At 52.2% G+C, this 122,710-nt stretch overlaps 3 protein-coding genes, 1 long non-coding RNA gene and 1 other non-coding gene across 10 annotated transcripts; 2 read left to right on the top strand and 3 right to left on the bottom strand.

Moving 5' to 3' along the window:
• Window positions 1–9,373: 9,373 nt before the first annotated feature.
• Window positions 9,374–31,567, bottom strand: VSIR (V-set immunoregulatory receptor). 3 transcript variants are annotated; one of them, XM_030335129.1, is made up of 7 exons: window positions 31,321–31,567; window positions 20,846–21,271; window positions 20,295–20,351; window positions 14,933–15,040; window positions 12,030–12,057; window positions 10,835–11,031; window positions 9,374–10,674 (listed from the first exon to the last, which is right to left on the bottom strand). In XM_030335129.1, the coding sequence occupies exons 1-7, from the start codon at window positions 31,400–31,402 to the stop codon at window positions 10,637–10,639; spliced, it is 936 nt and encodes a 311-aa protein (XP_030190989.1). In that variant the 5' UTR covers window positions 31,403–31,567; the 3' UTR covers window positions 9,374–10,636. The 3 variants fall into 3 exon arrangements, with proteins under 3 accessions (XP_030190989.1, XP_030190990.1, XP_030190991.1); XM_030335130.1 differs by lacking the exon at window positions 31,321–31,567 and adding an exon at window positions 25,799–25,980; XM_030335131.1 differs by lacking the exon at window positions 31,321–31,567 and adding an exon at window positions 23,879–23,954.
• Window positions 15,461–20,288, bottom strand: LOC115527477. The gene is made up of 2 exons (XR_003972944.1): window positions 18,893–20,288; window positions 15,461–15,717 (listed from the first exon to the last, which is right to left on the bottom strand). It is a non-coding gene; the product is annotated as an uncharacterized LOC115527477 (long non-coding RNA).
• Window positions 29,261–72,395, top strand: LOC115527471 (cadherin-23). 2 transcript variants are annotated; one of them, XM_032595201.1, is made up of 32 exons: window positions 29,261–29,360; window positions 40,674–40,895; window positions 41,209–41,328; window positions 41,968–42,148; window positions 45,325–45,458; window positions 46,004–46,213; window positions 46,752–46,859; window positions 48,306–48,408; window positions 49,757–49,882; window positions 50,208–50,411; window positions 52,422–52,880; window positions 55,946–56,062; window positions 57,214–57,438; window positions 58,003–58,172; window positions 58,395–58,532; window positions 59,428–59,547; window positions 61,087–61,264; window positions 61,404–61,615; window positions 63,639–63,830; window positions 63,984–64,097; window positions 64,951–65,080; window positions 65,189–65,440; window positions 65,521–65,682; window positions 67,204–67,460; window positions 67,822–67,919; window positions 68,335–68,455; window positions 68,540–68,619; window positions 68,759–68,799; window positions 68,968–69,043; window positions 69,511–69,640; window positions 69,843–69,965; window positions 71,313–72,395. In XM_032595201.1, exons 3-32 carry the CDS (start codon window positions 41,269–41,271, stop codon window positions 71,637–71,639), a joined length of 4,848 nt encoding a protein of 1,615 aa, XP_032451092.1. In that variant the 5' UTR covers window positions 29,261–29,360; window positions 40,674–40,895; window positions 41,209–41,268; the 3' UTR covers window positions 71,640–72,395. The 2 variants fall into 2 exon arrangements, with proteins under 2 accessions (XP_032451092.1, XP_032451093.1); XM_032595202.1 differs by having other exon boundaries at window positions 68,983–69,043; window positions 71,313–71,639.
• Window positions 72,396–72,665: 270 nt separating this feature from the next.
• On the bottom strand, window positions 72,666–106,430 carry LOC115527473 (prosaposin). Of its 3 annotated transcripts, none has more exons than XM_030335125.1 (15): window positions 106,323–106,430; window positions 88,628–88,761; window positions 85,762–85,836; window positions 85,065–85,190; window positions 83,826–84,026; window positions 83,125–83,268; window positions 81,742–81,798; window positions 79,752–79,760; window positions 77,851–77,982; window positions 76,294–76,389; window positions 75,808–75,994; window positions 75,567–75,724; window positions 75,148–75,228; window positions 74,794–74,901; window positions 72,666–73,709 (listed from the first exon to the last, which is right to left on the bottom strand). In XM_030335125.1, the coding sequence occupies exons 1-15, from the start codon at window positions 106,360–106,362 to the stop codon at window positions 73,674–73,676; spliced, it is 1,584 nt and encodes a 527-aa protein (XP_030190985.1). In that variant the 5' UTR covers window positions 106,363–106,430; the 3' UTR covers window positions 72,666–73,673. The 3 variants fall into 3 exon arrangements, with proteins under 3 accessions (XP_030190985.1, XP_030190987.1, XP_030190988.1); XM_030335127.1 differs by having other exon boundaries at window positions 79,752–79,757; XM_030335128.1 differs by lacking the exon at window positions 79,752–79,760.
• LOC115527824 lies at window positions 87,092–87,197 on the top strand. The gene has a single exon (XR_003973060.1). It is a non-coding gene; the product is annotated as a U6 spliceosomal RNA (small nuclear RNA).
• Window positions 106,431–122,710: the final 16,280 nt, after the last annotated feature.

The raw sequence follows: 122,710 nt of genomic DNA, 5'->3' as shown, positions 1-122,710 counted from the left end.
CCCTCCCAGTGTGGCCCCAGGTCTCAGAGAGGACGTGCCCCCTCCTCCCTCCTGCTTTGGCCGGGTGGGGCGTGGGGTTCCGTCCCACAGCAGGAAATGCCCCCTCCACACGCACTCTAGCTCCGGCCACCCCAGAGCACAAGGAGGAGGGGCGATAGAGCATATCAGTCTTTCCGTGGCTTTAATCTGCCCTGTGAATTGGGTGGTACGTTTGGGGAGCTTCCGCCATTTACAAATGGCTTGCACACCTCTGCGGGGCTGGCTTTGGGGTCAGAAGCGCAGGCGTTCGAATCTTCACTCTCTTGGGCATTTGCGAGCCGTGTGATCGTGGCCAGCCGTTCTGTGTTTCTGAGCCTCCTGGCTGCAACCTGAAGAACATCTCCCTCTGACCGTTGTTGTGAGGGCCAGACGGAACTCCTCTCACACACTAGGGCTCATGCCTGCTTCTGACAGTCTCCAGAAGTGTCGGTATTTCCCCACTCCTGTCCTGGGAGACATCCGTGCAGTGGGACTCACACCCACCCCTCTGGCCCCTGGGCCAGTATGTTGACATCCCCCCCCCCCCCCCCGCCCAGGAACCTGCCACAGGCCTCACGCTGCCTCAGTGGGCCTGCCACACACATTTTGAAGGGCATAACCACATCTGCATAAAACGCTGTCTTTTTAAAATGCCTTTACTGAGCAGAGGGCTGGGGAGGGACCCTTGGCCTGACCTAGCGGCCTGTCCTCACCCTCACCCTTCGTCCTCCCTGGCAGGTGGTCTTCTCCCTGGCCTCTGGCAACATCGCTGGGGCCTTTGACATCGTCACCACCAATGACTCCATTGGCGAAGTGTTCGTGGCCAGGCCCCTGGACAGAGAAGAACTAGACCACTACATCCTTAAGGTGGGGACCGCCCCCCTCCCCGGCATCTCTGTTGACCATCCAGAAGAGAGGTCGGCACACCCTGGCGGTTAGCTTCCCCGTGTCGCTAGTCCCCAGCGGACCCAGAGCAGGCAGCTACACAGGTGTCCGTCCCCGCCATAAGAACCAGGAGAGAGAGCCTGGCAGAGCCCAAAGAGCCCCGACTCTCCCACACACAACAGGCCTTTGGGCAAGTTGTTTACTCTCTCAGCGCCTTGGTGTCCCCTCTTGTGTGACGGGCAGGAAAAAAAAAAAACCCTGGTCTGTCTCTGCTCAGGTGAGAAAAAGTGCAGCTGTGAGAACTCACAAAAGCCACCATTATTGCTGAATTGTTGTGACTGGCATGTTTCCTGGGGAGTCTGGGGACACCACGGGTGTATTTCTGCAGGGGTCTGAGCCTGGAGAGCCCTTTCTGCTGCCCCGGAGGCATCCAGGAAGCATCTAGGCTCCCAGGGATAGGCTCGGGCTATGGGGAGAACTCCAGCTCATTGGAAATGATTATAGGAGGCTATTTGCCAGACTTCACAGGAGTGCATAGAACAGAGGTATTTGAAGCTAAAGGCAGGGTCCCTGGGTCACAGGCCCAGGTCATGGTCAGGGTCTGGCACGGCCCAGAATAAAGCCAGAGGTAGGATCAGGAGGGAAAGCCTAGGCACATCAGAATCAGATTCCAAATGACGGTCCCAAGCCAGATAATAATTAGGCAAGGATTGTTTGCAGCGTGGGGCGAAGGCAAAATCCTGGGGAGAACCCAGAGCTGGCAGGCCACCCAGGGACAGGGATGGACCAGTGAATCTCTCCGCCCTCCCAGTCCTCCCCACCAGGCAGACTGCCCTTTAAGACTCCGTGATCCTGATCCTTCCCCTACCTTTGGCCCTGAATCCAGTCACCTCCCTCCTCCAGGTCGTAGCATCCGACCGTGGCACCCCTCCACGGAAGAAGGACCACATCCTGCAGGTGACCATCCTGGATGTCAATGACAACCCTCCCGTGATTGAGAGCCCTTTGGGGTACAATGTCAGCGTGAACGAGGTGAGGGCAGCTGGCCACCCAGGGTGGACAGTGGGTGTGAGTGACCGTGAAGCACCCGTTTAAATGTCTGCCTGGCCCACTAGTCTCTCGGATCTCGTGGGTGGGGGCGTGGCTCACTCACCCACAATTCCAGCCCTAATGCCAGCTCCTGGAACACAGTATCCTTTTGTGGGAGGCATGAAGAAGGGACCAGAGGAGAGAGAAAGAAGAGAGTGGCCTCTCACCGCCGACAGGGCACTGAGAGATTTGTCCCAGGAGAGCTGCTCTTAAACGAGACGACACATTTATCGTTCAGTCGCAAGACTGAGCCACTCGGGGAAACTCTTGCCTCAGCGTTGCTGGGTAACGTGCCAGATTAGATGTCCACAAAAGCAAGACGGTATAGGGGTTTGAAGGCCAGGTCTCAGGCCAGGCTCCCATGAGTCAGACCCTGGCTCTGCCACTGACAGGCTGTGTGACCTGCATACGTTCTTTCTCCGTGCCTCGGTTTTCTCAGCTGTAAATGGGGATGACTCATACCTCATTCAGAGAGTTACGGAGAAGAATCAGTGAATTAAGGCAGCCCCGCATGCAGTGGGTGCCCACAGGAGGTTCGCCACCATCATCTTTATGCTCCTCATCGGTGCTCCCCGGTAGAGCAAAACTTTCTGAAGGCCCAGGTGGAGCCCTCGGGCTCCCAGAAGCAGGTGCTACCCTTTGCCCCCGGGGGCTTCGAATCCAGAATGACCTCTTTCCCCCGCTCTCCCCACAGAACGTGGGCGGGGGTACTGCTGTGGTGCAGGTGAGAGCCACCGACCGTGACATTGGGATCAACAGCGTCCTGTCCTACTACATCACTGAGGGCAATGAGGACATGACCTTCCGCATGGACCGGATCAGTGGCGAGATCGCTACGCGGCCCGCCCCGCCCGACCGCGAGCGCCAGGGCTTTTACCACCTGGTGGTCACCGTGGAGGACGAAGGCACCCCCACCCTGTCGGTGAGTAACGGCAGCGGCTGCGGGCAGGGGAGGGGGCGTAGGGGGCAGCTGCGCCTTCTGTGCAGGGGGGAACAAGACGTGTGGAACCGGAATTCCTACGGTGGGTAAATCCTCGACAGCTCCTTTATCGTGCCGTTAGGTGGCCAGCCTAGACGTATCTATGGCGGGCCCGCGCGTGCCGGTTCACCTGCATCCGTAGCCACTCAGAGCCTCTGTGCGGTCCTCTCTGCTCCAACAGAGCACTTCTCTGGGGTCGTACAGATTGAGCCTGTGCCTTGGGGCCTGGGCAGCCCCCACTCCACCTGCCAAGCCGTGTACCTGTGAGGCTGCATTAACCCATACCCTGTGCCAGGCAGGAAGAGGTACTCTCTTCCCCTCCGTCATGCTGCCGTGACATGCCATCATGGTACATCTGGGTTGCAAGAGACTGATGCTCTTGGTCCAGCGTGCTACTTGAATGGGCAGAGCCTCTGCCCAAGTCAGTGTGCAGAGTTTGCAAGGTTGGAGAAGCAGGTGGGCCCCGTGGGGCCGGACGGCGAGATGGTCGGGGGCGGGGGGTGGGGGGTGGGGGAGGGGGTGATGGGCCGGAGTGGGAGCCATGTGCACATTGAGAGTGGAAGACTTGGCCCTGTGAGCTGGCTGCACGAGTGCTGGCAAGTCAGAACATCCTGGAACGTTGGTCTCGTCATCTGCAAAGGGAGATGATGTCGCCTCTTAGGTGGTGTCTGGGGAATTGAATTAGCTCGTGTCTCTGGAAGTGCTTGGTAAACCCTGTGGAGGATGTACGGCTGCAGGAAGGCCACGCGGCCAAGCAGACCAGAGGGATGGAATACAACCGCCGATTTAGCGCAGTTCTACAAGCTGGCAATTTAGACCTGGTTCAGCTGGGCTCTCACATGTGTTGTGTGGCAGCTGTGTGTCATCGGACGGCTATGATTTTAGGGGTGACATTGGACGCCTATCAGCTAGGGTGACAGGGCCACCCGTCTCTCGTCTTCCAGAAGGCTAGCCCATGCTTATTCATGTGGACCTGGAAAGGGGTCCAGAAGATAGGGTGCCTGGTGGCTCAGTCAGTTAAGCGTCCGGTTTCGGCTCAGGTCATGATCTCATGGTTCGAGGGTTCGAGCCCCGCGTCGGGCTCTGTGCTGACAGCTTAGAGCCTGGAGCCTGCTTCGGATGCTGTGTCTCCCTCTTCTCTCTGCCCTTCCCGGCTCTCACTCCGTGTTTCTCTCTCTCAGAAAAATAATAAACATTTGAAAAAAAATTAGGGTCCAGGAGAGACAGCAGAAGCCTGCAAGGCCTCTTGAGTCCAGGCTTAGAACCGGACCGGGGTTACTTCTACCACATTCTCTTGGCCAAAGCAAGTCACAAGGCCAGCCCAGGTTCAAGGTATAGAGAGATACACTCTATCTTTCAAAGGAATGAGCTGCAAAGTCCCATCGCTAAGAGTGTGGATACAGGGAGGTGTGAAGGATGGAGGACGTTTTTGTAATTTGTGCCCTAGAGACCTGATCGTCAATGAGGCCTCAGCTCTGTCCCTCTGCCCCCAACAGGCGACTCTGTCAGACCCTTCCCTTTGGCAGCAGCACTAGGGACTGGGGGGCAGAGCAGGTCTGGGCGGGGCTGCTTATCTGGAGTGTCTCTGGGGAGGATGGTGGAATTCGGCCAATCTTAGGAAACCACATTCTGAGCTGCCCAGGAAATGGGACTGGCTCTGGGCACGCCCTGGGCATCCTGAGCTCCATAGCTGTCAGTGTCACCACTAATCACTTCAACCCTTCACACCCAGTGGGCCAGAGGCACATTTACAGGACACATATAACTACCTAAGGGGGGGAACAGGTAGGGGTATCAGTTATTGTGGTGACAGGGAAGGACCCCATTTTGACAACCCCTCGCTAATTGCACCAGGCTTCAGGAAAAGTCATCATCCTGGTCATCTCTCCAATTAGAGACGTGTTTGGCTACAAGTGACAGAAACTTAATTCTAGAGTCGTAAATAAATCAGAATGCATTTTATCCACATAACAAAAATCCTGGAGAGAATCACGAATGTTGATTTTGCACTCCATGACGTCAGAGCTGATGCCTCTTGACCTTTCCCCCATGGTGCCTAGGTGGCTGCTATAGCTCCAGCCATCATGTCAGCATTCAAGGCAGGAAATGACAAGAAGACAAAGAGCTATGCGAGCCATTTCTGCCCCTTCCTCAGGAAAGCAAAGTTTTTCCAGAACGACTCTCCAGACTTCTGCGTATGTCTGTGGTCAGAAACGGTTCCTAGGGCATCCTAGCTGCAAGGGAGGTTGGGAAAAAAAATGACAGAATTGTCAGGATTGACCTATTTATTATGTGGGAGCCACATATATCACTGCCTCCAACAAAAGCAGGGCTTGTTAGTGAGGGAAGGGTAGAGAATAGGTCCAGGGTGGGAAACCGAGAGCATATGCCAGGCCGGTACTCTTCGTCCTGACCTAGGCCGGTGAACACACCGATCTCACCCCTACTCTCCCCTCCCCCTCCCCTACGGTACTAGAGTTTCCTGGGGAGGCAGTCGGTGAGACCCGTGACGTTCTAAGACTCTGAGTTTTGGAGGCAACATCTGGCTTCCTTTTGGCCCCCACTACGATTGGCATTTGCCTCCAAGGAGCACCGGACCCTAGAAGATTTGCCTCCACTGATCAGACTGTCACCTCTAGACAGTGAACCCGCAGGATTGAGCACAAAGCTAAGGGCCAAGCCAGAGGTGAGCAGAGGATGGCCCTTCTCTGCTCCTGGGCAGATTTCACTAGATGGTTACTCAAGGCAGTAGGGTTAAGCCAGAGCCATGAGCAGCATCAGACCAACCATCCCAAAGGTTCCAGGAAAGGTTCACCATGGTTTTATGGGCGGAGGTCACCCTGCACATATCCGTCCAGAGGTGCCCAGCAGACCCACACACCATCCTCTTGTTCCCACCTGCAGTCATCTGCCTGGCTCAAGCCAGCCCTCGCTGGCACAAGGCGTCCTTCATTCAACACCAAATACGTGCCAGGCCCGTGCTTGAAGCTAGGAAGTCAGACCTGAGTTGGGCGCAGTCCTGCCCTCAACGAGCCTACAATCTAGCGGGGGAAATGGACCTGTAACAGAGAGGTACCACTCTGTGATGTGATAAAGTGCCAGGAACTCGCAGCCAGGAACCAGGGAAGGTTTTCTGGGCATCGTTTGCGTTCGTGACTTACATAGCGAGGCTCCCTTAGCAGGGGGCCTGGGATTCAGCTGCCAAGAGAAATCGTGTATCCGAGCCCTCTTATTTCTTTGTTTCTCCCTGGGCCCCCGCCCCCCCCCCCCCCAGTTTCCTGAGAGCTGTACATTCCTGTCCCCACCCAGCTCTCAGCCCCATATCACCAGCTGTGCAGCTAGGGGTATCCGGGCCAGCCCAGGTCTGTCACACAATGGCGTGCCACCCAGCCAGGGGAAATCGTTGTACAGCCTCAGCCCTCTGGCCAGCTCCGGGCCGTGGGCTGGGGGGCCAGGCTCGGGGGAGGGGTCAAAGTGGCTGTCAGGGAGGCCTCTGCAAGAGGAAGGGCCGGGCCCAGGGAGGAAGGACGGAAGGCAACTGGGAGGTCAGGAGCTGAGGCCCAGCCACAGAGGGACCTTGGCAGGAGGATGGAGAGAGGAAGGGCCTGAGGGGGGCCTCCCTGCCACACGAATCACAGCCAGCAGGTTAGACAGTCCCAGATAACAAGCTCTGGCTTCTCCAGCCGGTAGGGACCTGCAGAAGTCACCTGTCCAGGCAGAAGGACGGAAGTCTCCCAACACCCACTTGCGGGTACAAGAGTTGCCAGCAATAGCCCCGTGAAAGTCTGTGAGCTGGGACATTGCTCTTGGCAGTTGACCTCATGTCTTCAGGGCCAAGAGCTCTTCTGTCTGTTAAATTTGGACCCTGTTGTTGGTAGCGAAGCCTGCTTCCCCTGGCTCACGAAAGCCCAGCCTGGCCCCTTCCCCGTGCTGTGCACCAAGCAAGCCAGCCGCCTCCGGCCCAGGCTGATTAAATTCAGATCCTTCCCTCACCCTGCTTCTTGAGGGATGTTCCCCAGCGGTCACATGGCGCGCCTACAACCCGCTCAGTTCCTCCAAGAGACCCTGGGGCTCTGCCGTTAGTGGAGAGTCGCTCCCTTGCCCTCCCTCGCTCTCAGCAAGCTGGGAGGCACGGGCCGCCATGCCTATAGGAGTGCTGTGGATTCAGGGTTGCCATGCAGAAAAAGGAGTGGCAAGAACGATGCAGAAGGAGTGGAGCCTTGGGCTTGTGGGCACAGGTTCATCCCTCAGGGCCTTGGTGTGTCCTGTAAAGTCCAAGTCCTGGTCTGTGATGCCATTCAGTTCAGAGAAGAGGAAGGAGCACTGGCCAGAGAAGCTTTCGCCCCAGTTTCACATTCACTTGTGACAAGACCCGTCTCTTGGAGGCCTCGCTTTTCCTGTGCATTAAATGGAGACAGTAAAGCCTCCCAGGGTTTTCTGGCAGGGGAGGGGGATTCAAAAAAGTCATACCACGGGTATTAAGTGGTTCGGCCGACGCAGTGCTGGAACTCAAAAGGCAGAGGGATGGCACGCGGCCCACGTCTCCATCCTGTGCCCGAGGCACATGGCTAGCTGATGGTCAGCGTTTTCTCATTAAGCCCTCTCGATACTTCAGAATCCCTCTCAACGTACACTTGGAAGTCATGCCAACAGATCAGAATTGCGAAACAGAAGGAAACCTCTGCCCCCCGGCCCGCGCAAGCTCGGGGCATCATGTCGCTGTTCAGCCGATCCCATCGAGCCCAGGCAGAGCCGCTAGGAACTAGACCCGGCAGAAAGCCGGAGGGGCCCCTGTGAGGGGCCCAAAGAATAGGATGCTGGCATCCTGGCTCAGCCCATCGCCCTGCGGCTACGCTTCAGCTGTCAGCTCCACAACCGGGCCCGAAGGACAGGTCGTTACTGGACCCCCGCCCTTTTGGAACTCACGGAATCGTGAGGGAGACACAGCATCCATGCAGGAAAGAGAGGCCAACAGTGCCCAGCAGGGCGCAATGAATGCCCAGTGAAAGGGCGAGGTGGCCAGGGCTCCCGGGGGGTTGGGACACGACGCGAAGCTGGGCTCTGAGTACCCGCTGCTTCGGAGGCCTTTGCGCCCGGCATCCTGGCTGGCAACCCGTCTCCCTTTCCGCCCATTGCTGTGTCCCCAGAGTTGCCCGAGCAATCATCCCAGCCCCCAACACAGTGAGACCAGCCTTGGAGTGCTTCAGCTGACACTCAGGAGGGGCCCCTCCAGGAGGCAGTGCCCAGGCTGCGGGGGCAGGCCAACCCGACCTCTGCAGGCCCCGGCCCGGCTCCGCGCTCCTGAGGCCCTCAGTGCAGAGCACTTCCTGAAGCAGCCACCAGGGCAGGTGTCTCTAGGGGCACCACCCACCCCCAGGCAAGCAAGGAGGCCTACCCAGCCCCAAGACCTGCCTCCCCTCGCTGGCAGGGAGGACGCCACAGGGCCTTTGGGGGTGGAGCGTGTGGTCATGGATGCAGATGGAGCTTGGAGCGCAGAGTAAATTTCACTGAAAACAGGAAACCACGAAGCTGAGATGTGCTCACTTGTAAGGGTCCGGAGAAGTAGAGCTGGAGGCCGTGCGGGAGGAAACTGGGGAGGAAGTGTGGTGGCTTTCTGCTTGGGGCCTCCTCTCTCCCGCCACATAGCAGCAGCCAGGCTTGGGGTCTGGTAGCCAAATTCTTAGAAATTATATGTGCCTGGACGTCAGAAACCGGGGGCTGGGCCAGACTGGCCTCCGCCCTGGGGCAGGAGCACTTTCAGAGCTGGGGGACAGGGAGTCTGGTCTGTAGGCTTATCCTTCAATCCTGGGGGCAGCCCTGCTCTGCCTTGAGCAGGTGTCACCCTGCCCATCCCTGCCGCGTGGGCCCCCACAAGCTGTAAGAACAGCACCCTCCTTCTGTGACAACTGGCACTGGGGGTCCCAGGCAGCCGATGGACTAGAAGAGGGACCCCCCGCCAAAGACAAAGCAGGAGCTAGGATTTTGAGGTTCTGGCCACTGGAGGTGTCCCTACGGTCTCGAGGCCCATGCCCGGCATCGCAGGACACCCACACTGGCCCATGTCCTTGGGCGTGACCGGAGAGTTTAGGAGCAGTGCAGTGCATCCGGGGGGTTCCTGGTTCTACCCGCAGGCCTGGGGGCTCGCTGCTGCTGGAGAGCCTAGAGCTGCTCCTTTGTTCCACCCCCAACTCTTGTCTCCCCTGCCCCAGGCGATCCAGCGGGTTCTGAGTCCTGGCTCTCAGTACCCAGGCCCAGCTCAGCAGAGCCGCTCTCGGCTGCCGGGGGATGAAGGCCTTCCTCAGTGCAGTGCCCGGGCCCCCACGCGGCCCAAACTCGCCCCTTCCCCCGGTGGGTCCCCCTCCCTGTTTCCACCCCAGAGTCTACAGAGGCCCCCCGCTCCTCTCCATGTTTTAAAACCCTTTAATCGAAATTCCACAAAGGATTCCCTTGTATGTGTGTATAAAACAAATCCAGGGCGTATGCCCTGAAGCAGGAGACAGAGCAGAGGGTCCAGAGCAGAGTTGCCACAAACCCTCCCATGTACATGCCCACCTGACAGGGCCACTCTGCAGCGAAGACTCAGCAGATTAAATGGGACGGAACACTGAAGACCGGGGTGGGTGGAGGAGGGCTCCCCGGGCCTCAGGCACCCCTACCTAGAAGCAGCGCAGGGATTAAAACCCAGCTCTTACAGTCCGTTCACCGGGCTTGCACGTGTTGCCCGTGTAGTTAGTAGGACTCCCTCTTCACACTCAAGAGTGTCACAGTTGGGACAATACAGTATGGGGTCACCTTCTGTAGTGAGCACACTGAGCACTAGAGGTGGGAGGGAGGATGGGAGGTGGAGCGTCTCCACTCACCTTCCCAGCAGGCTCCACCTGCTCCCCCTCCCCACCCCCTACAGTGGGTATTGCAACCTCCTGCCTGGCCTCCGTTACCCAAGATGCCAGTTAGCCCATAGTGGCCACCATGCCACCATGTGCACTTCCTGTTTCAGGGACCCCGGTCAATGAACTCTGGGAACCAGAGGGCAGGCAAGGGGAGCCCAGATTTGCTGAACCCGTTGACAGCTGTTGGGGGAGGCTGCTGGTAGCAGGCAGCGGGGGAAGGCTCCCATGGCCCGGAGGCAGGCAGGCCCAGCCCCAGAGACCCGTGGTTACAAAGAGGGAGTCTGACAGATGAGCAGAGGCGAGATCACCACAGCAGGGAGGAGTCTTTCCACATCTTGTCCTGTATCTCGCGCCTGGCAGGTTGGCACTGGGTAGGGGAGAGTTCCGCCCAGTGCCCATCGTGTCCCCTCTGTGTTGTCAGGTCCCAAAGACTCCTGTCCCAGGGGAGGAAGCTGCCACAGAGCTGAAAATTCTTGGGCTTCTAGGATGTAGGCCTTTTGGCATTTGCAGCTGGTGAATCTCGGGTCTCTGGGTGGGATCCCGGCACCCCACCATCCTTGAGACAGGGACTGAGGGATCCAACACCTTCTCCCTGCTGCCGTGTAGCACCCAGAGGAGTTGAGGGTCTGGCCATCAGAGGTATCTCAAAGAGTCTGGGCTCAGAGCAGGAGGGAGGGAACCAGGGCCAAGGCTAAGGGACCACTCAGAGGGCCGGCCTGACCTCAAATGCGCCTGCCCCAGGCCCAGCCACGATCGCCCACTGGCCCCAGCTGGCCTAGATGGCCTCAGAGGTCGGAGAGTCAGGCACGGTGTCTGCAAAAGAATGAAGCAGAATGAATGAGGGGCTCCTCTCTCCTCCATCCTCTAATCCCACACCATGAGACTGGGAGGGGAGTAAGGCTGGTGCCCTGCAGGCCATGGGGAGGTCATGACCTTGCGGGCCATACTGCCGCGAGGGTTGAGAAGCACTCACCGAGGGTTGGGAAGAAGACATCCCCAGGGCCTGGTGGAGACACAGGAGTGCAGGGCTCGGAGAGCAGGTGCCGGCCAGACTCCGAAGGCTGCCTCTGAGCCATGTAGGACAGTGGAGGCCTGGGCTTGGCGTCTGGCATCCCGTGGGAAGACGGAGGGACCTCAAAGCCAGGGTTTTCGATTCCTTGAGGGTTGTTGCTAGAAAATCAGAGCTGAATCAGTCAGTTGTACTACCTGGGTTTTGGCCCCCTGCCCTCCTGCCTGTACCCCTCCTCCACTTCCTTACCCTCACCTGCCTTCGCACCCCAGGCCTCAGCACCCTCTTCCGGCAGGAAGGGAGGGTCCAGGGCCACAGAGAAAAGGCCATGGACTGCACTCTCCCATCTTCTCTGAGCCGAGGGCATCTGATCCCAACTCTACCCTATTATTTGACCATCTGCCCCGGGCGTAGCCGGGAACCCGAGGGTCAGAGACACTTTCAGGACATTCAGGAATCTGGGGACAGGTTTCTCTTTGGTCAGTAGAGTTAATGGCATTAAGATTGAATGTCCCCACGGCTTGTCTTAAGCTGAAAGGAGGAGTTCCCTTTCCTTCTTCGTGACTGGGAATAGGACAGCCTCTAAAGACATCCAGGTGTGCTGTCCTCCTTTGCATGTTTCAGTGTCTGTCCCCAGTTCAGCTGCTCTCCCTCCTCCCCCACCCTGGCCAGTTGACAGGGAGGCCCAAAGGTGGGTGCCTGGCTCATCCAGGCAGCGTCAGGAGCTCGGCCTGCTGGGTGAGGGGTGGCAGGGAGAACAGCCAACCAGCACAGATGTGTTGGCCTCAGTAGCAGGTGCTCTTGTAAGTACTGTGCTACATGGCTATACGGGGACCCTGCTGCACAGCTGTCCTTCCTGTCAGCTGACCCAGGGCCCAGGGAGGACCTGGAAGGCCGTGTCTGTGTTCTGAGCCCTGTCACGGTACAACCAGTTATCAGGGAGGAGAAGGGAAAGGATCCTATGAAGGGGGAAGTCAATCCTGGTTAAAAGTTACCCCTTTCCCTTCTACATTAATTCCAGCCACGGTTTGGGTATAGACATTGCCCTACAGAGCCACAGGCCTGCGGAGAGGCAAGAAGAGAGAGAGCCTGCCGAGCTTTGAGTCGGGGCCCAAGCAGCTGCAGGAAGGTTTCTCAGGGAGGTCTCCATGGGCCTTACCTGTCCATCCGCACCAGCTCCTGGGCACCTAGGGACACACAGACAGACAAGGCCGTCACAAAGGAAAGGCTTCCCTAGACAACATCCCTGCCCCCCCACTGACAGATGCCCTTCAAGGAACTGGTGCAAGACCAGGCCGGGCCACGGTCAGCCCTGGATCCCACTTGTGTTTGCTCTGGGGGCCCGTACTCTGGTGTTTATCCTGCAAGCGAGGCCTCAAGGAGCCGTGCGTTTTAACCAGTGATAGATGAAACTGGGGCTGCATTTCACCAGTATAAAGGACAACATTTGTCACGAGGAGGCCAAAGGCAGCCAATGCTTTCTCCTATGGCTCGATTAGGGGTCGTGAGACCTTCAGGATTTAAGTATCAACCAAAGACCTGACTCCTGAATTGGCTGTTTCCTGTTTGGACTATTGCCACGCTCTGGTCCTTCACCACGATTTGCTGAGTGGGAGTGGTGTAAGGTCAGTTCCGAACTGGAGGGTTCCTGATCCTCTCTGGCCCGTCCTCCGTGTTACCCGTAGGTGGCCTTAGAGGTGACATCTCTTAGAGGAAGCTTGGGGGCCCGAGACCCCATCACTTCTCAGACATCCTGCCACTTTCTGCTCTTCCTCCAAAGCTGTTGCCACCCCGCCCCACTCTTGGGATTCCCCACCCCGACACTGGCCACCAACCAGATACAGTGGCCCCAACTTCCCTCTTCCTCGCAGCTCCGATACGCTTCTCATTTGTAAGAGCTTTACCACGACCACTGTGGGGAAACATGGGCGGGGGGGGGGGGGGGGGGGCTACACGGAACACACAGGGAAGTTGCACAAAGGTTCCTAAAATCTCGGCTCTCGGAATCATGGTTGCTGTCTACCAAATGCCTTTGTGCGTGAGGCTTCGCGCAGGTGCCCAGCGTTCCCTGGGCTCGTCCTCTCCACCCTTTGGGGGAGGGATTTCTGGCCCCACGTTAGAGCTGGGGGACCCAGGCTCCATCTGACACTGGCTCGATTTCCACACCCATCAGCCTCCGCAGCAGGCTGCTGACCTCAGTGCTCCCAACCCTTTCTCTGTGGCTCCCTGAGTGTGTCTCACTCCTGAGCACGCCCTGCCCACAGCGACCGCAGGCTCCCTGTCTCCTCCCTGACCTGCCGCCCCACCCCCTCACCACACCCCCACCCCCACCCCCGCCCCGGGCGCTTAGCCTCTGCTTTGTGGCCTAACCCCTGGCATCTCCCAGTGACTTCTGTTCCCATGGCTCCAGCAGCAGCGCTTCTCCAGAGTCTAGATGCAGAAATGACCCCAGTCCTCGGCATCCGGTCCACCTGCCCCATCCCGGTCCTTCCTCTGGGGAGCCCTCAGCTCGGACTCAAGGCGTCCCGGCACACGGAATAGGAGATACTAGGGGCCGACCCCAGGCTCCCCTCGCGTCCTCAGGATACCCCTACGGTGTTGGGGCCTGGGGCCTGCACCCAGCCAATGCCCAGAATTTGTTTTCCAGTTCCCATTCCCTGATGGAGGCAGCGTTGCGGTCTGAACTAAGGGAGACAGAAAGCACCTCTTTATCTGGGAGCTGGGCGTGTCTCCCTCCACGTCCATTCCCCGCCTCCGTGAAAACGCTGCACGGGTGAGCACAGGCTCATTGGCAGCCCGACGGTGATTGCTTGGGCCCCCGGGTTCCTCTTTCTGCCACAACCCCCTTACCTGCCCCCTACCCACCCCCACCCCGGGGTACTTCTGGAGGTAGGCCATGGTGGCGTTTGCGAGAAGAATATGCGAGTAAGGGAAAGGCGGTCACAGCCCCTGAGTGAGCCACTGAGGGGCTCCGGGTGACAGAGGTCTCAAGGTGTTACAGTCCAGCCAGAGGAAATCAGGTGTGAGCCAAAGCCACCTGGTGGCAGAGCAGCCCCGCTCAACTCCCTCCTGCAGCTGAGCAGAGGAGAAGAGGTGGGGGAGGTGATGCAAGGGCCAGGGCAGAGGACTCTCCAGCCTCCTGCTCCTGGAGGACTCAGACTAAACCAGGTTCATGGGTGGAGTCAGAGGAAGGGCAAGGGGCACTGTCACCACAGAGGAGGGTGAAATGGTGTTTGCGGCCGTGACTTGAAGCCTGGCTCCACTGCTTACTCACTGTGAGGTTCCCTAAGCAAATTACTGAACCTCCCTGTGCCTCAGTTTGCTCCGTCGCAAGGTAGGAACAATTGTGGGACCAAGTCCTCGCGTTGTGATGAGGAATAAGCGAGAGAAGGTATATAACAACCTTGGCGTGGCACCCAGCACAGCGACCCTTCCAGGTAGGGGTTGGTGGCCAGGACGCTCGTGCTGGTGAGCATTTTAATGATAGGGTGGGATTATATTCTCTGGAAAAAGCATGAGCTGAAGCTCTGGGTTTGAGTCCCCGCTCTGCCGCTTGTTAACTTGCATAACATTTGGTTAATTACCTAACCCTGCTGAGCTCAGGTTTCCCAGCTATAAGCTGAAAGAACTGAACTGTTATCTCCGAGATCCCTTTCAGTTCTGATCATCCAAAGGTCATCTTTGTCCCGACAATTGCTCCGCTAGTTGCAAAACAAGCCTACCCAGACTTTAAAGCAGGTCCCCAGAGGATCGCCAAGGAGCAGCATTTTTATAAACCCATTTGAACTACTCCATGTGGTCATTCACTCATTCAGCAGATATTTTGTGAGTGCCCAGCCAGCACCGTAGGGGGCTGGTGGGCCCTCGGGCCCCCCGAATGGCACACCTGGGTCCCCTCCTCCCTCTACCACTGAGCCCATCTCCTTGCAGGGCCTATAGCAGCTTCCATCTCCGGAACAGAGAGGAAATGTGCCTGCCTCTTTGCTAATCCCAGAGGCAGGGCTGGGGGCTGGGGCCGACCACTCATACCGTCCCCCACCCCAGGTAGGCAGGGATACTCACGGCGGTTGGAGGCCACCTGCCTTTGCTTGTAGACCAGGAGCAGGATGAGGGGAAGGCAGAGAATGCCCACGATGCAAGCGCCTGTAGCTACAGCAGCAGCCGTGATGCCTGTAAAGGCAGAGAGACGGCCAAGGTGAGGCCCCGTTCCCCCTGTTCCTCCTGAAGGGAAACAGGCCCAGCAAAGGAAGGCCAGGCCGCAGGGGGACCCAGCTTTACCCAGGCCGCACAGCCAGACCCTCAGTGACCTGCAGAGGCACAGGAGGCCCGGGGATCCCCTTTCAAAGAGAGCCCCATGCATCCTTCCCAAGTGGGCTTAGGGCACACAGAAATGAGACCACGGGCTTACAGTGGAGGCAGCTCCAGGGAAGAGAGAAAAGGGTTTTCATCCCAGCCCCCTGGGGACAGTTCAGCTGCCCTGGGCCACAGGTTGTTCCCCGTAAAGGGAAAGCAGGCCCTTCACAGACCCCATGCCATGAAGTTCAAGGTCAAAAGGAACCCAAGTGCTGTAAAACTTTTGGAGGTAGAAAGCAGTAATGGTCGCACAACGTCGTAAGCATAATTAATGCCATGCTTAACAGTGGTTAGAATGGCGAATTTTATGTTCTCTATGTTGTACCACAATAAAAACAAACAAACAAACAAAAGCCCCACTCAGCCCGAGAGACCCCTCAGCTCTAGACACAGCTTCCAGAAGTGATCTCGCACATGAAAGTCACAGGGGGAAACTTGGGTGAGAACTGGAAAAATGTGCATCCTTGCTCTGACATTTAAAATTGTTTAACTTCCTAAATTACAAACAAAGAGAAAAAACCTGTAAGTTAAAATATATTCAGAAGTTCCCTCCTCTTCCTCCCCCCAGGTCCCCTGCAAAGACACAAGCACTGTCCATGCTTTTCTTGCGTGTAGCCTAAATTTGCTCCTTGCGTGTGTGTATATATATATATATATATATATATATATATATATATATATATATATATATGCTTTTCATGACAATCGCTTTTCCCCACTGAGCATGGCTTGGACATCTCTGTATCACACAGAGATCTACCTCGTTCTGCCTAGGGCTTTATCATGGGGCTCACCCCAGAATTTATTGCAACAGTCCCCTATGGGTAGCTATGTAGATTACTTCCATTTTTCAACATAGCTAATAACGTAACAGCGAACTCCTCGTGTCCGCATCTTCGCTCACTTGGGCAAGTACCTCTGTACATAAACTCCCAGCAGTGAAAATGCTGAGCCAAAGGGTAGGCGCATTTTCTTTTAGGGTATTGCCTAATTGCCCTCCACAAAGGTTGTACCGCTTCACGATCCCACCAACAGCGTGAGAGGCTTGACTTATTTCCGCCCATCTGCTGACTCCAGAAGTTTAGCTGGGAACAGACATGCCCTCAAAACCACAACCAGCATAAATGCATTTTTTTCTTTTTCCTGATTTTAGCCCTTCCCAAAATATGGGCTGGGATACCCTGTCACGGTGTCCACTTGGCCCCGGGAGCTTTGGGAAGGTGGACGGGCTGTGGTCTCAGTGTTGCCTCTGCACTATTTATTTGGGAATAAAGGCTGTTTTTATCTCATTGTATTGCTAAATAACCTGATGGTGTAAATAAGCTTTCCGGGGGTTTGTTCATCCCACGGAAGAGAACAAACTGTTTACAGGCACTTTAGACATACCCACTGGTACAGGAACAGTGGCTATGCTAATTACGAACCAAGTTCAACTTCACATTAAAGCGGGTTCCCTGCAGATCTTGGCAAGGCTGCATTTTGATGTGGACTGTTGCAAGTAGACACGTTCTACAATTTAGACGTTTGAGGATTTCTAGCCCCCCAGGCACAGGACCTTCTTGCGGGCACCGAGAAACGAGTTACAAAGCGCTCTTTTTCTAGGTACCAGAGCAGGTGTCCAGACTGGTACTAAGCCACATTCGGTGAGGTGAGTCAGGTGCTCACTCATGGTGGCTCCCTGTCCGTGGCCTGACTCCTGTCCACAGGCAGAGATCCCCCTCTGGGGCCACTCTAGGGGATCAGGGTTTGGTTTCTTTGCAACCTGGGCTAAGAGTCGAGGCCAGGACAGGAAGGCACGGGTCTGGGGACAGCTGTGTGGGCCCAACTGTCCTCCAAAGCTGAGGGCTCTTCTGCAGAGCCCCAGCTCTCCATCCCTCCCCCCAAGCATGGCCAGTACCTGGGCAGGAGAGGAGGGAGCCCTGCTTGGTAGCCATCCAGAGCCTGGCTCATGGGGAAGGTGATCAGGCACTGGCAGGGACAGCTGCCAGGCCAGCTCTGAGACTTGTGCCAGACCTTTACATAGCATGCTGCGATGGGAGCCCCAACCCCCAACCTGCTCAGCAGTGCCTCCTTGTCTAGAGCCTGCTAGTACCCTGTGAGTGGGTAGGGAGGTATGAGAGGGGAGGAGGGAGTCCGGTCAGGCTGCCCAGTTCCCCCAGGAGGGGGCTGGACAAAAGCAAACCAAACATCCTGCTGTGCAGGGGGACAGGGAGGTGGCTTTGTGGGGAGATATAGGCTGCCCAGTGCCCCCGCTTCCCTGGGTTGAGTGAAAAACCATACAGCCACTCAGCAATTCAGGGTTCCTTGGGGACCAACTGCCTCAGCCTCTCTCCCCTCCTGTTGCCCCCACCCCCGACCTCAGACTGATGTGGGCTTTCAGAGGATTTCCTAACCAGCTACCCCCACACTTTCCAAAAAGAACATTAGGAGACAGGGCAGCAGATAGATCAGGAAAACTCAGAGCTGCCCAGAGTGGAAGCATCCTTAGCAGATCAGGTAGTAAGGTTGGCCGTGGGACACCTGTCTTAGAGCAAGCAGGGACTAGGGTCTTTCCAAAGGTAGGCAGCACGGAGGGCAGTACCCAGTGGCCAGCCCTGAGGCCCACCCAAGCACGTGGGTCACCAGGCAAATGTTTCTAAACCATCAGGAAACATGGGGCGCCCGGGTGGTTCAGTCGGTCAAGCATCTGACTTTGGCTCGGGTCATGATCTCACGGTTCGTGAGTTCGAGCCCCGCGTCGGGCTCTGTGCTGACTGCTCAGAGCCTGGAGCCTGCTTCAGATTCGGTATCTGCCTCTCTCTCTTGCCCCTCCCCTGCTTGCTCTCTCGCAAAAATAAATAAACATTAAAAAATAAAAGAGAGAGTTTATGTAAAATCTGGACTTCTGACTGTGCTTGAAAATGGAGTGGCTCTGGCAGCCCCAGGCCCCCTCCATGCATGCAGCATTTGGAACTGCACTTACAGGCTGGCAGCTGGGTGCCCACCACAGTCTCCACCCCTCCCTACTGTCTGACTCACCAGGTCCCCGGCTCAAGGGGCGTTTGAGTTTTTGATCCCTGATTCAGCCTCTTGGGTAACACTGATTGCCTCCCTGTTTGTAGGAAAAGGACACCCTCGCTCCCATTTCTGAGTGGACACATGACACCTAGAGAAAGGGAGCGCTGTCCAAACCCTCCGCACCCCACCCAAAAGCACAGCTGGGTTTCTTTGCATCTGACCCCATGCCACCTTAGCGGCAACACTCCGCCAGTTATAGTCTCCAGACCTCCAGAACCAAGAGTGCGGAAAGGGATCGGAAAGGGACTTGCAGAGGCCATCAAAGCCACCCCCCTGCTCTCAACAGCTAGGACAGAAGTAAACACATCCCTCTGGCCCTGGGGGGGCCAGGTCACTGTGGACAGCAGCTCAGGGAGGCAGGGGCCAGAGCAAAGCCACACATCCCTGTGAATTGGAGAGTCGGCCAAATGTCAAAACCTGAGAGCAGAGGAGCCCAGCCCTGACCCACGCCCGACCATCAAGTTCAAGGCTCTGCCTCACCCTTGGGTTCTTGCCAGCCAGACACCTAGGGTTTCCCGGGTGACTTCTGTTTCCTTAATTCCCACAGCTCCTTCTCTTAGAGTCTAGATCAAGAGAAATGAGCCAAACCTCTGCTCCCTCTCTATTTTGTACCTGGTTTCTTCGTTGTCCCCACTGGCATCTCTTGTCTGTGTCCCCAGGACTTCAATTCATACAACTAATTTCCAGAAAATTGGTACTGACAGAGGGTAGGACGGCCTGGCCCCCGGGCAGGGTTTGCGCACTGAGAATCAGGCGCTCTGGCTGAGGGACTGGGAGCAATCCCTTCACCTGTCTGAAGCTCAGTTTCACCATCAGTGAACCGCGGGCAGTGGCAGAGGTGACGGCCCCTAAGGGAGCTCTGGGGGCTCCTGGAGGAAGAAGCGGGACTGGAGGGTTGCTCAGAGTGGAAGGAGCAATGGGGAAGTAGAGACTCGTGGGTCCGGCCAGGTGAGGCTCGCCCCGTCCAGTATGCTCGTGCGCACGGTCGTCCGCCCTCGCTGGGGAGCTGCCAGTGGAGGAAGTGAGGACAGCAGTGGCTCAGTGCCGAGGCGACACCGAAGGGCTGCGGTGCGCAGGGAGAGGGGCTTGAACCGAAGAGTTCCTTAGTCCGACGTGGGTCTGGCTCAGACTGAAATGTGTGTTTTAGTTTAATTCCTGGCTAAACTGTCGGTTCAAAAAAGAGCAGTGTGAGTAGAAAGTCACCGCGACCCTTGAGGCGGGGCTTTGGCGATGTCTCCCCTTTGCCTGCTGTCTCGAAGCTGCTGGGCATTCTTTCCTGGCCTCTGGGAGCCCCCACATCCCTTACAGCAGTGCCCCCTTCCTCCACAGGGTACCTCTCTGGGCAAACACCAGGGGGCTGACTGCCACCCACTGCCTTACGCATCCCTCCAGCGGGGGGAGAAGGTGGAGTGAGCACAGCCCAGCTGTGCTTCCCTGGGCATCTGTTTCCATGCTTATAAAGCGAAGATGGCGCTGCCTACTTCAGAGGGTTCTTATCAGAATCCGCTGCGATACCGGTACTTGAAAGGACTTAGCACGGTGCGTGGCACATAGTAAGAGCTCTAGGAAAGGTAGATCTCTTCCCCTTCTGGAGCCTCTCCGTCCGCCCTCCCCCATGCACAGAACGAGGAAGTTTTAAGTAGGTGCAAGCCAAGAGGAACCCCACAGCCCTGTCATCGTCCCGGGTGGCGGAGGGCTGGTGGGCAGGAGAGGCACACACTGAAAACAGCCTGTGGCACCAGCACCTGTCATGGGAGGCACTTGGCCAAAGGTCACTGCCAGGGCACACCCCACCCAGGGCTCTGAGCCTTGGAAGGGGAATAGGCTTCTGGGGACTACGGCCACCTGGCTTCAATGAAGGGGAAAGCAGAAGGGAGGGGCAACAGAAAAGGAGGAAGGATGGGGGTCCCGTGGGCTTGGGGTGATGAGGTCAGAGTTTGGAACGGGGCCTGGGTCCGAGATGAGGACAGAGGAGAACAGAGGACCCAGAAGGGCCAAAAGAGTGGTCCCTTACTTTCACTCTCCCTGGGGGAAGGTGGGTACAAGATGCACTGGGGTGAAGCTTCTTTGTCTGTGGGAACAAAGAGAAGGGTTGGTTAGGTGAGCTTGAGGCCAGGGAGGCTTGTCCCAGCCAGCGCGTGCACACGCACACGCACACGCACACGCACACACACACTCCCAGCTCACACCCCCGGTCCCATTCCATGACCACCATGTTGTCACGAGCAGTGGCATCCCAGCCTACGTTTGTACACCTCCTCTCGTTACACAGAACGACACACACGCTACTGTCCATCACACCCCACCGACCAGAGATTTCCACACAGCTCCACACACTATGGCCACTCTGTCTCGCACACGTCCCCAGAGTGCCAGTGCCACCTATATACAGGATCACACACTCTCCGACACAAAATCACCCACGGTCGCACCATCACACGCACAGCAGCACACCCCCAGAGTCACTCTGTCTTCCTCCCCGCTCGCCCTTCCGGAGGGGCGCACGCACCACCCCCCGCAATGACCACACCCCACCCCACGCTGTCCCACAGAGGACGCCCTCACCTCTCTGCACCTGTAGCTCTATGGCACCGTGGACCCTCTGCTCTGAGTGGTGCTGCCTGATCTCCACCACCAGGCAGCAGTAGAGGCCGCTGTCCACTGGGGTCAGGTTAAACACGGTGATGGAGAAGTTGCCATGGTGGTCAGAGACGGATTGCAGCCCGTGGCGCTGGGCCAGATCCTGGCTGCTGTTGGCCTGGTGGCCGCTGTGGTGCAGGTGAAGGTCCTGGAATGTGAGGTTGCGGATGGGCCGGCGCTCCGAGCAGAGCTGAACTTGGCCCCGCGAGCTGCGGTACCACGTCTTGTAGTAGGTCACGTCATGCCCCTTGGCCATGGGGCCCAAGATCCTGCAGGTGAGGGTGACGTTCTGGCCCTCGGGGCACACGTACAAGGAATATGGTGTGGCGACCTTGAAGGCCGCCACCAGACCTGTTCAGAGAGACAAGAGACTGTACCTTCTGAGCCGGCACCACTCCCAGTTCCCCCAGAGCGGGGAAGAACCTTGGCCTGGGGCTCCAAGCCCCGGGTAGGTTCCCGAGCCACAGGCCCCAACAAGTGAGTCCACCTCCCTGGGCCTCAGCTCCTTTATTAGCTCTTGAACCTGATTCCCTCCTGGGCTGTGTGGGAGGAGGAGCTTCTCCAGGTAAGGGACGCCCCTGACCCCTGGAGAGCTGGACGAGGTGTAGGAGAGCAGGCAGCACACTGGGCCCAGCCAGTGCGTCCTTCTCCTCCCGCCCCCACGGTAGGCACTGTGGCTCTGCTCACAACGGGCCTCCGGCACGTGCAGCCTCCGTGCCCAATGCTGTCGGGTGGGAGGCAGGATGAGGAGCACAAAGCCTGTGTGGGAATGGCGGCCCTTGACCACCCTTCTGGGGCCATTAGCACCTTTGGCCCTTCCCTCTCCCGGGGCTGGTCTTGCCTTCCCACGTCCCCATCACAAGCACCAATGGAGCGCCTGTGTGTGAGGCCTGTGCCCGGTGCTACATCTCACCCGGATGCCGAGCACGTGGCCTCCCCTTGGGAGCTCGTGACCTAGCTGGGTAGACCGGGCGTGCATTCCTGGCAAAGTCACCCCACAGGTTAAAGGGCAAACCAGTGCCAGCCTTCAGGGCACTTGGAGGAGGGACGATACAGCCGCCCCGAGACTTCTGGAAGGAGGAAGCGTCTTTGGGGTTGATGGACGGATAGGACTTTAGCAAGTAGAGAACGTACACTGGGCCGGGTGGTGAGGAAAAGCCCAGGGGTCTCGGGGACAGGGACAGGGAAATCATGAAAGGTCCCTTCATCCAGGTACCTATTGCCATCCAGTCTTCTTAGAAATATTTCCTAGTTCATTCTGTTTTCAATAAGCAAACGAAGCCATCCCCCGGTCCTCTTTACCCTACCCCAATCCCCCGGCATTTAACCGTGTTGACTCCCATAAGCACTGGCCCCCAGAAGCAGAATGCTGGGGCTGGAGGCCCGGCTCCTTTAGCTGTGTGAGCCCCGCCTTCCTCATGTGGTCATGAGAAAAACATTCGCTACTTCACGTGGTTGTGAGAAGCCTGAGCGAGGGAAAGAGAACACGACATGTGAGCTCTAATGCCCTCTGAGGACATAGGGAGGATAGCTACAGTTATGATACATTAGCAATATCTGAATCTTAATCGGCATGTCAAGGGCTGTTTTAAGTCAGGCAGACAGGGAAGGAGAGTTTGGATATGTGTACGGAATCCAGACTGGAATGTCTCTTTCATTGCCATTGCCTGTATCAAGATAATGCCGCTTCCTCCTGCGGACACCCCCTTCCCTGCCTTTAGAGCCTGGGACCCACTAGCAGAATTGAAAGCCTTGCCCCATCAGGAGGAGGGCAGCCTGGTGTAGCTTTGGAATTGGACCAGCCTGCTCTGGAGTCTAGCAGCTGGGGTCACTTAGACTCTGAGCTTCAGACTCCTCACTAAGAGACAAAAATGAGAATTCTACCTGCCAGAGCTGAGGCAAGGGTAACAAATAATTTACATGAAGTGCCCTGTAGCACTTTGCTAGTAGTTGGTGCTTGCTACGTGGAAGCTAGGCAGCTCTCTAATTCGTCTTGGCAAGTCCAGAAACATTTCCTAGGAGTGAAAATAGTTCTGCAGAATAGAATGGAGAAGCCAGCTTCAAACACTCTTTCCCACTAAGATGTGAATGACTGATAACAGCTTGTGATCCAATCTTGGAGTACCTGCCCATTGAAAGCAGACTGTGGGGGGTTAGCAAAGCCATGGCCCCGAAGACTGTGTCTGCAAGGTGGAGTTTTAGGCCCTGGAAAGTAAGGAGGACAGACGCACACTAGATGCTCCCACTCACTCCATACACATGTGAGAGGGAGTCCTGTCTGAGAGTCCCAGATTTATGGACAATCTTGGCCAAGATGAGCAGAGATTTCAAAACTTCCTGGCAAGATGCTGATCTCGTCCTCAGGCAGAAACGTAGAGGCCCGGGAGGGGAAAAGTGATTTGCCTGAAGTGCGGCAGAGGGTATAGACTCAGAATCTGGAGCGTGGGAAGCTTCAGGTAAAGCCCGATCTAGTTAGAACTAGCAGAAGAAAGAGCATGTCTCCTGCGCGATGCTACCTACTTATGGGCGTAAACAACCCTATGGAGGTAGGTGGTGTTGTTATTCCTCCTTCACTGAGGAGAAAACACGAGGCACAGCGATGTTAAATAATTCACTGAAGATCACAGCAAGTGACTTGACTCCCCCTCACAGGCCTGTGTGGTGGCTGTCACCACAGAACTATGTGTGCCAGTAAATGGAGGTGGGGAGTAGCTAAGGAGGGGACCCTCCCAGGCACTCCGAAGAAAAAAAAACCCACTCAAAGAGCAGACCAAGGAGTTGCCTGCCCTGCGCTCCCCCCTCTCTCCAGCAGGCCCCAGCTGGGCACCTCCTCCCAGCACCTCTCCCAGCTAGCACCCCATCTTCCCTGTTCCCGACCCCACCCCCACCCCCACCCCCGAGAACCCGAGGCCGGGAGCCAGATCCAGATCCAGCAGCATCCGCCAAGAGCGCACACACCTTGCAGGCTGTGGGCAGAGCTGGCTCAGCAGAGGCCGGGGCCGGGCGCGTCTGGGGTGGCTGCAGGGGGCCAGGCGGACTAGAGGTAGAGACGGAAGCAGGAAGTGGCATACAGAGCTGAGCCACATTGGACTGGGGGCTGTGGAGTGGACAGAGGTGTAGATGGGGCGGGGCTGAGATGCGGGCAAAAGCTGGAGGTAGCTTGTCGGTGGGGGGGGGGGGGTGGAGGACGGTGGAGCAGGGTGGGAGCAAGCACCAAGGCCTCCAGGGGGGACACCAGCCGGGGGGGCGGGGGTTGCGGCCAGCAGGGCATCACGCTCCGGCTCTCAGGGTCCAAGCAATGCTGTCAATGAGCACAGAATTGCCTGGACAGCACTGGGGAGAGATTTTCAACACTGGAAGCAATTTCCTTGAAAACCCACAGTGGGGCAGAGAATTGTTGAGACCGGCGGGGGCGGGGGGGGGGGGAGAGGAGGAGGGGAGGGGGGGTTGTGGTACATTGCTCAATTCCCAACACCCGACACTCCCCAGAGGACCTCTTCCCCTTTTAGAAAAAGGAGAAGCTGCAGGGGATTCAGATTTGGGGGGTGGGGGACAGTCTTCAATTTCAGCAAAAGGACCAGAGAGCAGTGGGCTAAGGGTTCACGGGATCTTGTCCTGGGGGCGGCAGGGGATAGGTGGGAAGCATCCGTTTGTTGTGTCTAAGACTCAAGCTGGCCTGTCCCTGGGAGGATGCTCAAAGGCACAGAGTCGGGGAAAATAATGCACACATCCATGCCATCCACAACTGCACGTGCACATGTGTTATCGGGGAGATATATATATATAGCACAGCTGGATTTATAATTATTTGGCAGGAGGATGTTGCTTATTGTCAGGAGCAGAGCCTTTTGGACACCTGGGTCATTGTCAAAGCCTGGGGCGAGTGGGTGGGGAGGAAAGCCCCTGGCTCCAGGGTGGCCGGGAGCATATGAGACAGGAAAACGGCCCTGGCCCCGAGCCTGTGCCCAGGCGGGAACCATCCAGTCATGGTGCTGCTCTTGGGGCCCAGCCCCACCCCGGTCCCCACCTGTCACTGGGTTAAGGAGGCAGAAGCGCCTAGAGGAAGATTGCTAGGAACCTGGAAAATTCCAGGTCTCAGGACTAAAACCTTGGTGTGACAGATCCCTGGGCCCCAGGCCCCACTTAGCCCTGTCCTTGCTGTCTGTCCTTGGGCAGGTCCCACTTTCCTCTGTGCCTCCCTCCTTCATCTCAAGAGACTCCCATGTTCCTAGCCCTTTCCAGCTCTTTCAGAGAGTCGTCCAGACTTTCAGTCTGTGGCCAGAGAAAAGGGCCGTATTTCCTTAGGGCAGAGGAACAGGGCAAGAAATGGGCCACTTCTTACGTATCAGGACTTGCTTAGTACTTTATACCCATGTCACTTAGTTCTCATAATACACCCTGATGAGGGTATTATCAACCCACTTTAAAGGTGAGGAAACAGGGGCACTTGGGTGGCTCGGTCGGTTGAGCCTCCGACTTCAGCGCAGTCTGTGAGTTCAAGGCCCCCATCGGGCTCGCTGCCGTCAGCCTGTCAGCACAGGCTCTGTCCCCCTCCCCCTGCCCCTCCCCGGCCTGCACTCTCCCAAACATAAATATTTTTGTAAAAAAGAACAAAAAACAATAAAGGTGAGGGAACAGACTCAGAGAAGTCAGGTGACTTCACCAGGACCACCCAACCGTGTGTGGCGAGGCTGAGAGCCACGCCTCTGACACATTGCTGCAGGAAGGAAGAGCCCCCCCACCCCCCCCCGCCCCTGAAGCAGGTAGCTTCATTCTCCAGCTGCTCAGATGACCTACTCATCTCCCACCCAGTCAGCCTTGCTCTGCTGCCTCAGACCTAAACTGAAAACATCATTCCGTCATTCCACAAATATTTACCGAGGTCGTAACATGAGCCAGGCCCAAGGCAAGAGAGGCCGCGGGGGTGCAGAGTTTCGTAAGGGATGTCCGCTCAGAATTTAGGCTTGCTTCTGCCACTTTCTAGCTGTGGGAACCTCAGCCTCTTGTAGAAGCTTCTGTCCCAGTCCAGGGGAGAAGGGCTTCATCTCGGGATGCTAGTTTTCGTGACCTCACCTCTTTCCATCCAGCAGGCACCTCGTGAAACCCTGTGGGTGTGCACGGGATGGGTGTGGGTGTGGGTGTGGGCAGGCCTGTGTATTTTCCCTGACGGGGCATGAGTTTAGCCTACGGTTGCCACGGCGATGCCCCAGCCTCTGGAGGTGGGTCCCCAGCTTGATTAGTCAGGCCTGGGAAGCCCAACCCAAACAGCTGAACTCTGTCCAGTTGCTGTGACGGGTTGTAAGTAAACAGTCACTGATCTTCTGCTGTGGCTGGCTGTGTGCTAGGCGCAAAAGGCCAGGTCCCCACCCTCAGAAGGAGCACCAGACAGACTGGTCTCCAGTTCCCTGCCAGGCCCTGTTCCCCAGGACCGTCCTTGGAGGGTGTAGGGAAAGGCTCGGTTCCGTCTTCATCAAGCTGCGGAGCACAGAGGGAAACAGAGTCGAGGACCAGTCAGGACTGAGTCTGCCAGTGCTGAGTTAGAGGAAGTGCCCCCGGTGCGGGGGGCTGAGCCGGCAGGTCGGCCCGTGAGGTCTGTGGCCAGCAAGGACAAAGGGCATCTCAGATGTGTTTATTGATACCTGCCCCCGCAGGAAGTGTCCATTCACATCAGACCAAGGAGTCTGGGAAGGGGAAGCCAGGCTCTATTGGAGGAAGCAGCACTTCCAGCACCTTGGGAAAGCATCCATGCATCCGGGGCTGGAGGCTCTTGGCCAGCACGCCTCCCTGGAGAGGGCCTGGGCGGCTGGCCAGACACCCTGCCAGCGGATGCTTCTCTGGATGCCTCCTTCCCAGACTCCCCCAGGCCCTCCCTGAGGATGACCGTGTACGGCCCAGAATACCAGCTTGAGCCAGCTTCCCCCAAGAGCCTGTGCTATGAAGACTCTCTAAGGTCCAGGTTCCGGTCTTTGGGGGCCCTGTCCTCACTGCAGGCGGCTCCGTGGTGGTCGAGGTAGCCCGGGACTGACCAGACGCCCCATCTCCCTCCTGTAGAGGGAGAGGTGGCCTGGCCGGTGAGGGCTCAGCTTGCTCTCCCTCCCTCTCCCCATCCCTGCTGTTGTTATCGGGATGGCTAATTGGCCTCAACGTAAGAGAGGACCCAGCTGGAGCTCCTGTATTTGTTTGGACACTGTATTTATTTGAGGAAGGCAACAGGGGCTGGGAGAACTGGGGGCTGGAAGAGGCCCAAAGAAGCCCTCCGACTGTGCCCTGACCTCTTAGGATGGGAAATACTGTTCTCTTTCTTTTCCTCTGGGGGAGCTGAACTGCCCCCTGCCACCAGCTAACACTCCTCACAGTGGTGAGTTTGCTTCTGCGGTGAAGGGGAGGGGACAACAGCAACTATAACACAGTTTTACTTTTAGTTTTGTGGCGTAACATTGAATCACATAGGGAGAAGGTTATCCTCCTCCCCCACCTTTTTTTTTTTTTTTTTTTAAACAAGGGACAGCGGTTTCGGGCTCAGAGCCTCCCCCGGACGATAGTTTCCGACTAGAATTTACTACTCCTATTTAGTGTTCTTATTAGGTACTCGTGTGATTTTGTTCTATTTATGGCAAGCGATACTGGCTTTCCATTGGTGGCAGTGATAGAAAGTTTCCTTTTCAAATCTATTGACTCAAGGAAAAGAATGAGTTGATTTGAGGGCGAAAAAATAAGTACATACGATTGGCGGATGCTGCAGAAATCCCAAAGGTAATGAGCAGATGACGGAAGCTCGGGAAACACCACCATGGAACTACCCTTCAGAAGGGGGTGGGCAGCCTCACTGAAACCACGGCACCCAGGCTGCCCATGTCTCAGGGAAAGAGACTGGTCCCACAGTGAATGGAAGAGGCAGGACTTGAACCCAGGTCCCCATGGGAAATAGCATCCCATGTAGGACATTCAAAGGACCGGGCTTGCTTGGGCAGAAGCACAGCAAGTTCATTACTGAATGATGGATGGGCACGACAGCCACTGTCTTTCTCTCTGGGGACAGTCAGCCACAGTAAATAGGCTAATTGCAAAGATCAGTTGCAAGATCCCAGTGAGACAGGCAAACCCCGAGCTGGTCTTGCCTTGAAGCTGCAAATTCCCCATCTCTAGAGAACACCTTTAAGAGAATCTACAGGTACCTCCCCGGACATTTCACGCTTTAAACACTTAGAGGTGCTGACAGGTGGCTGGACCGGTGCATCCTTCAGACCTCCAGGATCCTTAGAGTCCAGTCCTAGTGAAATCGGTCAACGCCCTCCCACACCCTGGGCTCTCTACTGGCTCTGTAGGCAGCAGGGAACGTAGACGGAGAGCCAATGGCATGCGGCCTCGGAAAGCCAAGAAACAGCTTAATGCTCCCCAGGTGCCGGGTGCTGTGCTGAGCTTGTGCACTGACCCTTCACAGCAGCCCTCTGAGGGAGGTGCTGCCATCGTCCCATGTTAGAGATGAAGGAACTTGCTCAGAGATACCGAGTAACTGGCCCAAAGTCACAGCAGTCAATGGCCACCGTGGGATTTGAACCTAGTTCTGGCTGACTCCCGAGGCCAGACTGTTAAGGGACGGGGCTGTACGGGAAGCATGCAAGGCACACAACTTCGGGTCCCTTGCTTCACCATCCCCATGCAGGGTGGCACGCAGCCCATGGCACGCGGCATGGCCAATCCCGGGTTCACCCCGTCCAGGTGAAGCCAGACTGCTCCTGGATGAATAGCTGACCTAAAACGGGGGGCTTCAGGCTCAGTATGTGGGGCTCAGTGCTGGTTGAAGGGGTCGCTGCCAATAGGCCGGATGGGTGCCCAGGAGCCCTCCCTTCTTTCCTTCCCTTGATCTACTAGGGTGAAGACCCATATATATATGTATAGAGGGAGGTGGCCTCTTTCAGCTTCCCAGCTGTTCCTCCCACTTGGGCCGCCCTCTCCCAGGAAGGTCAGGCCCCAGCAGGGAACCTTTGCCCTGCTTGGGGGAGGAAACAGGAACAGCTGGCCCAGCTCAGCAAGGGACTCCCTGGTATTGCTGGCTGTCCCCAGTATTGGGTAGATGCCCCCTCGTGCCCAATGGCCGGCCTCAAGAGCCACCCCGGGGCCTCTGGACAGAAGGTAGAGGATTTCCTAAGAGCTGACCTTTGCTGTGTCAGAGGCTTGCGCCACTGGGTTACTCAACAAGACCCTGCAGTCCTGTTTCCCACGAAGGGGAAGAAGGGGTCTCCCCTCCCTGGCCTCGGTGCACTTCCCTGTGCTAGTCCCAGAGTCTGGGCCTCCTGGACTAGCCTATAAGGACATGGTGAGGACAAGAGCTTCCTCAGGTCCTAGGAGTGCCCGTAAGGGAGGAAGGGTCTCTGCCACCCTTAGGGTCTGCCGGGTCCTAGCTCTTCCCTCCACCCACCTCACCCTGAGTCGGGTCCAGGTAAGGGGCATCTTCAATTCTTACTGGGCTTCTGAGCAGCCTGCTCTCCACCCCCATTGTCCTCGGTGCCGACCCAACCCCGGGAGCTTACAAAAAAGGCCTACGCCAGCCGCCCCCCTCTCGCCTTCCCAGACGTGGAGGCTTTGACCTTGAGCAAATCCTGCCCAAGGCAACCCAGCACCTCAGCAGGCCAGTGAGTAGGTCTTTCCAACTCACAGACCCAACTGACCGTGCCTGCGACCAAGCCTTCCGTCTGTTCACACCCGTGTTGCACAGCGTACTGGATAGTGTGAATATTCACGACCGTGCCCATATTACAGTTAAGACTACTGAGGCCCAGGGTAGTTCAAAGTTAAGAGAATGCTTCTGACCCCTTTTAGGGGAAAGCTGCTTAGAGCCCTAATCACTGCCGTGAGCTGGGCCCAGGAAGCGATGGCCCTTTGGAGTGCCAAGCTGAGTACCAGAACCACTAGGGGAGAAGGCTTCTGGCTATGCAGACAATATGGAGCCAGGGGTGCTGAGCCTTTCTGCTACCGGCTACTCTGCAGGGTGGGCCCCTATGCCTTGTTCTCTAGAACTCAGTTTCCCAAACTGGGGCTGCTAAACAGAGAGCAGCTGCGGGGCAGGGGTGAGAAAACAGAAGGGCCTCTTGAGGTCACTTGAGGCGAAAGGGGCGGGGCAAGTGCTCTCTGGGGGGTGTGGTGCTGGCCTTCCTGCCTGCCACCATGCCCCGCTCCTTCTGGAAGCCACGTCCTGCCATGCAGTGTGGCCTTGGTGCCGAGACCGCCACCGCCATCCTGGAAGTATCCAGGCCAGGGCTGGGCAGCTCTGTGGGGAGGGGTGTGGGCTCCCGCCTCCTTATCAGAGGCCAGCCTCCAAATGCTGAGATAACACACTGCCTGCAGGCACGCAGTTCGTTTGGGAGGTACATTCCAGGTCCTCTAGACTCCCTCCTCTCCTTCCTCCCCTGTGCTCCTCCTCCTTTCTCCTTCTGACACACCCACTGGGTCCCTGTGCCAAGTGCCCCACCTTCTTCCAGCCTCCCTGACTCCCTGCATGACTCAAGCTTTCCCTGGGCCTTCCCCATAAAGTGTAGTTCACAGGCTGCTTGCTGGCCCCCTCTCTTCCCTTGAAATCCAGCCACTCCGGCGCTGGGCAGGCAAGAGCCAGGGGCCAGGCTGTGGGTACCCCGACCTCTGCCCTAACCCCAGGAGCCCCAGCCAAGATTCCACTTGGACTTGTGACAGTCTGGACTTCGGAAGAAGAAAGTGGTGCCGCCCTGGTGTAGGGCTTCTGAGGAAACTGAGACCAAAAAGATGTCATAAATTATCCCAGGACCCAGAACGGGCTCACGGGTGAGCTGGGGAAATGCCACCACATTCTCCCCAGTGCCCCCACATCAGTCCCTGAGCTGCAGCTTAGCCAGATGCCAGGAATCAGCTGACTCTTCAACTCTCAGCAACCAGACCCTCAGGATAAGGACCCGATGGGCACCCACATGGGGGTGTGGACCAGTGCCCCCCAAGGGTCAACCGGGAGTGTCACCAGGGAACAGGGCACAGAGAGTACCACCCCCCCCCCCCCGTGCCCAGTGAGATCCTGGAGCCCTGAGGCTGGAGGGGCAGGGAGAGGCCACAGGAGTCAGAAGCCAGTGGCAGCCACTAGAAAATGCTGGGGCTGTCCGCACCGTTTTTGTCTCCTGCCCTGCAGCAGCTGCTCCTGCCCCGGGGCTCTCTGGGCAGGGAAGGGTCAGGCTAGAAGCAGTTCGGGCAGCTGTCACAACGTGCAGATGTACCCAGCCAGAGCACTTGGCAGGGAGCTGCTGGCCCCTGCCCAGTAGTCCCAGCAGGTAGGAGACGCGCAGGCTGACGGGGGGCGCCCCCAGCTGCCTGCGACCCCTTCCCCCACCCCTTGTTCTCCCGGGGCACCTCCCCAGTGCCCAGGCTCCTGCCGACCTTACCTCGGGAGGCAGCCAGGAAGAGAGTGAGGAGCACAGGCCCCCAACGCCGGCCACCGGCCTCCGGGACTAGGGGGACGCCCATGTCGCCGTCGGGCGGCGGCGTCTGGAGCCCCGGGGGCCGGAGCGGGACCGCGGTTGTGCAGGGGGAGCTCCTGCTGCTCCGGGAGCGGCGGGACACGGCCAGCCGAGAAACCTCCGGTGGAGTGAGTGCCGAGAGAGTGAGCGCCCTGGGCGCCCGGGAGCGAGAGCCGCTGCTCCAGGGCCCACCCCGCCTCCCCCGCAGCGCCCCCGGGGGGCCGTGGGGGGAACTGCCTCCTCGCCGAGGGCCCCGCGGGAGGGGCTTCCCCTCTGACTCACAGGGCACCGGGCCCTGTAGGTAGGGGAGGCAGCCCCGCGTCCCAGGGTCAGCTGCACTTGACTGCCAGTGTTAAAGTCTCTCCTCTCTCCCCTTCCCCTCTGGAGAGGATGGGTATTGTCGCACAGCCTGAGAAATGCGCTGCCTCTTAGCAGCCTGCCTAATCATCATAGGTTGTGTCTGACCTCCCCCAGCGGCCTTTGTCCCCAGTACCCTCTAGCCTAACTCAGGGCCTGGTGTGAGAAAGAAAGAAAAAGAGAGAGAGAGAGAGAGAAGAGAAGAGAAAAAAGAAAAGGAGAGGAGAGGAAGAGAGAGGGAAAGGAAGGAAGGAAGCAAAGAAAAAGAAAAAAGAAAGCTAGCTTTTGTAAAGGGCTAGGCAAGTTGGAGCACGCTTGACTGTAGATTCCAGAACCTGCAGAACCCTTGCGGATGCATACAGGTGCGTGCACACACGCTCACACACGCACGCACGCACACAGGTGAGGCACAGGTGCAGGAGCACACGACAGGCTTGGCACGTCCTCACGGGTACATGTGTGTGTGCCTCGCGTAGCGTGTCCTATAGCAAATCGTCGCGGCTCCTCTCCCACCAGGCCCCGGCAACCCTCTCCACTCTGCACCCGCTCTCACTCCCTGTACCCCAGGCATCCACAGGACAGTCGTGCCCTCCGCCTCTAGTCCTCTGCTCTTGCACCCCCAGCCAGCGCTGGCGCCTCTGCTGGTGTCTCCCTCCTCCCCTCTCCCTCAGGGCTCCACTCAAGTCGTTGCCCTTCACAAAGTGTCCTGAGCTCCCCGGCGGGGACCCCTCCAGGCCTCACTGCCTACACCCCTTTCAGCGATCACACCTCAGTTGCCACCCAGCTGATCCGCACCCGGGCTGATCCGCCCTCCCGAGCTAGACTGTGAGCTGTGGGGGACTAGGGCCTCCATTGTACCCCAGCCTTGCTGAAGCTTCCAGGGGCTTGGCTGAGCCATGAGCGGTCTTGAGCTCACGCGACCCCCAGGCCGAAGGACAGAGGACAGCCGGAGTCCATCTGGGTTGGGAATCAGAGTAGAGGAACTAGAAAGTAGCCAGGAATTCTGGGTGCCCCGTGGGTGTCCCGATCCTAGTCAGAGGCCCTCTGGGAGCTCTGTCCTCACTCCTGGAAGGCAGGCATCATGCTTTTACTGCTACGTGATACTGCCCTGGCCCAGGCCCCCTCTGAGATGGGAGCCCCAGAGACTGCCAGGACAGAATGGGGGCCTTTATCGTGATCCTGACCTTGTGACCCCACTTGGGGAGACAGCCCAGGGCCTTTCCTGCTGGCAGAGTATGAGTTCTTCCACCCACAGCGGGTAGAAAGCCGATTGAAATCAGGTAGATCCTGGGCCCTCTTCCCACCCTGGCCAGCCTCTGACAGAGGTGAGGTGGGGTCACTGAAGGGTGAGACCCTAGAGCACCTGGCCTGGCCTCACCCAGACCGCCCTTGACCAGACTCCTGCTGCCCCTGGGTCTAGAAGGCGGATAAAGAGAGCCTGGGATTAGTGGGAGGGAAACCCCTCCCCCAGTGAGCTAGGACACCTGAGCAGGGACCAGTGGCGCTGTCCTCCACTCCCCTGCCCCCACAAGGTCCACTAGTGAGCCTCCTGGGCTTGCATCAGAGTGAGATACAGAGGCATTGCCCAAGGTGTGGGCACAGTCCAGAAACCTCAAGCACTGTTGCCTCAATGCCAGGGCAGGAAGGACTCAGCTGAGAGGGCCTTTGGGTCACTGACTTCCTCCTCACCCACCTTTTCCTCCTAGGTTCAGGCCCGGTCACAGAGAGAAGGGACTGTGCCCCTCTCCCAGCCCCTGCAGCCTGCGTGGTGGCTAGACCTCCTTCTGGGATCCTGGGGAAGTGGGAAAGGTCAGCACTGCCGCTCCCATCAGTGAGGCTGGAATGCAGCCCCTTCCCTGCAAGGGGGCACTCCTGGGCTCCCGCTGGCATCTCAGGGGGTCTCAGGAGGGCTCCATGCTGGCTCCTGGCCGGTGACGCGTGCTCGCGGCTGCATCCAGGACCGTGCAGAGCCAAGAAGTGAACACGGTGGCTTCCCTAGACGGTCACCTTTTCTCAAATGCTTGAGGCGCACACCCTTTATTGACATAATGGGCCTACAATATTGTATTCATTTCAAGTGTCTATCGCAGTGATTCAGTATTTTATACATTATGGAATGATCCCCATGATAAGTCTAGTTACCATCTGTCACCATACAGCGTTGTTAGGATATTATCGACTGTGCTCCCCCTGCTGTACTTTTCGTCCCCGTGGCTTATTTATTTTATAAGTGGAAGTTTGTACCCCTTCATCCCCTTCACCTGTTTCACCTGCCCCCGCCCCCCCTCGCTGCTCTGGTAACCAGCCGTTTGTTTCCTGTATCTATAAGTCTGTTGCCGTTTTGTTTTGTTTGTTCATTTGCGTTTTTTTTATTCTATATATAAATGATATCCTACTGTATTTTCTTTCTCTACCACGTTTCACTGAGCATAATATTCTCTAGGTCTATCCATGTCTTCACAATGGCAAGATTTCATTCTTTTTTGTGGCTGAGTAATATTCCATTGTGTCTATAGACCCCATCTCTCTCTATCCATTCATCTATTGGTGGGCACTTGGGCTGCTTCCATAATTTGGCCGTTGTAGAACAATGCTGCTGCTCACATAGGAGTGCATGGATCCCTTTGAATTTGTGTTTTTGTGTTTTTTGGATCAACACCCAGGGGTGCAATTACTGGATCATACGGCAGTTCTATTTTTAATTTTTAAAGGAACTTCCATACCATTTTCCACAGTTTACATTCCCAACAGCGCACAAGCTTTCCTTTCTCTCTATATCCTCACCAACACTTACTGTTTGTGCTTTTGATTTTAACCACTCTGACAGGTGGGAAGTGATATCTCATCGTGGTTTCGATTTGCATTTCCCTGATGACGAGTGATGTTGAGCATCTTTTCATGTGCCTGTTGGCCATTTGTATGTCTTCTTTGGAAAAATGTCTATGCAGGCCCTCTGTCCATTTTTTAATCAGGTTATTTGTTTTGCTAAGTAGTGTAAGTTCTTTCTACATTTTAGGTATTAACCCCTTACTGGATATATGATTTGAAATTATCTTGCCCCATTCGGTAGTTGTCTTTTTGTTTTGATGATGGTTTGCATGAAAAGCTTTTTAGTTTGATATAGTCTCGTTTGTTCATTTTAGCTTTTGTTGCCCTTGTCCGAAGAGACTGAGCCAAAAAAAATAAAAATTGCTGAGTAAACATTTAAAAGAAAGAGAGGGGAAAGAAAGAAAGAGAGAGGAAGGAAGGAAGGAAAGAAAGAAGGAAAGAAGGAAAGAGAGAGAGAGAGAGAGAGGCACCTGGGTGGCTCAGTCAGTTAAGCGGCTGCCTCTTGATTTCTGCTCAGGTCATGATCTCACAGTTCATGAGATTGAGCCCCACCTCAGGCTCCACACTGACAGCACAGAGCCTGCTCGGGATTCTCTCTCTCCCTCTCTCTCCACCCCTTCCTCACTCTCACTCTCTTTCTTTCTGTCTCAAAATAAATAAACATATTTTAAAAAGAAAAAAAGTGTTGCTCTTATATCAAAGAGATCATTGCCTATGTTTTCTTCTAGGAATTTTATGGTTTCAGGCCGTATTTTATGGATTAAAGTCTTTAATCCATTTTAAATTTCTTCCCATTGTATATTCTTTTTTAAAGTTTATTTATTTATTTTGAGAGAGAGAGCGAATGAGTGAGCATGTGGGGGAGGGGCAGAGAGAGAGGGAAAGAGAGAGAATCCCACGCAGGCTCTGCACTGTCAGCACAGAGCCTGATGCAAGGCTAAAACTCACCAACCATGAGATCATGACCTGACCTGAAGTCAGAAGCTTAACCAACTAAGCCACCCAGTTGCCCCCACTGTATACTCTTGCCTTCTTTGTTATAGATTAATTGACCATATATGCATGGGTTTTTTTTCCTGGACTCTCTGTTTTATTCTATTGATCTCTGTGTCTGTTTTTATGTCAGTACCACATTATTATGAGGACTATAGCTTTGTAGTATAGTTTGAAACCTTGGGGATGATACCTCCAGCTTTGTTCTTTTTTCTCAAGATTGCTTTGGCTATTTGGGGTCTTTGTGGTTTCATACAAGTTTTAGGATTCTTCTAGTTCTGTGAAAAATGCCTTTGGTATTTTGATAGGGATCACATTGAATCTGTAGAGTGCTTTGGGTAGTACAGACATTTTAACAATATTAATTCTTACAATCCATGAGCATGGTATGTCTTCCCATTTTTTCATGTCATCTTCAATTCCTTTCATCAGTCTTAAAGTTTTCAGAGTACAGGTCTTTGACTCTGGTTAAAGTTATTCCCATGTATTTTATTCTTTTTGATGTAATGGTAAATGGCATTGTTTTCTTAATTTCTCTTTCTGATAACTTGTTATTAGTATACAATTTATGTATGTTCATTTTGTATCCTGTGACTTTTCTGAATATATTTTTCAGTTCTAATAGTTTTTTTGGTAGTCTTTGGAGTTTTCTCTATATAGTGTCATGTCATCTGCAAATAGTAACACTTTTACTTCTTCCATTCCCAGTTTGGATGCCTTTTATTTCTTTTTCTTGTCTAATTGCTGTGGCTAAGACTTTCAATATAGGTTGAATAAAGGCAGTAAGAGTGGACATCCTTGTCTTATTTCTGACCTTAGAGGAAAAGAGCCTTCAACTTTTCACCATTGATATTAGCCGTGGGGTTGTCATATATAGCCTTTATTATGATGAAGTATGTTCCTTCTATACAACCTTGTTATGAGTTTTCATCATAAATAGATGTTAAATTTTGTCAGATGCTCTTTTTGCATCTATTGAGGTTTTCATATGATTTTTATCCTTCATTTTGCTAATGTAGTGTATCAGGTTGATTGATCTGTGGATGTTGAACCATTCTTACATCCCTGGAATAATTGCCACTTGATTGTGGTGTGTGATCCTTTTAATGTATTGTTGAATCCGGTTTGCTAATTGAGGATTTTGGCATCTATGTTCATCAGGTATATTGGTCTGTCATTTTCTTTTCTCATGGTCTGTTTGCCTGGTTTTGATATCAGGGTACTCCTGGCCTCAAAAAAGGAATTTGGAAGCATTCCTTCCTCTTCAATTTTTTTAGGATAATTTGAGAAGGATAACTACGAACACTTCTTTAAATATTTGGCAGAATTCACCTGCAAAGCTGTCTGGTGCTGGACTTTTGTTTGGAGGGAGTTTTAAAATTACTGATTCATTTTTATTACTTGTAATCAGTCTATTCAGATTTTCTACTTCATGATTCAATCTTGAAAGGTTGCACGTTTCTAGTTTCTTCGTTTCATTGATCTTGCTGTTGTTGTTTTTTTAGTCTTCATTTTATTGCCACTCTGATCTTTATTTCTTCCTCTTACTAAATTTGGGCTTTGATTGATCTTTTTCTAGTCCCTTTAGGTATAAAGTTCAGTTGTTTATTTGGGATGTTTTCTTGTTTTCCGAGGTACATCTGTACCACTATGAACTTTCCTCTTAGGACTGTTTTTGCTTTATCCCTTAGATTTTAAAAAGTTGTGTTTCCATTTTCATTCATCTCAAGGTATTTATTTTCTCTTTGATTTCTTTTTAACCCATTGGTTGTTTGGTAACATTTGCTTAGCCTTTATGTATTTGTGGGGTTTTTTAACATTTTCTTCTTTTGATTTCTAGTTTCATACCACTGTGGTCAGAAAAAATACTTGATATGATTTCAGTCTTCTTGAATTCACTGAGACTTGTTTTGTAGCCTAACATGTGATCTATCCTAGAGAATGTTCCATGTGCTTTTAATAAGAATGGTATTCTGTAGTTTGGGGATGAAATGTTCTGTATATACCTACTAAGTCCATCTGGTCTAATATGTTGTTTAAGGCCAATATTTCTTTATTGATTTTCTGTCTGGATGACCTATCCATTGATGTAAGTGGGGTATTGAAGTTTTCTGCTAGTATTGTATTACTGCCCATTTCTCCCTTTATGTCTGTTAATATTTGTGTTTTTTTTTTTAATGTTTATTTATTTTTGAGACAGAGACGGAGCATGAATGGGGGAGGGTCACAGAGGGAGACAGGATCTGAAGCAGGCTCCAGGCTCTGAGCTGTCAGCACAGAGCCCAACGCGGGGCTCGAACTCACGGACCGTGAGATCATGACCTGAGCCGAAGTCGAACGCTTAACCGACTGAGCCACCCAGGCGCCCCTGTTAATATTTGTTTTATACATTTGGGTGTTTCTATGTTGGGGACATAAATCCCTACCACTATTGTTAATGAAAACTAACACAAACACATTATGGAGAAGACTGTAAAATCTGTATGAGCTTTCAAAGACAACATGAGAGATTGTGAAGGTATTTCCTTCTCTTTTTTTAATGTTTTATTTTATTTTTTGAGAGAGAGAGACAGAGTGTAAGCGGAGAAGGAGCAAAGACAGAGGGAGACACAGAATCTGAAGCAGGCTCCAGGCTCTGAGCTGTCAGCATAGTTGAACTCACAAACTGTGAGATCGTGACCTGAGCCCAAGTCGGACACTTAACTGACTGAGCCACCCAGGCACCCCTTTGAAGGTATTTCCTTCTTAAGACAGACACTTCAGAGTATACCTCAAAGTCGGTGCAAGTGCCCTCTCCACTCCGGTAGAAAAGTTTGAGAAATGTTAAAATAATGCATTTCCCCTCTGTGTGTGATTACTGTTTTAATAAAGATTCATCGAGGGGTGCCTGGGTGGCTCAGTTGGTTGAACGTCCAACTTCGGCTCAGGTCATTATCCCGGTTTGTGGGTTCGAGCCCCGCGTGAGCCTCTGAGCTGACGCTCTCTCTACCCCTCCCCCATTCACGCTCTGTATGTCTCTCTCACCCTCTCTCTCTCTCAAAAATAAATTTTAAAAATAATAATAATAAAAATAAAATAGGGGCTCCTGGGTGGTTCAGTCAGTTAAGCATCCAACTTCGGCTCAGGTCATGATCTCCCAGTTCGTGAGTTCCAGACCCGTGTCAGGCTCTGTGCTGACAGCTCAGAGCCTGGGGCCTGCTTCGGATTCTGTGTCTCCCTCTCCCTCTGCCCCTCCCCCGCTCACGTCTGTCTCTCTCTCTCTAAAACAAATTTAAAAAAATAACAAAAAGATTCACTGAGACTCTAAGACCCAGATGAATGCTTCCCTGATAGTGGGATTTATTCCACATGACTTATGACAGCACACCAGAACCCCAGAATGCTTGAACTGGAAGGGACTTTAGATATAAAATCAGGTTCTTTATTAACAGAAAAAGTCCAGAAAGGAGATGTGGTATGCCCAAGTTCACAGAGCTCTATCTCAAGGTTGCCAACCCTACCTGCTTGGGAAACAATTTTAGCAACCACATGACCCCCACCTCTCCCAGATCCATAGCCGCAGCTCAGTGGACCCATTGCCTCCTCAGAGGCAGTGACAATCTTCTCGGCTGTAGGTCTACTGCTCTCTGTCGGTCTCCCCACAGGGGTTTCCAGAGCCACCCAAGGTAGGTTTCAAAGCCCCAGAAAAAAAGATGTACACAAGCTGTCTCCATCCAGCTTTTTGTATCACCTGCTTTCTATTCTCTGGCCTTGGCAATGGCCTAGTCATAGTCTCTCTACCCAGGCATTTTTGCATTATTATATCCTTATTATCTTCTATTAGTCACTGATTATGGTTTGTCTTAGGGTCCTGGCAGGAAACAGATGGCACACTTAGGGCTCCTCTGAAGCAAGTTTAAGGGGGGACTATGTACAGAGGGCTGGTGAAGCACCCATAGACCAGCAACTGCAGGAAGCAGCTACCACCCATGCATCCAGAAGGACAATGAGAGGAGGTGAGGTGACATGAGCCCAGGGAGAGCTAGAGCCATGGAAGGAGGGCCACCCAGCCGGAAAAACACAGCCACTGGCAGAACTGCAGTGAGGAGAGGAAGGAGTGTGGAAGAAATGCCCTCACCTCTCTTTCTTCCCTCCTCCTGGCTTTTTCCAGGACTTCCTGTTTCTAAAACCCCTCTGGAAGCTACATGGCAAAGGAGCCCAGATGAAACAGTCTACAGGGAACATCCTCCCAGGTGGGGAAGCAGAAAAAGGAAGGGGGGCAGTGCAAGGAACAGAGAATACCAGCACGTGGCTAATTTCTTTCTCCCATTTATGTACTCTGCTTGTAAAGTGCCACATCAATAATTTCTCTCTGTCTCTTGAGCGCTGATCACTGAGTTCCAGCTGGCTGGATATTTTGTGTGGTCTTATTAGACCTAGCATCAGCCAGAAATGGCCAATTACAGGACAGCATATTGCAGAAAATGTTCTTACAGTGAAGTCATATTCTGTGAGCTTTCTTTTTCATGGTTCAACAAGTTCTGCCAATTTAATTGCCCCAAACCCAATGTCTTCCTTCTTAAACATGCTGAAATTAGGTATCTCTTCCATTTACGTGAACAGTGGGTGAATTTTAATATTGTATTGGGCTGAGAACATCACATTCTTAACTTTCGTGATCTAGCAGGAAGCCCAGGGTCAGTAAGACCCTGGCCCAAACAAAGCTGTGGGCTAGGGGATTGGTTACTGGGATTCATCTCATATGTCAATTTGAATCACTAGATCGCTGTTCTGACAAGGATTATGAGGTTGCATCTCAGCAGTGCCACAATTGATTAGTGATGTCTGTCATGGGCATAGACAAAGGAGCAGTGATGTAAGTGCCATCTTGGACCTAAACAGTTACCTAGCTCGGCTTTTGGTAGCCTCTGTGATTTCCTCCTCTACCAGCCTGTGACTTTCCACCCTCTCATCCTTCTCTCTTTCTCTCACCATATTGTATCATGCTAAGTGATCCCAGCCTAGGAGAATATCCAGCTGGCTCCACTGGTCAAACCGTCTTACTGGTCAAACCGTCTTACCCAACTGAGCGAGGAACCTGACCATATTCTTCTCCACAGGCCACCACTCATGTGTACGTGACCATCGTGGATGAGAACGATAATGCACCTGTGTTCCAGCAGCCCCACTACGAGATCTTACTGGACGAGGGCCCAGACACAATCAATGCTAGCCTCATCACCATCCAGGCACTAGACCTGGATGAGGGGCCCAATGGCACAGTTAACTACGCCATTGTCACAGGCAACATCATCAACACCTTCCGTATCGACAGACACACGGTCAGCAGCTGATGGCAGGGTTTAGGAGGAGGTTCAGCTGGCTAAAGGGGTTAGAGGGGACCTTAGTGACATCATGGGAGATGGGAGCAGAGCAAAGATGGGAGTCTGGAGGAAACTTGGGGGGGGGGGAGGCATCCAATGCAGAAGGAGGCAAAGCTTGGGTGGGATGGCAACAAGGGTTCCCCATCCTGGCCGGGATGTCAGAACATGCTTCCTGGGGTGGTCTGAGGGGACCGCATGAAGAAGCTGGTCCCTGGGGTGCCCCAGATCCATCACCCATTGATCCACCCTGTCCCCTCTCTTATCCCCCCAGGGCATCATCAGTGCTGCCAAGGAGCTGGACTATGAGATTAGCCATGGCCGCTACACTCTGATGGTCACTGCCACGGACCAGTGCCCCATCTTATCTCACCGCCTCACCTCTACCACCACGGTGGGTGGGCGGGTGGGACAGAGCCTCAACTTGGGGAGGACAGGGCCCAGAAAGATTGTCTGGGAAAAACACCTAAATCCAAGAGCCCTATCCTGGTCTTGGCAACCGAGCCGAACTTGATGTGTGACTGAGGATCTTACTGAACTTCTCTGTGTGGCTGCATCTATCAGACAGATCATGACACCTGCCTTCCTCCCGTTCATGGGAAGAGCGCAAACTCTGGCCAAACCAACAGAAGCTCCTACCCCTGCTCTCCACTTCCTAGCTGTGTGACGCTGGGCAAGTCAGTTAACCTCCCTGAGCTTCGCTTCACTCCTCCATAAAAGGGAGATAATAAAAACTGTCAAGGTGTGGGAGGGACAGATGAGACCATGGGGAATGACCACAGTGCAGCAATAAATAAAGGTTGGAGCATAACTATTAATAATGTGATGATGAAGCCCATACAAAGGCTTTAACAATGATAGTAACTCATCCACAGACATAGCTTAAAAGGCCTTCCCCCATCCACGATCCCTGAGGATTTTGGCATCAAGCCGATGAGACAGGGTTATCAGACCCACTTCACAGATGAGAGAACTGAGCTCAGCACAGGGCTGGCTGGGATGCAGCCCCAGCTAAGTTTATCCACCATCTCAGGTGCTTGTGAACGTGAACGACATCAATGACAATGTGCCCACCTTCCCCCGAGACTACGAGGGGCCATTTGACGTCACCGAGGGCCAGCCGGGGCCCCGAGTGTGGACCTTCCTGGCCCATGACCAGGACTCAGGCCCCAACGGGCAGGTGGAATACAGCATCGTGGACGGAGACCCTCTGGGTGAGTGGGACCTGAGCCGGGCGTGGAGGGCGGCACAATCCGGGGGCCTCTCCCCCCACCTCACTTAGGAGCCGTGGCCTTGCTCTCTCTGGGCCTCAGTTTCCCCCACCCATCAGATGGTGGAAATACTCTTCTCCCCACCCCTTCTTCATCGGGATATGTGAGAACATTCTGAAATCCAGGAACAGAGACTGGTAGCCTTGGAGGGTCAGAGACCCCTTTGAGAATCAGATAGAAAATGCCCCTGTGTCATACCCAGAGAAATAACTCCAGCACGGAGGGAGGACGAATATCCTTGCCCCAAACCATCAGGACCCCCTAGATGCATTCAGCACCCAGATTTTTCTGCGCATCTTGTTACCTTGAAGAGCCTTCACAGCTACCTCAGTGGTTGTCCTGGGGTGAAGGGCAGGGCTTGCCCTGGCCAGAGAGGTTCCTCAGGTCAGTTTCCACTCGTTTCCATAGAGTAGGAATTCCAAATTTAAATGTCTGCTGGTGTCGGGCAGGAGATATACATGGGAGAAGGGGTCTAGGCAAGACAGTAGGGAGTAGCAGGGGCTGTAACAGCCTGCAGCTCAGCTCCTGCCAGCGTGGCCATGTCAAAATGCAGGCCCAGAGAGGCCAGGTCTTCCCATTTTCAAAAGAAAAGCCAGAAGTCCAAATCTTTGCAAAACATCCTGATTTTTAATTGATCACGCAACAAATATTTATTGAGCACCTACCATATGCCAATCATATGCCAAGTGCTGAGGATACAGTATGGTACACAAGAGACCCAAATCCCCGCCCTTCTAGAGCATGCGTTCCAGTTGGAAGACACAGGCAATGAACATCACTGATTCAGGACCTGAAGGTGGATGTGGGACCTGCAGCTGTCAGTCAAGCCCGGTCCTCAGACCCTTCATACACCCTCATCCTCCCTGAAAGCCCCCACTTCCTTCAGAGGACTGCCTGGCCTTCCTTTCGGCGTCCCCCTAATGATACCAAGACCTGCCACGGATTCAGCACACACGAGGGGGACCCGGCCTTGTCTAGCCCCAGCTCACCCCTGCAAGTGGCACCTCTTTATTGGCCCATTTTCCATATGAGGACATGGAGGCAGGGCCCAGTAACCGTGCCCAAGGGCACAAAGTAGTGAAGTCAGGATGCAGATGGAAAGTCTCTGCTTTTTTTTTTTTATGTTTTTATTTATTTTTGAAGGAGAGAGAGAGACAGAGCATGAGCAGGGGAGGAGCAGAGAGAGAGGGAGACATAGAACTTTGAAGCAGGCTCCAGGCTCCGAGCTGTTGGCACAGAGCCCAACGCGGGGCTCGAACTCACGAACTGTGAGATCATGACCTGAGCTGAAGTCGGACGCCCAACCGACCGAGCCACCCAGGCGCCCCGGAAAGTCTCTGCTTTTAACCCCTATCTCCGAAAGGAGTAGAATGGCAGGAAGTTCCCTGGGGCCAAGCCACTGAGGATAATTTGCAGTGTGGGGGCCCTTGGCCCGCCCACCTCCCTGATCTTCATTCCTCGAGCTGATCTCATGGAGGTCTAGCCTGGGTCCAGTCCCTCAGAGCCTTAGACCTGCCCCCCCCCACCACCCCAAATTCTCAGGATCCCTTTCCTTCCTTCAAGAGGGCAGCTGGCTTTGGAGAGCGGGCAGGAGGCCATCTGTTCGCACATGGTCAAGGGGCTGAGACAGGGCTGGGAAACCCCTAGAAAGGGAATCCCCAGTTCTCATGAGCCCTTGGAGTATCAGGCTCAGGAAATCCGGCTCCAACCAGTTTCCACTTCTCTAGGAGGGGGCGGCCTGTGAGGCTGCAGGTGGGCCACAGAGGGCTGTTACTGCAGTCAGAGAGGCAGGGGTGGTGAGTTTGGGTGGAAAGAGTAGGGAGAGGGAATGGCTGGGCGTTTGGGCCTCCACCCTCGCCATGCCCCTGTGCTCTGTGTTTCCAGAGCAAGTCAGTGCCCCGCTCTGGGCCTTTTCCCCCAGGTGTCAAAGGGAAAGTGAAAGGAAGTAGCTTTCTCTCTGTCCCCAGGTCCCGGGGGAGGGCACAGAGGCAGCCCCCCTTCCTCATGCTCGCCTCTGCCCATCTTCTCCATTGCCTTCCCTGCCCTTCTTCTGTCCACCTGGGCTCCCACCTGCTCCCCTCTGCCCTTCCCCTCCAACCACTCTCCGTCCTCACCCCTCCCTCCGAAACCTCCTGCCCTGATCCACTCTGATGGTGGTGTCGGGAAAGACCACCGTCCCAGGATGCAGCGGGCTGAGACCCTGAGCCCTGGATTTGAATACTGGTTCTGGCGAGAACTGCTATGGGAGCTTAGAAAAGTCGTCACACATCTCTGGACTCTCAGTTCATTTTCCAAACGACACTCAATGGTCTCTGAGGTCCCTTCCACAACAGCCTGAGGATCTGAGGTTCTTGCTGTAGACCCTCTCAGACATCTGCCCCCTCAGCCAAGCCAAAATAAGGACGGAAGCCAAAGGGCCAGCTGAGGGTTTTCCAGAACATCAGAGAAAAGAAGTCAGGTCTGACTAGAGGCCACGGGGTGGCCCCAGACCTGGCAGAACCCTGTGTTCTGCACACCACACACAGCACACCAGCTGTGGCTCGATACCAGGGCTGTAGGGAGAGCAGCTGGGGGGCTTTCCTGCCCTCAGACCCTCCCGCTCTGTCCTGCCTCGGTGCCTCACCCCTAACAAGGCGTTCCTTCAGTCCCCAATATCCGGTTTTCCGAGACATGGCATCTGGAAGACATTGCACATTACAAAGTACCCGAGACCCTCGCTAATCAGTTTCTGATCAATAGTGATTTGGGTCAGTGGTGGTCAGAGGGTGCTTGTGTAGAAAGGGGCCCCACTTTTTCAACACAACCCTCTTACTCAGGGTCAGTCCCTGCCCTGCATGGGGCCCAGGGAAAGAAACCAGCCTGGCCTCTCAGGCACGTTGGGCTATAAGCGGGCCCGTAAGCACCTGCACCCCTAGCCGTTCTCTGTCCCCTTTGCTCCCGCCCTGGCCAGCCCAAGCGAGGTTCCCTGTGGATCGGAAGCAGGGGACACAGGAGGACCCAGCCCAGCTATCCCCCACCCCCGCTGAGGAAGGTTCGCTGGAGAAAGGAGGGAGAGGCCTGGGCTTTCCACAGCTCTTGGCCATTCCCAGCTAACTCCACCTCCCTTGGGCAACACCCAGGCGAGTTTGTGATCTCTCCTGTGGAGGGGGTGCTGCGTGTCCGGAAGGATGTGGAGCTGGATCGGGAGACCATTGCCTTTTACAACCTGACCATCTGTGCCCGCGACAGAGGGGTGCCTCCACTTAGCTCCACGGTGAGTCTTGGGGCCTCATTCCATTGGCTTCCCCTCACTGACCCCTTCACTGTCCATAGAGATTTCTATAAATGCCCACCCTGTACCCAGAGGCCACAGGCTGACCGGGAGCCAGTCCAGACCCTCAGGGCCCCCACCGGGTTTGCCAGTGCCTCTTGGGGCTCACTGGGGCCTGGCAGCCATGGCCATTCAGAGCTCTGCCCACCCAGACAGCCCGGCCTCTGCACCTGTCACTCTGCCATCGCCACCCGGCCCTCTGCCCCATCTCTGCCCCTTCACCCATTCTGCTTGCTTCTTATCCTCACTTTGGTCCTCTTGCCTTTTTTATTGCCATTTTCCTCGTCTTCTCCCTTCTCCGCGACCACCTGTACCTTTCCTTTGTCAATTGCCATGGCCCTTACTCTCCTGCCCCATCTCACCCATCCCTTCCACCTCCGCCACCATATCTAACATGACCTTCTCTTCCTTCTCTCTTCTCCCTCCCCACCATGCCCCCTTTTCTCCTCATCCTGCACCACGTCCTCCTCTTCCCCAACGTGCCCCAGATGCTGGTGGGGATTCGCGTGCTGGACATCAATGACAATGACCCCGTGCTGCTGAATCTGCCCATGAACATCACCATCAGTGAGAATAGCCCCGTCTCCAGCTTCGTCGCCCACATCCTGGCCAGTGACGCTGACAGCGGGTGCAACGCCCTCCTCACCTTCAACATCACTGCAGGCAACCGAGAGCGGGCCTTCTCCATCAATGCCACGGTAGGGAGGCCCCCGGGGTTCCTCTGGGAAAAGAGGACCCTGCCCTAGAGGCTTTTCTGCTCCGCTATCTGGGCTCCTCCTGGCTCAATCTCCTCCCCAGGCTTCTGCCCTCTGCTGGGACGTGGGCGTCTCTGGGTGGTATGGAATCTTGGATTTCCAGCTAAGCCATCTCTGGGGTCCCTGTCGTCCCCAAGGCTTGTCATGTGCAGAGATGGAGCCAGAGCCTGAGTTCCTCTTGGTTCATTACCAAGATGCACCAGCAAGTCCCCGTCGTCCTCTTGGAGTATTACCTACCAGCTTGAGCACCACGGGACCCTCAGGGGACCCACCCTTTGAGACAGCAAGACCTGGACATCGGGGACTCACTCTTTTGCTCTGGCAAGACCCTGCCAGCCCGTTATGGCCTTCTAGACCGTATCTCTGGCGATTTAGGGAGAGAATTCACAGCTATTCCGGGAGCCGCGGGTGAAGCAGTGTGGACCAGAGCCCAAAGTGGGGGACGGGGCACTGCTCAGCTCACCAGCCGTCCACATCCCAGACAGGGGTCATCACCGTGAACCGGCCACTGGACCGTGAGCGGATCCCCGAGTACAAGCTGACCGTTTCCGTGAAGGACAACCCGGAGAACCCACGCATAGCCAGGAGGGTGAGGCCAGAGGACACGGGGGGGGCAGGGAGCGGGACTGCACGCTGGAGGTGGCAGGCAGTATGCCTGGGGATCAGATGCACAGGTTTTAGAGTAAGCGAGTGCTGGGTTCAAATCCCTGTTGTGCCTGCCGTTGAGCGTGTGGCTTTGGCAAGTAGATTTCCTCCCGTATCCCTTTTTCCTTCTCTTCGGCAAAATGAAGACCAGCCCTACCCCAAAGTTGTGGAAAGGACTTGAAGGAGCCAGTGTCTATACAGTCCAAAGCCCAGTGGCTCGCACGTGGCCAACACTCAACACCGGCTGGCCTCTTTCCTCCCCACACCACTGCTACTTGGGCACACGCCACAGCTGTGTGTGCGCACAGGCCTGCACTCAGAAGCTCATACTCTGGGGTTCTGAGAGGGTTGCATTTTCCAGGTGGCTTTCCCTCAAAAGCCAAGAAAGTTGGGTCTTTTTGCCAGGAGGGGGTGGGTGTCGCAAGGCAGTCCCTTTGGGGGTAGGAGTCTGCCCTCTATTCCCAGCCCATGAGGTCTGGGGCAGAGCCCTGGCCAAGAGTCCTCGGGTCTGGCTCATCTCAGCTCTGCTTCCGACTGGCTGCCTGGCTCGGTCAAGGCTCTGCTCATTCTGCGCCTCCGGTTCCCCGTCTGTATAAGCCCAGGAGACATTCGGCTGGAGGTGGTCATAAGCCACGGGCCCCTCATCTGGCGTTCCTCTCCTTTCTTCCTTCCTCTCTCCTCTCACTTCCAACCTCCTCCTCTTCCCCCCCCCCCACCCCGGGCTCTCATCCCCCTCCCTGCCTGTGCTGTAGGAGGGCGGATCACCCTGGAAGCAGCAGCATTAAGTGGTGGGAATCGGGAAGCGGGGAGGCTGGTCCCCGCTCTGCCACCAGCCTGCCCCGTGGCTCTGAATAGCCGCCCCACCTCCGGCCCTTCGTTTCTTCGGCTGTGCAATGGAGATAGCGTCCAGGGGTATGGAGAGGTTCTGAGTAAGGACTATACTGTGGTTTTGGAAAGGCAGGAGGTACAGCACTGGGTGAGAGTTTGTTTGAGCCCAGACTGGGGCATCAGGCAGGCCTGCAGGGTCTGAAAGCCAAGACTCATCTTCCTGTCTGAAGTCCTTTACCAGCAGATGGAGCACGATTAAATGTTGTTCGCATCCACCCTATTCAGTTCACAATACCTCTGTGAAGGAGTTAGGATTCCCATTTGCCAGACTGGAAAACTGAGGCCCAGATAGGGGAAATGATTTGCCCAGGGGCACCAAGAGAGCTGCTAGCACATCAGGGACTTGAACCCAGGTCTCTGGACCTGGTAGGCTTTTTAATTATCTACCTCTCTGCCCTGACCCGCCCCCTCCCCCACCCCCCCCACCTCTCAGCTCCCGTCCAACTGGAGCATTTTGCTAGAACGTGGCCTACAACCTAACCTCCCTTTGTGCCTCCCTCAGGATTTTGACTTGCTGCTGGTCTTTCTGGCAGACGAGAATGACAACCATCCCCTCTTTACCCAGAGCACCTACCAGGCAGAGGTGATGGAGAACTCTCCCGCTGGTAGGTGCCAGACCCACCTGGGAACTCCTGCTGCAGGCACCACCCAGGCCCCAGATGCCTGAGGACCTCCCTTGCACTTGATAGGGGCCCCGCTGAAGCCTGGCTGGGGAGGCAGCCTCGCCACCTGGCTGAACACAGACCCAGCAGGTGCACAAGCATATGGAGGGAGGAAGGGGCACAGCCCTGAGGGGCTGGTGGGCCCCTGGTTGCCACACCTTTTGAGGACCAACCGAAGAGGCCATAGGTCTGCTTGGAAAAGACACCTGTGGTCATTGGCCCCCAAAGTAGTCTGAAAGCAGCCCCATAACCTCCCCCCAAGAGGGGCAATTAAGGTGTGAAGACCACCCAGGAGGGGCTTTGCTCGCCCCTCCCTGCTCCCTCACCCCAGGAGCCCAGGGCATCTTAGAAGCTTCTGGAAGCTCAGGGAGCACCTGGAATCAGAGGAGGGGGACCAAGCGGCCCTGGGTAGGCCAGCCTAGTCCTCTCCCCACACAAGTACACCGAGCAGCCCCGCCTCCCTTCAGAGGGATAGAATCTCCTTTTCACTGTGTCCCCGGGGAGGGCCCCTTACTCCGCCTCCAGCCTCCCCAGACCCGAAAGCTTAGGTCCTAAATCAGAAAGAGGTGAGCTACGTAGGACGTTCCTGTCTCCGGCTAGGCGTCCCCACTCTGTTTCTTAATCTTGCCTGTGTACCCGCTTACACATGTGTGTGCCAGTACACGCCCGTGTCCGGGCACACGTGTGGGCTTGCTCATGTGCACACACACACCTAGGTACATGGGTAGGGGCCTACACAGTGCATTCCGTGTGCAAATGTGCCCGCTTGCAGAGGCAGACAGGTGCCCAACCAGGGGGGATCCCAGGCCTGCCAGCGCTCCTGCTCAGTGCACATGTGTGCTTGTGACCGTGAACACGAAGTCCTGCACGCTCGTGGGTGTGCCTAGCCGGGTACAACCAGACGCCTATAGGGAGCGTCTTGTACACCTGTATGGACAGACTGGGCTGGAAGCGCATAGCTAGACAGGGCCCACACGCTCAGGGAGCCCCCGACCCTCCCACGGAGCGACCCTCAAAGGCTGCTGGGAAGGCAGGCGCGCTCCGGGCGGGCCGGAGGGGCTTGCTCACCGCTGTTGTGTTTTCTCCCCAGCAGGGCTTTGAGGCTGCTCCCCAGGCATCTGCGTCAGTCTGCCAAGGCTGCCGCAGCCCGGCCCAGGGCTTCCCCCACCCCGTCCACCTCACCTCCCTCCCTCTCATCCATCGTCAGCCATGGCTCACGGGGGCACGGGCGGGGGAGGGGGAGGGCGGGGGCCAGACTGGCCCTGCGGTGACCCCTCTCCCCCTGGCCCAGGGACCCCCCTCACGGTGCTCAATGGGCCCATCCTGGCCCTGGACGCGGATCTGGACGTCTACGCCGTGGTGACCTACCAGCTGCTGGGCTCCCAGGGTGGCCTCTTCGACATCGACAACAGCACGGGTGAGGCCTCTGTGCCACCCCAGCACTCCGAGCCGGGCTCCAAGTCTTTCTGCTGGGGTGGGAGTGACCCACTGCTAGACCTAGGGCCTCCCTTCTCAGTGACACCCAGGCTCCCCATGGAGACCCCATTCCTCACAACCTCCATTCCACTGGTGGCTAAGCCTTTGGGGAAGAAAGTCACTGTGTCGCCTTCTCTGCCCCTCTCTCCTCTCTCCCCCCTACCATGCCCCTGTCTTTCTCTGTCCCCTCCCGGTTGGTTCTTGCCCTGTCTCCCCACCGTACCCCTTTTCCTTTGTGTCTCCTGGCTGGTGGCGTCGGGCACCAGGCGTGGTGACGGTGAGGTCAGGTGTTATCATTGACCGGGAAGCCTTCTCACCCCCGGTCCTGGAGCTGCTGCTGCTGGCTGAGGACATTGGGCTACTCAATGGCACAGCCGACCTGCTGGTCACCATACTGGATGACAATGACAACTGGCCCACCTTTAGCCATCCCACCCTCACAGTCCACCTGCTGGAGAACTGTCCACCAGGTAAGCAAGGGACAGGCCCCGGGCCCCGGGCCCCAGGCCCCAGGCAGGAGCTGCTTAGTGGTCCTTGGAGATCAGAGCCCCACAGGTTGGAGGCAGAATTCACCTGCAGTGGGAAGAAAGAGGGGCAGTAGGGGGTTGGAGAGAGCACTGGAGAGGGAGTCAGAAAAACCAAGCCACGCTTAATTCTCTGCTCTGACACAGTGTTTATCTGTAAAATGAGATTATTAAGATATGTTCCATCTGTGTTCCTGGATGGAAAAACTGTTTTAAAATTTTTTTAACGTTTATTTATTTTTTGAGAGAGAGAGAGAGAGAGCAAGCGCAAAGGGGAGGGGCAGAGAGAGAGGGAGACACGGAATCCGAAGCAGGCTCCAGGCTCTGAGCTGTCAGCACGGGGCTCGAACTCATAGACTGTGAGATCATGGCCTTAGTCAAAGTCGGACATTTAACTGACTGAACCACCCAGGTGCCCCTAAAACTGACTGTTTTAAAGTCAAAATAGGATTAATGTGATTCCCAGCAAAATCAAATATGGTTTGGGGGTTATATGTGATTCTAAAGGTCATCTGGAAGAATAAGAACATTTTGAGATAGAAGTATAAATAAGACAGATTTGCCTTACCAGATAGTATTACGTATTACAAAACTGAGGTTTTTAAAACCATATGATATGAGGGGCGCCTGGATGGCTCCCTCGGTTAAGCATCAGACTCTTGATTTCCACTCAGGTCATGATCTCATGGTTCACGGGTTCGAGCCCCGCATCGGGCTCCGTGCTGACAATGCAGAACTTGCTTGGGAGTCTCTCTCTCTCTCTCTCTCTCTCTCTCTCTCTCTCTCTCTCTCCTGCTCTCTACCCCTCCCCTGTTGATGCTCTCTAAATAAATAAATAAATAAACTTTAAAAAAAAATTTTTTTTAAACCACATGATACAAGACTCCGGGACAGAGTAACCCAGAAACAGATACTGGTCAATTAAAGAAGGTAATATTATGTAATAAAGGAAACAGTGAAAGGCTCCTGGCTGGCTCAGTGGGTGGAACATGCAACTCTTGATCTCAGGGTTGTGAGTTCAAGCCCCACACTGGGTGTAGAGATTACTTAAAAATCAAATATTTTAAAACAAGGGTGGGGGGCACAGTGAAGTCAGTTGTGAGACCTACCTAATGTACAAAATATCTATTAATATTTAGTGTAGGTTTTCACCCTCTATCAGACACCGAGATGAAACTTAAAGACATTCTAGAGAAAATACATAAGAGTAGAAAACATTTACAAATAAAAGGAAAAACTTTAGGTAAATATTTTTCTGATTTCTGACAAAGAGGTTCTAAGCATACGAGAAACAAATCTTAAAAAAGGAAAACTATTATAGTTTGATGCATACCAAACTAAATCCTCTTTACACCAAATAATAACAACCAATATTGAAAGGGAGACAACATGGGGCGCCTGGGTGGCGCAGTCGGTTAAGCGTCCGACTTCAGCCAGGTCACGATCTCGCAGTCCGTGAGTTCGAGCCCGCGTCAGGCTCTGGGCTGATGGCTCAGAGCCTGGAGCCTGTTTCCGATTCTGTGTCTCCTTCTCTCTCTGCCCCTCCCCCATTCATGCTCTGTCACTCTCTGTCCCAAAAATAAATAAAAAACGTTAAAAAAAAAAAAAAAGAAAGGGAGACAACAAACTGAGAAAAAGGTATCTGTCACCAGTTACCATAACTATGTAATTTGTACAAATTGACAGATAAATGGACAGAGGTCAAAGGCAGACAATTTGCACAAGATACAACTAATTGTTAAATTACTACAAATTTTTCAATCTCTCAATCACAGAATATGAAATAAAATGAGATACCATTTACCTACAAAGTTTCAAACATGGGAAACATACAAAAGATAACCACTGGCAAGATGGTGGCAAGAGGGGCCCTTAGGAACCACCAAAAATGTATCTGGCATAAGGTTTTTGGAAGAAGCCACTCTGCTCAGTCACTCCCCATACCCACCCCAACAGGATTCTCAGTCCTTCAGGCCACAGCCACGGACAGGGACAGTGGCCTCAATGGGGAGCTGATCTACCGAATAGAAGCTGGGGCTCAGGACCGCTTTGTCATCCACCCAGTCACTGGGGTCATCCGTGTCGCCAACGCCACCATCGACAGGGAGGAGCAGGAATCCTACCGGCTGACAGTGGTGGCCACCGACAGGGGCACCGTTCCTCTCTCAGGCACAGCCATCATCACCATCCTTATCGACGATATCAATGACTCCCGTCCTGAGTTCCTCAACCCCATCCAGACGGTGAGCGTGCTGGAGTCGGCTGAGCCAGGCACTGTCATTGCCAACGTCACCGCCATTGACCGCGACCTCAACCCAAAGCTGGAGTACCACATCATCGGCATCGTGGCCAAGGACGACACTGACCGCCTGGTGCCTGACCAGGAGGATGCCTTTGCTGTGAATATCAACACAGGTACAAGGGCCTGCTCCCCTCCCACCCCACCCCTGACTCCCTGCCCGTCTCCTTGCCCTCTGCTTTCTTCCCAATGCTTCCTTCTTTCTGTTCCCTCTCTGCTCCTCCCCTTCCCTCAGCTGCTCCTCCTACTCTCTTCCCCTACCCCCACACCACATTGTTCCCTCTATTTTTCCTCCCTTCCCTGGCTCCTTCCCTCTCTCTTCTCTCCTCCTCCTTCTCCTTGGACCAGCTCCATCTCGCCTTCCAGATTCCCTCACTCTACCAGCGTTCCATGAGAACGCCCATCTCACCACACTCTTGCCAGTACTAAATAAACACTGTTAAGTTTTCACATTTGTAGTTGTATAGGAAAATCATACCTTGTTTTAATGTGTATTTCTTTAATACCCAGGTGGTTGAACACTTTCTTCATATGTATGCTAGTCATTTAGGCCACTGTAAATTTTATATATACCCTTGATGATTTTCTTACACTATCACAAAACAAGGAGAACTGTGGTTTATCTTTCACGATCTACGCAGATTATTGTAACTTTGATGGTTTTCCCATTTTCCCAAAAGTTTCATGTTTTTGCTACTCCAGGGAGTTAGGAAGGGGACATGGGAACCCTACAACTACACTTCTTGGAAGGCCCAGAGAGTGACAGAAAACTAATATGGCTATGACAAAATGCTGAAAATCATTGTTATTCAGAGAAACGCACAGTAAAACAGCAGTGAGATAACAGTTTTCCATATGTAATTAGCAGATATTAGGATGCTGGACAGTATTGAGTATTGGTGACAATATGGGGACATCAGAACGCTCGTATACTACTATTGGAGTCTAGACCACTTCCACCATCTAGACAGCAATCTAGCACAAAGTACACTCATGCCCCATGACTCAACAATTCTGTTCCCTGGGTATGTGTCCCAAGGCCATTCTCAGGTCAGTAACAGGACTATATGTCATGTTTCCTGCCATGTTATTGGTGGTGGGAGTTGGAGGCCACCTGGGCATCTATCCCTAGGAGATTGGAGAGTAAAACATGGTGAGTGTATACCATGAATACCATGCAGCAATCAGAAGCAGTAGATTACATTCACAGAGAAATGTGCGTAGACCTTAGAATGGGATATATATATACCACAATCCCATTTGTGTAAATGTAAAATACACAAACACAATATATGATTTTCAGGAACGCTTTCAAGTGAAAAATATACTTCAGTCCATTACAGTGATTGACCAAGGGGAAAAAGAGGGAGAGGCTTGTGGGAATAAAAGGGAATAGATACATACATAAAACAAGAGTGGTATCAATGACCACAGGGTGCAGTGAACCAAAGAGTATGATTCACTCAAAATGCATCTGAGGCCCAGAGTTAAAAAGAAGACAGGAAAACCATGAGCACTAGGAGAATTTAGACAGGTTAGCCGTGTCCCAGGTTAGCAAAATTCCCCCCACAGTAGTTGGTTAGGACCATGGAAAGCGGCCCTGCACCCTGCTCCACCTTATGTTCCACTGATGCCTCTACTACCACTTTTCTCTGTTCTCCCTCCCTATGACTGATTCTCTTTTCTCTATTTTTCTTTCCAGTGTCTTCTCTGCCCCCTCTTCCTCATGACTTCCCTACCTCACCTGCTTACCTTCCCTCCCCTTTCTTCTTGCCAGAGCCTCAGTCCCCTGAGTGCTTCTATCCAATGGGGCTCCCACTTGCTCCTGGCTTCCTTCCCCCTGCCTCTTCCCTTCCACTCCCTTCCCTCTCAAACCTCCTGCCCTGGTCTGCTCTGAACCCTACCGTTCCCCATGCCCTGCTCTACTCCATCCCCTCTGCACCCTGAACTAACTGATGTTAACCCTCTTCTCTCTTCCTCATGGCTGGCAGGCCTGCAGGTTTGAGCTCTGTTTCTCTGTCACTTCCCACCTCATCTCTGCTTCACCCCATTGCCTTCCTCCATACCACACCCCTACCACCCTTCCCATCCTGTGGGGCCCAGGCCGTGGCCCAGCCTTTGCAGACTGAATGCAGCCACCCTCTCCCCATCCTCGCTCCCCAACCTCGGGGACGGGGAGCGAGAGTAGGAAGAGGAGGAGGAGGAGGAGGCAGCGGCCCAGGGTAAGTGACCACCCCATGGCTGGGGACCCGAGGAAGACAGAAGCCCAGCAGGGGATCTGCCAAGGGGGAAGGGAATCCCAGAGGCCACACTTTCTGAGAGGGAGCTGGAGAGAGCAAGTTTCACCTAGGATCTGGCCACCAGGCCCTCCAACAGAGCCAGCCCTGAGATTGGCCCAGCTAGGTCTGTCCAGTCCAAGCCTAAGCCTCTGGAAGTTTCCTCTGCGATTCAGGGGCAGGCAGCAGCCGTGAGAGGCAGTGGGCAGGAGAAAAGAGAACACCTCCTTGCTAGTACTTCCACAGGACAGTCCTCGTTCCCCACAATCAGGCCCTGTCATGCCCACGTAATCAAGACAAAGAGGTTGGCCTGACTATCCAGCCTGCCCCACCACCATCCCCTCCAGGGAATACCCTCAGGACTTCTTAGCTGCCTTGACCTTCTTTTATACTCGGTGCCCCTAGAATACAAGCAATTTTTAAATGATAAAATGCACGGAGCATAAAATGCACAATCTTAATTCAATAGTTCAATAGTTCAATCGTGTTCAGTATACTCACATTGTTGTAGAATGTAAGCATTCTTGGAACAAGCGATTACATGGCACTATGCCAAGCACTGTTCTGAACCCTTTGCAAATGGAAACTCGTTTTACTGCCATAATCCTCAAAATAGCCCTATGCAGTAGGTACTCATTTCATAAATGAGGAAGCAGAGGCACAGAGATGTTAAATAATTTTCCCAAGTCCACCTGGCTAGTAAGCAGTGAGTGAGGGGCTGAGTGAGGTGCCCCCAGCTTGCAGGTGGCTGTGGCCTCATCCCAGCCAAAGATGTCACCAGCCTGTCCCAGTTCTACTGGGGACCACTGCCCTTGGTGTGGTTTGGGAGAGCTAGCCAGGAGAGCCCCTGGGAGGCCCAGATTTTAGGGGGCTCCCCTCAGACTGAACCCAGTCTGGTCTTACAGGGTCTGTAATGGTGAAGTCCCCACTGAACCGGGAGCTGGTTGCCACCTATGAAGTCACTCTCTCAGTGATCGACAATGCCAGTGACCTACCAGAGCGCTCTGTCAGCGTGCCAAATGGTAAGGCTCCCCCCGGGCATCTCCTTTGGGTCACTCAGAGCCGATCAGGGCAGGGGCAGCAGGCTGGGAACGGGTGTCAGGCTATGTGAAGAGCATGAGAGGTCATAGCTGCCCGGCGTCAGGCTATGCGAAGAGCATGAGAGGTGGCAGCTACCGTGAGGCTCAGGGTGGCCTTGTGTCCCAGTGGTCAGAGCTTAACGGTGGGGGTCCAGAAGCCCAGGGCTATGTGTGATCTTGAACCCAAAGTCTCAGAGTGGGAAGGAGGCTTGGGTAGAGGCTGGACGGGCCCTGAGAAAATGACAGAACAACAGAGACGTAGGCCACAATCTCATTATCAGAACTAACAAGGAGGTGTGGCTGGCATGTGTGACAGGAACCTCAGATCTGATAGGAAGCCATGGGGTCCGCCCAGAGACAGGAAAGTGCAAGGAAACATGAATGTCTGTGGAGGCCACGACACCACTTTGGAGGGCACAGGCGCCAGAGCAGAGAAGGGCACAAGGCCGCCCCCTACCCCCCCCCTACCTGCAGCCCTAGGCATGAGCTGGGAGGGGCTCCTAACAGAGGGGATTTTGTGTGGGCGGAGCGGGAAGGGGAGGGGGATGTGGAGAAGGGGTAGCCTCAAGTCACCTCTGCCACCTCTGCCTCATGTCCATGAGGCATGGACAGCGGCTGGGGTGGGGAGATAGGCCTGGCAGATATTGGTTGCTTATTATTACAGACCAGAGGCCCAAGTTTTCAGTAAGGAAGAGCAGATCTGGTCATGGCCTACATGTTCTCCACTCAGAAGGCAAAGGGCCGGGGCAGGTTATGTAGAGGGGACGACTCAGACAGGAAGTAGAAGGCTGAACCGTGGCAAGGGTCTTGAAGACCATCATAGTCCTACCTCATTGGACAGCCTGGGAAACTGAGGCACAGTCAGGGCCAGCAGCTCCACCAAGGTCACCCAGCCAGTTCCCCTACGGAAGAGTGAGCAACCAGACCAGAGAAAAGGGTCGCGTGCTACCACACAAGGGTTGGGTCAAGCTCCAGGGAGTCCCTGGAGGGCAGTGAAAGGCCCCACCCTCTCCAGCCTTGACTGAGACTTAGGAAGCCTGGTCCAGCCACAGTGGCACCCCTCACGTCACCCTCACCTCCTGCCTCCACGCCAGCCAAGCTGACAGTCAACATCCTGGACGTCAATGACAATACGCCCCAGTTCAAACCCTTCGGGATCACCTATTACACCGAGCGGATTCTGGAGGGGGCCACCCCAGGCACCACACTCATTGCCGTGGCAGCTGTGGACCCCGACAAGGGCCTCAATGGGCTGATCACCTACGCTCTGCTGGACCTGACGCCCCCAGGCTATGTCCAGCTGGAAGACTCCTCAGCAGGTAGGTGGGAAAGATCTGTCAGAAGAGGATTGGGGGACATGCGTCTGTTCCTGCTTAGCCTCCACAAGGGACCATGGCCCACTTGTCACCCTCCGGGCGGGAGCCCACCATAGCCCCTCAGTGGGCTGGGCCAGATCCAGTATGGCCCACAGTGCCATCACTCACGGATGCCCAAACCACAGGAAGGGACAGAGCGCCTGATCCTGGGGGTGGGCTGGACCGGCCCTTTGAGGGCCGCTGGGAACCACCCAGGCTTCCGCTCTCAGGATCACTGAGGGGGTGAGAAAGCCAAGAGAGCAATCTCTCCGAGGTGGTCCCAGCCTTGCCTGTACTCATCCCTTTGACTTGTGAAAAGCTTTCTCTCGCCTCCAGTGAGGAGAAGAGCTGGACACCAGCTGCTGTCGGCCTCTGGCCGGCCTGCCACTAGGCAGTGCTGCTGGGCCACTCTCCTTCTTCAAGAGACCACATCTGCCCCTCAGGGCTCCAGATCCTTCTCTTTATACTTTGGAGAGTTTCCATGTGTGAGGAGTGGCAAAACTGGCGGCAAGTGCCTCTGTGTCTTAGGGAAAGTCATTGCCAACCGGACAGTGGACTACGAAGAAGTACACTGGCTCAACTTTACCGTGAGGGCCTCAGACAACGGGTCTCCGCCCCGGGCAGCTGAGATCCCTGTCTACCTGGAGATCGTGGACATCAATGACAACAACCCCATCTTTGACCAGCCTTCCTACCAGGTGGGGGGCCGGGCAACAAGTTGGGTCAGGACCTGGGCCCATTCCTTGGGGCCTTCGGGCATCTTCTACCCTTACCCTGCCAGCCTCTGAGCCCCAGGGGCATGACCACCCCGTGAGCAGCGTGGTGCCCTGGGCTGTCTACCATGGTGAGTTTTTAGGGAAGGGGCATAGACTCCAGGACTGACCTTGGCCCACTCTCTCTCCCTGCCCGCTGGGTTCCAGGAGGCCGTCTTTGAGGATGTGCCTGTGGGCACAGTCATCCTGACAGTCGCTGCGACTGATGCCGACTCAGGCAACTTTGCCCTCCTTGAGTACAGCCTGGGGGATGGAGAGGGCAAGTTTGCCATCAACCCCGCTACGGTAAGCAGGCAAACCGGGCAGTGGGAAGGGCCCAAGGTCGTAGGCTGAAAAGCCACCAAAAGTTTTATAGTCATCCCGGTTTCTGGGTCATGCCACCAGAACGTCTGTAGCCCCAGAGGTTTTTTACCAAGTCAGCAAGCCCCGCTACAGTCCCAGACATCCTGTAGACCGCACTTTCTTTCCTGGGGCCAGAGACTTTTGGAATTCCCCCAAACCAGAAAACCTGATGCAAGTCCACGAGGCTGCTTTTCAAAACTATCAAAAGAGAGGTATAGGAAGCTCTGCAGAAAGTGGGCACGGTGTTTGAGCTCCTGCTGTATACATGGCACTGTATTCTGTGCCAGGGGAGGGAGGTCTCAGACTTGTGAGAGAGCAGAAACTCAAGAGAAAGGACGGGTGACGACTTCAAATGACTGTACATTGGTTCAAAGCAGCTAGTTCAGCACAGGAGAGACCATGGTGGCCTGGGGGCGGTTGGTCAGGTAGCGCCTTCCCCAGGAGCTGGGCTGGAACTGGACTTTCCCTCCTACTGCCTCTCCCTGCCCATGTCCCCCTGAATTCTGCCCTGTCAACAGGGTTCTGTCCTTCCTGCTCGGTGTGAACAGTCAGTCATGGTCCTGGCCCGGCCCTAGGAAGGGCAACTATTTACAGAGTACCACTCTATACCTGGCCAGGGAGTGACTTCCATCCTGGGCTGACCGTCCCATCTCCAGGCGGATTGGGCACTGGGGATAAGAGGAGCCACTGGAATCAGAGCTCCACGGGGGCGGGGGCGGTCATCCGTTCTGTCCAGTGCTGCACCTGCAAAGCCTAGAACAATGTCTGGCGTGTAGTGTATACTCAATAAATATCAGTTGGATTGATGAAGGACCTGATTCCCCCCTCCCCCTACTAGGGTGACATCTATGTGCTATCCTCTCTGGACCGGGAGAAGAAGGACCACTATATTCTGACTGCCTTGGCCAAAGACAACCCTGGAGATATAGCCAGCAACCGCCGAGAAAATTCGGTGCAGGTAAGGGCCACCAGCCTGGGCCAGGGACACCGAGGACTAGAAGTGTCGGGGCATCGAGCAAAGCCTTTCCTTTAGAGAATACTGCAGAGTGGGAGCAGAGCCACCCGGTCCCCTCAGAGACATGGCGGCAGAGGAGGAGACAGCAAGAGCTTAGCTGGCTGAGTCAAAACGGCTGTGGCTTGGGGAAACGGCGACTCTTGAAGAGAAATCTCTTGTGCCAAACCCTTGCTAAGGCAGTTGAAAACACCTGAGTGTGACTTGAGTCAAACCTGGGGTGCCATGTGTCCCACTGTCCACGGTGACCCACGGAAGGAAACAGTCTAGCAACCAAACATAATCGTAGAGCGATTATCTTTATTTATGTCTCTTAAAGAACATTAGCGAGGGATCCAGTTCCCAGCCCCATTCCTATTCCAGTTCTAGCACCGATGCCATCACCCTGAGGCCAGCGTACCACCTTCTAAACTCTATCCCCACTTCTCTCCAGAGTATGCCTTGAGGCTTTGCTTTCTCCTTCTTTCGTCCCCCCTGTTCTGCCTTCTCCAGTCCTGTCATTCTCTATCCAGTTCCTCCACATCTTCCCACAATAACCTAACCATCCAAGGTAAAGGGTGGGGGTGGGTGAGAAGTCGGGTGGGCAAAGACAAATTCTTGTGAGCAGGCAGGGGGGGAAGGGGCTGGGAGCTCTCACACGTACCCGAATCCTGTCCCTGTCACATGGGCTGTGTCGTGTCACACGTGCTGTGCTGGGAAAAGCCCATTATTTGGAGCCAGAAGACAGAGATCCCACTAGCTGAGCACCCTGCATCTGGCATGTGACCTCTCCGAGCCTCAGCTGTCAAATCTGTAGGGGATGGGAGAAAGGGCAGCAATGATGATGCTTCCTGCCCAAGGCAGTGGTGAGGCAGGGAGATGGGGAGTTGGCAAGTGCTTTGTGCACGGAGAGGGGTTCTTGAAATCACCGCCGTGAAGGACTCGGATGAGGCTGCTGTCAGGGCCATGGGAGCTACGTGGGGAAAGGGCCTCCTCACCTGCTGTGTCCATAGGACCCGCCCCGGGCTGTGGGGTTGGCAGAGGGAGCCAAGTCCCAAGCCAGACACAGGTCCCCGGCAAGAGAGAACTTCTGGGAGTGGAGGAAGCACAGCCCAGCATTAAGATCCAGAGATCAGAGTCAGATGTCTAGGGCCACTGTGGGAAGCAGCAGAGGGCAGAGCAGGAGGTGGGTGAGGAGGGCTCCCTGCTTCTGGGCCCAGACGCAGACGATCCTGTAACCACAGTACTAGCTGCAAAGCATTTCCTTGAGCCAGGCATTGGGCACACATACCATCATGGGTGAGCCTCACTAGCCCCTGAGAGATAAGATGCTACCGTCCCCAACGGTGAGGAAAACTGAGACTCGGGGTTAAAGACATTGAGGTCAGACTCCAACAGTGGGCACTGTCCACCCTGGCTTACTCCCGTGTGAGCGGGTCACCTGAAGCAGCAACCTAGTATGCTCCTGACCTTTGACCTCAACCTCCCCCCCCACCCCGCCCCCAGGTGGTGATCCAGGTGCTAGACGTCAATGACTGCCGGCCACAGTTCTCCAAGCCCCAGTTCAGCACAAGCGTGTATGAGAATGAGCCGGCAGGCACCTCAGTCATCACCATGATGGCCACCGACCAGGATGAGGGTTCCAATGGGGAGCTGGCCTACTCACTTGAGGGCCCTGGCGTGGGTAAGTAGTCTGCTCCCCACCCATGATGCCTTGGGTGTGAGAGGGGCAGCCCCAGGGCCAGGAGGAGGAGCAGGAGGAGGAGGGATGGGAAGGACGTCTCAGCCAGAGCCAGGCCCTGCTCTCTTGTCCCACCTGCCAGAGGCCTTCCACGTGGACATAGACTCAGGCCTGGTGACCACAAAGCGGCCACTGCAGTCCTACGAGAGGTTCAACCTGACCGTGGTGGCCACGGATGGCGGACAGCCTCCACTCTGGGGCACCACCATGCTCCTGGTGGAGGTCATCGACGTCAATGATAACCGCCCCGTCTTCGTGCGCCCGCCCAACGGCACCGTCCTCCACATCAGAGAGGTACTGCTGTCCCCTGGTCCTCCTGCCCACCAACATCTCCCTTCCCATATCCGGCCCACTCCCTCCTCCTGCAGTCACGCCTGGGAGACTGAAAGGGCCCCTCTGTGAAAGTGGGGAAGCTGAGGCCAGAGTGGGAGACGGACTTGTTCAGTGTCACACAGCGGGTAGTAGTATGAGCTGAGCTGTGCCAGCACAAGGGGCCCAAGTCTGACTCTGTCGCTACCAGCCAATGACCTTGAGAAAGTGACTTTTCTGGGTGTTTTTTAGATGCCCCATCTCTTGCTCCGAGAAGTCTACCAGAAAAGCCAGTCTTCCCGGAAATTCACACCCCCCCATATTGGTGTCTCAAAATAAACACACATGTTCCTTCCGTCTGTCTGTTGTTCCTGCTGATACCATGCCTAGGAATTGAGTACCAGCATCAAAATAAGAAACAAGGGGAAGTGGCTGAGGTTCCAGAATTCCCCCACCCTTTCGTTCCTTGCTCTAAATTGCCTTGGAGGGGCGCCTGGGTGGTCAGTCAGTTAAGGGTCTCACTCGTGACCTTAGCTCAGGTCATGGGATCAAGCCCCATGTCCAGCATCATGCTGACAGTGCAGAGCCTGCTTGGGATTCTCTCTCCCTCTCTCTCTCAAAATAAACTTTTAAAAAAAATTGTTTAAATTGCCTTGTAAAGACAGGCAGTACTCCTTCATCTGTCCCTTCCCTCCTCCCTCTCAGCACCCAGGCCCCACCTGCCCCCTGGTGGTATAATCAGGGTGTCTCCCACTTGCTCTCTGTTCCCCAAACTTCAGCAGGCCTCCACCTCTCAGAATGTCAGCATCAAGTCCTTGTCGTCACTCTGTCTCCTCTGACAGGCCCCACAGGAGAAATCTGTCCCAGGGCTGCGCTCTAGGAAACGCTGTGCACCTACCTTGTGAGTTGCTTTTTCCAGCACCTACTGCAGTGACAGAGTAGTCCTCTTTGCACTGCCCGCCAGGGAGCTCAGAGCAGTCAGCCTACCCCAAATGACCCCGCAGGGACTTAGTGCACAAACCTGGACCCCTACTCCTCAGTTTCCATCTTCCTGCCGTTTTCTTTTCCTTTTAAAAAAATGTTTTTAAGCTTATTTATTCTGAGAGAGAGAGAGCACACGTGCACACAAGCAGGAGAGGGGCAGGGAGTGAGGGAGGGAGAGAATCCCAAGCAGCTCCTGTGTTGTCAGCACAGAGCCCGACGCAGGGCTTGATCCCACAAACCACAAGATCGTGACCTAAGCCAACATCAAGAAGAGTCAGACACTCAACTGACTGAGCCACCCAGGTGCCGCCATTTTCTTTTTCTTTACCCCGATTTTTTTTTTAACTTGTTTGCTCTTATTATAACTTACACATTCTTATAAATTGTCTCAAATCTTTTTTTGTGGAACGAGGCAAGGTATAAATTAATAATAATCTAGTTCTTTTTCCACAACAAAGGCCCATTTGCTACGTTTTTCCCTTCAAGACTCCAAATTTTGAAAGATTTGTGTCTCGCAGAGAACCAGCTGCGTTAAGTAATTTTCATGTACCCTCGTTTTCATGTACCCCATTGGGTAGACGGTGTTGTCTGGGGACACCTAAGGCTCCTGTGATTAGGGTAGCAGAGAGCAAGACAGACCCAGCAACAGAATGGTAGCTGTGGCCTCAGCTTTTGGATTCCCCTTCTGCCTTCCAAATCTCAGCATGCAATGGGATCCGAGGGACGGGGGAAGGCCCTGGAAGGGCAATAACCCTGAAAGACTCTGAAGCGTGGTGGATGGAGACCAGCTGGGACCATCACTGGGTAGTGGAGTGGGGGTGGGGTGAAGGGAGGCTCTAGCAGGTGCCGAGACTCCAGGAGAGTCCAGCTAAGCAGGCAGGCGTTTCCTAAGGATGCCAGAAGGTGGCAAGGGCATTCTGCTAAGTGAGGACAAAGCACAAGAGCTCCATCCGGGCGTGGGAGCTGGCATTCTCTCAGCTGGCCCAGGAGCCTCCCTGCCATGCCCCTCCACCCCCCACCACAGGAGATCCCGCCGCGCTCCAATGTATATGAGGTCTATGCCACAGACAAGGACGAGGGCCTCAACGGGGCCGTGCGCTACAGCTTTCTGAAGACGGCCGGCAACCGGGACTGGGAGTACTTCACCATCGACCCCATAAGCGGCCTCATCCAGACCGCTCAGCGCCTGGACCGCGAGAAACAGGCTGTGTACAGCGTAAGGGGGCGGGCCCCAATGCGAGGGGCGGGGCCAAGAGAGGGGCTGTCCTCTAGGCGCAGGGCCACCACCTCCCCACCTAGAATGCCCACAAGGGCGGTGACCTGGCCCCCAGGGAGTGCCCTCCTCTGACTGTGCCCCTCCACCCCCCAGCTCATCCTGGTGGCTAGCGACTTGGGCCAGCCAGTGCCATACGAGACCATGCAGCCGCTGCAAGTGGCCCTGGAGGACATCGACGACAACGAACCTCTCTTTGTGAGGCCCCCGGTGAGCTCGCCCATCCCCCCCCCCCCCCCCCGCACCCACACAGGGACTCCCCGCCTGCAAGTACACACGCAGGGCTCTCCTGTGCACACTGTGCCATATACATGTGGTTACGTTCAGAAACTGCATGCACTTCCTACAACATTTATTGAGCTGCTATTTCAAGGCACTACCCAGCAGTCAAAAAAGCAGGCAAATACGCCTGACCCCTAGTGCTATAACTCACCTAATTGCACACACAAGAGCACACAGGAAACCTGAAATTGAGCTTCGCTTCACCCAGCTGGGGCCAGCTGAGCTGCTCGTGTAGACTCATACTCCACAACTTGATGGGGTTTTTTCTTGTGGGCACATGGGGGTGACATTCCCTGGAGGCTCTGAGTGCACATCCATGTGCATATAAGAGTGTGCCCCCTTGGGGCACCTGGGTGGCTGGGTTACGCGTCCGACTTTGGTCTAGGTCATGATCTTGTCGTTCCCAAGTTCGAGCCCCACATCAGGCACTGTGCTGACAGCTCAGAGCCTGGAGCCTGCTTCAGATTCTGTGTCTCCCTCTCTCTCTGCCCCTTCCCCACTCAAGCTCTGTCTCTCTCAGTCTCAAAAATATAAGGTGTTTTTTTTTTTAAGTTTTTTTTTTTTTTTTTTAAAGAGCGTGCCCCCTTGTTCAAACATCCATTCAGGTGCTGGGATACTTCATAGAACCTGCCAGACCAGGCCCAGCCCACGCTCCCCTGAGGTTACAGAGGTCCTGCTCACCCCACAAGCCTTGGGCAATAAAGTCCCTCAGCACCTACAAAGGTACTGCGCAAGGTCCTTTGGCCTTGGCCCTCATGTGACATCCCCCTCCCCCCTGCAGAAAGGCAGCCCCCAGTACCAGTTGCTGACAGTGCCTGAGCACTCGCCACGTGGCACCCTCGTGGGCAACGTGACAGGCGCCGTGGATGCGGACGAGGGCCCCAACGCCATCGTGTACTACTTCATTGCAGGTGGGGCCTGCCAGGGCTAGTGCCCTACCTACCCTGGGGCTGGAGATGACCCAAGTATGCCCCACCCCAGCCCTGCCCCTTCACCCTGTGCCGTGGTCCCATCCTCAGCCGGCAACGAAGAGAAGAACTTCCACCTGCAGCCTGACGGGCGTCTGCTGGTGCTGCGGGACCTGGACCGGGAGCGTGAAGCCGTCTTCTCCTTCATCGTCAAGGCCTCAAGCAATCGCAGCTGGACACCTCCCCGTGGGCCCTCCCCAGCCCTCGACCTGGTCACTGACCTCACCCTGCAGGAGGTGCGCGTCGTGCTAGAAGACATCAACGACCAGCCCCCGCGCTTCACCAAGGCTGAGTACACTGCAGGTGCAGGGGCCAGAGCCTGGGTCTGGGGGGCGGGGCGGCCCCTGCCCTGCCGCTTACACCCACCTGCCCGTTCTCTGCAGGAGTGGCCACCGATGCCAAGGTGGGCTCAGAGTTGATCCAGGTGCTGGCCCTGGACGCAGACGTTGGCAACAACAGCCTGGTCTTCTACAGCATCCTGGCCATCCACTACTTCCGGGCCCTTGCCAATGACTCTGAGGACGTGGGCCAGGTCTTCACCATGGGTAGGAGCCTCCACCCAAGACCTCTGTCACTGCATGGACTGTAGTCTGGAGGAGATGGGGTCTGTGTGGGCACCACAGGGTATGAGTGGCTGGCCAGCCAGCCATGTCAGTCCTTCGGTCCACCCACCCATCTGGCCATTGTTCAGCCAGCTATTTGTTAATCTGTTCATTCACCCACTGATCTTTCTAGTCTCTGATCCCCCTTTCCATCTCTACATCTACCCACCCACTTTCTCCTTCCTTCCATCTCTCCCATCTTCTCATCCATTATTCATCCATCCATCCGTTCACCCACCCGTGTGTCAGTCAGCCCGTCCATGCATCCGTCCACCCATCTACCCATCTGTCCATTCATCCACCTTCCCATCCTCCTTTTGGTGTGTCCACCTATCTTCCTATTTATGCACCTCCCCCTCCCCCGGGCCAGGCACTGTGCTAAGCACTGAGGAGCCAGAATTCAAAGAGCACGTATGTACCTGAAAGCGTGCATGTTTACTTGTGCATCGGCCTGTGTGGACAACTGAGCCTCTTGGGTCAGGTTCTGCAAGGCCTGGAGGGTGTCCCATTACCCAAAACCTTCCCCATTCTTCTCGCCTACAGGGCTCAGTCTAGACTCCTTGGCCTGGCTTTCAAAGCTCACCAGGTCTTTCTCCTGGTTCCTCCTCTTCCTGGCTCCACAGCCCCCCACTATCTGTAAGGGCCCCATGCCCACCCAAGCTGAGCCCCTCACCACTCACTCCTTCAGCCTGTTCTGTACCATCCTCCATTGGCCTTTGCCCTGTCTTCACTTCCTGAAATACCATCTTGACCTTCACCTCTGTCTTCAGATATGCTCCCCCTAACCATCCTCTGAAGGCTAATTCACAAGCAGTCACACAACCAGACATCATCCCTATGTCCCCTCATCTCCTACTGCTTAGTTTAGTAACTTAAGACACAGAGGGGCTGTGTACCTTGCTAAAGGTCACACAGCGAGAAAGTGGCAGATCTTGAACCCAGGTCTATGGTCTCCTAAGAGAAGACTACTGTACGACCTCTGGTTATGTCTCTAGTATGGTTGTGGAATTCTGAAGTGCATGTGTGTGTGACAGAGACAGACACCGAGGTGTTCACACGTCTCCCATCGCCCCTGCCTGGGACAGTGGAGTCCCAGACTTGTCACCCTTGGGACACTGCAGCCCACAGCTGTGTTTTAACTTGCAGTGTTTAAGTAAAACCTTAGAAATCTCTAGAAGCACCGGTTGTGGCAGCACTGGCTGCATTCTCCCAGGATAATAACCCACCAAGTGGAGGTCAGAACTGCTGCTCCTTCAGATGAACGGAACACTCATACTCACTTGTCCCCCCGCCCCCCCACCTTTTCTGTCAGCTTTGCTCTGCTAGGCCCTGCGGGGACTTGTGGCCTGAGATGCAGCCTCCCCTCAGTGTGTCCAAATGCCCCTGGCCCTCGCCCCTTCCCAGGGCATTGAGGGGCACTGGGTGGCCCCTGAGCTGCACCCTGCCCGCGGGCTCTTCCTGCAGGGAGTGTGGACGGCATCCTGCGTACCTTTGACCTCTTCATGGCCTACAGCCCTGGCTACTTTGTGGTGGACATTGTGGCCCGGGACCTCGCAGGCCACAATGACACGGCCATCATCGGCATCTATATCCTGAGGGATGACCAGCGTGTTAAGATCGTCATTAACGAGATCCCCGACCGCGTGCGTGGCTTTGAGGAGGAGTTCATCCGCCTGCTCTCCAATATCACCGGTGCCATTGTCAACACTGATGACGTGCAGGTGCCCCATGGAACCCACCCTGAGTCTGCGGGCTATGAGGGGAGGAGGACCACGCCACAGGGACGGGGCACTGTCACTGCGGAGAGGTCAGGGGAATGAAAGGGGGTCTCTGTAGCCCCTCAGTCATTCCCTAGCTACATGGCCTTGGGAAAGTCCTTCCACGTCTCTAGCCATCAGCATCCTTACCTATAAAAATAGGGCCAGTGATAGCACCTGGCCCAATGCAGCCAAGTGACTGATATCACGCGTGGTCCTCCGTGAGCACTCAGCAGTGATAGGTTTATCGGCAGGGTAGGCCAGGAGCAGCTCCCCATCCCATTCCTTGTTCCTGCCACGCCCCCTGACGCTTCTTCTCACCTAGTTCCATGTGGACAAGAAGGGTCGGGTGAACTTCGCACAGACAGAGCTGCTCATCCACGTGGTGAATCGCGACACCAACCGCATCCTGGACGTGGACCGGTGGGTGGGGTCTGGTCGGTCCACCTGCCTGCCTGGAGCCGGGGAGGGGACCCACCGAAAGAGGCCGATAACACCATCAGGCCTGCTGTGTGGGGCTCTCGCCCAGAGGTGGGCAGGGCTAGTAGAGAGTAGTTTGCGGGTATGAGCAGAGCTCCACCCCTCTGAGTCCTACTCTCCCCATCTGTAAAATGGGGGAGTATTACATGGATGGTGAGGAAACAAGCAGGATCCTGTATGAGGAGTGGTAAACCCTGTAAGATACAAAACCATTCTAGCTGAGTGCGATTTGATCTTGCAAAGCTTGGCGGGGGTGAATCTGGGGGTCGGAGGCAGGAGCTCAGCAGAGCCTTCTGAGTGGGATGAGTTCTTGAGGAATGGCTGAAGAGGGAAGCTGAGGCCCCCTCCCCTCACTCAGGGTGATCCAGATGATTGACGAGAACAAGGAGCAGCTGCGGAACCTCTTCCGGAACTACAATGTCCTGGACGTGCAGCCTGCCATCTCTGCCCGCTTGCCCGACGACATGTCCGCCCTGCAGGTAGGTATTCCTGGTGGCGCCCCGCCCCACCACCCCTCTGCCCTGGGTGCTCTCGCCCACTCACGCCTGGCCCCACTCCCCCAGATGGCGATCATTGTCTTGGCCATTCTCCTCTTCCTGGCTGCCATGCTGTTCATCCTCATGAACTGGTACTACAGGACCGTGTGAGTGACTCCTACACCTCCCTGCCCTGGGAAAGGCTGACCAGCCCTGCTCCTGGGACAGTCACAGGGGCAGGCAGGGCCCTGAGATGCCAGCCCCACCCAGCCTCCTTCACCAGCCCCTCTCTCTGCTTCTCTCTAGACACAAGAGGAAGCTCAAAGCCATTGTGGCTGGCTCGGCAGGTGAGCAAGGGCTACGATGGGGGACTGAGGCGGGGCGGGGGCTTGGGGGGGTGAGGATGACAAGGCAGGAGGGGCCTCTGGGGGCCTACAGTGCCTACCTAGGCCTCATAAGGCTGGCTCAGGCTCCACCAGCCCCAGCAGGGTGCCTCCCTCCCCTCCATGCCCCAGAACTTCTCCCTACAGGAAATCGTGGTTTCATTGACATCATGGACATGCCCAACACCAACAAGTATTCCTTCGACGGGTGAGTGGGGCCCCTGAGACCTCAGGGTCACTCTGAGGAGGCATGCCCAGGACCCAGTGGGAGCGGATTGTCTGACACCCCTCAAGCTCTGAGGGACCAGACCAGCTAAAATCTGGGGTGTGGGTGCCCCCTGGTGGCCGGCTTTCTCTACGAAGTGTTGGCTGAGCTGGGATTGGGATCAACACCCCAATTGGGCCCCCAGTTCCAGCAGACATAGACTTGGACTCCAGGTGCAGAGTGAGGCCTCTGTACCAAAACTAATCGAGATGAACATGTCCTGGTTCTTGAGGGATCCTAGCGTGGCTGTGCGCCCAAATGCAATAGGCTAGGGGCCTACTTCTCAAGGCCATGAACCTCCAGTCCCAGGAAGGTACTACCGTTGGCCAAAGAAAAGAGCAGGGGTTAGTGGTTAAGCTACAAGGGCATCTGTCCCTCCGCACCCCACCCACCCCACTCCCCACCTGCAGGGCCAACCCCGTGTGGCTGGATCCTTTCTGCCGGAACCTGGAGCTGGCCGCCCAGGCTGAGCATGAGGACGACCTGCCGGAGAACCTGAGTGAGATCGCAGACCTATGGAATAGCCCCACCCGCACCCATGTGAGCCCTGGCCAGAGCTAGGGGCAGGGGGTGGACAACCGTGCGGGACGGGGTGGAGGTAAAGCAGGTCTTTGCCACTGCCTGCCAAGGAGCTGGGTTCCTTGGGGGATGAGGGTGGCGGGTTGTATCCACTACCCTGGGTGTGTGTACATACGTGTGCATGCGGTCTACCTCTGCTCCGGCTAATGTCCCCTCTCCCCAGGGAACTTTTGGGCGTGAACCAGCAGCAGTCAAGCCTGATGATGACCGGTACCTGCGGGCAGCCATCCAAGAGTACGACAACATTGCCAAGCTGGGCCAGATCATTCGGGAGGGACCCATCAAGGTAAGCCCTCCCTGCAGGCTTCTGCACCACACCCCCTCAGGGGCCCACACCCAGGCCTCTGGCTGAGCTTAGACCAGTTCCCCAGGATACAGGGATGGGGGAGGATCCTGGGAAACAGCTTTCTCCACCTCGAGGCTCAGAGAGGCCAGGGCATCTGGCTGACCAGGAGCTACTTCAGCCTGCAGTGGCCTGGAGCCCACGTGGGTTCTAGCTGGCCACTGTCACCAGGCTCTGCTCCCAATTCTTTCCCCTCAGATCAGGCGCCTATGCACCTTCCATCACCTCCATCCGAGTTATGGGAGTGAGCAAGGGGTATGACAGGCAGGGGAAGGCCTTGGTGGGGGGTTAACCCTCTCGCTCCCCCAGGGATCGCTGCTCAAGGTGGTCCTGGAGGATTACCTGCGGCTCAAAAAGCTCTTTGCACAGCGGATGGTGCAAAAAGCCTCCTCCTGCCATTCCTCCATCTCTGAGGTAGCCGGGCGGGCCCGGAGCTGTGTGCTGTGCCCCAGCCCTGGGGGTGCTCATTCCTTCCCTCCCTCCCTCTCTCGCTCAATCTCTCGTTCCAGCCACCCACATCCTTCTCAATCCCTAGAGTTCAGCAGCCAGGGCCAAAGACAGCAATGGGTGGGGCCCAGGAAGTCAGCCGGCAGGCCCAGTCTCCTTTCTGGGCTCTGCAGTGGGCTTTCCTAGAGTGGGTGCTGAGGAGTGTTTCTCAGACTTGAACCCCAAAAAGATGCCTTTAAAAGGCATCTGATGTCCTTATAGGAAACAGGCTGCAGGGTCGAATGGGCCTACATAAATTTATTTGCCTGCAGTGATGTCAACACTTTAAAAATTCACTTTCTGCAAAACCCCAGATTTCCAGTTGGGCCAATTCCCAAACGGAATAGGCTAACAATGAACAGCTCCACCCGGGACAAAAGTGCCACCATGTGTTGAGTTTCTACTATATCCTATCACCCCTCCAACCTGACCTGTGGACACTCCCTACATGTCCTGCTCGAGGACAAATTGTTGACAAATCCAGATACCAAAACTCCACCACAGGACCCTTCTCAAAGCAAATACCAAAATTCAAGATTCTCATGGGAAGCAAGAACACATCCCTAACACCCTAAGTGTCCGGGTTCCCCTCTGTACCCAGTGTGAGAAACACTGCCACCAGCTGGACAGGCCCGCCCACTGCAGCACAAGCCTAGAGGTGCTTGCAGAGCTACCTGTGGGCAGTAGGAAGGAAATGTGGACACAGGAGGTGGGACTCTGGGGCCATCCACCTGCTCAGCCCTTGGGCATGACCTTGAGCATGGGTGGGTCTCAGAGCCATTGGGGGATCCTGGCCTCTTGCAGCTGATCCAGACTGAGCTGGAGGAGGAGCCAGGGGAGCACAGCCCCGGTCAGGGCAGCCTGCGCTTCCGCCATAAGCCGCCGACAGAGCTCAAGGGGCCTGACGGGATCCACGCGGTGCACGGCAGCACGGGCACTCTGCTGGCCACTGACCTTAACAGCCTGCCGGAGGACGACCAGAAGGGCCTGGGTCGCTCACTGGAGACGCTGACCACAGCTGAAGCCAGTGCCTTTGAGCGCAACGCCCGCACAGAGTCAGCCAAATCTACACCCCTGCACAAGCTTCGTGATGTGATCCTGGAGAGCCCCCTGGAGATCACAGAGCTATGACCAGACGGGAGCCTCGCCGGTGTGAGCAGCACCTGCCCCCATCTCTCCCAGGGCAGGGCAGAGCAGGACCACAGTGTGGGCCCCTCCCCAGGCTGGCTCTGGGCGCACGACCTCGGGCTGGCCTGGTGGCAGCCCGCACCAGCTGCTCAGATTCCACTTCTGCCAGATGCCCATTCAGCACCTGACCTCTATCTTCATAAAATTTGTTATTTTTTTAAGAAAACCAAACAAAAATGTTAAGCATCTAAGGACACAGGTAAGGAGGGTCACCGGGGGCTCAGGAGCGTGAGGACCAACTCAGCCCAGGCTGAGCTCTTAAGAGGCCAAGCGGGGCCTCTTCCCCTCCCCTCCCCCCGACGTTCAGACCAGAAGAGGGAGGCCCAGAGCTGGAGTACCCTGCCTGGCCTTGGCTCCCTGACTTCAGTTCAAGTCCCAATGCATTTCTAGCACATCCCCAGCTGGACATCCAGCTAGGGGCTGACAGTGATCCCTGCCTCCCCACATGGACATGGTCAACGTCGGCGAACCACGTTCTCTACATTTCACTGGCTTCCCAAATGTGCCCGGCTCCTAAAGAGAAATGACTGGTGTTCTCTTGGGTTCTGAATGTGTTTGTGTGTATTCCTTTTTTAAATTAAGTTATTCCCTTAACATTTTCCCCTTGATTTTGTTTAACTGGTACTCACTGAACGTTTCTGGAATGGTCTGAATTTTAAATAAGAAAAGCAACTCACAAGGAATCAGTAATTCAATTCATTCAATTAGCCCTGGCTCTGGTAAACTACCCTCCCTTGGGTTGGCCCAGGGAAGGGGGGAGGGTGAAGGGCAGGGCAGATCTGGGCCTGACTTTCAGGGGTTCCTTTGACCCACTGCGACCCTGGGCCAATCAGAGAGGAGCCAAGTAGGATTTCTTTGCCCACTCTGCTTGCCTTCTGTGGCCAAGTGGGGCTACAGGACTGCTGGACACCCACAGGTCAGAAACCAAACTCCCCTGGCTGGGGTGTTATGGAAGCACTCAGGCTCAGGTCTGGTTAACAGACTTTATTTATTATTAAATCACAGAAACTTTAGTGCAAAACAAACCAAAAAAGTCATTAAGTCCATTTAATAGCAACTTCGTATCTCGCTGTCTCCTGGCAACTAGAAGTGGAAAAGAGGAGGCCAGAGAGGAAGCAGGGTGGCAGCCGAGGCCCCTGGACAGCACACCCAGCAGACCCTCTACCTGAAAGCCAAAGGCTTAGGAGCTGGTCATCCACGTTTATTTGAAGGTCAGAAAGAACATCTTCGAAATGCGGATTGGAGCAGAGAGAGCAAAGGCGGGCCCTGGGCAGCAGTACGGACACACAAAAAAGCAAGGCTTCCACGGCCACGCAAACACAAAAGCAAGAGGTGGTCACCACTGTCCACGCTCACACGCAAAAGCAGACCCACAGGACCTCCACGTGGAGCTAGCAGATTACATTCAGGCAGGTTTGCCCCTCCCACCCAAACCCACAGAACCCCAAACAAGGCATCACCAGCAAAGACACAGGAAAGCTGAAACGAAGGTCGACACAAACCTAAGCCTCACCCAGGTCTCCTGAGCAGCTGCTTCCTAAATCCTCCCTATGGTGAAAACGTGGTTTTAAAAAGCCTAATTATTCTGAGCCTCTAATCTTTCTCATAAAACTGCCTTTGTTTTGCTGCTATGAATAGCAGCCAATCGGCCCAGAAGAGGGGCGGTCCCCGCATGGGGTAGGCAGAGGGCTCAGAACAAGGCCCGGGCCGGGACCCACCACAAGGGCAGGCTGAAAGACTCCCGGCGCACAGGACATCCTCACCTGTCTAGGCAAAGGAAAGGGACACTGAAGCGGCTATGGGTGGCAGAGGGTGAGACGCCTCCCCCACTGACGGCAATGCTACAATCAGGAGACAGGAAATGAGGGGAGGGGAAAGGGGGTCCTATTTTTATAACAGAGTCGACAGATCTGTGTTCACTGCCCCCAGACACACAAGTAGGAAAAGATGCTGCAGTTTCTCCAAGGAACATCCCTTCTAGTTCCACACGTGACGTTTGCAATGCTCGACAGCCTGACAGGAGAGAGGAAACTGCGTTTAGCCTTCATGTGACAAATTCCACCCCTGGCCCATTAGTGCATCAGACATCACCCAAAACTGGGACCAGCTGTCTTGTCCTGAGTCAGCTAGACAGCGCCTCATTTAAAACTGGGGAGCGCGTGTCCACCCCAGTGTTGGGGACTCCTGAGGCAAGCATCCAGGGCAGCAGCTACAAAGCACTTGCATGTTTTCCAGATGAGCACCCATGCACGTAGGGCCCAGGTCCCCTCCCATCTGATTACACTCGGAGTCCTGGCACTCAGCAGGCGGCACGGAGGGGCCCCCAGGGCAAAACTCCCCACCCAACTGGGTGCACACCAGCTCTGGCCCGGAGGGCAATGGCCCCTCAGGCACATCTGCCCGGAACAGCAGCAAGAGCCTACTCCTCTACTGACTGTGCTGTGGGCCAGGCCTGGAGGAACAAGGAGCCCCTTGTGGCCGGGATGGGCGTCGCCAAACTGATGCAACCACACCAGCACAGTCATGCCCCATGGTCACGAGGAACCCGCTCGAGGAAGAAAAAGTTGCACAAAGGAACATTAGGTAACCAACTGGTCCACACACGTCTCCACCCAAGAAAGCAGCGTGGGGCACCGCCGGCGGCTGTGCGGTCAAGTCAGCGCCACAGCACCCTGCAACACCTGGGCGGTGCCAGCTCTCAGGACCATTCGAGAACAGCCGTCTGGCCTCAGGTGAAGATTCAGGCCGGGCTTAAGACCCACCCAAGGGATAGGACTTGTGCAATCTCAGGGGTGGCCTCATGTGAATGTGAGCCTGACCCTGTCACAGGAGAATTAAAGCCAAGAACAGGAAAGCAGAAGCACAAAATACTGAAGCACACCCCCACCCTTCTCAAGGGCAAGAGCGCAGTCTTCCTGCCTTTAGTGGGCCAAGATAGATAAGCCTAATCGCTCCCCTGGGCCTCAGATATCCCCCACCCCCTGGACATGAAGGCAAGGGAGAGAGCTGACTGCAGAGGGGCCTACTGACACAGGACTGTCGTGGGAGCTGCCCAAATGACAAGGCAGGCCTGCGGAGCACTCGCTAGGCTACTCACATTGCACTGGGTCGCCGCCTCCATGCTCTGGCACCAGTAGCTAGGGCCCCAGACACACTTCTCAGTTCCCAAGAGAGGCTTACGGACTGCAGGGCAGGCTCCGATTTTCTATACGGTGAAAAAAGGGGAAATGGAGGAGGAAAGAATTAGATCCGCTCTACCGATCCTTTCCAAAACCAGAGATCACCGGCTTTTAGAAGCAGCTACAATCAGAGCTCCGACATGTGCTTCCAAAAAGTCAGCACTGTCGAGTGAAGTGCTGCAGGCCTAGAATGTCCTCCCACCCCCCCTGCCCGAGACTCTGCCGCAACCTCAGAGGAGCCCTTCCATGCAGAGCCACCCAGAGGAACTTACCAAGCACACGAAGGAAGGGTCCATCACCTCCACCAGGACTTCGATCAGCACGGGCTCATACTCAGTCACAAACTGATCGCACTGTTAGGTAAACACAGATGCACACCCAGGTCTAAGGGTGTCCACACAGAGTAGGGGCACAAAAGGAGGGGCGCCACGCACGTTCTTCCAAAAGAATTCCTGCCACTGCCAACCCAGGACCCCCTTCCCAGATGCCCACCCACCCACACTCAGCCTCATCTCACCTGCTCCTGTTATCTCTCCCAGTGGCTCCCCCTGAACCAACAGACTGCCTCTAAGAAACAGCTAGCTTTTCCCCCCCGAAAACCTCAATCACAGGTACAATCAATGAGCTACCCCAGCCTTTGCGCTCTCCAGGCAGGTTCTGACATTCTGCGCCAAAGCAGCCAGGGGCATACCTGCTTCTGGTATGGGTCAGGCAGGAAGCTGCAGCCTTTCTCAAGAGCAGCCAGGATCTCCTGCTTTGTGCTGTTTTTCTCCAGGTTGTGGTCCAAATAGCTCACCAGCTTCTTGCATACCTCACAGAAGCCACCATCCTTCGGCTGAATCACGCGTACTACGCACAGGGAGCACAGGCTGAGTACTGGCAGGGCCCTTCCAAGCGGAGGGGCCAGCCAGCCACACCGTCACCCTACTCACCAGGCAGCACAGGCAGCCCCTGGGTGGAGCAGAGATGGAGCACGCTGCACACCACTTCAGGGCTCACCTCCTGCAGGAGGATGGACAGGATGGAGGAGCCGTAAGTCTCCACCACCTCTTGGCACTCTTCAGACAAGGATACAGGCAATTTTGAGCACACGTTACCCAAAGTGTGAATTATTTCTTCCTGAAACACAAAACAAGAGGATCGTATCAGAAGATGGAGAGGCTGGACAGGCCTAGGAAAGATTCTCAGTAATACTAACATGACCAGGAAACCAGCCAACAGCAAGATGGTCTCTCCTCCCCAAAAAGACAAGACCTATGAAACAGGCCCGACCCCAGCCCAGAGGGATCCACTGGTGCGCAGGGGGTATGCAGATTCCCAGGGCTGGCGTCCACTGCCAGCGATGGCTGAGTCCACCTCTTCGGCCGCTTCTGCCTTTGGGGAACGGGGGTACTCTAGCATTCTAGAAATGCACATACCTCGGTTTTGTTGTTGTCAATCAGCTTGACCACCTCCTTCACCACGTACTCACACATCTCGCACAAAACACTAGCCTTCGCCTGGACCATGTCCTTCTGTTGAAAGGGGAGGACAGCACTTTAATGCTGAGATCCTCACCTCACCCTGGGCCCTGCTGCTCTAAAGGGAAAGGGACACCCTATGGCCAGGAACAAGAGATTGTCACCCAAAAGGTGGCTTCCTCCCAGTGTCCAAGTTCCTGTCCCTGCTGGTTTTACATGGTGGGAGACCCATCCCTTTGCACAATCCTCTACCACCACATCCCGCCACGCACCCCCCCCCCACCCCACAAAAACCAGTAACCCATACTTCAGAAGACAGAAGCAGTGAAAACATCCCCCAACCCCAAAGAGCTGCCTGCATGATGTATCTGGTCACAATCATTTCATCATTCCGCAGTCATTTGGGGAAGGTGGATGGGGGAGCAGGAGAGTGAGGACTCACTTCCTGTCTACTGTTTAGAAGACAAAGCTTTAAACACATTTCAGGTCTGCCCCTAAGTGTCAAGTCTCCTTATACCCGAGACTGCTTTCCTACAGCCCGCCTTTAGTAAAGTAATCCTGCTGAGTAGAGCTTTCTAGGACAGGAGGAACGCTCTCCCCCTCTGCTGTCCAGCAGAGCAGCACGAGCCACATGTGTCTACTGAGCGCCTGAAATGTGGCTAGGGTAACCAAAGAACTGATTTTATGTAAACGTGTAGCCACATGTGGCTAGAATACAAGCTGTGAAACTCCCCTACATTTTCTCTGGCCAGTAATCCAGTCAGCAAGATGGGGCAGGTGGAAGTGCTTCCCCAACCCCATCTGACTTCGTAAACCTGTGGTCCACACGCTGCACATGCTGAGGGAGGACAGAGGAGGGAGATGAGACAGCCAAAGGTCAAGTGCCATGGCAACTTCAGAAGTGTGTGCATGTGCCATGTGATAAAACGTCACGTGGCCCGGACCCTTTTAAGAACTAAACTGCAAGCCCGATGAACACTAGGACAATTTTGTTCGCCACTCCAGGTCAACGGTTTCAGGACTCCATCTTTAACACACTGCTGGACCCATAACAAGTGATGAATGTAAGCTGATTCTGGAAAACGGTGGATCTTTACTGAGTGAAGGGTACCAGGGAAACGAAAGCAGACACCCACGCATGCACGGCAGTACACCGAGAAGCTTCTGCATGAGCCCTAGGGTGTTCTGGGAGTATCAGGTTTGCACTGCGGCAACAGTGGGCAAGGTGGAGGGACACGAACATACTAGAAAAAGCCAGACGTGCTACACATGCAGGCTGATCCTGTGAAGCACTCGGGTTTATAACTAAAGAAATATAAACGCACTCAGGGCTGGGAGAGGGGTACTGCACTGGTAGAGGGGACAGCAGAAACTACTGAATGGTCTCAAACTCAAACACCTTTAGCAGCCAAGCAGGGAACCAAAAAAGCGTGAGCCTCACAGAACGTGGTATAATGTGGAGTGGCCTGGGAGTTGCACAGCCCTCGCCAGTACAAAACGGGTGACACCAGGTACCTTAATGGGCTCCACCAGTTCCAACGCAGGGATGACGTTCTCGGAGACCACTTTGGCAGGGACCAGAGTCTGCATGGGCACCTCCTTCACTTGTTCACAGAACCCAACCAGGCCACATATCTCCTTGGGTTGCTAAAGAAGGCACAGAAAAAGCAGTCAGATGCAGGCCTGTACCCACCACCCCCCTCAGTTCCACTCTCTAAACACAAAGGGTGGAGTGCTAGGGGGGCACCCTGGTCACAGCATCAAGCCTGACTGCCAAACAGGCAAGATTCCTCATTGAACCTGAAGGGACTCCCACGAGTGCGGATGCACCGGTTTCACGCAGGGAGGAGGCCACGCAAAGCTGAGGGGAGAGCAGACAGAACCACATCCCTGCTCCAACCAGAGAGCGCCCCAGGAAAGCAAGACTTCTGGTGCCTGTTCCCTTTCACAGGCAAACAAATCCTCCTCCAAGCACAGCTGGTCTGCTCTAGAACCTGTTTCTCGCTCGAGCTGGTTCACTCTCAGTAGGAAATAAGCCGCATATTCTTTCTAGAGGAAGAACCGCCATGCCCATAAACTAAAAAAGCCAAAAATCTTGGAAATAAGACCACACTTTATCTTTCGGTGGCAGGACCATTTAAAGAAGAAATGGATGGCTTTTTGAAAACTGCATTCTATTTTCACAACTGCATAAACACAGCACACACAAAAACCCAAGGTCCCAAAGCGATCAATTCTTTCAGGTCATAGATGCTCCAGATCAATCCCCTTTCCCACCCAGACAGCAAACCACAGAGAACTTGTAATTTGGACATCTTGACCGTTTCACGATGATGATGGCCAAGAGTGAGGAAAGTATACACACTCTGTATCCTTTGTGAACCAAATGCAACCAGCAACAAGCTCTGGGCCTGACAGCGATTGCCTCCCACCACCAAACCATAAAGCGTCAGGACAGGACTGCTAAAACGAGCGGTTTTGCAAAAGAGCTAGACCGTGGCTGTTGTTCACCTTGTTTTAGTATCGAGAAGTCTTCAGAATTAAGATTAGGGAAGTCTGAAATGTATCCTAAATACCCTGTCTTTGGCACACTTTAAGTATGGGGAGAGAAACTAGAATGGGGCCAAAGACAAAGCAAGCTTTTTAGAAAAAAGACAAAGACTCAAGAGGTATGTGGCTGCTTTGTCTCAGATGAGCTCTGTTCTACTAACTCCCTGGGGCAACAAGTATTTCAGCCAAAGTACTCTCCCATGAGACTTCAAAATACCTTTGAAAAATCTTTATTCCTACAGAGAAATGCCAGTGCTCGGAAGGGGGTACTGCCTCAGTAAGAATGGTCTGGGGACTTGGTCCCCATATTATGCCACCAGTGGCCTGGCTCTTGAGCCATCTGATATGGTTCTAGGATCTGCAGGACCCCATCACCCAGAGGGGCAGAAGCCACAATCAAGAGACTGTTTCCAAGTCTCTGGATCCAACAGACAGGAATAGTCTGCTCACTATTTGCAAATGATTTGCTCATGCAGCAGAAGCATTTCTGAGGTGATGAAAAACAGGACTAAAGACATGCAATGCCCTTCAGTCATCACAGAAACAAGGTGTCCCACTGGAAGTCAGGCCTACAATTAAGGAAACAGTCATCTCCGGGGTCACCTATGGTTCCCCCATCATCACATTGGTGGCATGCACATGGCCAGCTGGGTGCTGGTTTTTAACCAGAGTCCAAGCCCTGCTCGCTTCCTTTTCTGGCCCCTTGAAGGGGAGAGGAGACCCCCCCAAATCACAGGGGAGAAATGCAGAAGCTCCCCCACCAGCCTATGTATTAACACAGGTCATGCCATTAAAAAAAAAAATTGAGCAAAATTAACTACAAGAAGCAGCAGACCACTACTACAAGCAAATCCCCCATCACATACCTGATCCTGCTGTTGAACAAAAAAACAGGAAATCGGAGATGAAAATAAGAGAAAGGAAAGGACACAACAGTTAAGAAAAAATTAAAATAACAACATCAGTTAACCAAGGTTGTAAGGATGTCACCAGAAGTTCAGGGGAAACCTTGCAGTCACAAATCAGCAACCTACCTTGTTCCTATTATTTCAGGGGGCCCTGAAAGTTATTGTGGCCCTCAAGGGACAGAGCACACTGTCCAGCTTGTGTGTGCACTGTCCCCATGCTCCCACCACACCAAATCATGCTCAAAAACACAGGGAAACAGGTCCCAGGAAATGCCAGGTGATGAGGAGCTCTCCATCCTCAGAAGCCTCAGTCCACCGTGCCTGCAAGGCCGTCCCCTCAGGTGGTAAGCAGCAAAGTGGGACAAGACACAGGAGTGCCCAAATCGGGGGTGTGTGCTGGAATATACACCCAGAGGGGTCAGGGGTCCTGAACCACACACCCTCTGCTGCCTCGGCCTCAGGGCACCAAATGCCAGCCTGGAAGGCCGATTTGACAACAAATCAAAAGCCTTACCCCTTGATTCAGCAATTCCAGTGTTAGTTCTCTCTACTAAGGGAGAAACGGGGATCTGCCTGTCTATCTAACTGGTAGGGTGCTGCTCATCATGCTTTTGATCCCAAAAGCAAACCTCAAAGCAACCTAAACATCCAAAGGGGACTGGTTACATACATTATGTTCTACCCAAACAGGTTATGCAGCCACTTAAAAATCCTTTTGTACCAGAATGTTTAATGACCAATAAAACACATTTTTGAGCAAATAACTGTAAACTACAAAGTTTAAAGTACTATATAACCATATGACCCCACTGCTATTTTTTTTTTTAAACCACAAATGATTTTTGATTTGGGATGTATTACACGTATTTTCAAAAAACATCTACGCAGTAAATCTTTTATCATGAGAAAATTTTATTATTTAGCTATGAGAAAGCACTAAACCAAATCGAGTCAAATCAAAGGCTTATTGATTTCCCCCTCTAGCTCCATGTCTTTGTAAGCTGCCTCTAAACTACTTTTAGAACAAGGCATGTTGTAATAATAATCCCAATGCCTGGCCAGGAGCCCTGGAGCAATTACAGCAGGGCCACAGAGTAAATCTTTCAGGCACTGCAGGCTGTGAGGTCTCAACTATTCAACTCTGTTGTTGCAGCACAAAATGGGATGAGCATCACTGAGACCCAGCAGAACTTTATTTGCTGACCCCTGGTTGGAGAACAAACTCAAGGACCCACACAGGTCAATCTCAACACAGTCAGAAAGTCAGCAGGATGGAGTCGAAGTGCAACCCACCCCCTCAACTCCAGCAGCTTAGATCTCAGGAAGCCAGGGCATGTTCCCAATTTAAGAATATCATCACATCACCCTGATTCGTACAACAGTTTTCTGCATGGAGCTAACTAGCTCATGTCCACGATCAAGATTTTCTACCTCTAGTAAGGGAGGGATGCCCATACCACCCAGAAGCATCAGAAGCAAGTGCAGGAGTTAGGAACTCAGGCAGCAGCTAGAGCTAACACTGCTGCAGAGTGCAGGACCAACTGTGGGAGGCGGGATTCCCCCGCACCTGCAAACTCCAGCTGCAACGTAGCAATTCTCAGCCCTGGCCTACCTACCAGAGCACACTATTCCCACGGGCCCCAGGGTGAAAGGCAGATACCAGAAATCTGATGGCCAGCTCACATATGCACAGGCAAACAAATCACCAGGAAGCCATCAGGGCAGTCCTGGGGGTTGAGCTGCCTCTGCCTTCTCCCTGGCTGGGGAAGGTAAAGGGGAGGAGGTACTGAGTTGCAGTAGAGAGTCTGCTGGTTGAAGAAGGTTCGTTTTGACCCAATTCGTTATCTGAAGGGAAAAAGGGAAAACTAAACCATGTAATTTTCAAAATCCTGAGAATCACGGAGTTTGAGACAAAGAATGCTAACAGGGAGCCTCCCCTGCCACTTACCATGTGCATCATCATCTGGACAGCAATGTCAGAATACTGGTTGATATAGTTCTTGCACTGAGGAGAGAGAAACAGGTTGTCAGTGACACTAATTGCCGCAACGAGACACCAAAACCCCAGCATTTCCGACAATGTCAACAGGCAACTATCAAGCAGTTTCCAAGAGGGGAGTCTTACAAACGTCTGAGATAAAAATGGCAATTTGCTTATCCTGTACGTTTTAGGAAAAGGTGTGCAAAAGGTGTTTTGACAATGTGTCCCAAAAGCCCTTAGAGAAAAGGTCCTCCAATCTCCTTTTACAGCCCAAACTTGCCCCAAGATCATACAGCAACTGCTCAGGAGCAATTCTGAACATGGCTACAAGACATGCCACTACAAACACGAGATGACTTTTCAAACCCATTCGCACATCCCTAGACAAGGTTATAAAGTTAAAACCCAGCAGAACCAAGTTATAATGATTTTCAGCACACCTACTTTCATACACATCTAGTTATTGCCTATAGACCTTCACAGAACAGCCCTGGTCACACTGGGGCACCTCCACAGTGAGGAAACCAAGGGAAACAGGGCAGCCCTCACACAGGGTTGAACTGGGAAACCAAGTCAGACTGTGATATGCAAAGATACTTCAATGAGGCCAAAAGACTCCCGACAGAAAAGAACCCAGAGCTCCGAGAACCAGCCATTCCTACCCAGGAAGGCTGCTCTACATCCTAGACCCATGGAGTTATTACAACCAGCTTCCCTACATCCAGTCTAGCCAAGGTTGTTCGGTTGCTGGATACAAAACTAGCATTTTGGCTTTATGTGTCAATTGCACAGGCCCCTGGTTAAAGTGAACAGGGTCCAAGAAATGAAACCCCCTAAGAATCTAACAAAATGAGTTTCTTAGCCTGCAGGACTAATATTCAGCAAGGTAAGGAAAGCATCCCAGGTGGATCTGCTGTAAGACAGCCTGCACGGCTTCCCAAAGACAATAAGCCCACTGGCTGTGGGGAAGGCACACCTACAGCTATGAATATGTAACAGCCAGGCTTCTAAAAACAGGGTTATAAAGGATTCTAATGTTCCTTATACATATGGTGACTGGGAGGGGAAAAAATTCTTCACAAAAGTGGTCTCCTTATACTACTTTATTCCAAATGTTTTGTTACATGTACAAATTCAAGTAACCAACAAAGCATTTAAGTACCCACCAACTATTCCAGATGCTTTCTGGGAAAAAGGAAACAGGAGTTGTTTGAACAATCTCTTCCTCAAAGCCCTTGGGTTGGAACTTAAAATGGTACCTCAGGAATTGAATTTTTCTTGGCTCCCCCACTCCAGAGCCCAGGTCCCAGGCCCAGGACATCCTCCAATGCATGAGGAGATAAGGCTCACCATGTCGGCCATGCCAGGCCCCAGGAGGTCACACTGCTCCTTGGCATGGTCCACCAAGGCCTCGACAAAGGTGGAGTTGGTCCTTACAGCATTCTGGATATCAGTCACCATCTGGATGCAGTCCTGGCAAACGTCCCCACCAGCCTACAGTGACAGGGGTTGATGGGTGGGTGGGATGGGGTGTCAGGCTGGAAACACTGCTCCTATGATAACTAAGAGGCTTCAAATTCCCAAGAGAATTTCCTTATGTGTTCATGACCACAGCACAGTGACTTACTGAACAGTTGTAGGTTTTTAAAAGGTGTTTTTTTTTTTTTTTAAGTAACGTCTACAACCATTGTAGGACTCGAATTCACAACCCCGAGATCAAGAGATGTACGTACACTCCATCAACTGAGCCAGCCAGGCACTCCAGCTCTGTGTTTTCATAGGCTCTGAAATTATCAACAGGCTTATAATCAACTGCGGCCTGATTTCAATAAAATTTAACTGGAACAGAGAGAAGCCTTTGCATATTTTAAATACCCCAAGTTCTTCAGAACCTCCATGACACAACCATTTGAAAGGTGGCTCATCTAACTGCAAGATCAAATGAAGGAGTAAGTCCCCAGCTTGAGAACTGCACACACGTACCGCCCCTCTCATGCCTCATCTCTAATCCAACAGAACCGGGCCCTAAGTGGCTGGGCCTACTGCCTTACCTTCGGCTGGGGCTCGCTGTGGGGGCCGTCCTGAGGGTAGAGGAGGAGGGGGATGTTGGCCATGAAGGGAGCCACCACCTCAGCCACATCTAGTTCCGGGATCTTATTGGACTCCAGCTGTTTCTGGTGATTCAGTTCTGCCAGGTGCTTCTGAAGAGACTCGCAGAGATTGAGGGCAGAGCACACTTCCCCAGGATGACTCTAGTGAGGAAAGAAGTCCAGCTGGAAATCCTCTCCCCAGAGGAAAACAAAACTGCCACCTGGTGCCTGAGTCCCTGTCCTTACCTCGTGACCTGACTCACACACACAGGCCTCACTCACAGGTATTTCTAACAAAACCACCTGCTTCCCTCCCCACCTCCACTTTAGCAAATGGCTCCCCCAACCCCACTCCCAGCAGCTCAAGCCAGAAACCTAGAAGACATTCCTCACTCCTCCCTCTGTCCCTTCCTTCATCAGCAGGTCCAGTCCATTTCTCCTCTGAAACAGAACGTGTCTCTGTCCGCCTCCACTGCCCCATCACCTATGATCCTATGATCATGTCCCGCCTCTGCCTCTCCTTGAACCCTCCAAGGGCTTCCTGCTGCACTTGCAATCCTTAAATAGAGCCTAAAAGGCCTTGCATGGTGTGACCCCTGCTAGTCTTGCCAAAACCTTGGTCCAGTCTCAGGACCCTTCCGCCCCTCTGGCCCTGTTATTTGGGCACCTCTTCTTTCTTAGCGTCTTTCAAATTCCACAGACACGGCTCCTTGTTTGTTGCTGAAAATCCAACAAGTAGCACACGATTTACGCACAGCAGACGCTTATTTGAATGAAAGCAGAACACCCTGGTAGCTGAACCCACGAGTATATTCCCCAAATTATTCTTTGGGATAAAAATCACAGAAATGAAATGAATTGCATGCTCAAAGGGAGAGCTAAAGATCTGACAGGAGTTATCAAATGGGCACATGTAAACGTGACACCATATTTACGATTTTACACCACATTTACAATTGAATCAGTTTACAATTCCTTCAGTATTCTGCAAGGTCCCATTTCCTGCACCCTTCCCAACCCTTGAAAGTTACAAGCCAGAGTGTTCCACTGGGCCCAAGCCCTCTTGGAAGTCAGAACGGTAGGAACAAGCTATGGAGAAAATCCAAATCCAGGAAAAGACTTTCCACTCTAACCACTCCATTCTGGTCCGGCACCTCCCCAGGCCCCGAAGTGCCCTCGAGTCTACTCTCCACCACGTACCATCTGTCCTTTAATCATGTCCAGGATGACTGGGAGGTAGGTGTCGACCATCTCCTTGCATGAGGCAGACAGGTTCTGATTAGGTAGCCAGTCACAGGTCCTCTCCAAGTACACGAGGATCTCTTGCTAAAGGGATACAGACAAGGGCCAGATCAGGATGTGCATCTGCTCTGCCGACGACTGAGAGGACAGGCCCTCCACGGCTCCCAGCAAACGGCAGCCTTGGGGAAGAACCCTGGGAGGGGGCCAGCGGGCAGCCCTGGCTCCATCAGACAAACGGGCAAAAAGCAGACATTCCTCAAAATACAGCCACTCTGACTTGCAGTCTCCTGGGCATGGGGAATTTTGAGCAGAGATGCCCCAAACGGACGTACAGGTAGCGACCAGCAATACAAAAGCCCCCATCAAGCCTGGGCATTGAACACCTAGGCCAGGGTCAGCAAGCTAGAGCCTACAGTCTGTTGGTGTATAGCCTGTGGCCAAGGATGGTTTTTACATTTTTAAGGGATGGCGGGGTGGGGGGGGTGGGGGGGGGTAAAAATCTATGTAACAGAAGTATGTGGCTCACAAGATCTGAACTACTTCCTACCCAGGCCTTGACCACTCCTCATTAGACCCCCAGAACCACAGCTCTTTTAAGGAATGGGTGCACACGGCCACTGCCCGCACGCGGTCACACACACTCATGGCAGCTCACCTCAGTGGCATTGTCTTTCAGCATGTCCCCAGCTGCAGTGATGACATCTTTGCATATATCACAGGGAAGGGATTTCTAAGAGGAAAGAACATGAGGGAGAGAGATCTGTGTTTGTAGGATGTAACCCATGCCGTACACAGCTAAAAAGGCCTCTGGGCCTCTGTCCTGTTATATCTAACCAGGGGTGTCTCACACACCAGCACATCCCGGTTCCCCAACCTAGACGAGAAGCACAGGGACGCCCCGGGGAAGGACCAGGCGGGACTGCCCAGAGCGCTCTGTGCTTCTACAAGACAAATACCCTTTTCTTGTGCCCTCCGCCCCTCAGCACCTTACTCGGCACACACGGCACAGGCCAAATTTCACATTATTGCTCACAATAGCTCTGGGAAGAAACTGAGGCTCAGGAAGGTAAAAACGCAAGCAGCAGAAATCAGACAAAACCTGTCACCTGGGGGCAACATCATTAGCACAGGGTGAAAGGGGCGGGGGGTGTGCAAAGAAGCAAGCCCAGCCGACACCAGCACGGATCCCTGCACTCTATCTACCTTCCACCTCCCAGGCGCTATGCGCAAGTAGAAGCCACATCGCCACCCCAGACCTTCGAAACATCCCACTGGCCTTCTGATAAGCCTGGGCACCTAGGGCCTCACATGGCCCAGGACATGGAAATTCTATTTGGTTCTCAAAGGCTGTAAGGAGCTCCCTTCTTGAAGTCAACTGATTTTCAACCCACGAAGAGGGAAGGAACTAACATGTCTGGGTGAGAAACATCTGGGATTGACTCAGCTGCACTGAAAGAAATCAGTTTGAACCTTTGCACCGAAGGCTAATACTGTGCATGGGGCCATCCAAGAGAGACTCCGGCCCCCAGGAGACTGTCCTAGCAAAAGAGAAAGAGTTAAAGTCCTCCCTTGACACTATGGATTTGAAAAGAGGAAGCCATTTGAAAAACAAGATGAGAAGCAAATTAGAAACCAAATCAGAAAGTAATTTTGGCCACAGAGGATAGTGTTCCAGTGAATTCAGAAACGATTTCTACAAGGACAGCGTTTTAATTGCTCTTCTCTTAATGAAGCAGCACTAGTGGCCGCTCATGACAGGTTTTAGACGTGCAACTCCATGCAGTCAAACGTGGCCCGCACCACAGGAGATGGCACGTCCCGGAGCCAGCTGCATGTTGTGCAGCAATGGGTACACAGCCAGCAAAGCTCAGGCGTCTCCTGAGAGGGCTTAGGTCCCACACAGAATGCACTTGAGCACGCCCCATGAGAACCCTACATTAATATGCTCTAACACCATTTAGATGAAAACTCCATAGCATCGTGCTGTGCTCACTTCAGCAGCACATATGCTGAAATTGGAACAATGCAGAAAAGATTAGCATGGCCCCTGCACAAGAGGACACATAAATTCACGGGAGTCTTCCATTTAAAAACAACAACCCAAAAAAACATCAAGGGGACAAAAAATCTATAGCAGTTTAAGAAATTTCTGTGATAATGGAAATAATCTAAAATTTTCAGTATCCAATAGAGAAACTAGCCCCATGTGGCTACTGAGCACCAGAAAAGAGGCTAGTACAAATGAAAAACAACTTCTAATTAATTATTTACTTTTAAATGTTTTATTTTTGAGAGAGAGAGAGTTCACACATGAGCAGGGGAGGAGCAGAGAACAAGAGGGACAGAGGATCTAAAACAGGCTCCATAGGACAGCTGACAGCAGTGAGCCCGATGCGGGACTCGAACTCACAAACCGCGAGATCATGACCTGAGCTGAAGTCAGACCCTCAACCAACAGAGCCACCCAGGCACCCCTGAAATTTTAACTTAAACTCAAATAGGCACACATGGCTAATGTCTACCTTACTGAACAGCACAAGTGAAACGCGACACTTTCATTTTAAGTATAAAGAAATGCAGAGATAACTTATCCACATGTACAGCAAAGCTAGCAACAGCAGCAGACACCCATCTTATTTAGGAGCCTGATGTCCACTCTTCCTTTAAACACAATTACTTACTTGAGCTTTCTTAAGGATAACAGTACACTGCAGGATATAAACAACATATACAAAATAGATTTTTAAAATGACCCACTGACTCACAGATAAGCACGTTAGGCAATCATGTTGCAATATAAACCTATCTAATCAGTATGTTGCCCCTTAATTTTACCATGTTATAGGTCAATTATCTCAAAAAGCTGGGGAAAAAAATGTTTTTAAGCTGGATAAAAATAAATTGTTTCTCTCTCTCTCTCTCTCTCACACACACACACACACACACACACACACACACACACATCAGCAGATTCTTTTCCAGTGTGGCTATAGCTGAAAATAAAATTTTAAATCACTACTAAGCTTGAGGGTCTGAATCTATGATCTGCCTGTCTGAGAGAGACAGAGAGAAAACACCAAAAAGTGGGGAAGGATTTGAAAAGCTTAGCATTTACTTATTTGGATGACCAAGGATGGAGCTGTGTCCGTGGCACCCCGCCTGGGGAATGGAGGCTGTGAGCCGGCCGGCCCCTCATTGGGAACGGATGTGTGGGGCACACAGAGGCCCGGAAAGCAGCACGGCGCGCACACAGAGCTGGCCACGAGCAGACCTCATCCTCTCACTGCCACCAGCAGATTGAGTGACCCTGGGGGAGCAGAACTAAACCTCTCTAAGTCCACTGTGTGGCAAATGGGTCCACCTGCAACAGGTCCCACCTCCTTCGCAGGGTTCCCGAGAGGAACAAACCAAACGAGGCAAAAAAAAAAAAAAAAAAAAAAAAAAAAAAAAAAAAAAGCCTTGAAAATGGCAGCAGCTACAGCTGATACAAAAAGACCCAGCACAGTAGCAACGGCACTCACCACCGTCGGCTTGTTCCAGACGGTCTGCAAGCAGTGCTTCACGGCCCCGCACTCAGCCGCCGTCTTCACGTTCTGGCACCACACTGCCGAGCCTCTGGTGCATTCTTTCAGTCCTAGGACAGGGCTGGCTAGAGCTGAAAGACAAACGACCATGAGAAGGTGGCCCCTCTCTCACCCACCCAGGATGAAGGACTAGCCTGGGCACAGAGATGGAGAGCAGGGCACGCAAACCACACGGCACCACTGGGTCCAGGCGAGACGCTGTGTGACCATCTAGGTCAGTCTAAGTCAAGGGCTGGGAGGGACTAATTTATCTGGTTTGCTTTTCTCCTCTCAAACTATTGTATTTTTAGTTTATTTATTCTGAGAGAAAAGAGAGGGAGGGAGGGAGGGAGGGAGGGAGGACACACACAGGGAAGCGGCATTGAGAGGGAGACACAGAATCCAAAGCAAGCTCCAGGCTGTCAACACGGAGCCTGACACGGGGCTCGAACTCACGAACCATGAAATCATGACCTGAGCCGAGGTCAGATGCTCAATCGTCTAAGACACCTTGGCACCTCTCCCCTCAAACTATTTATAAAGAGTATCAGGCCTTTTAACCTTTATAACCTTAATTTTTTTCCATGCAGTAATAAAAGGTATCACAGGATTTAATTATAGAAAGAAATATAGAATGAAAAAGTTTTTTTTTTTTTAATCTGTGGGGGAAATAAGATTCATATCCTTATTACAAAAAACAATGATTCTTAATATTCTAGAAGAAGAGCCCTTTTATAAATCTAACTTTGTGCATATTTGCACATAAACAAGTTTACTAACAAAGAAAACTACATAATCCTCTTTGGTATCAGTGAACACATGTGCACTCAACACCAGGTGCATAAAACGACATTACTTCTGTTGTGGTAATGAAAAAAACGCTCAGGCAGAAGTCACATGCACAGAAATGAAATTAGGGGAAAATTCAAGAAAGGTACAACATCATCCAGGACCAAAGAAACCCACGCTACAGCAGGAAGGTGCCATATTTTAAAAGTTAAATCAGCCAATGGAGGGAAAAAGTCACAATTTTGTAGTAAAAGATGCATCTGTAAGGCTGATAAGTGTGACCGCTAAGGACTTAATATATGAACGTATTTCAAAAACTGGAAAAACAAAATCCCTCTTCAAAAAGTAATCCACTTCTAGAAATACATACAGCAATCCAGGAGGCAAAATGTGATAGGCATAAATATATTTATTAAGTGTAATTCACAATACTAAAAAACTAGATGTAACCTGAAAAAACTGTGTAGCTCTTAAATAGAAAAATGGTATAATATATCAAAAAGGACGGGGCGCCTGGGTGGCTCGGTCGGTTAAGCGTCTGACTTCAACTCAGGTCAGGATCTCGCGGTCTGTGAGTTCGAGCCCCGCGTCGGGCTCTGGGCTGATGGCTCAGAGCCTGAAACCTGCTTCTGATTCTGTGTCTCCCTCTCTCTCTGCCCCTCCCCCGTTCATGCTCTGTCTCTCTCTGTCTCAAAAATAAATAAATGTTAAAAAAAAAAATTTCAAAAAGGAAAAATTCAAGAATACCTATATTTCTTAATACAGGTCTACAGCAGCCTTCACTTTGGAACAACCTCACCTCTACCAAACAATTCAGCTAGAAAAGAATAGAATCTATGAGGCTACACAAAGACGGATGATGGTGCAGGAGGCCGACCCCAGCAAATACCCATCTCCCCCTGTACACAGGAAACACATGGCCCAAGACTGAGAAGGAAATCCCAGAGCCACCTACAAAGTACCTCGAGAACCTCAGGAGTCATGCGGCACTTTGCTTCAATTTGTGAGCCCAATGAGAAGGCACAGTAATTCTACAGACATGTAACACACAGTACACAAAGAATGCCTGTCGGTGGTAGGTACTCTCCCTCCAGGGGAGGGAAGACAATGAAATGCTGTCATTACGAGCTTTTCAACCAAAGCTATATTCCACAAACGATTCACACAAAGACTGAGTCACAGGTGTCCAAAAAGCTCAAGCCAGATTATCTGCACCCTTTCAGACACCAGCAAGTGAATGATTCATCTCCTGCCCAGGTGATAGCCTTCAATGCCCCTTGGCGGCAAAAATCACATCCATAACCAGTCGACGAACTCAACAGAACTAGCTGCATTCCAAGTCCAAGTTGGCTTGGACTCTGGTTTCCAGAGGAAAACATGCACCGGATTCAAAACAGTACACACGAATCCCCAGATGGTTCACAAATGTTTAGTACCTATAAAGTAGCCAAGCTAGGCTGGGGCCAGTCCTCAGCTGTAGGTCTGGGCAAAGGGGAGGGGGCGTTAACTGTGTCACAAGGGTCAAGGCTCTGAGAAGTGTGGCAGTCAGAGACAGCACATGGAGCCAGCAGGTCCCAGCAGAACCTCCCACGCTCCTTCCAGGCACTGGGCCCTGGGGAATCCTGAAAACGCCCAAGACAGACAAACTGGTTCTACCTCTAACTGGGAGAAAAAAGCCGGAAAAATAACAGGAAGCTACAAAATGAGTCTCTAGGCAAAGGAATGCACAGTGATACACAGGGAAGCCAGAAAGAGGTTGGACATCAGCACACCAGAGCCAGACAGGATTAAGAAAGGCAAGGCCAGTGAGCAGTCCTCCCCACAGAAGCCCTGACCACCATCCTCTATTCTCACAGACGCAGTCACAGAGAACTCTGATCCAGGGGGGTTTCTCCAACCATCCCGACCAGGAATTGGCTTCAAGGGCCAAAATCTATCAGGCTTCAAGAACCGGATGCACTATCACAGGCCCAAGAGGCAAGAATATGTTGTAGCTTATTTATTCCTTCTAGGAACTGGAAACAGTAACCATTTGCAATAATGACTTTGTTACCAGTTTGGGCCAAACTATTCTGGACTAAAAAGAGCCTCGGGCAGCTGGTTATCTGAGATCGGTCCAGCTAACAAATCACAAGTCATTCCCCAATCTCCACAGTTACTCTTACCTAATAGCCCACCTCAGGACTTTCAGAAGTATAAGGTATGCGTGTGTATGCTACAGAATCTGGGAGGCCTATCAAGTCATCAAAATCAAGCCTAAAAAAACATTTCATGGACACTGAGAAATGAAACTGAACTCCCAGCTGGGAATTAAATTCTCAGTAGGGCGTTCCCATGTACCTCCCAACAGAAAGCCCAAGTTTTTAAAAGTGCATATTTTTATAAAAACAGTCTGTGGTATACAACGAATGTGATGTCCTAAAATGACCCAAGCTACGTTCACAACCGTGCGTCCTCAGGACGGCTACCGTGAGGCTAAGACGCAAGCGTGGTGATGCCGATCCCAGTGAGCTACCTGCTGAGGTTCGGGCGCTTATTTCAGGAGCTGATCCCCTGTGAGGGAACCAAAGGGTGGGTCAGAACACTCGTGAGACACGAATCCTTTTCCCGGAAAATATATTTGTATACGAAAGCCTCACACCATTTCAGGGAGCTCTCAGGCATCTCTCAGGGAGATCCCAGCTATGGACCGAAGGGCTGTAAAGACAAGCCTGGTTTTTCGCTACCCAAGCGGGAAGACGACGGAGATGAAGGCAGGACTATCAGACTCCCCTGACTGGGAAGACAGTGGCACTCCGGCAGAACAAAGTGGGGAGACAGGTTCTGTGACCCCACGTGAGAGGCACGGACACCCAAAGGGAGAAACAAAAAACAGAAACACAAGGAACGAGATCCCTGGGACAGCAAAATTACTGGGGAGCTGGAGGAGGCTTCTTCACAATGACATTTTTGAAGGGGCCCCTGACAAAAGAGAGACAAAAGACCGGCTGAGAGGGGATTGCTGAGAGGGGATTCCCGAACGTACCAAGGGAGAGAAACCTCCTCTGTCTCTTCAGAAGCCAGCCTGCAAAGACAGACCTCAGGCCCGGTAAGAGGGCCTCCGCCGGCAGGCTCGCACCCGTGTGAAAGCTCACCCTGTGGGCTACAGCTCCTGCCAGGGTCTTAACCCGGGGGCGATGTGGCAGAACTGAAAAAGAGGTGGGAGATTCAGACGAGGGGGCACCTAACTGGAATGGAAAGCGATTACCAATGTTCCAAGTAAGAAGTGGTAGCAGCGGGGCTGAGAGAGAAGCCAACAGAGAGACCCCTACAGAACAGAGAGCCAGGAAGATGACACTCCGTGTAAAACTTAAACATGGAGAGCAAGGGCCAACAGCACAAGGATGGAGGTGGTGGTCAGAAGCTGCAGCTGCGGGCCCACTGACAGGCGGCGGGGCTCAGGCCTGTGTGCTCCGCTTCCCAGGAGACAGGGACAAGCTCGGCAGGTCAGGAAGGCGGGGGCACGTGACACCACTCCCGAATCTCCTAGAAGACTGCAGGTGCTTGGCTGGGAGAATGTTTCCAAGAAACAGTCACCTTCATAGGGAAAGGGCACCTTCCAGCGATCACACGAGAGCGGATCTGCTCTGTGCGGTTTTGGACCCAGACCTCAGAGCAATAAAGAGGTTAAGAGAAGCAGACCACAGCTCGAGATAGGGGACACCCACAGGGTTACAAAATGGGCATGGGATGCCTCGTTAGGTGATGACCTGTCCAAAAGCAGAAGCAACCAAACAGAAAGCAAATACCCAACCTACAAGGAATTCTGTGTAAGAGAAATTCTGAGTGGAGAGCAGGGCTAAGTCCTTTAGGGGCTACACATCTTCACTCTTGTAAAATGAGGCAAATGACCTTTTCAGTGTTTACACATAAGCAATACATAAAAATCACCGTAAACCACTTTCTTATCAGTTATTTCTCAAAATGTGTTCCCAGCAAAGCTTTCATCTCTATTCTGTCTCCCACACTCTGCCCCCAAATACCAACTTTCTTCTCTACACCTGGTTTTGTTGTTGTTGTTGTTTTTAATGTTTATTGTTGAGAGTGAGAGACAGAGTGCAAGCGGGGGAGAGGCAGAGACAGAGGGAGACAGAATCCGAAGCAGGCTCCAGGCTCTGAGCCGTCAGCACAGAGCCCTACGTGGGGCTCGAACTCACAGACCATGAGATCATGCCTGAGCTGAAGTTGGCCCTTAACCCACTGAGCCACCCAGGCACTCCCCAACTTTCTTCTCTTGAGGCAATATGCTGAACTCTAAGAAAGTTCTTAGAATGTGTGCCTGGCCCACTGGAGAGTTCTGATTAAATGTGTCCTATTAAGACACAAACACTCCTGAGGACAAACAAGCACTACCTCTCTCAGCTCCAAGGCCTGCCATTTGAGCCCTCAAAGACAAAAGGCTAGTACACTGAAATTAGAGAAATTATCACTTCAGAGACACTAAAACCCTACAGGCAAGTTCCATTTCATTAAGGAAAGACAGGCTTTGTTTTAAGACACAAGACTTCCATTGTATTTTCTCAGCAAAGGGATGGGTGCACTCTGTTCCCTTTGTACTCCCCAGGCCCAGAAGAAAATAGACATATTCTAAACAATTCCACATGTAGGTCATTTATAAAAAATAGGCTACAATGGAATTTTACTGTATTGAGAATGGCTGCCATGAGCTACACCAGAAATGGGCTCTGCGGCAGCTCTTGAGTCTAGATCTAGACAAAAAAACCTTAGTGGGCCTGGAAGGCAGAGAGAACTCACTAGAGCCACATGTGTTTTAGGTGTGATGGCTTCTTGCAAAAAGAAAAGTAAATTTTGAGCCTAGAAAGTGAGACATCTAAGGTAACTGACATCACCATCTAAATTAAATGTTTTTCAAGTGTGGGATACTAAAATCAAGATCTTCCTCAAGTCCCTCCCAAATGACCTTCAGCAAATCACTCTCCTGAGCTTGTTCATCTATAAAATGAAGACGCAACTACTGGAGTCACTGAACTGCTGCTGAGAATCAAGAGGACATGGCTGTTATGCGCTTTCAACTACCAGAATACATCTCTCAGCCATCACGCCTTCACCATCATCTCTCTGGCATTTTAATTTATCCGCATAACTGAACTCCCCTACCACACTGGCTTTGAAATCAGTCAAGGGTTCAGATCATGGCTCCACCAATTCTAGTCAGGCGACCTTAAGACTTCAGTCTTCCAATCTGCAAAACGGGCCTATCGCTAGCACTCCCAGGAGTTTGTAAAAATTAACCGGTAACTGTAAAACACGGAGCTAGCATGCTACAGAAGTGCAGTAAGTGCTATCAGCATCATCAACATCACCTACAGTGGCGACAGCAGGATCTCGGATCCACTACCTCACCCCAAATGGTTGCTCCCACAAATAGTAGAATACAGGCTGGTCTGTTTACTCTGCAACCCATCAAGTAATTAACTGGCAGCTCGAAGACCTAAAGAGTTGTATCCCCAAACCTCAGAAGCTGTTGGTTAGTCACAAAGAGTAAAACAGGCTCCACTATAAGCAGCCCAGGAGTTGATACTACCTACGCATGTGCTAAAAAAGAAGTTTTGCATGAGCAAGAATGAGAGGTGCCCCGTGGGTTGAGCGTCCGATTTCGGCTCAGGTCATGAACTCACGTTTCATGAGTCCAAGCCCCGCATCGGGCTCTGTGCTGACAGCTCGGAGCCTGGAGCCTGCTTCAGATTCTGTGTCTCCCCCTCTCTCTGCCCCTCCCCTGCTCGCACTCTTTCTCAAAAATAAAGATTAAAAAAATTAAAAATGTAAAAAAAAAGAAAACAAAAGCACCCTTAAAGCCTGTACTTTTCTGGAAGGGTGAGAAGGCAATAAGACAACATAATCACTGCCCTCAGCGGTGGTGTCTACTAAAAGCCAAGACCTGGACAAATAATTTCACCACAATCTCCAAAATATGAGGGAAAAAAGAGCACCCCTTTCTCAGGAATTCTGTGAAAATCAATGAGAAAGTAGAGAAAGGACCGAGAGTGCCTGGTTCCTACGAAGCTCAGTTAATTGTACCTAACTGTTAATGATAGTGGACTTGAGGGAAAGAGCCACCAACAGAAGGCATTCATGTTCTAATTTTTATATTGTGGTATAATTTTCTCCCAGGTTACCTTCAAAGGCAGAAAAAAAGCTAAACCACCAGTTTCAGGGAACAATTACTGCCCAATGTGGCAGAAACTGAAACTATATTCCACAGGGTTAATGAGACTCAAACTATCAGGAAGTTTAAAGCTGGTTTTTCAAAGCCCTGTTGCTCCCAAATCAGCTGTTGTTTCTTTTTCAAACCCCACTAACAAATCTACTAGCTGTCCCTGCAGAGGCCTGAGCTGAAGGTCACTGGTAAGGTTCCAGCCAATGAACAAGCAAGCCCTGCATTCCCTACCAGTGATAAGGAGTCCAAGACCTCATCCAGTTTATCCGGGCTCTTGGAGCATGCACATAGCCCCTCTCCTTGTCCTAAAAGGACCTCCTGATGTCAGGACTCCAACTTTGCCCTATTTTATGTCTCCACCCTAAAATGAACATGAACAATAGTAAGTTTCATGTATGTTTGCTCAATGCACATGCTCCATCTTTCCTCATCAATAGTCATGAGTTCCACCCCCCTCTTTTCATCAATATATATGTAATCTCAACCCCTATAATTATAAAAAAAAAAAAAAAAAACTTGTTCTCTGCCCCTTCAGAGAGGCGGATTTGAGGCCTGCACTCCCATCTCCTTGGCTGGCTGGCTCTCAAATAAAGCCTTCCCTTGCTGCACACCTGAGGTCTCAGTGATTGGCTCTGTTGCATATGCAACAGATGAACTTGGGTTTGGTTACAAGACCACAAATTACTCCTTATGTCCATTCCCCACTCCTTCCAGAGAACCAGCTAACCATGTTAGCTATAGACATGCCTGCCAAGATTTAAAAACTACATTTCCCAGTCTCCCTGGCGGCAGGGTCTGGACATGAAACCACATTCTGGCTAATGAGATGTTAGTAGAGGTATCACATCTTTAAAGGCAAGTGTGATGGCTGGATCTTTAGCACTCATGATGGACATTAAGAAAGGGACTAAGTCTGAGTTCTTCTGGAAGTAGAACCACAACACTGCCTGGTTCCTGGCTCCTGAACTTCCTGTGGAAGGACAGGGACAGTTCTATCATATTTAAGCCACTATTATTCTAGCTCTCTGTGGTCTGCAGTCAAACCTAAGCCTAACTAAATACCAGCTTAATCTATTTCATTCACCAGAATAGTCCCCAAATAACAAGTCTTTTATAAGGCTTACCTCCACTGAGGATATTTAAAAGCCCACATACACAATGTAATTACCAAAGATTTTCAAAAACATTCTCAGAAAGAACGGGACGACCTTTCCTAAAAGGTGTATTTTATAAGCTCTATGTGTTAAAACAATCAGCCTTATTATTTTAGCCATCGTTTTTCCTTGTAAATATCTTAAGTAGCATATGCTAAATACTGTTTGGAGTCTAGTTGCCCAAAAAAAGGATAACAGAAAATACAAGCAGCTTCCCAGCACCAACAATCAGTGCATACATTCCACAGGGCAATGGATCTGCTGCCTGGCTAATTTAACACCATGGCAACAGGCAGGCTGCTAGGAAACCAAGAAAGGCTAACCCCGGGAGGGCCAGCATCTACCGCAGGTTCCCTCCATTCAAACATTTCCCAGAAGAATTCACGCACTTAGATCCCCTAAGAGCAGGACATAAAGCAACGCACTCAACACTGACTACTCCAGCAAAAGGCTGGTGTCACAAATACCTTCTATGGCAAAGAGCACTTGTCTCTTCTTTGCAGGATCCTGCTTTCGGAAACATTCTGACGAGAAGAATAAAAAACACTGCCCATTTTATCACTCAGAAGAGCATATGCTCAGAGGCAACCTGCCTTGATCTGAAGAAGGTCCAAATATTCCTCTTATCACAAAAAGAAATCCGTGGCAATAAAGGTCTCAAGGTCGCCTGGCTGACACCCCATCATCTCTGGCCCCAATAATATTATTCCTGTTATGTAAGACAAGGTTCTTTCTTCCCTGCTTCTCCTCTCCCTCCTTAGTTTTTCCCTCTTTTTGTTCCTTCACTCTTCTCATAAGTGAGATCATTCCAGGGCAAAAAAACTGATCTCCATGGAGAAGGCAATAGAGTCCTCGGGTAAATTAGCTTGTGCAGTGATAACTGAGACCCCGAGGGACAAGAACGCAATCCTCTTAGATTACACAAGAGTGATACAAGTGGCATAATTAATTTTGGGAAGGGAAATTCCTATCTAGTTCATTCAAGAGCACTCCAATCCAACAAACTGCCAGCAAAGCTCTTCTTCCAAAGCATCAATCTATCAGCTGATGATCAGAGATGAAAGTAAATCACCTTAGATAAGATGCTGACACAAATGGACCGTGAAGAAATGAGCCCCTGGCAGGACTGCCTAGGGTCCGCTCAGGTGAACGGGTACAGGCGGAGGTCAGCGGCACATCTACACGGCTCTAGACCCGGCCCAGGTGTGCAGAGGAGTCGATTCAGTCAGCCAGAAGCCGGCATGGGCTCTACCTCAGCCCTGCTGACAGGCTGGGTGGTCTCTCCACACCCGTAGAAGACGGTAATATGCTAAAAAAGATTTCACGCGAGCCCCACTAATAAGGAAACTCAGTGTTCCGGGCTTGTCTCACATGATCAACTAAAAAATCGCAGATATGTGCATGTCAGCTATAAATGTAACTTTGACTTACCTTAGTTAGTACTTTATAGGAATACCACCCTTCAGCCTTTCATCTGAAGGGCCGAAACCTAAACTTCAGTCCATGGCACAGATAAGAACAGAATGGTAGAATGCCCTAGCACTCTGATTTCGTTGCCCTTACCTCACAGGTCTGTTGTGAGGATTAAATCAGTGTTAGGCAAAAAGCACTTTAAAAAGTACTGGGTACACAACAAACCCTCCGTGTTAGCTATGATGCCTGTAGTTCCTGCGAATCAACTATTACCAGTGGTTCTCAAAGCATGGTCCAGAGAACCCTGAGGGTCCCAGAGATTTCCTCAGGGGGTCTGTGAGGTCAAAATTCTCCTAACAGTAATAATACCAGGGTGTTAGTTGCCTTTTTTACTCATTCGTTCCCAAATGTGCAGTGGAGTCTTTCCGGAGGCGTAGAGCATGTGACATGGCGGCAGACTGAATGCAGAGGCAGCACAGAATCCTGTCAGGTGTTTGAAAAAAACACTGCAAAAATGTAGAACAAGCCATTCTCTCACTAAATATATTTGTGTTTAAGAAAAGTTATTTTTCGGGGCGCCTGGGTGGCGCAGTCGGTTAAGCGTCCGACTTCAGCCAGGTCACGATCTCGCGGTCCGTGAGTTCGAGCCCCGCGTCAGGCTCTGGGCTGATGGCTCGGAGCCTGAAGCCTGTTTCCGATTCTGTGTCTCCTTCTCTCTCTGCCCCTCCCCCGTTCATGCTCTGTCTCTCTCTGTCCCAAAAATAAAAATAAAAAAAAAAAAACGTTGAAAAAAACAAAAGAAAAGTTATTTTTCATGAAAATTATATTAACACGGGTTAATGGGTTTATCATTTCTAAAGGATTATTTTTTTAAATTGCCAGCTTAATTTGTAAGACGGTAATATTGAAAGCTGCAGCCCACATCAACAAAAGCTCTTTGGGGTCCGTCAATAACTCACAAGTATACAGGGATGCGGAGACCAAAAGCTTGAGAGCCACCACTTACAACAACCTATATCTGGAACCCAGAGCAGGGGAAAGAACTTCTCAAATTATGGCTGGTTCCCTTTTCAGATTTACCTCAAATCACAGCCACCACAGGATTATCTAAGTTCTGTTAACCACAGGGTATGTAAGTCGTTAGGTTCCTATGTCCCTACCCGCCACGTAATATCCTAACAGGTTTGAGGGTCCCCCTAATCTGGACATAAACTATTATAATGGTCAACATTTCACTTGAGCTCAAAGTCACTGATCTGTCAACCCCTAGACACCAATTCTAAAACTACTTTCAGTAAATAAAAGACTTTTTTTTAATCGTGATAAAGACTTGACACCATTAACCTACCAGCGCCTCCTGAGCTCAAGTCTACTCAGCCGCACCCCACACCGCCACTTAGCAGCGCTAAGCACCTACTATGGGCTGAGCACACTCAAACATGCTGCAGACACGGCAAGGGATCAAGACGACAGATATACATACCATAGAATGCCCGGTGCTGGGGAATGCTATGAAGAAAAATGAAGCCAAGTCAAAAGAAGAACAAGACTAGAGCAGGACAGCATGGCCATGCAGACAGCGCAGTGAGGAATTCTGACGAGCCAACAAATGAGCAGACAACTAAGTGGAGGGAGGAATCCACATGGATTGTCTCGGGACGAAAATGTTCCAGACAGGTGGAACCCAAAATGCAAAGGTTCTAAGCAACGGTAAGGCACCAGAGGCTGGAGAGCAGCCTTGACCTGACAGAAGAGGGAGAAGAGCCCTGAAAGGTGGCCAAAGACAGGGTGACGTGCAAGCCTGCAAGACAAATTAAGTTTTAACCCATGAGAGACAGGAAGCCCCAGGACCCTCTGGTACCAACGCCTACACTTGCAGGAGAGCACCCCATTACCACTGCTGAAGAATTTTTTTTTTTTACTGTAATAAGTGACATCACAAAGACTAGCCAGAAGAATTTTCTAGAGTATCTCCTTCAATCTTATTTATGAGATTTCCATTAATGCAAATAATTTCTTTTCAAAAGCAGCATCTGCCCAAATATGGCCAAGATTCAATTTTAAAATTTGGAAATGTTATTAGGATTCATCTCACTTTTTCAGAAACAAAGATGTTCATCAACGAGGTTAACTAAATTGACTCATATAGGGGCGCCTAAGTAGCTCAGTCAGTTGAGCATCCACCTCCCGATTTCCGCTCTAGGTCATGATCCCAACTGCATTGGGCACCCTGCTGTGTGTGAAGCCTGCTTGGGATTCTCCCTCTTTCTGCCCCTCTGCCCCACTCACATGTTCTCTCTCGCTCTCTAAAACAAAAATAAAAAAATAAATTGGCACATACATACAATGAAACCCTCTGTAACTATTTTTTAAACAGCTGGGAGGAAGGAAGAGATTAAGACATGACAACTAACTGCAGTGTGGTACCCTGGATTTGATTCTGAGATTAGTGGGAACATTGCTAACGGCTACATGAAGTTTGCAGTGTAGTTAATGACACTGTCCCAATGTTCACTCCTTACTTGTGACAAATGTATAGTGGATACGTAAGATGTTAACAATAGGGGAAGCTGGGTGAACAGTAGATAGGAACTCATCACACTATCTTTTTAATTTTTCCATAAATCTCAAATTATTCTGAAATTTAAAAGACAGGTCTATCCATACTAGCATGAAAATGCAAACCTAATCACTCTTTTATAAAACTGGCAAAGTTTAAAGTCCGACAATATCAAATGTTATTGATGCAAGTAAAATTGCTTATACCATGGGAATATAAATTGCTAAAATATGTGAGAGGAGTTCGGCAATTCCTAAAGTAAAATATGTACAGTCCACAACTCAGAAATTCTGCTCCTAGGTGTATCCTCTAGAAAAATGCCTGTTCATGTGCACAAGAACACTTACAGAAGCAGTTTAAGAGAAAAAACTAGAAATAATCTAAATGTCTAGCAACAGAGCATGCATGACGTAAATGAAATACTATACTGTAGTGAAAATGAAAGAACCACACATTATCAACATGAATGAAGCTCACTAGCCAAAAAATAAATAACCCAAGAATATATGCAGTATTTGTACAATGTTTAAAATACCCAATACATACCAGTCATACTTACATGTATGAGAGGATAAAGACCTACAGGGGAACGATAAACAACAAGCCCAAGAAGGTGATTTACAAAGGGAGGAGGGATTTGTTAGGCCCTGTTTCTTAACCAAGTATTGCATACATTGGTGTTCATTCTAATTATTCTCCCACTTTTCTGGATGTCTACAATGTTCCACACGTGAAAAAGACCAAGCCAGTGTAATATGTTTATTACATACTTGTGTTATAAAAAAATAAAATAAAAACATTTTTTTTACATTTGTGTTAAAAAAAAAAAAAAACGAGAAGGGGGAACCCCACACAATTATATGCTGCTCTGGAAGGCTCCTAAAGGAGCTAGTACCAAGCTGTCTCTGGGAAAGGTCTGGGGGACACTGGTGGGACGGAAACGGACTTTTTACCCTTCATTTTTTCACTGCTGGACTTATTCACTATGCGCAGCTATCATCTAAACTGTTCACCCCCACGTATGGACAGGGAAACCAGAGGAGAGAACTTAAAACAGGTATGATGGTTAGTAACAACGGGCCTAGATTATGAATACTCGGATTACCAAAACCAGGCCCTGATCTGCTAGACTGCTGATAAAGGCTGATCTACTACACACCAAGTCTAGCTAACTAGCATATAAACTTCCACCCCCTCTTAACTGCTGACTGCCTATACCCTCGTTTGTTTTCCTGACCCAGTAATTACATACAGCACACATATTTGTAAGTCAATTTAATTGTTTTATTAAATTTAAAACATTCTCTGAACTGAAAGAAGCCAGGGGATATCACAAAATCAAGGGCAGAGGAGAGTTGCCTGTGCAGGTACAAGAACACTGACAAACATGATATGGTTTTTATTCGTGGTATAGCAGCCAACCTTACAGTATGTACTATCTACATCCTTCCAGAGTGAAGTCCTAAAGCGTCACGGCAACCTTATTAGATCAGAATGACCAGTAACCCTATCTTGCAGATGAGGAAGCACCACTGTGTAAGAAACTTGACCAAGGTCGTACAGCTGTCAGTGATGTGATAAAATTATTTTCCATGGTATCATCTCAGTCCCATTATAATTACAAATTCCAAAAGAAAACATGGAATTTACAGATTATTTAGCAGTACACAAACTATTACCCAAAGACATAATTCTGGTTATTTTCTGGAATTTCATGGAACAAAACAAAAAGCAAAGCAAACTAGTACTTCTGCAACAGCCAAATTCTTCATCCCAATCACTGTCTTTTTCACCATTATTTTAAAATTATTTAGAAAAAAAAAAAGGCAGGGTAACATAATTCGTATTTTCTGTTGATTTAAAGAGAATCTAGACCTTCCTTTCTCATGGCAGAACCAAATAAGAGCCAGAGAGCAAGGCTTCCAGCTATCTGGAATGCCCATGCTAGAAAACCGTTTCCAAAAGCTTGGCACACACTTGCCCAAGTGACACGGTCTTGGCTTAGAGAGCTTTCCACGCCTCTATCAGGTGCTTTCCCCAGGCAGCAGCCCCCTGTCCGCCCTCCCTCCTCCCCGTCTAGTCAAGCCCCAGTCTGGCCATTCCAGTTTCACAAACCAAGAAAATGGAGGAACAAGTTCCCCTCCCCTGATCTAGAAAAATCCAGACCACCCAATCCAACTTGTAGAATATATTGGATGTGGCTTGTCAAATGCAATCACTCAATCCAACTTGTAGAATATACTGGATGTGGCTTGTCAAATGCAAGTAAAGCAGTTAACAAATCCTTGACTGGTTAATACAAATAAACCTTTCATGAATAACATTAATATTTTCAGAATAAAACTGATTATTGATTGAAAATTGAGAAATCAGATTTATCCAAAATTCCTGTCAGGTGAGAACTGAAGTTGTGTTGATACTCAGCAGGCTACACCACAAACTCATGTCTTGAATCATCATAAATATGAGCTTCCGAATGGATTTATATATATATATATATATACATATACATATATATACATAAAATACATATAAATACATATATAATACACATATACATATATATGCATTTTATACACATATATACATATATAATACATATATACATATATGTGTATATACGCATTTTTATATATACATATACATACATACATATATATGCATTTTATACATATACATATACATATATATATATATATACACACACATATATGTAAATACTTTTTTTTTTTTCTTTTCAACGTTTATTTATTTTTGGGACAGAGAGAGACAGAGCACGAACGGGGGAGGGGCAGAGAGAGAGGGAGACACAGAATCTGAAACAGGCTCCAGGCTCTGAGCCATCAGCCCAGGGCTCGAACTCACGGACCGCGGGATCGTGACCTGGCTGAAGTCGGACGCTTAACCGACTGCGCCACCCAGGCGCCCCTATAAATACCTTCTAACATCCCCCGAGAGCCTACCTTCCTCAGTGTTGGGCAAACACCATTCACATGGTTAGCCACCACCCAAGTGACAGTAACAGGGCACCTAGGTTTCACTGAGCACATACCACACCCCAGGCACCATGCCACGTGCTTTACACACATCACCTCATTAACACTGGCCCTGTCTTTGTCCACCACAGGAGTCACCCAACAGTATGCCTTACCATGGCTCCATTTGCAAAAAGTTCAAAAACAGTTATTTTTTACATCTATGGTGCTGGAAGCCAACAGAGTGGTTTCCTTTGGAGCAAGTGAGACAAGGCAGTGAATGGGTGAGGTACAGGGGATCTGATGCTCTCTATCCCTTGACCTTGAGGGCTGCTTAAGGTGGTTATGTTCGCTCTGTGGTAACCAATCAAGTTCTACACCTCACAATGTGCATGTTTCTGGTATGCAAATTACAACCCAGTAAGTTTGTAAAAGGTAAGTATTGATGAGAGGCTACAGAAAGAGCAAGCACTGTCAGGAGTCCTGGGTTCTGATCCTGACCTCTCCAGTACACGGCCTATGATTTGGAAGAGTCAGCTCTGGGGGCGCATCAGTGTCCTCATTCCTTACCAAGAGGTTAGATTAGATGCTCTCCAATTCTCTCGGTACACCATTACTTTACTTTCTTTATCAGGTGGGGGAAAAGGAAGGACCACTGGATGAGTCCGAAAATCTCAAAAGCAAGGGTCTCCATCACCAGGTCATCATTAAAAGTACGGGATGCCACTGCACTACGTAGTGCCATGCTGGAATGGCAAGTTCGAAGCACCTCTCAGCAGAGGATGGCTGTAGTCACCACACACCTTCATTAACAAACTCAGTGTCATTAGAAACTCATAACCTTGGGATAATCCTAAAGGCCGGGCAGCAAGGTTAGAATAAGGCCTAGAATTGTAACATGGTCCCATTTACTCAAGTGTTCAGGGAAGAGGGTCTCTTGGTTAACTAAATATTCTGGTTAACCATACTCCCAAGTATACCAAAGGAGGCTTTTACACTTCAAAAGAAACAAGTCCCTTTCTAGTGATTTGAATGATTCAGAACTCACAAAGGTCTTGTGAAGAGTGACTCACTGCCAATAGGAACTGTGATACTGAACAAAAAATTGTTCTCAATCAGTGCAGAAAATTTAGAGACTAGTATTAGTTTATTACACAGATGATGGAATAGCAAATAGGATCAACCCCAGAGAGAAATACATTTCCTTCAGTGACTACAAAATCAAGTATCTTTCTTTATAAGCAGATCACCTTTCACAACCTACAAGTAAAACAAGTTTAAGAGCGTGGTTTAAGGTTAAGACACATTCCTGGGAGGTGCTGAAAGCTACCAGAAGAAAAACATCTTCAATTTATTTCATCTGTAAGTATCTTATTTCTTTGGTTTTCCATCAACTCTGTCATCCATTTTATTAGTTTATCGAAATCTTAACAGTTGCATGATAGAATGGAAGAAAGCTCCTGATTACAGTTAACGAGAAACAGAAATTGAGGTTGGCCCTAAAGGTCGGGTTTATTACCTTTCAGTGTATTTCCTTTCCTTTCAGCTGTATTACCTGAAAAAACCCAGACTTGGGATCCTCTCCGTATATAAACTAAAATCTGGCTCCACAACTATCAAACTATAAAAGTCTGATAAGTACTCAACCTCTCATTTCCCTTTACTAGGATTTAAATGAGCACGAGTTTGGAGGAATAAAGGTCACAGTAACATGGGGAGGGCGGAAGGGCTCCTTCTAATTCCAGAAGGCCATGCGGCTGGTCCCCAAGCATTGCCTTAATAGCCTGCAATGATTTTAATAACCATCAGTACTATTTAAGGGCAACAAACAAGTGTAAGAATATTCCTGTGCACAGCTTCTCACGTACTTCTATTTTCCCCCAAAATAAAGGCCACTGCGAAAAAGGGCCAGCGGCTGTGCCAGACATTTTAAAGGAGGTGAAATGTGAATTTCATTGCAAAATCATCCGCACAAAACCCCTTATCATCTGATTCAAGACGTAGGATCAAGAATAAAATATCTATGTAAAGATAAACATCTACATAGATGACATACTTATGTGCTTCCTGCAACCTCAACATTCTTTAAAACTGGGGCAGCTTGAGGCCAAGGACCTAAGTGTGTCCCAATGGATGAGGCTCCAGGCCATCTCGATCACGTGCACCCAGCCCAAGCACAGCACAGGTGCAAGAGGGGTCACCCTCCAGGCCCACTCCCGGAGCTGGGGGGAGGCCGCGGCGACACCAACTCGAACCCCGAGGGACATACTACTTCTCCCGTCCTGCCCGCCTAGCCCACTCGCCCCGGCCCTTAGTGGCGGGCCCGGGGGCTTCTAGGAGACCGGTCTGCCAGCCTCCTCCCAAAGCCCCTCCGCCGCCCCGCAGCTATCTGCGCTGCGCAAGCGCCTGCGCAGTGAGCGCCCCTCGTCAACCCCAATAGAGGAGGGCCGAGGCCCGAGAAGGTCCGCTCCAGAACGGGTGGACAGCGTTCTGCGGGGAACCCCTTCCCCAGACTGGCGGGGTTGAGGGTGGTCTCAGGGCTTACCCGCGCCCAGGCAGCTGGCCAGGAGGAAGAGAGAGTACATGACGACGCCCGACTCCGCAGTCTGCAATGCGGAGCGTCAGCTGATCCTCAGCGGCTATAAACCTGCCCCGCCCCAAAGCTGCGCACTGCGCAGGCGCAAGCTCCGCCCCGGCCAGGCCTGCCTGAGTTCTCCCCGCAGCCTGACTCAGCGACGCGCAGGGCGCCTGCGCAACTGGAGGGGGTCAGGTGGAAGGAGGACGAGAGGGGGGATGGGACGAGAGGGGGGATGGGACGGGAGGGGGAAAAACATGTGGTGGAAGGGAAAGGAGAGGTCGTTCGAGAAGAAAACTAGTACTTGAATAAGTCAATATTAGAGACTTTATGTGTATATTTTAAGCCTCACATTTTTTCAGTGAGGTACCGCTTTCCATTATTATAGAAATTACGTAGAAATAAATTTCTATTCAATTTTTCTGGTGAGAATCCAAACTCAAAAAGGTTAATGACTTTATCTAAGCTTTCAAGGTCATTATGCAAACTCGGCACCCCACCACATTGTCTCTTAAATGATGTTTATATATAATTTACCTGGCTGGGGCCGGTGTGCGGCTTCATTCTGGACCTCGATTTTCCCTCGTAACATGTCATATCCACAATCTCTTCTCTTCATGACCCACAGACTGGTCTTCAGTGTTAAATACAGTCCCTCCCGAGGTCCTACCATTGTTTGTCCTGGAGTTGGCCAGGGTGGAGGGGAAGATGGGGGAGAAGAAGTGCCTCAGCCATTGAAGAAGGGAACAAGAAGCGAAGCCTGAATTTGAGAGCCTGGCTGTACATCAGCCAGAGCCCCACGCTGTGCAACCCTCCATATTCATCTTATTCTTGAAAATAAGAAAGGCCCAGGTGGCCCGCACAAAACCACTTGCCCTCTACCTGTGGCTACCAGTCTAATTCTGAGCAGGGAGATGATCCAGCCCCGCCCTCTCCCAACGGAGTGCCTACTAGCCCAAGGCAAGGAAAGGAGGGAAATCTCAGCCTATTAGGACAGATGCTGAAAGGTCATTTAGTCCCATTCCCTCATTGTAGTAAAGGGGAAATTGAGACCAGGCGAGGGAAAGACATTTATCCAAGGTCACACCTGACCACAGGGGAGCAAACCCAAGGTTCCATCTGCCTCTGACAATCTGTACTCTCTTAGGAACAGGCCACAGACAAGTCTCAGAGCTTTTGGTTCGCCCCCACCCCCACCCCCACACTGCAGTTCTTACTTCACACTGGGGAGCTAACTGGGAAGTGTGCACCACAGAAGGTGACATAAGAGGGCTGAGTAAAGTTGGGACAAGATTTGATCTAAATCGGGTGCCTCACTGGTTGGCCTCAGTGGTCAAATGGCTGCATGGCTGCCTCATCTGCTGCCTTCTTAGGTCCGGGCACAAGCACAAGGCCGATCACCCCAGTCGCCAGATAAATGCAATGGAGGTAGGGCTCTAGGACACAGCCCTGTCCCCCAGCTCCAGCCAAGCAACCCTGTGTGCCATGCAGAGATTACAAGACTCTATGCCAAAAGGAAGCTTAGAGACCTTCTGATCATGTGCTCTCACTTTGGTGGAGTTACTGAGCTCTCAAAGCCGCTTAATGACAGAGTGAACCAACCACGACTCTTTTTTAATACCCCCCCTTTCTCGTAACTAGAGGGATGTATCAATGTTTTTAAGATGCACTTTTGCTGCCTTCATTTGCATACCTGGAACACAATAATATGATCCTGTGTCCACCTCCCTGCCTGTAAGGACAGAATTTTAATGAAGCATATAAAAACAGTAAGCAGATTATTATAATTTTTCACCAAGTCAATAAATGCTTAAATCTCTTAAAACACTTTCTTAGGCATCTGTGCATAGATGATGAAGAGCCATGAAATTATTTGGACCCTTTGACCCTATAATGTCATTCCTACCAATATACCCCCCAGGGAAATAGTCTAGAACTAGGAAATATTTTATCCAAAGTGGTCACAGAAGGACCCTTTATGACAGTGGATACTGGAAAGATCTCAAATGCTGAACAATCATGACTAACTAAGGAAAGTGGCCTGGACGAAACACTGATACTCAAATCGCCTTTGAAACATGAGGTAGCGGGGCACCTGCATGGCTCAGTCGGTTAAGCGTCCGACTTCGGCTCAGGTTATGATCTCGCAGTTTGTGAGTTCAAGTCCTGCATTGGGCTTGCTGCTGTTAGCACAGAGCCCATTTCAGATCCTCTGTCTCCCTCTCTCTCTCTGCCCCTCCCCTGCTCTCTCTCTCTCTCTCAAAAATAAACACTAAAAAAGAAAAGAAAAGAAACGAGGTAGAAGCAGCAAGCACTGGTACACAACAGGCCCAGGAGGTATGTAGTTTCCAGAAAATTCCAGAGCAAGGCCCAAGCCCCATTGTCCACTTCAAGGCGTGCCATGACTTCCCAGAGGGGAACTCAGAGCTGTCAAGGGAGGTTCAAGGATCCCCCGCTCCAGGCATGCACTGACCGGGTAAGTGAAGCCCTCTTGCCCTGTCCCCCTTAGAAGTGGGGGGATTTTGGGTGAGGAGAGGAACAGAGTATCGGAGGTGGGGAGAGAGCCTGCTGACTGGGATTAGCTCATCTTTGCACTATTTCACTCATTACAATGTCCGTGTGTTACTTCACACTTTTTAAAGAAAAAATTATGGGAGAACTTGAAAAAGAAAAGAAAACCCCGTTCATTTCCTCCCTCCTGGGAGCTCAAGTTCTCAGGAAACTGAAGAGATGTCTTTCCTCAGAAATGTGAGCCATGCTGGAAATCCCAGCAGCGATCCTGATGGTTTTCCAGTTCCAGGGCCCAGATCGTCAGGAGGCCCCACGTCTAGTGTCTGAGATCTCTTGACCTGCCTGTCAGATCCACTTGGATTCCACTTTTGGCCCCAGAGGGCTGCCGTCTGTTACTCTTTCTACACCTGGAAGGGTCCTTGGCCAAGACAGCTGATGTAACAGAAGCAGCCACCGTGAAGGCCCAGCTCCCCAGCGTGGCCCCCCAGACAGCCACCACGGAACCTCATGCTGGAATCCTCCTGTCCCGCCTTCGCTGTGTCTCAAACAACAAAGTTCAGACTCCTCTCCCTCTGGCATCTTCCTCATCAAGACCTCCAGCCTTTAGTCTCTCTGCCTGCATTTGCCTTTCAGCCTCCTCTGCGCCCCTCAGGCGGCCACTCAAGTATCAGCCTCTACCGAGGACCCCTCTCCCCATCACCCTTCAGTCACCCAACCACCAATTCCCAGCCTCTGATTTCTCGTCTTATATCCTCACCTGAGACATCTGCTGGAGAATTAACAGTCCCGGCTAGGCTCGCACAGCCCTCCCATGTGTCCAAGGCTGCTGTGATCTCCTAGTATCTTTCACCTCTTTTCCCTTGATTCTGAGTAACCAAGGCTCCCCCTCCCGCCGCCCCCGCCATTTCTGGCTGGGTACATGACCACCCAGCATAAAGACTACATTTCCCAGCCTCCCTTGCAACCATGGGACTTTATTCCGGCCAATGTGATAAAAGAACAAGTGCCTTTTTTGTGAATTCTCGGTACTGTTCTTTTTTTTTTTTTTAATCTTTATTTATTTTTGAGAGAGAGAGAGAGAGACAGCGTGTGAGCAGGGGAGGGGCAGAGAGAGAGGGAGACAAGAATGCGAAGCAGGCTCCAGGCTCCGAGCTGTCAGCACAGAGCCTGACGCAGGGCTCGAACTCACAAACTGTGAGATCATAACCTGAGCTGAAGTCGGACGCTCAACTGACTGAGCCATCCAGGCGCCCCTCGGTACTGTTCTTGAAGAGACACATCTAATGCAAATATTTAACAACTGGTACAGCCAGGACATGGGGCATAGTTCTGAGGGAATGCTAAGGAAGGTCCCAACCGACCCAGGGGATGAATTGGGAGGATGAGGAGGTTGGCATCAGGGAGTCATCAGCTATTACCAGCTGGTGGAGAAGTATTTCAATAATTTTACTACTGAACAACTCTGATTTGTACCAGCTGAATGCTGTCCTGGCTACAAATTCCTTTCTTCTTCTCACTACCTGGACTGCAGACACGATGGCAGGAGCTTAAGCATCCATCATGGACTATGAGGTAGAAGTCTTATTAAGGACGACAAAGCAGCAAGATAAGAGCCTGGATCCCTCATGATTATTAACTGCTTTATGTGGTCCCTCTCCAGACTTTATTTATGTAAAGACACACATATCTTGTTTAAGCTTTCATTATCTCCAGTTTTTGTTATATTCCAGATCTTCTCAACAATGCTCCAGCCCCTACCTCATCTTTATCTTTATAGTCATTTCCTATTTGACCTCTTCACTCTATCTCTGAGGAGGGAATGCCTTTTCTTCTCTGTATGAGGCTAAACTGTAGCTGTTAAACTGTCTGATGAGCACTCTCCTCTTTGACATCTTCAGTCTCTCGCCTTGCCACAGACTCGTCCCCTGGAGATTACAAGTATACCCAATGCTCTCCCATCTTAAAAAACAAACAAACATTTTCTCACTCCTGATTTTCACTTCAGCTCTGTGCTTTTTCTCACCTCCCTTCACTACTCTCTGAAACAGTCACCTACCCTCACCATGTCCCTACTTTCCCTCCAGACTAACTCTAAGGCAGCCCAGCGCTCCATGGAATGGCGTTCTGGAAGTAGATGGGAAACTCCTACTTGGAAGGTCCCCCTTCTCATTTCCTTTGGCCTCTGACTCTGTCGGTGTGTTTCTCCTCCCTACAACTCTCCCACTTGGCATCAGTGACACGGTACCACGCTGCAGGGATGCTGACCATCCAGCCCACAAGCCCACATGCCCATTTCTTCACCCAAGGCAGACATCACTACTAGAACTTGACCTCCGAAGCCCTCTCAATGCAGTACTCCAGCTGCTTTTACCAGCTAGTCAAAGTTGGCTCTTGGATTGAACTACCTGCCATCGGACTCGGGTGGGGTCCCCTGGGCTCTGAGGCTGAGATATGTGGGCAGAAGTTCACTGGGGCATGCTCTCAGGCTCATACTTCTGAGGTGACGAGGGCAGCAAGCCAAGGCAGAGGGGGACAGTGAAGTGCCATGAAGTTGCAACAGAGTCCTCAGCCTACCCCATGTTGAACTGTCCTCAACCGAAGCAAGGGGAATGTTTGTTTGTTGTTTTTTTCAAGTTTACTTTTATTTATTTGGGGGCGGGGGGAGAGAAAATCCCAAGCAGGCTCCACACTGTCAGCACAGAGTCTGGTGGAGCTTGGACTCATGAACTGAACTGTGAGATCAGGACCCGAGCCAAGTTCAGGAGTTAGACGCTTAATTGACTGAGCCACTCAGGCACCCCAAGGGGAATGGTTTTTAAACCTCTACGTAATACTGCTCCCCCAGAAAGGTGTAACCTTGGGCCAGGAGCTCTGTTTGGCTGAGGGCAATTCTTGAAGATGGGCAATTATGAACCGAATGTTTGTGCGTCCCCTCCCCAAATTCATATATCGAAGCCTAACCCCCAGTGTGGCTGTGTTTGGAATTGGGGCCTCTAAGGAAGTAATTAAGGTTAAAGAGGTCAAAAGAGTGGGGTCCTGATCCTATGGGATTATTGCCCTTAGGAGAAGAAATGCCAGAGACCTGGCTCTCTGCACAGCGTCCCCACCCCATCACCTGCACACACTGAAGAAAGACCAGGATATGGTGAGAAGGCAGCCATCTGCAACCAGGAAGAGAGCTCCCACCAGAAATCAAATTAGTAGAAACCTGGATTTTAGACTTCCAGCCTTCAGAACTATGAGCAAACACATGTCTGTTGTTTACGACCCCCAGTCCATGGCATTTTGTTGCAGCAGCCTGGGCAGACTAAGATAAGTGCACGGTTGTGAGTCCCCCACCATGCAGCCCTCCAGGTGGCAGGGAGCTGAGTTCCTTGGTCCCGAAAGGGAGATCTGGTTGTATGCTGCGCCACTGTATCATCCCTGCTCTCAGATGTCTCCGCCTACTCTGACATTTCCTTCCCGAATGCAGGGCCTTGGACCCAACCCAATCTCTGTTCCCCCAAATTCCCAGCCTTGCCCTGCACCCCATGGTCCTAGCCACTCTGCCCTACTCTTTTATGGTGGCCTAAATAAGCCATGAAATTTCACAGCTATGTGCCCTATATATACCCTGCTTCCCTACATCAAATTCTTTTCCCTAGTGAACTTCCACTGACCCTTCATAACCCGGTGAAAATGACACTCCCAGAGAGAGGTCTTTTCTATGCTTTAGGAGATGGCCACTTCCTCGTCACTGCTCCTACTGTACTTCGTTTTCTTGTCAAGTAGCTGTCTTGTTAGTGTTTAGGCAATATCTTTATGGAGCCCCTGGCATATACCAAGCACTGTACTAGGGGCTGAGGACACTGAAGGGAAGGACACAGGCTGAATGGAAAGACCACGCAAGGGTTTCTGTGATGATACCTTACCCCCTCTGGGGAAGCCAGAGTCCCATTTGGAACGTCGAGTCCCTGCCACCCCTCTGGGCTGGAGATGAATGAGCACTGTCACAGGCAACCGGTCTATTCTGGAAGCTAGCCGGCCCCCAGGACATGGCCAGGCCCCAGAACTCTGCCCACAGATGTCCTCATGGTATCCTGTGCCTGGCTGCCTGCCTGAGCCAATCTGATGTTCTCTTGGGGAGCTCAGACAGGGGCAGCTAAGAGCTGGTGCTGGTGAGTCAGCAGTGGGCAGCAGAGCCCCCCCGGGGAGGGCTGAGTCACTGGAAGAGTCTGCAAGTCTGTGAGGGCAAAGAGCCTTTTGAGAAGCTGCTGAAAGCTGTGAGCACTTTGCCAGAAAATGCTCAGACATGACCTTTTGTACTGTTTTCAAGAGATTCTCAGGCCTCTGCCATCCATCTGTGAATATCAGAGTGAGAACTTCCAAAGAGAGGAAGTGACGGAACCAATCACACGGCCAGGAAATCACAGAACTGGGACCAGAACCAGCTCTCTGGATTTCCAGCCCTCTCGATTTACCAGCTCAGCCTCTCTGTCCCCAGCACCCACCAAAACCTCCCTTTGATTTCAAGGTCCAACCGCATTCCACCTCCTGGGAGGCTCCCTGCCCCTGCTAACCTCACGCAAGGCATCCTTTTCCTCCTCCTCCGGCTTCTCGAGCACCCTCAGACCTGGCTCTGGGCTAGGCTCGGAGAGTAAACAACAACAGGGATGAGATTAGACTGAATAGTTTCTGCAACTGAAAGGGAAAGCAAGACCTGGGCTATAATCAAATTGACCACAATAGCTTATCTTTAATAAGTAAGGTTTCCTGGGCGCATGGGTGGCTCAGTTGGTTAAGGGTCCAACTCTTGATCTCAGCTCAGGTCTTGATCTCAGAGTTGTGAGTTCAAGTCCTGCATTGGGCTCTGCGCTGGGCATAAAGCCTACTTAAAAAAAAAATCATTAAATAAATAAAAAGTAGAGCTCCCTAAGGAACTTGGAATTTAGCAGGGGAGGAAGAGAATAATCGAAAAGGCAAAGTAGCAGTAAATAATAGTAGCAGTTAGAACAACTGGCATTGACTGACTGCCTGTTGTATGCCAGGTTCTCTACTGACCACTCTACATCACGATCTCAAATCTTTTTTTTTTTTTTTAATTTTTTTTTTCGACGTTTATTTATTTTTGGGACAGAGAGAGACAGAGCATGAACGGGGGAGGGGCAGAGAGAGAGGGAGACACAGAATCGGAAACAGGCTCCAGGCTCTGAGCCATCAGCCCAGAGCCCGACGCGGGGCTCGAACTCCCGGACCGCGAGATCGTGACCTGGCTGAAGTCGGACCCTTAACCGACTGCGCCACCCAGGCGCCCCTCAAATCTTTAAATCAAGAGAGAATTACGCCCATTTTACAGATAGAGAAACTGAGTCTCAGGAGGCTGACTTGCCTAGGATATCCCTGATCCTGGCAGGACCGGGATTCAAGTCCAGGAAAGTTTGGGACTCAAGTCTATGCCACACTCTTCCACTGAGAATGCCCAGAGTTGCCCAGAATGCCTTGACTAGTCCACTTACCTTTGTGTTCCAGGCAGGGAGACACCAACCACGGGGATGCATCAGGGCTATCGGGGCCTGATGCCATCAAACAACTACCCTTCTGTGTTCAGGTGCCACATGCCCCCAGCAGATTTCATAACTTGCCCGACTGGCCGGGTGGCAGAGAAGAATGCACTCCTTGGCTGGGTGGATGATGGAATTCAGGTGACAGGGCTATTTCTCAAAGTGATGACTGTTGGTCTGGTCTTTATATCAGACTCATGAATTTGTTTATAAGCCTCATCAACTCCAGGCCCTGAAAACAGCAAACTTCTGTTTGGCCAGGTGGACCAAGACCCTTGGAACACTATAACTTCAAGGTTGTGACACTCTGAGCAGCCAGTTGGAAACAATCTGCGCCCACAGAAGGAATCATTGTGACTCTGGGAGGCATAAGCCTTTTTCAAGGTCAGATTTGCCTATCCAACCACAAATTCAACTACTCCATATTCATGGCCAGGAACTGGGTAAACACCCGCAGTTTCTGAGCAATCTCTTTTCCCCTCCTCTCCACGGAGAATTACAAAGGTAGGCTTATTATTATTATTATTATTATTATTATTTTAATGTTTATTTATTTGTTTTCAGAGAGAGTGAAGAGTGCAAGCAAGGAAGAGGCAGAGAGAGAATCCCAGGCAGGCTCCGTGCTATCAGCACAGAGCCCGACGAGGGGCTCGAACTCACAAACCGCGAGATCAAAGCCCTGAGCTGAAACTAAGAGTCACTTAACCGACTGGGCCACCCAGGCGCCCCAAAGGAATGCTTTGTAATGCCGCTTTTAAACTTGAGATCCTTATCCTTCACCAAGGGGAACCACGCAGTGCCTGACTCCATGAGAGGCTCTCCAAGGTTGATTCTGATAGTTCCTATATATTGCAACCCAAAAAACGAAGGCCCATGCCACGAATCTAAACCTACATCAGCCTGCCCTTATGGGCAACACCTGTCAGGGAAACCTACACCAGTCACAAGGCTCTGGCTCTACTTTAGCTAGCTTACTTTATCCTAACAAACAGGACCTGCCAGCCTTAGGAAGAAATCCCAACCTCCCAGCCAGTCATGCCATCTCCCCCGTTGTCCCACGCTTGCCCCAGGTCCCTCTGGAAGGGTGTTCCAGTGCTTGTGAGGCACTGTGCTCCCCCGTCCGTCCGTGCACTGTTTTCTCTTGAATCAAACACATCAGATTCATTACTAAATTGTTTCTGTGTTGTCATTGACAGTTCTCAACAGGTCCCTGCCCCAGCCGTCAAGAGGCCATTAGTCCCTCCCTGGAGCTGGGAGCAGGACGTGAACAGGGCCGGCTTCCCATTTAAAACCCTGCTACACAAAGCTAGAGAAACAGTAGAAAGGTTGGGGCGGGGCGGGGGGCGGTTGGGTGCGGAGGATGGAAGGTGGAGCCCAGAGGATTTTGAGGGCAGTGAAACTATTCTGGATGTAATGGTGGATGCATGACATTGACATCGTGCATCTGTTAAAACTGCAACACAGAGAGTGAACCCTGATGCAAACTATGGACTTCAGTGAACAATTGTGTATCAGTGTTTGTTCATTAATTGTAACAAATGTACCACACTAATGCAAGACAGTATTCATAGAGGAAAGCGGGGAGGGGAGGGAAGAGGCACATGGGAACTCAATCATCTGCTCAAGTTTCTGTAAACTTAGGACTTCTCTAAAAGATAAGGTCTATTAATTTAAAAGAAAGCAAAAACAAAAAACCCTGCCATAAAGACCAGACCATACAAGGCCTCCTGGATTCTGATGCCAGAGATGCCTGATTTGTCCTCAAAGAAAATTAAAGGCTCACGATCCTGCAGACACACTGGGATCTCCAGTGGTTCTGATAGCACCAAAGCAATGTTGAAACCTGTAATAATATAAAGTAGAAAAACAAAGTACAGAGAAGTTGTTTAATATGCTCCATTTGTGTGAAGAAAAGAACATTTGTGCATAATTTTCATATTGCCTAGAATATCTCTGGAAGAATTCAGGGCAAGTGGAATGGAACATTTTCACTAAACCTCCTTTAGAACTCATTGGGAAGCCACATAAAGGCATTTCCTATTTTTAAAAAATAGGTTATTTTTTTTCAGTAAGCTCCGCACCCAACATGGTACTTGAACTCACATCAGGAGTCCCATGCTCTACCAACTGAGCCATCCAGGCTCTTGGATCTATTTAAAAAACAAAACAAACCAAAAAAAAAAAAAAAAAAAACCATGGGCACCTGGGTGGCTCAGTCGGTTAAGCGTCAGACTTCAGCTCAGCTCGTGATCTCCAGGTTCGTGAGTCGGAGCCCCACACCAGTCTCTCTGCGGTCAGTGCAGAACCCGCTTCAGATCCTCTGTCCCCCTTTCTCTCTGTCCCTCCCCTGCTCGCTCGCTCTCAAAACAAGGAGGGGGGGAACAATCAAAAACCCATACATATTACATGGCTGCATTTATGTGTCCAGAATAAGCAGACCCACAGAGGTTCGTGATTGCCAGAGGCTGAAAGTGGCGGGAGAATTGGGGATGACAGCTAAGGAGTACAGGATCTCTTTTGTGGGGGATGACGTCCCGAAACTGATCTAGAGCTGGTGGTGATGATGGTTGCACAGCTCTGTGAGTGTACTAAAAGCCACTGAATTGTATACCATACCTACGCACATTATACGGTATGTGAATTCTATCTCAAAGCTGTCTTTTTGAAATAGAGTTTTTAATATTTTGAGAAAGTATTTCCCTTAAAACAATCCATGGGGCGCCTGGGTGGTGCAGTCGGTTAAGCGTCCGACTTCAGCCAGGTCACGATCTCGCGGTCCGTGAGTTCGAGCCCCGCGTCAGGCTCTGGGCTGATGGCTCAGAGCCTGGAGCCTGTTTCCGATTCTGTGTCTCCCTCTCTCTCTGCCCCTCCCCCGTTCATGCTCTGTCTCTCTCTGTCCCAAAAAAAAATAAATAAAAAACGTTGAAAAAAAAAATTTAAAACAATCCGGGCCCTAAATGTCCTGGGGAAGAGATGCCAGGGTCCAAGTGTCAGCTTCATCACTTGCTGTATCAACTGTGAGCCCCTGGGCAAGTGGTCAAGCCTCAGTGTCCTCATCCAGAAAATGGGTAGAGAACAGGTGCAACCGAGTAGCAGGGCTGCTGTGAGAACGGGATGAGACCAGGCACGTGAAGTGCCATGAACAGGCCCGTCACATGTGTCAGCACGGTGCAAATGGAACGAGCAGCAGGAGGGGGAGGGCGTGGGGTTTTGTTTCCTTCTTATTTATTAAGCGCAGGAGAAGGAGGCTTTCTCAACTGGACAAAAAAAGTGGGGAAACGACCCCGGAGCCTACATGTGGTTGTCCACCCCTCCTTACCCCAGAGATGGGCCAATATCTGCCCCATGACTTTGGATCCCTCGGGACTGAAAGCTACAATCCCTCCAAATGTAACCACCCCACAGCCCCATCACCACGGGCATCTCACCTCTGCGCTGGGGGCAAGGCCAGGGGCCCCCGCAGTGGCTGGAGTGGCTGGGGATGTCAGTGTCGAGGGAAGTAGAGGTCGCCAGCCCGCTGCCACCAACCTCCCAAACCAGCTGTTGTTGAATGGCTTCCTCACTTCCTCTGTTCTGCCTGCACGTGCTCCCACAGCCCCCATCCCCCACCCCAGCCAGCACAGCAGGTGGTAAGAGAATGTCTGCCTACATCCAGACTCAAGATGGTGGGAGCCTACCCCCTGCTTCCCCAAGGAGCCTTTCCTGGGCCGGGAGGTTGGGGCCCAGAGAAAGCACCCTGATAGGGCTTGAGAGATCTGGTTCCTGCTTTCCGCTCATCACAACTGAGCGGCAGGACCTCCCCGGCTTGTCCCCATCCCCGATGGGATGGTGACAGGCTAGGGTGCAGGCTGTCCAGGCCCCATCGGGGTCCTGACCCCAGCGGTGATGCTCAAAAGCTCAGTGCTCCAACCCCTTCCCCAGCCCCCACCCCCACCCCCCAGTAGGAGTTCCTCACGAGACTGGACATTCACATGGCTGTCTCTCACCGCAGAAAAGAGTAAGAGGAAGATCTGTGACCCTGCCCGTGTGCGGGGCTCTGAGACCTCTGCACGCTTCATCTCACGGAAATCTCCTGGCCTATGAGCCCCTGTGACCAGAAGGTCAGGATCCCCCGTGCCCTGAGGTTGGACGGCCCGGCTCAGTCCCAGCTCCACCACAAACTAAGCTGCCGATAACCTACGTGAGATATTTGAGCTCTCTGTGTTCTGTTTCCTCATTTGTAAAATGGAGCTAAGAGTAGCACCTTCCTTACGGAGGTGGAAGGAAGGATTAAATGCGTAAATACGTGAAAATTCTTAGAACAGTGACTGGCATGTGTTAAATGAGCTTCGACACGGACAGCTACTATTATTCCCTTTTTAGAAGGGACCTGGGGCTCAGAAAATTTAGGTGACTCACCCAAGGACACACAGCTAGGAAATGGTGGGGCCAGGCCCTCGGCCCAGGTCTGTCTGATTCTGAAGCCCATATCCTTTCCACCAGACAGCACAGGGCTCCCTAGAAAAAAATGATGAAATGAGCGGAGCGGTGGGTGCTGATGGCTTCAGGAATGGTACTAAAAAAATAATAATAACAGGCTTTTTTCCCCAATTGCCAAAGCAGTTCATGTTCACCGCCAATGGTTGAGAAAATGTGCAAAAGCACAAAAAGGGAAGTAAAAATCTCTTTCGTCTATGGCTTGATAAAATCCTTATCTCCTGAGAACTATAGAAAGGGAAGGGTTCTTCACTCACTTTAAAACAAGGCCTCACCTAGGGGGCTCATAAGGGCCAGTGCCTACCCTCCTGGCGCAAACGCAGCCCCTCCTGGGCCCTCTTCACTCCCACCCTGGGTCTCCAGACTCCCACATGGAGTCACAGCCTTGGGGAAGTTCACTGTAAGCCCCAGCCTGCAGCTGCCTGGGTCACATGCTCTGGTAGAAAGCCTAGCCACAGGGCTCAGCCCCTCATAAAACTGTCAGGATCTGGGCTGCTGAGAAGGCCCATGGTCATATGCTAAACCACAGATATTGGCCTAATGTCACCACTTCCAGAAAATGAGAGACAATCAAAACTACCTTACCCTTGGGTTTCTGATCTCTGGCCAGCAGCAAATTTCAGTGGAGCCCTAGGCCAGAGGACCTTGCCTGGCAAACACTGTGTAGGCTGAGGAGACCCTGCCCTGAGGCACCAAAACCAGTTAAAATATGATTTACATTTCCTCAGAGATCCTCCTAGGGCAATGGGCTTGCTGTACAGAAGGGGAAACTGAGACCCAGAGGAACAAGTGATTCTTCCAAGGTCACCCAGTAAGGGGTTAGAGTTAGAGCAGATCCCCAGCTTCCTGACTCCCTGGACAATTCTTTTTCCAGTGCTTTGGGACTTTGCCTTAGATTTAATCTGCTGAAAAAATTAATTTGGGATTTCATTTCCTCTAGAACCTAAGGAACCTTGCCCAAGAAGAGAGGAAGAGGGATTATCAAGTTTAGATCTGGAAGTTAGATACTAGGCTTCACAGCAATGCTGGGAGCTGCCGTGTGCCTAGGCTAGTCACAGCTGGTATTTCTGGGAAAGGCTTGGCATGGGCAGGTCATGGCCCAGAGGTGTTTTGGGGAGTGGGTGCCCCATGAGTCAGCTGATCTGGCGTTACTCCCTCAGTTTGCCTTTCCCGTTCAGGATGACCCTGGATTCTATCTAGCCTTCTATGGGCTCTCAAAGGTGAGCCGTGGGTGGGTCCTACCCCCTCCAGTGGAAGCACCCTCTGATGTATCATCCTGACCAGGAGAAGGGTTGAGAGTGATCAGATATATCTGGTCACCCCACCCAACTGGAGTCCTGAGCTTTATGATGGGTTAGAGGGTCAGTCAACATGGGGATTAAGGACCCACTGGGCATGGGGTCCTGTACCTGATGGGAAAGAGAAACTGAAGTCCCTGTCCTGGGAAATCTCCATCCCAGCACACAGTGGTGTGACCTAGGAAGGTAAAACAGAAACTCTCGAAGCTGAAGGGGCCCTTTGAGATCTCTAGGCCAGTCTAGATTATTGCCCTTATTGTACCAATGGAGAACCAGCAGCTTGGAGAGGCCAAGGGCCTTGCCCAAGGTCTCACCCCAGAAGAGAAGGGATTCGGACCCAGAATTTCAATTCTCAGCCCGGTGTGCGCTATGCCACTCAGATCTTTCATACCCGAATTCCCCCCACGGCCACAATACACACACCCGCAAGCTCGCCAAAACTCTTGCTAGCACGGGGTTTTGCAAATTGTTTCTTACCCTGGACTGGTATGTGTCTTTGTGTTGGGGTGGGGGGGGGCTTCCTAGTCCTGCAGCCCCTATGGGCAGCCAGGTTCTGCACATAGTAGGGCTTTGGGTACTTTGGGGGTCTAGACTCTCCCCATTGGAACCTCAGCAACATGCTTTCAGAGGTCAGCCTGGCACAGAGCAGGTCCTCAAGAGAGGTAACTGAGGCCAGAAGTGCTTCTGTGAGGGAAGAACAGGTTGAACAGGGCAAGCCAAGGCTCCTGGGGCCCGGTGACTGCTGTTTCCTTTCTGCCTGTCCTCCCACCTATGAACTGGACCATTTCAATCATAATTGAACAATATGCTGATTAAAGAGATGCCCTTGAGTGGTGAGCTTGGGCTGTGGGAAGCTCAAACAGTCACCAGGAGTGACAGCCAAGCCGGGGTTCCGCGTCACTAGTCCTCAGCACCCTGAGTTTTTGAGACTCCAAGCCTTGGAGGGACAAAGCAGTTAGCCCGAGGCTGAGTCTGGAGAGTGGAGTCCCCCAGGAACCCAACACGCTGGCCCTTCCAAAGTCCTCCTCCTCACCTCTAGCTTTACAGCTCCCTGACAGTTAGGCAAGACTGGGTTCATTTGATAAATAAGCCACAAAGAGGTTGAGTGACTTGGCCAGTGTCAAGGTCACACAGCTGCTGAGTGATAGGATCGGGCCTTAAGTTCCTAGACGTCTGCTCTTTGTGCCAGGCCTGGGATCGGTCACCTTTCCAAAGGGTGCTGGACTCTGTTACATGGAGGGAGCCCAATGTTTCCTAAATTCCACCACCTCTCACGACATCCACTGGTACCACCCTAGTCCAGACCACTTCACGCTCACAGGATGGTCTCGGTGGCCTTGGGGGTCTCCCAGCTCCCTCCCCCGGCTCCCTGCTCTCCACCTGCCATGCCAGGAATGTGAGTGCATCTGTGTAGACGGCACAGCAGTATCCTAAAGCATCCGTGGCCACGACCCTAGGATGCACAAAGAGGTCCCCTTGGCTGGAAACCCACCTGTCCTGCTTTCTCAAGTCCTTGTTCCCAGAACTCCTTCTCCCACTTCTCACCCCTCACCCACCCAAGTCCTCTGTGGAGCACTGCCCCATGGAAACTTCCCAGCAGCCAACGAAGGGGCAGTTTGAGAGGGCACCTGGAGACCGAGCCCAGGTGCCTCAACATACCAGCCAGGGCAGAAAAGAGGGCAGTGCTCCCTTGGCCGCACAAGACCCCCTGAATCCCCCAGCTTTAGAGCTCAGAAGTGAAGAAGCAGTCATGGGCACGCATGCTTATTTGAATTTCAAAAGGGAAACCAGGGGACTCTTGGTTTTGGCTCCGGTCACGATGTCCCGGTTTGGGGGTTCGAGCTCCGCATTGGGCTCTGTGCTGACAGTGCGGAACCTGCTTGGGATTCTCTCTTTTCCTCTCTCTGCCCCGACCCTGCTCACATGCTCTGTCTCTCAAAAAAAGAAAGTTAAAAAAATAAAAGAAAAAGGGAAATCAGTATTTAAGCTTTAAAAATTTCAATGACTATTAGTTGGGGCCAACCCGTTACTTGTTAAGAAGGAAGATAATTTTGATCTGTAAGTTTATGTGTAGGAGCAGAAAGTTTTTAGGAAGGATAAATCACACGAAGCAATTCAAAAGCTCTCCTATAGGGGCGCCTGGGTGGCGCAGTCGGTTAAGCGTCCGACTTCGGCCAGGTCACGATCTCACGGTCCGTGAGTTCGAGCCCCCCGTCGGGCTCTGGGCTGATGGCTCAGAGCCTGGAGCCTGTTTCCGATTCTGTGTCTCCCTCTCTCTCTGCCCCTCGCCCGTTCATGCTCTGTCTCTCTCTGTCCCAAAAATAAATAAACGTTGAAAAAAAAATTAAAAAAAAAAGAAGCAATATGACACATAAATAGAAAAAAAAAAAAGTCCACATCAATATTAAAAAAAAAAAAAAGCTCTCCTATATATCACACAGAAGTCATAAGGGTTTAGGGGTTCACGATAACAGTTACGTTTCCAAAGATAATTCAAACAAAAAAGCCAGAAGCTCTCTCCTAAAGGAGTGTT

This window comes from Lynx canadensis, chromosome D2 (genome assembly GCF_007474595.2).
Source record: "Lynx canadensis isolate LIC74 chromosome D2, mLynCan4.pri.v2, whole genome shotgun sequence".
Classification (NCBI taxonomy): domain Eukaryota; kingdom Metazoa; phylum Chordata; class Mammalia; order Carnivora; family Felidae; genus Lynx; species Lynx canadensis.
The sequence above is the reverse complement of the archived record's forward strand: the minus strand, read 5'-3'. Positions and strand labels throughout refer to the sequence as shown.

Bases quoted from the DNA above. Each gene is read 5' to 3' on its own strand.
- VSIR (XM_030335129.1), bottom strand. From the start codon at position 31,402: ATGGGCGTCCCCCTAGTCCCGGAGGCCGGTGGCCGGCGTTGGGGGCCT. The intron at 21,272-31,320 runs GTAAGGTCGGCA...CTCTCTGAACAG, and splicing joins CTTCCTGGCTGCCTCCCGAG to GTCTGGTGGCGGCCTTCAAG. The intron at 15,041-20,294 runs GTAAGGGACCAC...CTGCCTTTACAG, and splicing joins TTCCCCCAGGGAGAGTGAAA to GCATCACGGCTGCTGCTGTA.
- LOC115527471 (XM_032595201.1), top strand. From the start codon at position 41,269: ATGGTCACTGCCACGGACCAGTGCCCCATCTTATCTCACCGCCTCACC. The intron at 65,081-65,188 runs GTGGGGCCTGCC...TCCCATCCTCAG, and splicing joins CGTGTACTACTTCATTGCAG to CCGGCAACGAAGAGAAGAAC. The intron at 65,683-67,203 runs GTAGGAGCCTCC...CTCTTCCTGCAG, and splicing joins GGGCCAGGTCTTCACCATGG to GGAGTGTGGACGGCATCCTG.
- LOC115527473 (XM_030335125.1), bottom strand. From the start codon at position 106,362: ATGTACTCTCTCTTCCTCCTGGCCAGCTGCCTGGGCGCGG. The intron at 88,762-106,322 runs GTAAGCCCTGAG...TTTGTCTTTCAG, and splicing joins GGCCAGCTGCCTGGGCGCGG to CTCTAGCCAGCCCTGTCCTA. The intron at 84,027-85,064 runs GTACGTGGTGGA...TTTCCTCACTAG, and splicing joins ACATGATTAAAGGACAGATG to AGTCATCCTGGGGAAGTGTG.